General features: G+C 45.8%; 3 protein-coding genes across 4 annotated transcripts; 1 reads left to right on the plus strand and 2 right to left on the minus strand.

The window, feature by feature from the left end:
• Positions 1–8,810: 8,810 nt before the first annotated feature.
• Positions 8,811–12,671, minus strand: LOC142765983 (uncharacterized). The gene is made up of 4 exons (XM_075867791.1): positions 12,149–12,671; positions 11,376–11,605; positions 9,999–10,115; positions 8,811–9,692 (listed from the first exon to the last, which is right to left on the minus strand). The coding sequence occupies exons 1-4, from the start codon at positions 12,669–12,671 to the stop codon at positions 8,811–8,813; spliced, it is 1,752 nt and encodes a 583-aa protein (XP_075723906.1).
• A 36,671-nt stretch (positions 12,672–49,342) lies between these two features.
• Positions 49,343–60,278, minus strand: LOC119167412 (maleylacetoacetate isomerase). 2 transcript variants are annotated; one of them, XM_037418886.2, is made up of 7 exons: positions 60,122–60,278; positions 59,482–59,533; positions 59,272–59,339; positions 58,191–58,271; positions 54,530–54,607; positions 52,947–53,073; positions 49,343–49,748 (listed from the first exon to the last, which is right to left on the minus strand). In XM_037418886.2, the coding sequence occupies exons 1-7, from the start codon at positions 60,134–60,136 to the stop codon at positions 49,513–49,515; spliced, it is 657 nt and encodes a 218-aa protein (XP_037274783.2). In that variant the 5' UTR covers positions 60,137–60,278; the 3' UTR covers positions 49,343–49,512. The 2 variants fall into 2 exon arrangements, with proteins under 2 accessions (XP_037274783.2, XP_037274784.2); XM_037418887.2 differs by lacking the exon at positions 60,122–60,278 and adding an exon at positions 59,670–59,822.
• A 52-nt stretch (positions 60,279–60,330) lies between these two features.
• Positions 60,331–103,517, plus strand: tw (Protein O-mannosyl-transferase 2). The gene is made up of 20 exons (XM_075866443.1): positions 60,331–60,730; positions 61,252–61,336; positions 62,535–62,639; positions 63,545–63,653; positions 64,791–64,899; positions 65,935–66,000; positions 67,016–67,109; positions 74,284–74,390; positions 75,391–75,473; positions 76,733–76,842; positions 77,946–78,076; positions 89,036–89,114; positions 91,546–91,697; positions 93,374–93,462; positions 93,531–93,607; positions 94,547–94,618; positions 96,369–96,525; positions 97,890–98,030; positions 101,359–101,470; positions 103,290–103,517. Exons 1-20 carry the CDS (start codon positions 60,540–60,542, stop codon positions 103,393–103,395), a joined length of 2,175 nt encoding a protein of 724 aa, XP_075722558.1. The 5' UTR covers positions 60,331–60,539; the 3' UTR covers positions 103,396–103,517.
• The last annotated feature ends 10,002 nt before the right edge of the window (positions 103,518–113,519 follow it).

The raw sequence follows: 113,519 nt of genomic DNA on the forward strand, positions 1-113,519 counted from the left end.
AGTTGCAGCCTTGAAAATGACAGGTTCGCTTGTTGACACGTTTGCTTCAGTGACACGCCGTGTTCAGGGGATTTTTCATATCACCAAGGTTCTATTTGCTTTTGACGTCCTTTCTTACTTGTACTCAGAAATAGTTTGCATCTCATATGCTGCAAGCAGTATCGGGTATTCAGTTATTTTAAGGACGAAGCGCCTTAATACCCCACAACGTCCTGCCGTCCATAAAATGTTGAAACTGAAACATTTGTGATAAAAAAAATGTTATCGAAAAGCAACACTGAAAACATCGACATTTACCCACGCATCAATCAAAACATAGGAGAGAACAAAATAAATGACTGTTTACCAGAACAAACAGAAAGCCGCGATTCTTGATTCGATGCATACTGCTTCACTCCATCACGACCATTTATTTAAGTATTTATTTATTTATATTACCTCAAGGACCCAATTCAAGGGGTGTTACATGAGGGGGTAGACAGTTCACAAACAGATTTATTCGATGGCTTCTTTGAAATGGGCGATACTAGAGTGGCGCACGACGTGAGCAGGAAGATCGTTCCATTCTATTGATGTTTGCACAAAAACTGCAGAGCACCATTCAATTATGCGCGAATTTTTTTCTAACGCGATATTGCACCTGCGCAAAACCATTATATGTAGATTAACTCAATGAGTTTGATTCAAATAAACTGCCTCTCAGTAGCACCAGCCCGTCTTTTGCCGACCTTCTTTTAGGTTCGTTGTTATTGCGCTGTACTCGAGGTAAGGTGGAGCCTAGGGCTTGCGAAGTGCCCCGTCAATAAATCCTGAATGACTAATGTCCCCTCTATTAGTTCTGCGAGAACATCTTACGTACAACCTGAATAATTTTGTTCTAAAGCATGGTGAGTTGCGGAAAATCTCGTGAGTTGTCGAAATGAAGAGAGACACGCTCTCAGAACATGGACACAGCAGACGTGGTCGTAACAAACCAAAACAACACACATTTATTTACTTGCATTTAGAACAACGATATCGTCAGCGGAATAATTATATCATCAACCTGACACAATATTACTCAACAACATGACAACCAGAAGAACACACGCAAGGCGTCTTCGCCAGCGCTTGACTCACGACAAAAGGCCCCGGCGCGCAACCCGCGGTGCCGCGCACCGGGGACCCACGCGAGAGACAACCATTCGTACCGACCGCCACCCGCCTAAGAGGACCGCTCATATCTCGAGCATCGCCTCCAAGGCCACCACCAGGCGTCACTGCCGGCGCTACGCACTAACCATGATGGTGATAGTGGTGAAAAAATTGACCCCGTATCTGCATTTTATTCTTTAAATGTCATCGAAAGACGATAGTCTTGCGTGTGGAGAGAGTGAACAAAACATTTATTTGATGTTCTACGCAAGAAAATCGGTGAATGGTACTCCGGAGGCGCTGCGTTAGAGTGCCTCGAGCGTGCAGCGGAGACGAACGAGTGCATCAACTCACGTCACACGTGAGACATGAGCACCATCTGGCAGTTTTCTTGTAAAACGAAGCGCGTGGCTCTGAGACAGGCGTGCGCGCCCATCTCAGAGGTGATAAGGTGTAGAACCCAAGAGGACGGTTTGGTGCCACCACCGTGTCGTTTTAGCAAAGCGTTGGAAACACTCGTCATTTCGTGGAAGCGTTGCATGGTCAGTGCAGCGTAATAATCGCTACGGTCCTTATAATTACTTATGTACGCCTTTTCTAGCAAAAGACGCACATGCAGAATATATAGTGTGATATGGTGCCCCAGACATGCGCAATAAGCGCTTTTTAATTCACAATTGCACAAGTATGAACGCTGAATCTTGAGCAACATTGGTGGGCGCTGCGAATGGGGTCAGCCGTTCGGGGTATCGTCTGATGCCGTTTAGAGTACCCGGTACCGTTAAAGGGACCCTACGACACATTTTGAGCACGTATTTTTTATCGGTCTTTCTGGTTCCGTGAATGCACTGATGTCGTTGCATAAGTGGCAACGCCGAAATCGAACCTGCTATAATTTTAATTCACGCGGCAAACTACCTTGATTTCGGACATGCCGACACACATCGGCTATTTTTGTTATGGGAAGTTACATCATGTCATGTGACAGTGACGACAATGACCGTTCATTTTTGATTGGCTTGACGCGACAAGTAGCGTGAAATAATAAATACGATGGTAGCTAGGCCATGCGAGTGAGCTTACGAGTAAATAACAACGACAAACTCTCTTTTAGTAGCTTCTCAAAAAGAAAGAAGTTATTTTTCTAAATAACGCGCGTTTCAGAACTACGAAGCTAACACTAAGTGTCCTGTTCAACTAGGGGCTAGAGACGATCCGTTCCGGTGATTTCCCTTTTCCGGTGTTGTCTTGGTGGTGTGCACTCGCTGATCGTTCCTCACAGCTTGGTCTTTCGGTGAAAGTTGTGTATTGCCACGCACACCCGTGCAATCGCCTGCGTGCGTGTTGTATGGTGCGCACTCGAAGCGCAGTTGCTAGCTGCGTGAGCAATGGCGACAGTCCTGCTGACGTATCGTTTCGCTGGCTGCCAACGAGCAATGAACGACAGCAGTTGTGGCTACGGGCGCTCGGTCTCGAAGGCGAATCAAGTCGAAAAGTGTGCTACTTGCACAACAGACCATGGGAGCGTCTGCTACCCGACGCACGTGGTTCGACGTAACCATGGTAACGACACCGTCAAAAAGAGCAGTACCAAGATATTGTGGGAAGCCACCATGGCATGACGTTTCCGGTATGCTTTTATGGGACGCGCGCAGTCATTGGAAGCGCTCTTTGACGTCAGCGGGAAAGTGAAATGCGAAAGGGAACATTTCTTCTCGTCGTCGCTCGAGTTTCAAACTTTCAGAACTCATAACTTCGTTTTTTGTGCGCCGAATTGCATCATTCTTGTTTCATTTATCTCGGCATTCGTTACTACATGCATGCCAGCGCTAAATAAAGAAGTCGAAAAAGTATCGCAGGGCCCCTTTAAGGGTAAACAAAGAAACGAATTTACAGACAGACCGACCAAAATGTTTGCGTGGAAGGTCCCCAAGAAAGGCTATCGTTTTTTAATACGCTCGCGAGCACAACGCCACCTACTGCTCGATAGTCCTGAACCCGAAGTGCGGCCTATGTGCGAAACATGTGTGCCACGAGGCGCCCACAACTTTACAGGGATGGTAGCACCCCCACAATCCTTGTCATATAAAATCTTACCAATATTATTTGAAGCCTGAATTTTCAAGCGAAGCTTTTTACAAGTTATGGATTTCATCTTACAAAGTTTATTACGGATGTTTCGGATAAACTCTTCGATGTTAACGACATGACAGTCGACTTTGCATAAATAAGACCATCAAGTACCCTAAGCGTGCCAGTTTAGTCAATTTTAAATGCGAAGTTTCTTATGGTATAGCTCAATCCAATGTGCGGCGTGATCAATCTTACTGCGCATGTGCGCTCCTCGGTCTCTCTTTTCTCCCGCGCTGCCCTCTCTCTTGCTTCGCAGTGCTGACGCAGGCAGTGTCTGCTAGCATACACTCGCTCCCCCTCTTTTTCCTCTAGGCATCCCTCCCTGTAACGTTTACACCCCATAGCACATGCGTATCACCTCCTCTGCTTTCCTCTCGTACGCTCTCCCCTCTCTCATCTTCAACGCCGACGCAGGAAGCGTCTGCTAGCGATTCTTGATTGAAAAACCAGCTGCTCGCTCTGCACAACCGTTCACTGGCCACACCGTATATATATATATATATATATATATGTATATATATATATATATCTTGCCGTGGGCAGGATCCGAACCTGGTCGCAGGTTTGCATCCTGCCCACGGCAAGTTATCTTTTTACCCACTTTTTCTTTCTTCTCGTGTACATTACAATTGACCTAATAACTTCCCCTATACCTTCCTTGGCATTATTGTCTGTTACATCTCATTATATTGTGTAAACATGTAAAACGAGCTCTTAAGTATACACCTGTTTCCCTTATTCATTAACGAGGGTCTCGTACTGGCAGACTTAGTGCCTACGAGGCACTATTGGTCAGCTGCCAATTAGTAATAAGTTCACGTGCTACGTGACGCCAAACAGGCTCATAAAGAGTGTGCCACACTCGCCGCCATGGCTACTAGTGGCGCTGATTGACACTCCCACGTTTAAATTGACATGGATACCCAATAAAGTGGCTGAGGGGAAAGCTGTCGTGGTAGCTCCGTGGTAGAGCATCGAACACGTCATTCGAAGGTCGCAGGTTCGGATCCTGCCCACGGCAAGTTATCTTTTCACCCACTTTTTCTTTCTCTCATTTACATTACAATTAGCCTAATAACCCCCTATACCTCCTTTGGCATTATTGTCTGTTAGATCGCATTAATATTGTGTAAATACGAAAAACGAGCCCTTAAGTATACACTTGTTTCTCTTATATATATATATATATATATATATATATATATATATATATATATATATATATATATATATATATATATATATAATGCCGCGAACCATGCATTGAGTTTGTTTATTTGTGTTTTGTTTTTTCGGCCTGGCTGCGCCGGCCTGTGCTATCGCCGTTTTCGCAGCGTTTCGAACAAACGCTATCGAACAACGCCTGAAGCGTTGTTCGATAGCGTTTAACAAACAACGCTTCAAGCGTTGTTTGTTAAAAGCGCTGTACGAACGAACAGCGTTTCTAACAAACGCTATCACGGCGTTCTCGATACAATTCGACTATTCGAGAAACCCTCGCCCCGAGGGATATAAATTCCCGCACAGCCGATGCCGCGACATTCGATCGCTGACGCTCACTAGCGTGCCCGTCGTTTTGTCGGCCGCTGCTTCGCCGCCTGTGTATTCTTTCAATTGTTAGGGGAGCACAGGTTCGCTCCAATAAACTTGTTTATTGTTTCGCTCCAATAAACTCCAATAAACTCCAAAGCTCCAATAAACTTGTTTAATTAACTTGTTTAGCGTCCAAGCTAAAGAAAGTTACGACCAGATGGGACGGTCCGCACATACGCACAGCAGGAGGCTACCTCGTGACCCCAAGTGGAATGTGCACATCGCGCGTCACCATAGACGGCACTACGTACCCTTCGGAGTTCGTCATTTTGCCTAACTGCTCCAGCGACGTAATTCTCGGAATGGACTTTTTGACGGACAATGGCGCAATAATTGATCTGCAGACCAGGTTGATAACGTTTTCTTCCGATCACTCCACGACGCCGCAGCCGAACCTCGGACACCGTGCTGCTGTAAGGATCGCCGACGATCACGTCACCCTGCCACCCCGCGCAAGCTTGATGATCGCCGTCTATTGTGACGGTGCTGCTCCTGACGTCGACGCTATCCTGGAGACTGACCAAAGGTTGCTTCTAGACCGCGGTGTGTCTGTCGCAAGAGGCATTGCGCGGTTTAAGCAACGCAGATCCCACGTTTTGCTCACCAATTTCCCTGAGGAGTACCAGCATCTAAACAAGGGCGCTGCAATTGCGTTCCTCGAAGAAACGCAAGAAGCGAGTCAAGTGATCGCGGTCGCCACCTTTGAACGCGCACGCGCAGATGCTTCCAGGGTGCCACATCCTTTCGACGTGAACCCGGCGCTGTCGCCAGAAAATCGGGACAGATTACTGGAGTTGCTCCGTCGCTACAGCGAGTGTTTCTCCTCGAACTCGAAGTTATGTCAGACACCTTTGGCAAAGCACCGGATAATAACCGAAGATGGAGCCCCACCTACCAGACAGTCAACGTACCGCGTTTCTTCACACGAGCGCGAAGCCATCCGGACTCAAGTAGATGACATGCTCAGCGACGACATAATACAGCCATCGAAAAGTCCGTGGGCTGCGCCGGTTGTACTCGTGAAGAAAAAAGATGGCACTTTAAGATTCTGCGTTGACTACCGGAGACTAAACAAAATCATCAAAAAGGACGTGTACCCCCTGCCACGAATCGACGACGCCCTCGACCACCTCTGCCACGCCAAGTACTTCTCATCCATGGATCTGAAGACCGGCTACTGGCAAATTGAAGTGGACGAGAGAGACCGAGAGAAGACTGCATTTATAACCCCGGACGGTCTACACGAGTTCAAGGTGATGCCGTTTGGGCTGTGCACGGTACCCGCAACGTTTCAGAGAGTCATGGACACTGTGCTAGCAGGCCTGAAGTGGCACACTTGCCTCGTATACCTCGACGACGTTGTCGTATTCGCCCGGACTTTCGACGAACACCTCACAAGGTTGGAATCTGTACTCCAGGCCATTCGTACATCGGGGTTAACGCTGAAGCCTGAGAAGTGCCGTTTCGCGTACGAGGAACTCAAGTTCTTGGGTCACGTCGTGAACGCCGCGGGAGTCCTACCTGACCCGGCAAAAACATCAGCCATTGCAAACTTCCCAAGGCCGAAAGATAAAAAGGGTGTGCGAAGGTTTCTCGGACTGTGCGCATACTACCGGCGCTTCGTCACAAACTTCGCACGCATTGCAGAGCCACTCACACGCCTGACGAAAGAAAGCACCCCTTTCAGCTGGGAAAACGACCAAGAAAAGGCATTCTGCGAGCTGCAACAACGCCTGCAAAACCCGCCCGTGCTCACTCATTTCGACGAAAACGCCGAAACGGAAATGCACACGGACCCAGTGATATCGGTTTGGGTGCCGTCCTCGTCCAAAAGCAAAGCGGTTACGAAAAGGTAATCGCCTATGCAAGCCGTGGTATGTCGAAGGAGTAGAGAAACTACTCTGCCTCCGAGAAATAGTGCCTGGCTATCATATGGGCCATTTCAAAATTTCGCCCATACGTCTATGGTAGACCGTTTAAGGTTGTGACAGACCATCATGCGCTGTGTTGGCTCGCCAATTTGAAGGACCCCTCTGGCCGTCTTGGGCGGTGGAGCTTGCGCCTGCAAGAGTTTGACGTTACAATATTCTACAAATCCGGCAGGAAACACTCCGACGCCGACTGCCTGTCCCGCGCCCCCGTCGACCCACCACCACAGGACTCCGATGAAGACAGCGCGTTCTTCGGAGTCGTGACAGAGAGCGACCTAGCCGCCCAGCAGCGTGCCGACCCTGACCTCCGCGCCATGATCGACTACCTCGAAGGACGCAACGTCGCCGTGCCTAGGGTGTTCAAGCGCAACTTACCAGCATTCAGCCTCAAAAACTCCATCCTAGTGAAGAAGAATTTCAACCCCGGAACGAGAACGAATTATCTACTTGTCATCCCCGCAGACCTTCGTGACGAAATTTTGGAAGCGTGCCACGACGACCCGTCTTCCGGACATCTCGAAACAGCTCGCACGATTACAAAAATCAAGGCGAAATACTTCTGGCCCCGCCTTACATCCGATGTCACCCACTACGTCCGGAGCTGCCGTGACTGCCAGCGACGAAAAACACCACCGACGAGACTAGCCGGACTTCTGCAGCCAATCGCCGTCCCAACGAGGCCCTTCCAACAGATCGGAATGGACCTTCTGGGCCCGTTCCCTACATCCCGATCCACGAACAAATGGATTGTCGTAGCGACAGACTACATGACGCGCTACGCAGAGACCACCGCTCTTCCTAGGGGAACTGCACAAGAAGTTGCAAAGTTCTTTATTAACCAAATTGTGCTGCGACATGAAGCCCCTGAGGTCCTAACCACGGACCGAGGAACGACCTTCACTGCGGAGCTCATGCAAGGAATCTTACGCTACAGCAACACAGATCACCGAAGAACGACGGCGTACCACCCCCAAACGAACGGACTAACGGAACGGCTGAATAAGACAATCGCGGATATGCTGTCTATGTACGTCGACGTTGAACATAAGACGTGGGACGAAGTCCTCCCGTACGTCACGTTTGCGTACAACACGGCTATTCAAGAAACCACGCAGATGACAGCGTTCGAGCTTGTCTACGGAAGACGGCCGACTACAATGCTCGACGCCATGCTTCCGCACGTAGAAGACGACGACCTCAACGCCGACGTCCAAGGATACCTCCAACGTGCGGAGGAGGCCCGCCAGCTCGCTCGAGCTCGTATAACGGACCAGCAACAGGTGGATGCCGGACGCTACAATCTCCGACGCCGAGACACCGAGTATCATCCTGGAGATCGTGTGTGGGTTTGGACTCCCATTCGACGACGTGGACTCGGTGAGAAACTTCTACGACGCTATTTCGGACCCTACCAGATTCTACGACGTGTTGGCGAACTGACGTACGAAGTGATCCCCGATGGGGACTCCCGTACATCACGTCGACGCACGCGGCCCGAAGTCGTCCATGTGGTTCACTTAAAACCTTTCTACGGACGATGACGAACTTTTATTTTAATTTGTGTAGACTGTCCCTTATGTTAGCATCGGGTCGATGCACTCTTAGAGGGAGGGTAATGCCGCGAACCATGCATTAGGTTTGTTTATTTGTGTTTTGTTTTTTCGGCCTGGCTGCGCCGGCCTGTGCTATCGCCGTTTTCACAGCGTTTCGAACAAACGCTATCGAACAACGCTTAGGCGTTGTTCGATAGAAACAACGCTTCAAGCGTTGTTTGTTAGAAGCGCTGTTCGTACGAACAGCGTTTCCAACAAACGCTATGTTAGTTGGGAGGCGGCCACGCCGCTCCAGCAGTAAACGTGACAGTCAGACCATGCCAACAGAAAAGAACGGCCCGTTTTATTCACACTCGTGAATATATATAGGAAAGTAAGGGGGAGAGGGAAGGGGGATAAGATTGTGCACATGCGCACTTGAGAGCTTGGGTCGCGTCGTTCAATGGGTTACAGCATTTCTTCCCCCTTAGTAGCCAAAACGCACGACCGGTTTCTTGGCTCGTGTGGAGCGACGTAGTACGTATGGTTGCGATTCTGGGGTACTCTGAGAGGTAGCCGGCGCCGTTGTTTCTAGTCGTACCGGCCCTGGGGAAACCGGTGTAGATGGCCTCGACATGTCGTCGGCTGCTGGCGTTTCATCTGGGCTCCGCTTGCGAACTTGATCCACGTGGCGGCGGACAAGGCCATCCACAGTCTTTACCTCCAGGAGGCGAGTGCCACGCGTAGCCTCCACTGTGCCTGGGAACCACTTGTCTCCGGCGCCATAATTTCGCACGTACACGTAGTCTCCCGGTGCGAAATTCCAGCCTGGGTCACTCGCAGCTTTGGCAGGATAGACTCTGGAAGGAAAAGACATCTCCATTCTTGTGCGCAGACGGTATCCTAATAGCCTCTCTGAGGGAGAAGGACCCTCCTGGTGTGGTGCGTTCCGATAATTGCACAATACACGTGCCAGTGAGGTGAGGAGGCAAGTGCCGCCTATCTTCTTCAAGCCATCTTTGATAGTGCGCACGGCTCGCTCTGCTAGTCCATTACTCTGGGGGTGATAGGGAGGTGTTCGAATATGCGCAATGCCATTGCGCTCCATGAACTGCTCGAACTCTCGTGCCGTGAATGGCGTCCCGTTGTCAGAAACCACCGTGCGCGGTATACCAAAACGGCTAAATATCGTTCTGAGGGCCTCGACTGTGCTATGCGAGTTGGCCTGCGACACGGGAAGCGCCTCAATCCACTTGGTGGGCGCGTCGACAACGATGAGTAACATTTTCCCTTTTACTGGTCCCGCATAGTCCACATGTAACCGCGACCACCTTTCGTGCGTCTCGGGCCAATTTACTGGTTCTTTTGCCTGAGCCATCGGCAACGCTTGCACACAGTTTTGGCATGTCGCCGCAACGCGCTCGATGTCTTGCTCTACGCCGGGCCACCAAAATAACGATCTGGCCTTCGCCTTCATGGTGGAAATTCCTTGGTGGGCTTCATGCAGTAGCCTTAGCAACTTCCCGCGTGCTGCTGTCGGCACTACAAAGCGATGGCCCCAGTAAAGAAGTTCTTCACTAACAGACAGCTCATGCCGCCTTTTGTAAAAATCGGCGATTTCTGTAGTTTCCGTGTCGAGTTTTTTCGGCCAACCTTCCCGGGTATACTTGCGTACCTGGAAAAGTACCTCATCCGCGACGGCGAGTGCCTGGAGTTCCTTCCATGGCAGGGCCGGCTGATCCCACTGGTCCAGGGTCAGAACTTGAGCTTCGTCCTCCTGGTCCACTTCTTCCTGCAACGGTTGGGGTAGACGGCTAAGAGCATCAGCATTGCACATGAGTTTACCCGGTCGATGTTGCAACCGATAACGGTAGGCACCAAGTATGATGGCCCAACGCTGAATGCGCGCAGCGGCCATAGCCGGCGTCTGACGATCCGCTCTTAGGAGACCCAACAGTGGTTGATGGTCGGTTAGAAGCGTGAACTGTCTGCCCAGCAGATAATCTCGGAATCGCGTGACGCCATAAACCAGAGCCAACGCCTCACGTTCAATCTGTGCATAATTCTTTTCTGCGGCAGTAAGCGTCCTGGATCGAAATCCAAGGGGCTGATACTGTCCTTCAATTCGGTGGAATAGTGCCGCTCCCACACCGTAGGGTGACGCGTCGCACTCCAGAAATAGCTCTCGTGCGGGATCGAAGTGAGTTAACACAGGCGCGGAACACAAAACGGCTTTTGCTTTTCGGAAGGCATCGTTTTCGCGCTCATCCCAAGACCATTTCGATTTCTTTTCCAGAAGAAGGTATAGGGGACTCAGGAGCGTGGACAGATTAGGCAAGAATTTATTGTAGAAAGTTAGCATGCCCAAAAAAGACCGCAATTCCGTGACATTGTGAGGAGTCGGTGCCAGCTTAATTGCTTCGATGTTTTTGTCTGACGGGTGCAACCCTGCCGCGTCAATTCTGTGTCCTAGATACGTAACTGACTCCTCACCTATTCGGCACTTGTCCGCGCGGAGCTTCACGCCGTACTCCCTGAACCACTGCAAGACTGCTTGCAGGTTCGCAGTTGGCTTATCGTTCGCATCTGCTATCAGGACGTCGTCTAAGTACGCTTGAACCCCTGGGAGGCCTTGCAGCACCTGCTCAATTGTTCGTTGAAAAATCGCAGGGGCCGAGGCTATCCCAAACGGTGGCCTGTTATAACAAAAGAGGCCCTTGTGAGTGTTTATAACCGCTAACTTGCGCGAATCTTTGTCTAGAAGAATTTGGTTGTAGGCATCACGTAGATCCAAGATACTGAACTGCTGCCCTCCACGAAGCGTAGCGAAAATGTCGTCCACTACGGGTAGAGGATAACTTTCCATTTCACATACTGGGTTTAGAGTAACTTTGAAATCGCCACAGATGCGGACTGTTCCGTCACGTTTCAGCACTGGCACCACCGGGGTTGCCCATTCTGAATAGGAAACTGGCGTAATAATGCCTTCGGCCACGAGTCGATCTAGCTCGGCGGACACTTTGTCTAGCAAAGAAAATGGAATTTTTCTTGCCTTACCGAACCTTGGGGTTGCTCCGTCCTTTATATGAAGCCGTGCTGGTGGTCCCTTGATGGCTCCCAGGCCCTCCGCAAAAAGGTCTGCGTACTGTTCCAGCACGGGTGCCGCTGTCCGACTCTCCAGCTTCCCGTCCGATGAGAGTGACGCGATGTGAAGAAGCGGTGCCCCTTGTGTCTCGAGCATCTGTAACAGGTCACGGCCGCAAAGGCTAGGACCTTCGCAGTCTAACACAACGAGATCGCAGTCAACTGTTGCAGACTTGTAGGAAGCTTGCATTTTGACAATGCCCCGCACTGGTATCTTCCCAAGATAGCATGACAGAGTTAATGCGGCTTTACAAAGCGGTGGCCACTTATGACGATAGGCTTCGTATATCGCTTTAGGCACTACGCAGACAGGTGAACCTGTGTCGATTATCATATTCAGTGGCACTCCGTTCCATGTAACCTGCTTGTGTAGAGGCGGAACCAGGCTTCCATTACCCTTCACTGACCATATTTGTAGTGCGTTACAATCGTTATCTTCACTTTCCGCTGAACACTCTGTTATCGCGAAGGTTCTGTTGGTGGTGGCTGTCCGGGAGCATACTCGCGCCAAGTGACCTTGTCGCCCACATTTGTAGCACCTGCGCCGTCGTAATGAGCATTCCCTGGCTTGATGTCCCTGTTTGCCACAGCAGCTGCAGTGCTGCGATAAGCTGCTCCGTTCGCTCCTGCTGATTTCGGGTTGCCTGCTACGCTGCACGTTGAACACCCCAACGGCGTCACCTTGCCCGGTCATCTGTTGCGACCCTAACTCCGCGCTTTCGGCTGCTATAGCTAGTGCTTCCGCTTCTGCCAGCGTCAAGTCCTTTTTGGCTAATAGTTGTTTCTGCAGGTTTTTCGAGCGCACTCCACAAACGATGCGGTCCCTCAGCATTCGCTCCAACATTGAAGAGAAGTTGCAGTTATGCGCTAGCTTGCGAATCTCGACGATAAACGCCTGCACGGACTCCCCTTCTTGTTGGTTTCGGTGAAAGAACTTGAAGCTTTCTGATATCTCGTTAGGGGACGGATCATAGTGCTCGTTCAAGGTTGAAACAACTTCTTCGTAACTCAGCGAGCTTGGTTTTCGCGGTGCGATTCTGCCGCAAAGGATTTCAACGGTCCTCGATCCTAACGCAGCCACCAACAAGGCCCTTTTCTTCGCGTCGTCCGTAACTTCGTTCGCTTCGAAGTAGGCGTCAATCTTAACGAGATACGCTTGCCACTTATCTGTCTCCTCTGCAAAATCCGGAAGCTTGAGGGCCATGGCTGCGGGCGGGCTGATGGGCGTCTTCGTCTTGGTCTCGCCGCTGGCGCCCGGCTTACACGTATCGGTGGGTATTCTCGTCGCCACTGTTAGTTGGGAGGCGGCCACGCCGCTCCAGCAGTAAACGTGACAGTCAGACCATGCCAACAGAAAAGAACGGCCCGTTTTATTCACACTCGTGAATATATATAGGAAAGTAAGGGGGAGAGGGAAGGGGGATAAGATTGTGCACATGCGCACTTGAGAGCTTGGGTCGCGTCGTTCAATGGGTTACAGCACGCTATCACGGCGTTCTCGATACAATTCGACTATTCGAGAAACCCTCGCGCCGAGGGATATAAATTCCCGCACAGCCGATGCCACGACATTCGATCGCCGACGCTCACTAGCGTGCACGTCGTTTTGCCGACCGCTGCTTCGCCGCCTGTGTATTATTTCAGTTGTTTGGGGAGCACAGGTTCGCTCCAATAAACTTGTTTTCCTTATAGACAACTGTGTCGTCCTTTGCTGCGTGACAATATATATATATATATATATATATATATATATATATATATATATATATATATATATATATATATATATATATATATATATATATATATATATATATATATATATATATATATTACGGTGACCCCGCTACTAACTGCAGCGAATGATCACCGCGGGTTCACGCTTCGCGAGCCACAGGGCCGCAACTCCGCCACCTACTCGCGTGTAGTGCACCGCTCCGCCCGCGCTCAACTAATAAGGCGTTTAGCGTGGCGCGGCAAAACAGACAGTGTTCCAATACAAAACACACAACACTTTATTGCCTCTGGCGGCACCCCGAACAACAGTACAACGTCCGCTCCCGGGACGCGGGTAGCAAAGGCACCCGCACGCAGACGTTCACAATAAGGGGAAAACCGCGAGCACGTCGCAGCTGGCAATGGCGAGCTTTGACATGGCGAGCTTTGACATGGCGAGCTTTGACATGGCGGTCGGGAAAAGGTCTCTCGCGGCTATGCTGCGAGAGACATCAACAATATTAATGAGATGAATGTATAGGGGAAGTTAATAAAACAAATGGAATGTAAATAGGAAGAAAGAAAAGTGGGTGAAAGAATAACCAGCCGTGAGCAGGATATATATATATATATATATATATATATATATATATATATATATATATATATATATATATATATATATATATATGTGCATTGAATATTGACCTCCATGGTAATGCCGGTGGCAGATTTCTCCTGTATGTTGTTGAACACAAAACTTCACAAAGCGGAGTGTGGGTCTTTGTGTCCGATCGGAGTCTTCTGTCTCTCATTTCCCATCAGCAGCGATTGGCATGCTTCAGTAGGAAACACTGGTCTATCACTCCGTGCTTTGCGTCTGTGCGCAAAACAGTCTGCACAGAAAACATAGCGTGCATATCGTTTTAAACAAATAAAAGGCTGCTACACTGTAAGAACACCGACATTTAACTACCCATCAATCAAAGCATATGACAGAACACAAGGCCAAAAAGAACAAAATAGAAGGCTCTTGACCAGAACGAGATGGAAGGCCATAACAATATAAATAGGCAATTTCCACAACATTCATTGACTTGTTTTTCACCTTTCATACACGAGGGTTACACACGTGAGGAAACGTGTTGGGACGGCTTTACGCTCTCCCATAGTAGAGTACATAGTACTCTAAATTGTTAACCACTTTTTCTAAACAGACTATGTAAAGTACGCCCGCGGGACGGCTATGTGCTCTCCCAAAGGAGAGTGTCTAGTACTCTAAATCGTTCCCAACTTTTTCTAAATACACAGACACAAAATATTTAGCGGGACGGCTCAGTGCTCTCCCATAGTTGAGTATCTAGTACTCTAAATTGTTCCCAACTTTTTCTAAATACACAGACACAAAATATTTACGGGACGGCTTAGTGCTCTCCCATAGTTGAGTACGAAGTACTCGAAATCGTTTAGCATTTTTTTCTAAACACACAAAAAACGTGCCATCACAAATTAAGCTTCTTGCATACAGTAGATTTATACGAACCCGTCTTGAGAACGCATGCGTGGCCTGGGACCCTTATTTTAAGCAAAGACATTCATAAACTTGAAGTGGTCCAGAGAAGGACGGTAAAAATCATTTTAAATGTCTATCACAATCTTTATTCACCTTCATCACTTATGGCTACAAACAACATTCCACTTTTGAACCAGCATAGAGCTATCGCCAGACTCAGTTTTTTTTCCTGCTTCTAGATCGTCAGTTTAATATCGATCCTCATGAATACCTATCTCCGTCTTCTTCCAGGCAAACCAGACATAATCACAATCGTGATCTGACGCCATACTTCGCACGTACTAACATTTTCAAACACTCCTTCTTCCCACGAACCATTAGCTAATGGAATACATAGCCTACATGTGCTTTTCCTGAACATGGCATTCCTGACCCTGAAAAATTCATGCATTTTTTTTTTCCTTAGCCAACATTGTTGATACTATGCTATATAACGTCATATCATGAGTTCAGTTGTGTTGCGTTACTTCTTTGCTTAAGCCTGTTCCAAACAATTTGTGCACTTTTTTTTTCTAGTAGGGTATATTTAATTCCCTTTTGTTAGTATCTAATTGTTTTCCTGTTATTGCGTAGGATAGTAAGAAAATTTTGCTGTACAAACGTGTTCCGTTTGTTTTCACTGTGTTCCCTCTCTTCGCCCCTCCTGCTTGGTCTACGGACTGCAGTAATAAGGTCTACGGACTGCAGTCTATGGACTGCAGTAAATAAAGTAAAAACAAAAAAACAAAAAATCAGTGAAAAAATTTTTGAACTTTGTTTTTATACATAGTGTAAATTTTTTTTCAACACAGTCACCACATCTGCTGCATTAGCAGTCGGGTGCTGCCATGCGTGGAACGTGTCAGTCATTTTCATTCACGTCCGGGGCGCAATTTCTCTCAACATAACCTCATCAGGTGTGAGCATAGCTCAGCGAACTCACTCATGAATCCACTCACATGCTCAGACTCGGATGAAGCCATGAATCTGACCCTGACTGAGTCCAAAGCAGTGTATAGTTCATACACCGTTCCAATATTTATTATAGGCGTGAACTACATGGGGGGGGGGGGTACCTTGAGCTCCCTCCACAAACTCATACAAGGAATTTCTTGAACATTTGATGCTGTCATCTCTTCGAATCAAAATGACCGTACTGGTTTGGAAGCACTCTGCAGTACTCGTTTTAGAAGATGCTACGTGAAACGGCACCTAGAAAAGCACAGATTCTCGGCTGACTAACTAATGATTCGACTCACTAGGACTCACTCACTCAGATCGAGCCGGGAGCCTTATAGGTGTCCGGGTGAAGAAAACTGTCGTAAGCGTGAGTCCGAGCAAGTCCGAAGCTCAAAATATATTTCATGAGGGTGCCTGGGTATGCTCCGCAAGTTTTGCCAAACCATGCTGCAGAGTGCTTCCAAAGCAGTACGGTCATTTTTCTTCGAAGAGATGACAGCATAAAATATAATAATCAAAAAATTCCGTAGAAAAGTTGATGGTGGGTCAAGGCACGTAATTAACGGCTCTACTGCCCCACCGCGGTGGTCTAGTGGCTAAGGTACTCGGTTGCTGACCCGCAGGTCGCGGGATCGAATCCCGGCTGCGGCGGCTGCATTTCCGATGGAGGCTGAAATGCTGTATGTCCGTGTGCTCAGATTTTGGGTGCACGTTGAAGAACCCCAAGTGGTCGAAATTTCCGGAGCGCTCCTTTACGGCGTCTCTCATAATCATATGGTGGTTTTGGGACGTTAAATTCCACATATCAATCAATCAATTAATGACTCTAAGAAATATTGAGACGGTGTATGAACGACACTGCTTTGGATTACCAGCAAGTTGACGTGTGTGAGGCCCACGGGACGGCAAGTTGCCTAATGTGCAGCTCACTGCTCTTCTATAGTCCGGTACAAAGTACTCGAAATCGTAGAGCACAGAACAAACGAAATAAAAGCTACTACATCATAAAAACACCTACATGTAGCGATACGTCAATATAAGCTTATGTCATTACGAAATAAAAGGCTGTTAACCCGAACAAAATGAAAAGGCACGATTCACGATCCGATGCACACTGCCTCGCGCTGTCATCAGCACTCACTTCGGAAATCTGCCTGAATTTTTTTTGCTACTTACTTCGTCAGGTTTGGCTAAACGTCAGCGACGTCGACGCCCAAATGGCTCTGCTCAAAGACGTCGACGCCGGAGTCTCGAAGCTTTTCGCGATGGGGTCCAGGAGCGAGGAGCAGATGCCGCTGCGTGACGCGGTCGCCAACATGTTCCCCGGTGTCTCGGCCGAGGACTGGGTGGCCGCTGTGAGCGCCTCGCAGCGTCATAGAATCGTGCTCGTGCCCACGGACGACATACTTACCCGCGGCTCCGAGATTTACAAGCCGGCTACGCAGGTGACGAGAATGACTTAGTAGTAGGCTGCATTCGGCCATCGCATTAAATATGAGTTCTAGAAAAACCCGCAAGGGGGCGATAGGGATCGTGCTAAGGCAGTATTCAGGCGATATTGACCTCCCAGCGTTCTTGTGTTCCATTCAGTGTTCGGAGGCGCGAAAAATTGGACACTTTGTACATTTCAAAACGTGTTCGGCGAAAGCGTGTAGCCATTTCACTATGCCATGATTTTTTTTCTTTTGTTTTTTACACTCTCAGCAATAACGTGATTCATGAGACAGTGTAAGAGGGAGAGGCTACAGCTGTGACGTGAAACTGTTGCTATGTGCCGCTTTGAGCCACAGCTGGCACCGCTCTAGTCACCGCGAGTATGAGGCATTCAAGAGTTTCGCGCCCTAATGTTCAGTGTACTGACTCAAATTTCTGATCATGATCTAGCGGCAGAAATAAAGTGCGCTACTCCTTTTCCCCCCTCGGGAATGCATACAACACTGCGGAAAACCATCACACTGCCAGTAGTGCTACGGTAAAGATCGTTCCACTGTACATGTTCTCCAAAAAAGCATGCTTGTGCAATTTGCAGTAATCAACTAAAGTGTAATAATTGCGGTGTAAAACCCAACGGAAGTGGATGAAAACCAGCTTTCCACCTGAGGGAGGTCGGAATAAGGGTTTGCTGGGGCTTGACTGGTGACCGCAAGGTCGCGGAATCGAAACCCAGCCGCGGCGATCACATGCGCATAATGTCATACGCTAAATCGTTTACTACATTCTTCTAAACACACGCGGGAATACTTTTGTTTGGACATGGCGCCGTGGACACTCCTCCAGCAGACTTGACCGGGGTTATATTACAAGCTTTAGAGACGTTTGTCTCTGACTTACGTGTTCCGCCCATCCCAACTTCGCCTGTGTACATCTCTGACCATCGTCCGATTCTATTAGAACTAAAAATTCCATTTTCTTGTAAGTGTGAATACACTTTATAAGTGACCCCAAACCATCCACCGCCGTCGGCGGCGTCCGCAGTCTTCTCTCTATCTTTAAAAGATAGTGGACTTGGCGGGCCGCAGCGCGACGCTCTACCGAATAAGCCACGGACGCGACGCTGATATCAGTGTCAGTAACGCGCCTTATACCCCCTCCCCCTTCGCTCGCTCCTCTGCTCTCCTCGCTCGCTGCAGCTGCGCGCGCACCCCTCTCTCTGGCGCGCCCGCCTTCTCTCTCAGTCTCCCGTCGAGAGCGGGTCGTGAGGGGGAGTAAAGTTAAAATCCGTTGGCATTCGCCAGTGAGTTAACGTAAACTCCCCCGTGTGATCAAATTGCGATTCCCAGGAACCATTACACCATAAAGGCGCCATAGTGTGATTAATAAATATAATAGTGCAAATTAATAAATACCCCCCATAGCATCACCCCGTGTATTCGCACTTAACCATGTTCACCCTCGGGGAAATGCTTGGGAGTTTTTCGGAGAAACCATGGCGTTTTGGTGTTCGCGTCCTCTAGGACGTGCGCTCTCGCTCAAATTTGTCCCGTTCAATACGCGTGTCACTCGCTGCGTCTGATTTACTTGATTGGGATGCGCTTAAAACGCAGTGGCGCCTGCACTGCTCAGTTGAAGGGCGTTCCCTTCGTCATCGCGTTTCTGAGGAGCTGGCCGATACTGCAGCGAAGTTACGCATCGCATTGCGCGCTGAAGCGCCGTCTCCCTTGATGCGAGCTTGGCAACATGAATTACGTGAACGCTTCCAGCGTTTGATTGCCACCTTGTCTCTGGCGGCAGCTGCATGGCGTTGTAGGCACAACCCTTGTGCCCACCCCGAGGTGATATGCTATGCGAGGCAATCGTGTTTTGGGCAGTCACAATCACCTGTTTTTATGACCATGCAGACACCACCTACACAGCCGCTTCCTAAGCGGGATCGATCTCTCTTTCTGGCGCATTTTGAAGCCTGAGATGTCATGTTCGGCCATGCGGACAAACTGTGATATAATACCGCCTATGCTTAGAGGTTTGCCTCGCGTTACTCGACAAGCTGCTGATTCTCTGCACGTCCCTCCATCAGTTGAAGAGGTAAAGGCAGCACTACAATCTATGAAACGGGGGACAGCCCCTGGGCCAGACGGTTTTCCAGTTGAATTTTACTTATCATTTTGGAATGAGCTTGGTACTGCATTAACCGCGGTTATCCAGCGATGTTTCGAGGATGGTGTCTTTCCATCAAGTTTCCGAGATGGACGCGTTGTGCTTATTCCAAAAGGTGATGCTTCTTCTGTTAATCCTGAAGATTGGAGACCTATCACTCTTCTTAACGTTGACTATAAGATATACGCGACGGTGATGGTTCAACGTTTGAAGGCTCTGTTGAACACCCTGGTGGGTCATTACCAGGCTTCATCTATGCCTGGACGGGAAATACACAGTTTGTCCTTTACCACCCGGGATATCATAGCCTATACTCTGTCGCGATCTGCGCGTGGTCTCCTTGTGTCTTTATGCCAAGAGAAAGCATTTGACCGACTAGAGCACACGTATATCTTTAAAGTGCTCACAGTCCTTGGTTTTCCTGGTACTTTTGTTGAATTAATTAGACATACCTACTCTGGCCTACTCTGGTATAAAAAGCACACTAGGTCTAGATGGTTGGGAGAGTGCTGCCTTTTCTATTACACGTGGGGTCCGTCAAGGATGCCCCTTGTCTCCTGTTCTATTTGTCCTCAGCCTTGAGCCATTTTTGTGTGCTCTAGAAGCAGATTCGCATGTCCGGGGTCTTGCGCTTCCCGGCAGCAGTACCGTAAAAGTCACAGCTTTTGCTGACGACATAACCATGTACCTTTCAGATGAAGATAGTCTTTCTCATAGCCTGCGTTTATTCTTCCAGTATGAGGACATTTCAGGTGCCGCGCTAAACCACTCTAAATCCCGGTATTTGTTCATTGGCTATCCCAACTCCACACTTAGGTCCACATCTCTTCTTCAGCCGGCTGCGTCTCTTCGTATTTTAGGAATTCTATACAACCACTACGGCATTTGTAACTCCGTTTGGTCAAACGCCCTCGATGAAGTAAAACAAGAAATTGAGAACGCCCGAGAATTCGACTTCCCGCTTCTTGAGCGGAGGTACCTTGCGCAGACTGTGTTCTGCGGTCGCATTTGGTACCTTTCTCACGTGGAACAGCCGCCTTTACGCATCGTGAGGACATTGCAGTCTGCCTTGTGTTCCTTCTTTTGGTCTGGCGGCACTGAGTTGGTTTCTCGTGCGGCGTTAGGACAGCAGCGTTCCCAGGGAGGTTTTGCTTTCCCTTCGGTATCAATACGCTGCCGGCTATTGGCCCTGCGCTTCCTGTTGCGCCTCGTACAAGGAAAGGAATCCCCCGCGCGAACTCTGGCATATTATTTTCTAGGCACTCACCTTCGGTATTTATTGCCTAATGTGCGCCTTAATCAGGGCCCACATTCATTAGTACTTCCTTTGTTTTATGCAACAGCTGTCGTGTTTTTTCGTTATATCCAGTCGACTTGCCCTGATTTAGATGTGTTAGACAATTCTATCGTTGACACAACAGCCACGTTGTTGCTCCCGTTAGTTCCTCCAGCACGCCGCACCCGCTCTAGTCGTGTGTCTTGGAGCACGCTGACGGCATCATTTCTACCTGGCCACCTTCGGGACTTCATGTGGCGGCTGGGGTGGGGCGTTCTTCCTATCCTTGACCGCCTAGAAAGGTGGAGAATGGTCCTGTCATCAACATGTCTGAACTGCTCCCTACGGGAAACAAATCAGCATGTGTTAAGGCAATGTGTCGTTGCTCGTGTTTTCTGGCGGGCTGTGCATGCAGAATTTCGTGGCCTCGGAGTAAACCGCTTTGTTTCTTCTGGACGCTGTTCTCCAGGCCGCTTTGCCTGCCTTCTTATTGTTGCTGGTGCCTACTGTCTTTGGCGTAACCGTTGTGAAGCTGTTGCAGCAGGTCGTCGCCGCCGTGCTCTCTTCCCGATTTTGGAGCGACTGTACAAAGAAATACTATCTGTGTTGTCGGAGGAACTCTTCTTTCTGGGTGAGGAGGAATTCCTTCGATACTGGTCCTGCCGATTTGTGTTCATCTTTGAGAGACGTGTAAGGCTAGTTTTCAGGCCTGCCTGGTATTCGTAGGTTAATCTTTGTTTAGTACTCATACAAATATATTGTAAATACTATGTAAATATCTGACATATTGATCTCTACATTTCATTTGTGTGTTCTTCGTTTACCATGTATTGTGCATATGTAGACATGCTTTTGTAACAATTCTTGTGTAGTTGGGTAAGTTGTGTATGTTGTGTTCCGTTTACATATGTACACATATCTTTTTGTAACAACTTTTGGTGTGTCTGTGGATGTTGTGTTCTGTCGCAATGTTCTGTTGGATTGTAATTGATGTTCACTGTCTGTGAGAATAAATTTCTCTAAACAAATGACGGAGGCCCGTGTACTATAGGCCCCCTTTAACCAATTTCAGGTAGTAAAAAAATTTTTCGGAGTCCTCTACTACGGTGCCTCTTATACAATTATGTGGTTTCTGGACGTCAAACTCTGAAAATTATTATTTAAATCGATTTCTGTGCCCTCGCGCACACAAACGCGCGACGCAGTTCGTGGTGAAGTACGGCCTGCGGAATGCCACCTTCTACCTGGCGACAAACCTGGAGGCCGACGTGCTGTACGTACTCTCCACTCACAAGAAGATCCTCAAGAATGACGTCAGCAAGGGTTTCTACTGTCTCGGCTTCACTCACAAGTGCCTGGCGCTCACCTGGGCCTACCTGGCCGCGAGGCTGCTTGCGCCGATCGGCAGCACGGGCGTTATTTTCAACATACTCAAGTTCATGAACGAAATCGTCCACGAGACGGACCAAGTGCTCAGTTGGATGAAGGTACGCATTGTGCGGGCGTTCCGTGCTATATGGACGAGGTGGCCGTTTAACTGCCGATTCGGAGCACCGGTTATCTGCCAACCTCACTGTGTGAGGTTGACAGATAAGTTAATCGATGTATGAACACGAAATAGTTTTATATCAGACCTCACCAGTCCATCGCTGTCGTCAAATTGTTATCGAAAACAACGTCACCGAAGAGCTTCGGTCTATGCTCATTTCATTTCAGCGCTTGCGACGTGCTGCCAACCTAACATATCGAAAATCTTGCCAATCTAGAAACAGATCGGCTGCTCGGTGGCGTTTTGATGGAAACGAAACGGTATCGAGGATTGTGTACTGTGCGACATCACCTTAAAGAGCACCAGATGGTTGGAATTTCCGCAGCCCTCCAATTGTGTCTCACCTAATTGCATTTTTATTTTGACACGTAAAGCCTTATAATATTATTGTTATTATTATTATTATTATTATTATTATTATTATTATTATTATTAGCACCAGGCGTGCAGAGCACTGCCGTTACCCGTGAAGAAACGCTGCTACAGTGTCGAGTGCTAAAGCCATACGAAGTTTGATAAGAAGGAATGCCACGCACCTCTTAACTCTGCTCGTGGTTGAACAAAGGGTTCAAAGTTTGCAAGCGTAGTATGTCAACAAACACCCTTAGTATTACGCTGCAGAGAAGTAGGTTCTTACACTACTCCGTTTTTGTTCTCGATTGGCGTAATGGTGACAATCAGTTACTCTCGCTGCAGAACACGACCGCCGTCAAGGCGAAGGAAGTGGTGTCTAAGACGTTGCTTGACGTGGTCGCGGGCGAAGGCTTCAATGTTTCGCGCGTCGACTACTCGGGCCCGGAGCCGCCGCTCGACGAGTCCGACCCTTTCCTGAAGAACCTGGTCGTGGCCCTGAGGCACCATCACGCCGTCATGGCCGCAAACCCTCCCACGCGGCTTGAGGTGCTCATCTCGGACCTCGAGTTCAGCAGCTACCTCAGCTACGTGCCCGAAAAGAAGGCCATCCTTGTGCCCACCTTGTACCAGGTCTGTCTCGCTCGCGGTATACTCATCACCGTCATTTGGAACACGAAATTCACGCTTTGTGGGGCTTCAAAGAAGCACTGTATCAGTGATGAACTTTCGCAATGTCAAAAGGCATGTCTGTTGCCTTCCGTCGTTCTGTTGAAGAAGGGGGTTTGGTGTTATTGATAACTATCAGTAAACACACGAAGGAAGGGAATGAAAACATAACAGAGAGGAGTAATTGCAGGGAGAAAGGGTTCATGGCATGGCAAAAGGAGTGCACTATAGCGTAATCCCGCAATACTAAATACAATTAAGAAGTATTGAGGGACCAGAGTACAATAGTCTGGTTTTAAAGCAGCTCGATAAGGTGGGCAGTGATAATGAAGGAGAGAAAGGCAGCAAGCGCATAGCGGCGAAAGACGCTTGGCAAGCCGGAAAAGGTGCGAAAAGGGAAGAAGTATTGTGATATTGCCTTGAGGCTTCGCGCACTAAATTGTCCTGATATCGTGGGTTGCGACTCTTTTCGATTAGTGCTGACTTGTCACGTATATCACGTACATGCATATCGCTAATAATGAACGTGGACTTCCATACGGAGAGCCACCGGACCCAGGACAGAGTTAACGTATCTCCTTGAGAAGAATCACGCACTTGTCGAGTCACAATTAACCGAAAAGCGTTACACACACTCTCTCTCTCTTTCGCATTGCGTCTGCAGGTTTTTGGCACTAAATTTGCTACTCTGTTTTCTAACGGCGCCAAATAGCAAAACTGGTAAATTGCGGGAACTAAATGCAAGTAACGCCACCCAAATAAGGAGCCGTGTAAATTGTAATCGGATATCCCCCCTGCCCCAATGATGTCAGTGGGTAGGTCACGGCAAAATCGCCTGAATGTCAAAATCAAATATCTTAGCGTTTTCTAGCTTCGTAGTTGCTCAAAGCCGTTTCCTTGAACAGAATATGTTTGTATGGCGCGAGTAAGGTCAGCTTCGATAATTGGTGCGTGTAAACTTAAAATGAGCTTGCGTCTGTGTCGCGCACGCCTTCTACGGACGTCTTCGGTGCAGAACAACCCGTACTTGTACCCGTTCCGGGTACCGGACTTCTTCAACTACGGCACCCTGGCGGTGCTCATAGCTCGCGTGCTGATCGCTGATGTCGTCGGCACCAGCACCGGTAGCACTCAGCAGGACAGCTGGGATAACGTGACGCGGGTCAAGCACGCCGAGGTCATGAGCTGCCTGGCGCAGCGCCGGGCCAGCCTGGGCTTCGGAGACCTCAATCCTGTCAGCGGCGCCCAACAGAAGGCGCTCATTCTTACGCTTACAATGAGCGTTCGGCTTGCCTACTACGCCCTTATGAAGACATTCCGCTTGAAGGTATGAATGCCCAAGTGAACAGTTGGTAGCACTTGGCCAGGATGGTGCGGCCAAAGGTGGTTAGACAGTTGGGACGACCATCACTGGATCTACACGCATGCTGTTCTTTTTAAACGCGAATGCATTTCTTATTCGGGCTATGTCAGGCATCCGGCGTTGTCCGCGGTGGTGTCCGCGCGCCGGCAGCGCTTATCTCGCTGCTCTTACTCCCTCTTCCATAGCAACAGCTGCGTACTCGAGCGCTTATCCTCGCCCCTAGCAACCGGAGCATGTGGTGCGAGAGAGTGTAGGAGAGGGTAGGTGCAGTGCTTCGCCGCTACTTCTCTCGCCGTTCGTTCTTTCTCCTTCAAGCGCCCCTCTCTACCGTCCGCTCGCGCCTCACTCGACCATTCACTGGCTTGGTGCTTTTCAAGAACATCCGGAAATCTGTGCTTGAGACGCCGCTGTGAAACCCTAACGCTGTGCCGAGAACGCTGGTGCCCCACTCTCCCGTCTGCTCTCTCCTCACGCTACCGTTCACTGAATGGGCGACTCCCAAGGCGTTTGAAGAAGTCGGTGAAGGCGAAAGTCTGACGGCAACGGTACGCTCCCTCGGTGCAAGAAATGCATTCGCGTTCGCTCACGATTCCCTTCTGGGATGTGGGGGAATTTTTATCGAAAAGCCTTAAGGCTTTCGGTAAATTATGTACTCAAATAGTCATATGCCTCATCGGGTCAAGAAAGTTTGAGATCTGGCTCTAGACGTGACGAGGCATCGCGAGTTGGTGGCATCAATACGAATGATGAAGAAAAAACTTTAAGCAGAAAGATCAGGATAAAGGTTACGGGATCCTCAACCGCATGGATGTAGGTGGACCGCATACCGAAGGTACCATGACAATCACGTTACGCGACGTCATCGATGCCGTTATTCTGATGTCCGCATGACATTTCACACCACCGTCACAGTAACATTAGGGGTCGCGAACGGCTTCGTGTTTCTCAACGCTTTCCCAGCACCATTACTACCAGACTTGACCCGCCACGTTGGTCAAGCATGGTGCTCTACTGCGGACGTGAAGGTCGTCCGGGTGGCTGCACTTTCTGGTGGAGGTGAAAGTGCTTGAGGCCCATATACCCATAAATTTAGGCGCACACAAAAGTCCCAAAAGTCACATTGTCGACATTCCTGGAGCCCTTCACTACGACGTCACTAATAGTAAATGGTTTTTGAAGCGCACAGCCCTAGATATATTCATTACTAATATTACTGCATGAGGCGAGGTCTCACCCAATCATGTGATATGGTTTTTGTTAAGATCACGCGACAATATCTGTTAAGTTTCAAATCGACTCGCCCATTCGAAGACGTGCGAACAATCATCCCAGATTCGGGTATGCAGATCTTTACATGATGAGAGTAAACTGTTTGCCTCTTAGGTATATTGCTCTAGACACCACAGCTTAGGCACACTGTAGGCAAAGACCATATATGCACCCGCTTGCTTTGCAGGCTGGAACAGCCAAGGTGTTCAACGACTACTGGCCAGCGGCAGAGGAAGTGTTCTTCGCGCGCTTTTGTCTGCTCTGGTGCAGCGCCAGCAACGACGCGAACCCTCTGACGCCACGCGAGCTGTGCATGCTGCCGCTGTACAACATGGAGGAGTTCGTTGACCACTACAGCTGCAAGAGTCGCGCAAACTTCAGCGCGGCTCCCTTCTGCAAAGTGTAGCGTGGCGTCCCTCGTATCGTGCCGCATTTGACGCTATTGCGGCACACCATGTGCTCTACATATTGCTGCACTATTATACGCCATATAACGATACAACGTGCGTGATATAGCTTTGGAGCAAGGTCTCGCACTTTTGGTTCATCTAGCATTCGTCATCTACACCGCACAATGCTGCACACGTCGAACCGTATTTGTACCGGTGGCTTCAGTTCACAATAACTTTCTTTCCTCGGCTTTAATAAAAACAGTTCTCAATCAAATATTATTTTCCGATGGTGCAAAATAACATAAGATAACCCAAAGTTCTAGAAATGCTTTCATTGGAGTCTGTAGCTGACATGCATGGTTCGCGTACTGGTGCAGTCGACCACAAAAGTTTGCAGACCATGCGAGCACGTGCCAAACTAGAGTTACTATATATGCTGCCTTTAAGTAGCAGAGTAGCGCCACTGTTTTCTGGGTGCCGCTCACTCGGCTTTTGAAGATTCCAGCAGCGCTATTGGTCGCGCACGATCACGTGGTCATAGGTGTCTCAAATGCACTGCGGAGAAGCCAACAATACACAGACGACGCTGATGCTTCGGAGTGTTGTTAGCGTGCTGGCGCCCTTCGCACGTACACCGAGTACGTCCGTCACAGACACTGGGCGCGTCCCACAGAGACGCTGGACGCGTCTCAATGGCGGTGTGGCTCCCTCCTTCTTCAGCGTCTCGGCGCGTGTAAAAGGCCGGTGCATCTAGCGTCGGAGGCTTCTAGGCATGATCGGAGCAACCGAGTTTCGCTCATGCCTTCATAAAAAAATAAAAAGAAAGCGAAAAAATTGAGCAACGCTGGCACTCTCAAGTGCGAGCACTGCTCCTACGAGGGTGGTGAGTGGCTTTTCCGCAAGACTTTTGAACCCAATATGGCGTACGTTGGCGCAACTCTGCTACCTAAAGGTAGCACATACAGTAATTCTCTGCCAAACTAAGGTCCCTAGATGAAACAAGCTTGCAAGGTAGCAACACGTTTCCCTTTCCTCCTCGTCTATGCTCCTGGAGCGCCCCCAAGAAGGTTCAAAACTTTCATCAAAAAGCGAATGTTTGGGTTGAGTTGCTATGGTCAGTAGATTTCAATGAAACAAATTAAAACGAAACGAGTCGTAGAATAAATGGTTACTTTTATAAACGTAAACGGTACAACACAAGAGCAAGCGGGATATGTGTTACTTAACTGGCAACATTGTGCAGTTCTATATTTTACACCACTAACCATGACGTTTCACGTGTTTCATCGTAGTTGATGCAGTTCTCCGAGTTTTGTTCATGCTCTGACACAGTGAACGCACTTCTTACTGGATCATGTTAGTGACCACAGGGCGTGACGAGTGATTACAGCCGGTTCGTTCACACGCAAGAAAAAACCATGGCCAGACTGGTACGAAAGCTTGACTAGCAGCCCTGTGATGACGTTTTTTTTAAATGTTCCCATTTGGGCAATCGTGATGCCAGGTGAAACAACCTTGTAGTAGTATGTAGCCACCTCTAGTTTATGAATAAGTCAATCGATGGCGTTGTGTGTATATAATATTACATGGAATTAGTGGTTTGGTATAGTAGACGGACAAAGAGACACAGACGGGTGGACAGACAAATGGACGGTCGGACAGAGTCAGACGAATGTAAGTATTGACGGATAGACGCACGGGCGGATGGACGCATGGACGGATGTACATATGGAAGCGTGGACGGACAAACAGATGAAAGCACAGACAGACGCACGAAGAGACAGACGGACGGGTGGAGAGTGCATGAACGGACGCGAGCACGGATGGACAGATAGACGGAAGTACGTATGAACGGACACACGGATGGACAGACGGATGGACAGACGGATGGAAGCACGGACGGACGGATGTACGAAAGAACGGATGGACGGAAGCACGAACGGATGGACAGGCGGACGGACGCTTCACCCCACTCATCACTATTCACTTCGTGAGTATGCTGCGATTTTTGTTTTTATTTCAATCAAGGAACTCGCTTGCAGACACTGCCTGTATCGACTTTGCGAGACGCCGCGGGCAGGAATGCCGAGAGAAAAGGGGGAGCGAGCGTATAGGTTAGCAGACGCTCCCTACGTTGGCGTTGCGAGATGGAGGGGGGAGTGTAGGAGAGGAGGGAGAGCGGAGAGGACGCTCATGCGTGCGCAAGCAGGTGGTAGGAGAGAAGTGTAGAGAGTAACCAGCAGCTGTTGGAAAGAGGGAATGGGGAGAGTCGTGCAAGCGTAGTACGAGTGCGTACTAATCACGCGTGGCATACCCCCGAGCAAGAGATGTTCCGCATCTAAAACTATGTCGCTTATCCATTCAGTTGAGGTGAAAGCCATCTTGTTCTTCGCATCTGTCGATGTACTGATCCTTTCTGCTACAAACGTAATTTTACACTGACTCTCAAGACTGGAGGCCCTTCGCCTGGTTTTACATTGTCTCTGTGATCGGATGACTATGAACCAAGCTACGGTGTCATGCGGCGACGTCATCACGGGATTTTTAATTCAAAAGTGTTTTATGTCGGGGTCCGCCACGGCTCCGCTGGTGTATTTTCCTTCAAGCATATAACATATAAAATATACACAAACACACAGCAGAGAAACAAACGAGAAGGAACATTTCCACAGCGGGGCGTCGAACCAGTGACCTCGCACTCCTTGGCGCGCGACACTATCCACTAACCTACAAAACGAACCCTCTCCATTGTGTTAACGGCAAGCCATTTATATACACACGTGTACCGCTGGTGGTCCTCGGAGCTCAGCAACTTCAGTCCGTTTTCGTCATCAGTAGCGAGATGGCACGACCGGCGCACGTTGGGCGCGCGCGCTCTGAAGGTCATCGTGCATCGTCACCCCGCGTCGCTATTAGCCTCGAGCATAGAGTTTTATCGCCTGACCACATTCAACGACATTACACAACATTACAGACTAAACAGACGCAAATACCCTCCACCACACAACAAATTGGACAGAAAACAGGCCGTAACTCTGAGGTTATTACAAACAAATACGTGCCCCAACCCGGTGATCCTACGCCTGTGTTATCCTCACCTATACCCGACGGACGCGTGTAAAGCGTGCGGGAAAAAGGCCACACTGCAGCACATGCTTTGGGAGTGTGCTGAAAAAGTTAACGTCGCTGCCACCGCTGCCTTCGCGACGCATGTTAGGCAGGGACGAAATCCGAGGTCGATTGCTGCTGCCACCACCGCACGAGGGCAGGGGCCAGCCTCCGCCGCGGCTGCGGTCACTGTTGCCGGTCGGCGGCGAAGCATTTATTGCGAAGCATTTCTTAGCCAACTTCAGCGACATTGAGCGTATCTATCTATCTATCTATCTATCTATCTATCTATCTATCTATCTATCTATCTATCTATCTATCTATCTATCTATCTATCTATCTATCTATCTATCTATATATCTATCTATCTATCTATCTATCTATCTATCTATCTATCTATCTATCTATCTATCTATCTATCTATCTATCTATCTATCTATCTATCTATCTATACTCTAGCCGCCTACGACCTTTAGCTCTCCTGGCCGTTTCAATAATGGTATCGATACCAAACTTGGTATGGCATAACATGACTGTGTGAAGAACATATTCGACTCTAGTCATAACATAAAAATCATGACATGTATACCATGAATGTCATGATTTACACTTCATGGTCCTGCAGCTCTTATGGTAGCTTCCTTTACATGACATGTTGCAAAACTGGTATGGTATGACATGATTACATGGCGAACACAAGCGACAGACCCTCACACAAAAATCATGACGTGCGTGTCATGTAACAACACGACTACATGCCACGCTCATGATGCACTCGCCACCGTTTCGCTAGCGTCACATATACCAAATTTCGTATTGCGGCACGCGAATGTATGACCAAGGTATGTGACTGGTGCAAACATGATAATCATGAGATGCGTGTCATGTAACAACATGACTACATGCCACGCTCATAATGCACCGGCGGCCGTTTCGCTAGCTTCCCTTATACCGAAATTGCTATTGCGGTACGTGAATGGATGACGAAGGTATGTGACTGGTGCAAACATGATAATTATGAAATGCGTGTCATGTAACAACATGACTACATGCTACGCTCATGATGTGCTCGCGGCCATTTCGATGGCTTCACGTGTACCAAACTCGGTAATACGCCACGCGAACGGACGACATAGATAAATGACACATACAAACATGATAATCACGACATGCGTGTCATGTAACATGCCTACATGCCACACTCATGTTGCGCTGGCGGCCGGTCTGCTAGCTGAAGTGGATCTAAGAGAGGGAAAAGAAGAGAAAAGTGAGCACCGTAATTGTCTGCATCACGGTGCGACACCTCAACAGTAGCTCACAGGGGATGGGGGCGACGAGGGATTAAAAGGATAAGAATAAAGGTGTAGAGAAACAGAGATGCGCTAAGCCAGCGAGCGAGGACATATCGAGTGGATAGGAGAGATAGGAAAGATGGAAACTCGGTCACAGAAGTCCGAGGACGGGGCACCACTTGCGAGAGCTCTTGTCGGCGTCAGGAGATGGCGTAGGGCAAGTCCAGTAGGTAAGAGCTACGCTGACGTCGGAGATCGCGAGGGCACAACCGGTCGGGACGGAATCTAGCGAGTGTTCTGCTAGCTCCACATATACCAAATTTGGTGTTACGTGACGTCAATGGATGACGAGAGTGTATGACTGGTGCAAATATGATAATCCAGACACGCGTGTCATGTAAGAACATGACAACATACCCCGCTCATAGCGTGTTCATGGTCGTTTCGCTAGCTCCACATATACCAAATTTGGTATCACATGACGTGAATAGATGACGAAGGTTAACGACACATCCAAACATGATAATCATGACACGGAAGTCGTGTACGGCATAATTTACCTCCACCTCGTAACGTTGTACCGATTTTAAAATGGCATATCAACCTTCCTCATTCGTGCTTCGCATATCATCGATTCCCACTGTAGGTGGGATCTGCCAATTTTTTCATCATTCGTCCCCGACGCCACGGGACGCTGACGACTGGATTTCCCTTTTGGTGAGGCACTTCAAGGCTTCGTCTTAAAATGGCTGATGAAGTTAAAATATAAATACAGCGAGATAGCAGTGAGCCGACGCGAGACAGTGCAACCGCACACAAGGTGTGCTTAGAGGAAGGGGTTAACAATTCAGGGCACTTGTACTCTACCACGGGAGAGCTCTAAGCCGTCGTGCAGGGTCCTTAACAGAACAAGGGGCGTGTTTCAAATGAATTGAGAACGCCTTAGAGCACTACTAGTACTCGGTTTTGGTAGAGCGATAATCTATCCCAGTTAACCGACCATTCCAAACAGGAACGACTTCTTACTGCATCAGAATCAGGTTCAGATATCGTGGTTAACGATTTTGAGTACTTGGTACTTTACGAGGGGAGAGCGTAAAGCCGTCCCGTGGGCTTCACAATTGCGTTTTTAAAAAAAAATGTTTAACGATTTCGAGTACTTCGTACTCAATTATGGGAGAGCCGTCCCGCTAAATGTTCACCAAGTAACCTCACGAAAAACGATTGAAATGATCCTCACGCATGCCGATTTGCCTGCCATTGTTGCAAGTGCAGAGGTATAGACCCTTTTTTTATCAGTTCCAACTGCGCATAGCCCTCAAGAATGCAATAACTGCGTTTGTTCTTTTTGCAAGCGTGTATCAATGAATTGCCAATCAAACTAATTCTCATTAGGCTATTCCATAAGTGTCTGAGTCGTCCCGTATGACTTTTATCAGAGGTTTTGTAACATTTGAAACGTAAAGAAAAGAAACCCATTACTGTCCTATAAATTGCGTCACGCGCGGAGCTCAGAACGCTTCGAGATCGCTTGGCAGATAGGAGTGGCCGACGAATTCTGCTGCCGGAGCACTCCACTCTGGCGAAGGGCAACAGAAGGGAATCTACCAATGGAACACACGCGCTCCCTCGGGAGCAAATGGCAGGGCCAGCATGGCACGCGATGCGCCCATCCATGAAGGCGCACGCCTCCCTTTTAGGAGCGAAGCTCCTTATAGCGACACCCGTTCGTCCCTCGTAGTCGTAGTGTGTAACAATTGTCACATTTTGACCTCCAAGGTGGTGCCGGTGAGAGACTTCTTCTGTGCGTTGTTGAACAATAAAAAATAGTGCTCAATGTACATTCCAATGGCTGCTAATGGGGAATGAGAAACAGGATCATTCGGCTTTTAGTTAACGCGCACGCTGCGATCCCCATTAGCAGCCATTGGCATGTACATTGAGCACTATTTGACAAAAAAGGGTTGCTACGTTATACTCGCTGGGTGTAACCTTAGAAAGGTTTAGCGAGCGTTGAGCCACAATGCCATGAATACAATGAACTAGTATAGACCACGAACTCGAGGTGGTTAAAGGTGGGAAGTAGATACGAAGCGCAAGAAAGTAAAAACCGAATTCTCCTGTCTCTCATTTCCCATTAGCAGCCATTGGCATGTACATTGAGCACTATCTGACAGGAAAAGGTTGCTACGTTATACTCGCTGGGCGTAACCTCCTTGGTTTTAGAAAGGTTTAGCGAGCGTTCGGCCGCAGTGCCATGAATACAGTGAACTAGTATATCCCATGAACTATACTACAGTTTCAATATACCACGTACAGTTTCAATGTCGTGTTGTGAAGCATCCTCCTCTTCACGTGAAGGAGGCCCATCGCTGCTGAAGTCGAGGCGCTGCATTTTGCATGCGTGCCTGTTCATTCATCATCGCCATGCTCTGGAGTCGCTGTCTCCACGCGCAATAAATTTGGCGTACTTTCAGCGGTCGTGTCACGCACTTCATATGTAGTTGAACCTTTTGTCCCCCATCGCTTCCGAAAAGTTGGCAGTAGAGGCAGTCGTTTTCGCAGAGCTTTCCTGGTTTTTTCGATGACCGCGGTCAGGTATTTTGGGCAGCCCCACTAAAATGGCAGGTACAGCATCCTAGCTGAACCCAGGTTTCTTTGGTGCGTGCAACGGGTCCTGTCCCTTGTATTCTGCATGATATTTGGCAAATATCGCTTCTTCCGGGAAACGCTTCGCGCACACATGGTCAGTAGGCTGCATGACTCTGCCAACTCTCGAAATTGCCTTTCGCCATTTATCCAAGAGCTCTGGTTCACGCGGAGCCTTGAAAAGCAACACACGCTCTGCACAAGCTTCCGATACTCCTACTTGCATTTTGGGACAAAACACATCTATCCTATTTCGAGGCGCCACCAGTGGCAAGGCCGCTCACGAGTACTCAGAGATGCAGCGTCTAGGTATGCATGCACTGATTCGCAAAGTGCGAATCAGCAAAGCAAACGCACTGGCAATGCTCACAGGCACAGGAAAAAGCGTTTATAAATCACAAACTGTCATGTGCACAAAGCTTTCAGGAAGATGTTCTTTTGTGGGCGACTTTCAGAATGAGCACCGGATGAATACCTGGCACGCCATATCATATGGCTAGGGTTCTTGGGCTCGCCCCACGTCATCTCCTGACGCCGACCTCCGACGACAGTGTTGCTATGACCGACTGGACTTGCTCTACGCCACCTCGCAAGTGGTGCCCCGCAAGAGCTCTCGCAAGTGGCGCCCCGTCCTCGGGCTCCTGTGACCGTGTTTCCATTTTTCCTATCTCTCCTATCCCCTCGATATGTCGTCGCTTTTTGGCTTACCATCTCACGCCTCTTTCTCTCTCTACACCTTTATTCCTATCCTTTTAATCCCTCCTCATGCATCTCTCATCCCTTGTGAGCTATTGTTGAGGTGTCGCTCACTGAAGCATACAGTTACGGGGCTCACTTTTCTCTTCCTTTCTCTCTTAGAACCACTTTGTGTTCCTCGATGCTAACGCTCTCGTCCACGGCTTTGGAGGGCGGCGACAACCACGTTGTCTGCTACAGAGTCCGCCATTACGATGCCCTCTGCGCCGGCCAGCCAACGAGTGTTTCGCGGCTGCATAAAGAGTTTTTTTGGGTCAAGACGTGTGGTACTCAACATGAGAGAAATAAAAAGTTTTTTTTTTTTTCATCGGGAGTCTGAAGGTCTTAGGTATCTAGTCTCTAGTCTTCACTTTTAAAGTGACATTAGCAGCTGCAGTTACTCGCAGCAGAAAAATACCGTCGACGCAAGCCGCGTTAACACTTTCAATTAGCGTATTTTTGGGCTAGTCGCTAACTATTTATATATGTTATAGATGTGAAACACCCGCACCTAAGTCACATGACCTTTAAATGTGTCTGTGTGTTGTGTGCATTCCACAAAAGTGTAGAAACAGTTTGTTATTCGCCAGCTGGCTGGGAAAAAAGAATAAAAAATACGTGCTGTCGAGAGAAAAGAGAAAAATCAGAGCATACCCACGGACTGATTGTGGATGTGTGGGTCGAAGCGTTTATCCACGCTTCCGTGCTTCTGTCCGTGCGTCCGTTCATGCGTCCATCCGTCCATTCATACGTACGTCCGTCCAGCATATCCACGGAGCACCGCATAGCACGGACGGATGAACGCTTCGTTCCACTCGTCATCATTCATGATGAGTGGGGCAAAGCGTACTTCCGTCCGTGTGTTCTTGTTTCCGTCCGTCCGTGCATCTGCCTGTCTGTTACTCACACTAACGCCACATGCTGAGTGAGCCATACAACTAGATCGTTACGAACCAGTCACAGGCATGCATAAGCAAACCCGTGGCTTTAGAGCTTCGCTCCTAAAACTGTGATTGCGTACCATACTTTCATATACTGTTCTTGAAATATTCAATAGCTACCTCATTTACTGACCACACCCTGCAATGCGCAATATATACGTTGTATTCATCGCTTATACTTTATTGCAAACAGCAGATTGGCGAAAAAAATGTTGAAAACATGTCATTCTATTTGGTGATCTACATGTGGCTTTTATGGCATTAAATCATGGCTAGCACGTGGACATTGACTCTCAAACCAGGTTTAGCGTGTTTTCAATAGGAATATATGCTAAATTTGCAATTTGAAAGCATTCATTGACATCGTTAAAATGAAGCGACCACAATGCTTTACAACAATGAGCAAGAAAACTGCATTTATTATACAGCAATTTCATATGCCACAGCTTTATTTGGACGATAACTTTATTATGCTTCAAAAACAAGCGTTATAACTCACTGCAAGTTAACCGCCGCACATGTCTTGCTTTCACATCCACTGGTTCTCGTTGTTTCGAGTTAGAGTAGGTGAATTCGCAACTTTACTCGTGCATAACTTGACATCAACATTTTTTCAAGAGAACCACTCTAGTACTGGCATGTCTGCAAGCTGCACTTCGCCCTTTTGATCGAATATTCTGTTACAGCTTTGAAAGGGGACATCAGGGTGAACAGGTTGTCTGCTCAGGATGCGATTCCTTTCAAGTCCTCTTCACAAGGTATGAGCGAGCTCATAACCTCACCACTCGGATAAAAAAAGTTCTTGCCATTCTGGACATACTCCTTCAGTGCAGTTAAATATGCGTGTTCATGGCTCGCCGAGCCCTTCTTTGCAGCCCTGCACTGCCTGCAATTTGTTTTAGGATAATTTACACAAGAAATTCACCTATATGGTGCAAAACGCTGCATTCTATTGAAGTCAATGCTTAAATAAAACCTCTTCAGCATCTCCGCGACCTTTTATTTTTCTTTGGGAAATCATGTCAATCAGGTACTGTGAGTCATCATTTTAATAACTAGAGTTCGCCAGCATGTGCAAAAACTGGCTGACGCATAGAACGGGTGCACGGAAGGACAGACAGCCGGACCGACGCCAGGATAAACGCAAAAACAGACACGAATGGACGGACGCACGAACTAACGCAGAGATGGACGGATGCACGTAATTAGCACGGACGGACTGACGGATGCTTCGCCCCACTCATCATCATTCACTCTGTGGATATGCTGTGACACCGTTTTAATTGACATGCAATGCAATGCAACTGACTACTACGACTACGACGACACGCCACATACGACCCCAACCCTAAAAGAAATAGTTCAAGGCGCTGGCAGCAACGAGCACACAACGTAGGCGCACATCTTCGCGCAATTGCAGCTTGTGTAGAAGAAGTGATTGAGAACGACGCATTCTGCGCGATCCGAAATGAACGAGTTAAGTACGCGTGTACACAGCATGTAAATGAACGTATATTGCACCCGGTACACTGGTAATCACAATTAAGCCCGATCGGAATCAAATTTCTAAACAGTAATTGGCACCGTTCTGCAGCTGCTGTAAGAAAGTCAATCACATCAAGCTTTATCACGATTGAAAGTGCCCGTGTGACAGAGCTTTAAGTTATAACTCTCGGAATGCTGAAATGGCATAAATTGGGCTGCACAAACATGAATGGTCCGTGGGTTGCCACTTCTCGTGCTTGATCTTTACTAGCCACAAGAGTCGCCTTTTCGGATCTTTCGCGAATATGAACATCCTGTAGCCACTTCGCGAGTGGTTTGTGCACTGTGGCACGCAACACCCGGACATTTAGCCGGAGAAAACGCCGCGCACGTGTCTAACTCTACCAGCTCTGACGAGACGGGGGGGAGCCGAATGGCGGCCGCCGATCGGAAGGTGGCACTCACCCCCACGGCTGTGCTAGACTGTACCTGCACTATGTCTGCGCCACGGAGGAAGTAAAAGTAAAGGTGCGCTTCCTTTCCTTGCTCCGTGGTCTGCGCGCTGGCTTCTGACAGCCTTTGCATCGGGTGTAGTACATGCCTCTCGCCACTTCTGTAAGGGTGGCGCTGCGACCCTGCCCTCTTCCACCACTCCTTACAACACGCACAACGCCAGCACATGAGTTCGCTTCTCCACTCACCGCGCGTTGAAAAACATGCTGCTTAATCATTGAAGGCGCACAAATGGTTTATTGCATTGCTCGTACCTAATGATTCTGGGCAAGAACCTATATGCCTCTGAAGAGTGCACTTTGCTGGCAGTGCCACAAGCCCTGAAGTGCGCCCATGATCGTAGCCTCTTTGTGACACAAAGCGCCATATTACACACTCCTTACAAGTTTGTCTGAGTACGCTGAATGCTTTCTTCCATCACATTCTATTTGATTCAAAAGAAACACGGCCTTTTTCTTGCCTTTCTGTGCATCTGTTGTGATTTTCTGAACACATGCGTAGTGTTTTCTTTCGCGATAATATTGGGACGCCTTTTTCTCTTCTTTGAGCGATTGCTGCGCCTTCTCGCATTTTGAATGGTGGTGCGACACTTGGGAACGCAGTCGTTCTATCCATCGTCTGGTATCGACCCACGCGATGAGCGTCGCTGTTTATTGTTTGCGTGAAAACACTTACTGCTTCGTTCACTGAAAGCGTCTTGTGAAGTTGCAGCATCCAGATCTGTTTCGTTGGTCTCCGCTTTTCGCTTCTTTGATGTTTGACGTAGGGACGAAGCTCGCAAAGCAGGATCTTTGCGAGCTTCGATGTGCACAAACACTTGTGCCTGCCTGCACAAGTGTTTGTGCACATCGCGCAGGCAGGCACATCGCGAAGCAGACTTGTGGTTTATTATGAGGTTGTCTCACAATATTCTTTTGTCACTTGTCACACAGCTCGGTATTGTTTGGGCATCGGTGAGAAGAAACACCGGGTGTTTTCCCCGAACGGGACATGCAATACAGAATCACGGCGATCGAGCGGCCGTGACGAAACACAGCAATACACCTTAACGCAGCTAATATATATCCATGTGCGTAATGCGCGTACTGAAGGTTGTGCGACTGTTTTGTCGACCCGAGAAGTCACTGTAGACTGAACACTGACAAAGCACCGAATGAAATGCTGCCACGGTGGTTAAATCCCTGAATAACGCAAGCCACACATGGAGATAAAAGGCAATTGACCACAACAATCTTGTAGCAATAATTCTACAAAAAAAACTTACGTAGATTTTTTAGAAAAAAAACGGCTCACTTGTCGAAAAGATGGAATGTTGTTGATTTCTATCTGTAAACATGTTGTTCTACGAACTCGAAGGATAGCGCAGAACTGATTTGCAGTAGAGTTTTAGCTCCGGGCCAAGCGGCTTGCGAGCGTAAGCAGCTGCGTACTTCGTTCGCATTAATGCTTCATGGACGTGGCTTGTGGTACAAAGGAATGCGAAAGGACTTTGCGCCTCTGAAATCCATATTTCCAGGTGGTGTTAACACCTTGACAATGCACACCACCACTCTCTGTGCGTGCCGTCTGAAGGCGTTGTTCAGCAACAAGGGCGTTCTCTCTTTTTTTACTTTCTTTCTATTTATACGCACTTTTTTAGCCATTAGATATTGTTACGGGGAAAAGGCTTAGATTTTCTGTCGGAGCATTCTGCCCTAGTTTACTGTTCTGCTGGTGTTGTTCAACTTGCTTTACCACACGCCGTTGACCATCCTGATCCTGCGCCGCCAAAGCTATGCTCCGTCGAGCACATTCGCCTATTATGTCGAGCTGTGAAGTATATGGACGTCTCTTCCGATCCGCCTGTGGCCGACGGAGATAATGTGGTGTCACCTAACGCTATCATCCTCTTTTCGTTCAATGTAACGTTCCCGCACACGGTTATCACTATGAAGGACAACGTGGCACGTCTCCCTATTGTCTTTAGAATTTGCGCGCAAGTACTGCCCCGAGGAATATGCTTAGCAAGACTTGCCTCGGCCGGCGACTAGAACATTTCCACTTTAACAGAGGATACACCGTCACCTCCCAGTCTTGAGTTTGGCACTACCCGAGATGACATAACGAAAATGATCGCATCTGATCTCCCTGCCGACCATGTGCACGCGCTTCGTGGCCTTCTTGCGCCGTATGAAGACATCTTTGATCTCCACGGCCGACCACTAGGCGAAATGACCGTCGTAAATCATCGGATTAACACCGGCGATGCAAGTCCGGTACATCGGCGGCCCTATCAAATATTCTCCACCGAACGCCGCGTGATCCAGAAAGAAGTCGACAAGATGCTTGCTCGGAACATTATTGGGCCTTCTTCAAGCCCCTAGGCTTCGCCTGTCATCCTCGTCAAAAAGAAAGATGACAGCTGGCGTTTCTGCGTCGACTACCGGAATATTAACAAGGTAACAAAAAAATGACCCGAATCTACAAGACAATGTAAATGTCGTTGAAACGCGATAGTCTTGCGTCTGGAGAGAGTGAAGAAAACGTTCATTTGATGTTCTGCGCAAGAAAATCGGTGAATGGTATTCTGAAGGCGCTGCGTTAGAGTGCCTCGAGCGCGTAGCGGGGGCGAACAAGTGCATCTAGGATGGATGAATGGATGGATGGATGGATGGATGGATATGGATGTACCCTTTAGATCACGCGGTGGCTAGCGCCACCAAGCAGTAATACTTAATGAACCAAAAACAAGATTTATTTTTTTCTTTAAAAATTGAGTTTGAGGATTCGTACTTTGCAGTGAAGAGTTTAATTTTCACTCGTGCCTTAACTTTAGCCACCAATCAGATAACCTCCTACTAGTTAAGTCTACCCGCTTAAAGTCTGTTTTGCCCTCCCGGTCCATAAACCCCAGTGCTTTGAAAAACTCTGCGCCATCATCCTGAACTATAGGGTGAAGCCCTTTACAGAACATTGTCAAGTGTTCGGCAGTTTCTTCTTCCTCTCCACACGCACTGCATACTGTGTCTACCCCTTCGTATTTGGCCCGATATGTCTTGGTTCGCAGTACTCCCGTCCTGGCCTCAAATAGTAGAGAACTACCCCGAGTATTATCATAGATTCTTTCCTTGGCCATTTCCTGCTTAAAAGTTCGATAGATCTCTAGTGCGCACTTCTTAATCATGCCCATTCTCCACATGTCAGTCTCCGTTTCCTTCATTTTCTTCTTAACGGATAGTTCTTTTTGGTTTGGCCACCTGCTGTTTTCTAAGTATTTACCAGTCAATTTCCTGGTTCGCTTCCTTCATTTTGTATCGACATTCTCCATGTACAAGTAGCTGAAAACCTTCCTAGCCCAACGCTCCTCCCCCATTTCTCTCAATCGCTTCTCAAATTTTATCTTGCTGCTAGCTTCTCTGCCCTCAAATGATGTCCATCCCATATCACCTTGTACTCCCTGATTTGGTGTATTCCCGTGAGCTCCTAAAGCAAGCCTACCTATTCCACGTTGCTTAATTTCTAATCTTGCTTGAACTTCTGATCTCATGCACAAGACCGCATTGCCGAACGTCAGCCCAGAAACCAAGACCCCTTTCCATATTCCTCTCACAACATCATACCTATTGTAATTCCACAGTGCCCTATTTTTCATCACTGCTACATTCCTGTTACCTTTAATCGTCACGTATATTTCGTGTTCCCTCAGGTACTCGGTCCCATTGCTTATCCATACGCCCAGATATTTGTATTTATCTTTTATCTCTAGCGTGACCTCCTATATTCTAAGCTCACTACCTTCGTTGTCATTGAAAATCATGACTGCTGATTTTTCCTTACTGAATCTAAACTAACCTATCTCCTTCATTACCGCAGATGTCCATCAATCTCTGCGAATCTTCCTTGTTGTTGGCCATTAGCATTATATCATCTGCGTACATTAATGCTGGTAGTGCCTGATCAATAAGTTTTCCTTGTTTGACTAAAGAGAGGTTGAAGCCCAGTCCACTTCCCTCTAATTTGGCCTCTAATCCTTGTAGGTACATCATGAATAATAAGGGTGACAGGGGGCACCCCTGCCTAAGCCCCCGTTTTACCTCTGCAGGCTTGGATACCTGTTTTTCCCACTTTATAACTACCTTGTTACCTTTATAGATATCCTTTAAAAGATTAGTGACTACTTGTTCCACGCCTAGTGCGTCCAGTATTCCCCAGAATTCCTCTTGAACCACGCTATCGTACGCTCCCTTGATATCCAAAAATGCTAGCCACAGAAGCCTGTGTTCCTTTTCTGCTATTTCGATGCACTGCGTCAGTGAGAACAGATTGTCTCCCAACCTCCTGTGTTTCCGAAACCCATTCTGCAGTTTCCCCAGCACCCCCTCATCCTCTATCCATGCCTTCAGTCTTTCCTTTATAATCTGCATCGCCAGCCTGTAGACCACTGATGTCAGTGTTATAGGACGGTAGTTGTTTATGTCAGCTTTGTCCCCCTTTCCTTTATAGATCATGCTCACCCTGCTAAGTTTCCATCCATCGGGAACTTCACCATCGATTATTATTTTGCTCACTGCCTCTCTCAAAGCCTGCTTAGACTTCGGACCGAATGTCTCTATCAGCATAATTGGAATGCCATCTGGGCCTGTTGATGTACTACTAGGAACCGCTTTCTCAGCCCTTTCCCACTCTCGTTGTGAAAATAGAGCCATTGCACCACTTGCTTCGTCCTTGTCTATTGTGGTGCACAAAGTACTTCTTTGTTGAAATTTTTCTGTCACCCTTGTTCTTATATATTCAATAGCTTCGTCGCCTTCTAGCCTAGCACCTTGGACTGTAGTTATAAAACTCTGCTCTAGGCTCGTCTCATTTCTTAGGGAGTTCAGATGGCTCCAAAATTTCGCACGACCGTTATGGGCACGTTATACACGAGCGCCATCTGACAGTTATCTTCGAAAACAAAGGCGTGCGCACCCACGGAGAAAGATGCGCGCAAGTCTCGGAGGTGATAAGGTGTAAAATTCAAAGCAACGGGCACGTGCCACATCCGTGTCGTCGTAGCAAAGCGTTGGAAACACCTTCTTGAGCATCGCGTTGCGCTGTCAGCGCAGCGTGATAAACGCTACAGTCCTTAGAGTTACTTGTGTGTGCCTCTTTTAGTATAATGTCAGACATACAAAACATTGACGTGTTGTTATGGCGCATCAGATATGCGCAGTATTTGCTTTTTTAATTGGCAATCGCACAACTATGAACGCTAAACCTTCAGCAATATTGGTGGGCGCTGCGGAAGGGGTTAACCGTTTGGAGTGTCGTTAGGGCGGACAAACAGACAAATTTACAGACAGACAGACCAAAATTTTTTTGTTGAAGGTCCCCAAGACAGGCTATCGTCTTTAGAAAGACGTGCATCCCTTGCCACGGATAGATGACGCCCTTGACTGCCTTAGTGGAGCAAAGCATTTTTCTTTCATCGACCTCCGTTCTGGATACCGGCAGATAGCAGTTGATGACATGGACCGTGAGAAGAAAGCATTCATAACTCCCGACGGACTCTATCAGCTTAAAGTAATGCCGTTCTGGTTGTGGAATGCCCCAGCCACATTCGAACGAATGATGAACGCTCTCCTTCACAGTTTTGAATGGTCAATCTGCGTGTGTTACCTTGATGACGTCATTGTCTTCTCACTGACTTTTGAAACACACCTAGAGCGTCTCTCGACTATTCTTTCTGCTTTCTACAAGGCAGCTAGGCCTTCAGTTAAACTCGTCGAAATGTCACTTCGGCTGCCGGAAGCTCACTGTCCTCGGTCACCTTGTTGATTCTTCTGGTGTTCGTCCCTACACTGAGAAAATCCGCGCATCAAAGATTTCCCTTGCCGACCTCCGCGAATGACGTTCGGAGCTTTCTGGGCCTCTGCTCCTACTTTCGCAGATTTGTGCGGAATTTCGCTCACGTCGCGCGCCACTCACGGAACTACTGAAGAAAGATGTGACTTTTGTGTGGGGGCCTGAACAAGCCAGAGCATTCGCTGAGCTGACCGCCAGACTTACGAGGACACCGATTCTCGGCCACTTTGATATGTCCGCTCCTACCGAAGTGTGCACCGACGCAAGTGGCCATGGAATCGGAGCAGTTTTGGCACAAAGACAGCATGGCTGCGAGCGCGTCATTGCTTACGCTAGCCGTTTCTTATCGCCATCGGAACAAAATTACTTAATCACTGAATGCGAATGCCTTGCGCTCGTCTGGGCAGTGGGTCAATTTCGCCCATATTTGTATAGACGACCATTCACAGTTGTCACTGACCATCACGCCTTATGTTAGCTATCGTCCTTAAAAGATCCTAGTGGATGTCTCGGCCAGTGGGCTGTACAAGGCTACAAGAATATTCGTACACAGTCATTCACAAATCGGGCCGCCACCATGAAGATGCCGGCTGCTTGTCGCGTCATGCAGTCGACCCACCGGACGGTCCTGAGAGCGGCGAGTCTAGTTGCGTGCTTGCACTTTCCGCCTTCGGCAAAATCGGAGATGAGCAACGTCGTGATCCTCATTTGAGAGATATCATCCTTCGGCTGACTGGTCCCACAACTCATCCGTCTCTCCGTATGTTCCTGCTCCGAGACGGCGTATTATATCGCTACAGCATGCATCCTGACGGACCTGAGCTGCTACTGGTCATACCCCAACATATGCGTCAGACTGTCCTCAAGCAGTTACATTACATCCCGATGGCTGATCACGGCGAGAACGAGGATTCGTTGGTACCCTCCACAAGCGTGCCTCGTCAGACCACGCAGCGTCAAACAGCGTCGCATCCAGGCGTCACGAACCGCACCGTCGTTCTGACGACTCAACATGACCCAGGCACCTTTTCCGGCAACGACGACAAGGATGTCGAAAAATGGCTTCAGCTATACGAACGGGTGAGTGCACTATACAACTGGGACCCGACGCTCATGTTGGTCAATATTCTATTTTACATTGAGGGCACTGCCAAAGTCTGGTTTTCCAACCACGGGGAAGAAATAACTAGCTGGGATATTTGCAAACACAAACTCATCGATCTCTTTGGCAAGCCCATTGGACGTCGTCGTTCGGCGCAGAAAGAACTCACGTGCTGACTGCAGTCCTGCACCGAGTCATGCGTGACATACATTCAGGATGTACTCGCCCTCTGCCGCACGGTTGACGACGAAATGCCGGAATCCGAAAAGGTCGCGCACATCCTCAAAGGAATCGCGGATGATGCCTTCACTCTCCTTGTGTTCCGCAACCCTTCGACAGTGGATGACGTCATTAACAAATGCCGACGCTTTGAACAAGCGAAAAGTCATCGTATTACTCCCCAATTTTCGCGTCTTCCCAACACGGCTGCCACGTCTACCTGCGAAGACGCCCGCCTTCCCTCAGCCGCTGCTACTACCGACGATATTGTGCGCATCGTCCGCCGTGAAATCGAGGCCACATCTCCTATTGTTGATCATGCCTGTGCCACTGACGATTCTCGTGCAGCAATTTTTTTAATACAGATCGTTGTCCGCCAGGAATTGGCCAACGCCGGACTGCAGACATTCTGCCCAGTTAACAGACCTGACCAATTACCTAGTGTATCTGATATGCCCCGCGGTCCGTACAACCGTCCACGTTACCGGAAGGAACTCGGCTGAATGGCGAACCTCCGATGATAGACCTATCTGCTTCCCCTGCGGACGAGTCGGCCACATTTCACGTCATTGCCGTAATTCCTGGAATCGGCAGCCATGGCCGCACTACGCCAATACCCAGCACCTCCACTAAAATGTTACGGGGAAAAGGCGTCGGAGAAATATGCTTACTATTGATTTAAGAAGCAGACATACAAGATGGAACCCAGTCTGCACGAGAGCTCCGACAACGTCTTCTTCCTTATCGAGTTTCGAGTTACCCGTGGCGCCACGTAGCAATATACAACACACGTACGCGTTTAAAAGAGTTGTCAGGCAGCAGACAGCAGCTATTAGCCATTGAAACCCACTCCAAATCTATTTGAAAAAATAAAGAAAAATAAAAAATAGTTAGCAAAGGGAAGGTGCGCTCGTCATTCTGTGAGCGGCCTCTCTAAATTGCGACGTGATTGGGGCCAAAGGTGTTTAGTGCTCTCTGTTTGCAGAACAGGTGCAGCATTGTTTATCTTCTCTCTGATCGTTGCCAGTGTTTCATGCCTCCTGAATTATGCCTCTCATTAGGCGATTATTACGCATTTTCACAGAGTTCCAGCTTGTATTATCCACGAGCGCATGCATAGTTTTAAGCGGTAAGCCGTCTGGTAAGATTATTTGTTGTTTTTTTAAGTATACGATCCTCCCTCTATCCCTGATTTCTTTATTAATCCACCTCGCTCTCTTCGTCGAGAACCCTTATTTCACAGCTTCACATCGACAAACTCCCTTGTGCCGTGTGCGCGGCGCAGGAGATGCAAGGTCAGGGTCACTTCCCCCCTACCGCCGACGGGTGGTGAAACATACTCAGAAACTCTCCCATTCTGTTCGCGATGGGTGAGAAGGCCGTAAGGAAAGAAGCGCACGCATATGCAGTCTAGCACAATGTTTATAGATACGTTTTCAGTTTCGGAACTCTCCACTTCGCCTTCGGGAAGCAGGCGGCCGGCTGTAGTTCCCACCAGCGCGGCGCTGCAGGCCAACTTTGCGCCAATCAAACGAGGGTCGTCTGCTACAGCTAGGCGCGGTGCAGCCGGTGAGCAGCGTTTACACAACACCGCGAATTCTTCGTTTAGGCACGATGAGTATAACGTAGAGCCTAGATGCGAGTGCGGCGTCTTTCCAGTTCCTTGGTGAAAATAACAACGCGCGTAGCGTGGTGCTAGACAAGCATTTGTCGAATAAAAATCCGTTTTGCCGCCCTGCAACTTCTTGTTCTTCAGTGTATTAAAAACAAAATTTAGAGCTCAGTTGTATTAAAAACGCCTCACCGAAACCGCGGTAAAAGCTGAGACTCATCTGATTCCAGCTTAGTTGTTTAGAAGCTATTTTTGCGAGTCTCAGCACAGGGATCTTCGACGCTGTGTACATGATCTTGCGCAGTAAAAAGCACCTCGGTGGGCAGTACTTTAAAAGGAAGTTGAAACCGAACTATCGCTGTAAGGTATCAGCCACATTTAAAATCCTACTGAAATGACGCTATTTTTCTGTTCAGCTGCTATATAAATGAATGCACTTTCTTCTTATGAAGTACTCATATTTATGGGTGTCTGAGTGGATAATACTTACGATCATTTAAAAATGCAAAATTTGTGAAAATAGGAAAACGTAAGTCTATGACCCAAAACACTTGTCACTGTCACACACTAGTCACGAGCATTCAAATTTCAATTTCAAACAAGTGCATAGCTGAATTTATGTAACAATTCGGGCTTGTGCACAGACAAAGCTTAAGATAATCTGTTGTGTAACTATATACATTCGGTCATTTTGCTTGTTGCATGATGAATTTACTATGAAGGGACATTTTCTGCACTTCAGGTAAATCTTGAACTAGAGAGAGAGAGATAAGTTCATTTACAGAAAGGCAGAGAGGTCGGCCTGAGCGATAGCTTGCTCTAGCCTGCTACTCTACAGATCTTCAACTAGATCAGTGAGAGTCCCTGGGGATGCAGTCTTCTTTTTTTTAATCAGCCGGCGTATCTCATGTTTTCTCCATTCCCGAGCGGCGGTGGCTAGATCAAGCGTTTCCTCAATTCGCTGGTTGCAATCTACACATTGTTCTTGATTGTTTTTGTCATTGTTTTTTTTATTCTAGCCACTAATACGACACAAGACACACATACGTCTGTTAGCCCCAGTCATGCCCACACAGTCCTTGTAATGAATATTTCTTAACGGCGCACTTTCTCCTTTCGCTGTGCCAGTAGATGTATTCTGGAAATTATGCGTTATAGAAGGTTATTACCGGAGGATTTTCCGCCTCCTCAAGTACTACCGAACTCAAGTTGCAGTGGAACTGAAGCACACTTTTTTTTCCAATGGCTCAGAAAAACTGTAGTCCTCTGAAGGAGCGGAGACCTCTTGCCGGCATTATTCTGGCAGACCGCAAGACGGCAGCAGTTGGTTGTTGTACAGGTACCCTTTATTTTGCGGCTTCATTACAATTACATTGGGAATTTCGGAAATAATCAAGGAACTCCATCACTCCTCGATGTCCATGCACATTGGTCGGTTTACGCTTCTCCGTTTATGATATGCCTATATGTCTTCAGGATGTCGCTTTCTTGAAAGTAAATATCATCCACCTTGCGCGTCTTTCCAAGACTTCTCTATGGATATTTCCCACTTCTGCAGTAACAGCGCGGGTCGGACAGCGGAGAGAAGTGGCGTTTTAAGGGCTTTTCCACTACCCGCTGGTGCGCCCGGTCACAAAACACATCGTTATGATGTCCGGAGGGTCAGCTATAGCACACGGGATAGCAGCTACAGTAGAATTAACCTCAGGAGACGTACACACGTGCTCGATGCATCCACACGTGGTCAATGCTTATATCATGCCCGCAATGTCAACATTAGGAGAGTTTCCTACATCGTGGATTTCAGAGTATCTTCGCGACTTTAGGCGTCGAATTGTCTTCAGAAGACCATGAAAGCATGCCATGCGACGAGACATACGCGCAGAAAAAAAAGTGCGATCGAACACCGGCACGGAACGCACAAAACTGCAGCCGCAATGAAGCCAGCGGGAAGCAGCCGGTTACTTGGCGCAAAGTTAGACTGCAGCGCCCTCACACTCTCTTGGAGCAAATCGCACTTGCCTCGAAAAGAGGAGTTCGAAAACGGAAAAAGTATCTATAAAAATTGGTCTAGCCTGGCCGTGTCACCCCTTCAAGAGTGGCTCCACCCTCCAAGGGGGAGCGCGCATCGAGGAACCCTACATATGGCTAGAGTGCCTCGAGCGCGCGGGCATCAAGGCATCCTACATATGGCCATACAGTAACGCCATATCAACTCGCGCGACGGAAACTACTCGCAACCCCAGGTCATCGGCGAACACAATGTGCCCGCGCCCTCTGCTTACGCGGAGCGGCGAGTGTCTGCACCTAACTTATTCTCACAACGACGTGCGCGAGGCCCCACTGACGCGACAGTGTTCATTGGCGCGGCCAAAATTGGCACCGTTTCAAGGCACGGGGCGCTTGGGACTTCCGGTTGAATCCGCCGTATTTCACGAAGTACAAAAAGTTGCTCCGTGAAATGGATCTCACGACAGAGCTGCTCCAGATATGCCAGTTGAACATTCAGGGAGCACTCTCAATCTGCCGGTGAAATAGACTTGCGAGCATGGAGCAGAAGAAAGTGTCGTGTCAGCGAAATTTAAGTGCACCGAGTGTGCCAATGGATGACACCATTAGACATTTCATACTTGGGCAAGGAGGTTCGTTTTAGAAATTATGAAGTACATTAAAGTATAAACCAGTCAATCACAGTATATACTGCATGAATAATATATGCTTTTGTATGTCTTAGTGTCCAACCAAGCTGCGAGAAATATGATGGCAAAGTTTCGCTTTCGTACAATAATCGATTTTTATGAAGGAGGCAACAGCCATCCTTTCATTTCGTTTGTGTTTTCGCTCATGCAGTTTCTCACTGCTCCGAGCAGTTGGAGAGAAAAACATCGGAGTAACTATGCTTCAAGCACTAAAATGAAACGTTTCGTTAACACACATCTTCATTCCTCGGAGCCAATTGCGAATCGTCGTCTCTGGCAAGGGAAGGATGTGTTCTTCACTGTTAGCCACAAATTTATTCCGAGAGAAAACAAAATTTTCCTCGCCGCTAAGCGTGACGGGACTGCGGTGCTGGGCAGCCTGCTTTGTTTTTAAATAGTACAGCCTGAAATTAGGATTCATTATAATAAATGCTTCATTACAACTGCATTTGTAACCTCTATCAGCACTAAAAAAAAATAATAAATCAGGACTCTGTGACCTACCTGACGCTTGGCCGATCCCCCTTAGTGGGTGGGAGCCAATCATCTAAGGAGCATCGTCATCCTCTTTTTTTTCTGGTATTCTCTCTCTCTCCTCACCTCTTATTTTTTTACCTTTTCCTATTGTTGCTGCCTTTTTTCACCTTTTCACTCATTCATTTCTCTCACTTTATTTATTCCCTTCTCTTTCTTGCTGTTTTTATTTTCCTTCGTACTTTTTCTTCTTTTCTCAATTTCTTGCTTGTTTTCTCTTTTTTTCGCCCTGGCGGTGAAATTTACTTTTATTCCTTGACCCATAAGGTCCTTCTCCACCAATTAGGTTGGACAAGAAAGAGCATTGCATACGTGGCTAAGTAAAGTCACTTGTTGCTCTCACAAAAACTTTTCTCCTGGACAAAATGCTGGTGCCAGCTACATTTCCTATTCATGACGACTTTTTATCTTTCAAGGCTCTATATTGTACCGCTAACTTTTGCCTTCTTTACTAGCGGAAAATGCACGCACATTGAAAAATATACATTTATGCTTTTAATCACTTACAAAATGCCCGAAACAGTTGCATAACAATAAAAAATTACAACTGTAGGTAGAAAAAAAAAGAATGCTAGTACTCAAGACAAAGCTTGCAGACAACACTTGAAGGCACAGTTGAAATTTGGAATATTTTCCGTTCATTTAGTTCGCTTCTCGCAATTCCGGAGGCGTGTCTGGTTGACAAGATGGATGGGCCGCCTTGAAAGCGGGCAGGCTCTCCAGGGCAGTGCTGACTCGGGACAGCGTTGGAAACTGGCTCATGTCGATCTTGAATCGGTTCGCATTGTACACCTGGGGCACAAGGCAAGCGTCCGCGATGGTCACTTCGTCTCCAACGCAGTACTTGCCGGCTGTCTTGGAAACAGTGGCTTCAAGAGCTGCACCAAGTAAGTGAACCCACACGAACCTTAGCATCACAATCATCATCAGCCTGACTATGTCCAGTGTTGCTCTCATAGTTGATTGTTTTAAATAGTATTGCAGTATTCTTATGCATGTTGCTATACACAATGATCACTGAATTTTCCATCTTTACCCTAGACAACCATTAATAGCTCATCGTTCACCTCGGTTCTAAATTTTTTCCTTATCTGGATGATGCCTTGTAGGACACACTAGGGCATGTCTCGCAATACGTCATTACAGTTATTTCAATTATTCAGTTCTGGTAAATCCCCTGCAGTGAGTAAGAGCCGAGATTCACGGCTTAAGCAAGCAAGCGAAGGTCTCTACCATTTTTCTTCAATCAATCTAGTCCAGTGCTCACTGCAGTCATGCTGCCTTCGCAAACTTCATCATCTCATCTGCCCACGCAACATTCTGTCTCCCCCTGGTGCATCTGTCTCCTCTTGAAATTGTCTGTTACTCTTAATAACCCGTCATCATTTAGCATTCGTAATTTTCAACAGGTTAGCGACAAAGCCACAAACATCGATACTTGCCACATTGAGACTTAAGTCAAAGCTTTCCTCCAGGAGTTTCGTCATGTCAGAAGGCTAGCTGCGGCCATCATGGTAGCTATGGAGGCTGAGGTGTCACGCTAGCTAATCTTGAGATCGGGGGCTTGATCCCCAGCCATGGTGACCGCATTTCATTGCAGGCGAAATGCAATAAAACCCCTGTGCTTAGGTGCAGGTGGCTATTAAAGAATTGCAGGCTGTCATAATTATTATAGCGTCCATCAACACTGAGTGCCTCGTAATCTGCCGTGATTTTGGCACGTCAAAAAAAGCAACTATAAATTTCTAGACGGCTAACCGAAACTAAATTTCACTTTACTTAAAGGCATCACCCCATAGTAGTATAAACCATCGAAGCAATTTCGATAAGGATACAAGGTTGGTAAATGCATAGTTTTGCTGGTTAGAGGCCCTCAACAAGCATCTAAGTACACAACACACACAAGCGGTGGTTGGCGCTGTGACGTACGAGTTTGGGCGACCATTCAGCACCTCCAAACATTCAATCGAGTATTACAGTTAGTTAGAATTCACTTCAGCACAGGTTTCAATATTCGAAGCATTCGAAATGAACACACATAGCAGCATGTCTAACCCCCTGGAAAGGTGGTTTCACGGCGGCTTAGCCGATGCTACTACGAAGCCACCACAGCGCCATTCACACAGCCATGAAGCCAGACATCAAGGCAAAGTTTGCATATTGCTTGTACTTTCATCAAACAGAAAAACAGAGTTACACAAGAAACCGATGGTAACCTCTGAAATGTACTGCAGTTTACAGTGTAAAGGCCCCACTTCTAATCGGAAGAGTGGTTAATTGAAAAATCTCTTTATATACCTAATTCTAATAAATGGTCGTACGGCACACAGTTTCATTTCATTTCATTTTATCATACCCCTAAGGGCCACAGGCATTACAGAGAGGGAGTGGTAACAACAATTTTACACAAGGAATAAAGGAACCAAAAGTATAATAAAACAAAAAAGTAAAATAAAATACACATGAAACAAGCGAGCAAAATGTGAACTTACAGTGAGTTTAGAAAAAGCCTGGGTATATAATGTTAGCTATCGAATTGGAGAACTGTTCGTGACTAGTAATGTTCAGAACATTTGCAGGAAAGCCATTCCAATCACGAGAAATTTATGGTAGAAATGAATTATGAAAGTGCAGAGTATTACATGAAGCCAGTCCGAATTTCTGACGATGGTATGTGGAATGCTTTACATAAGATTGACTCAAGGATGAGGGGTTCGTGTAGTGCAGAATGACAAGGCAATACGGGACCTTTCTGCATGGCAATAATTATGGGAGAGAAAGGTCCGTTTCCATGGACGTTAAACTGACTGGCGGTGCGGCTGTAATTAGAGTGAATGAAATATGCAGAGTCCTTCTGAACCGTTTTTAGAGCAAAAATAAGCTTGCTTGGGTGGGATCCTAGACCGGTGTAGCATATTCCAATCTTAGTTATTCATACAAATAACAAAAGCTTGAAAGTATTCTTAGTTGGTAGATGTAATGGAAAGTAAAGAACCGGCGCTTTGAAAATTTGTGAGCATCAAACCTGCATCAGGTTTTTACGCAAGTTCCTTTATGAAAACCGTTTCCTTTGAAGTTATTTGATACTGATTACGCCATGCCTAGGCTTCGCTTAAAACCATACGATTCACATTTGCGCAAGCCTAATGACACAGGTCCACTTTCACGATATTTTTCAACACTCAATTATCTCACAGGCCATGCCAAGGAGCCTCTCATTGTAGGTAATGCCACAGCCATGCATTACTTTAAGCAAGCTGTTATGGCAAAATTTTTTTTAATCTTCAATGTTGCAGTTTGTTGTTTTTTATGCATTTCCAACTCACACACAACCTCACATTTGCTTCAGTTGGCTATCAAGCAACCACTCTCTATTTGAGCATCCTGGTGTGACCAACCGGCGCTACATGTCAAGACAGCCCAGAGTTACGCGACTTCGTATTACCTTGCAGGTAATACGAAGCTGGCTTCCCACAGTGCTTCAAGAACAATTGCACCTTGAGGTATCAATCCTTCATATGCATTGATAATTTGAGTATTCTATAGAATAGTGTACAAGTAAGGAGCTAAAAATTATATCATAACCTGTCGTTATGCCCTTTGATGAGATAAGCAATGGCACCATAAACAAAAAATTTCTGCAGCACTTAATAGGCACTCTAAAAACTGGGGCTTCATCAAATGGCTCTCCCTGGCAAAAGAAATAACTACGTATTCAGTACTCATGGACTAAAACGTGAAAATTTAGGAATAAGTGATACACAAACTTTCGTTTCCAGCCTGTACAGTTCATGCCATATCAGCACACTTTTGACTTGCAGTCATTCTAACAGCTAAATTTGCATACCTGATGTTACTGCAACGAAACTACCATAAGCTATGCTCTGGAGGAACCATCAATAAGCATGCCATTCATCGGTGAATGGCCGGTTAAGATATTGAAGGAACCGTTACCCCTGCAGCCGGGTATGACATGGTGCTCACAAATTCCAAGTTGACCTTCTGATGGCTCCTAAAGTAGGCTCTGGTGTTTAAATACATCCACTTAGAAACACAAATAAAAACTGGCGTCTTACCCTTGAAGCCTTTGGTGATAAAGTTGACGGCCCACTCAGTCCTCTTGGACTCGTCCAGTCGTAGCAGAACGTTGAGATTTTGCAGAGGCTGAATCCCGGATGCAATTATTTCGGCTATTGCTCGCACCTAAGGAAAGCCAGAAACCAGGACGCATTAGATGCGTCAGTAATAAAGAGAACGGACATATATCTTGAAAGATATGTTTTCAACAAATATTAATAGTGAGGAGTGACATAATTTATGTGTGCCCCCTTTCGAGTTTAACTTTTAAACAAAGGAGGAAAGAAAAAGAAGCAAGTGAAAAGTTATTATAATCAATTCGCCATGGCTAAATTTTTTCGTGCTTGGTATTTTGTAGTGTGATTGTCATACATCGTCATTACGATGGCCACAAGCAATGGAAGAACATGTCACACATCTGCGACTTTAGCAGATGGGCTACGGAGTAGTCAAGCCGCCTTTTGGCAGCTTTTTTTTGTTGTCTACCATCTGTGAAATTGCACAAGGTGGAAATAAATTTGAATCAATGAAAACTGCAACCTGCATACAGTAAAAAAAGACATACACAAGTACATTTGCACCTTAGAGAAATAAATTACCGCCAATTAACTGAACATATTAATAGAGTAGAAACTGTTTGCTGGTAAATAGCTACCATTTAATTAAGTCCAAGACGTGTCTTTAATGTATTATCTGCCAACTTTTGATTATGCGGTATTCCTCAGCATGTACTGAACTGTCCTATCAATTCAATCGAATCAGCAAGATATCATGCAGAAGCCCCATATTTCACGGTGAGCTCAATCTAGCACGCATGCAGGCATTATTTGCCGTTTCCACCCAATAAGTAACGTTGCAGTATCTTGGGATGCTTTTGAAGGAACCGACAACCAGCTTTCAAGTCACCTGTTTTCCTCAGTGCAACGGAAAGCTCCCCAGCCAAAGTCCAATCATGGAGCGGTAATGTACAAATTGTTGCAAAACATTTTTAATCAGTACTTTTCTACCTGTAGCGACCACAAACTATCACATATGACACATTCTGCTAACGGTGCTACCTGGCATGACTGCACTTGGTGTTCGTGCCCGTTCAGTGCACACTGCGGGCACGAACACTGCGTGCCTACGCTGCTGATCGACATGGTCCCACTATTTTCATGACCAGGTGTCCCGTCCTTTTGAAGAAGTGTCGAATTACAAGAGAAGGAACAACAGGCACCATATTTTACAGCTATGGTGAAAAAGTGCCTTTCGTTACGTCAGCTTGGCTGTGACTTAAAAGAGTTTCCCAGCACTCGAACAGTAGGCAGCAAGGGTAATAAAGGTAATTCACTCACATTATCACTGCTTAATTAATCAAATACAGTGCCAACACAAGCAACAATACTAGAAACAAGTTCCACATCTAAAGTACAAAACGTAATAGCAAAACCTCGAAATTGTGAGAAAAAAAAATTGAGCCCTTCCACATTGAAGACAACACAAGCAGTTTAAAATAGAAAAAAATAGAAAAAAGGAAGGGAAGAAAGTATGAGCTAACACATCGCTATCAAAGTGCACAGATCAAATGTTGTGCAGATACCTTAGCCCGTTGTGCTGGGTCTCTGGGTAGCAGCCTTGGCTCGGGGAACTTCTCCTCGAGGTACTCAATGATGGCCAGCTACCATGCACAACAGAGAGAATGAAAAATTCATAAGCTACATGCAACAGACATGTTACTAATTAGTTTGATAGCACACAAACGCTATAACAAAATCACAATTACTTTGATGCAAGAAATATGAGCCTTCAGAGATAACACAAACTCAACACTTGCTTTATTAGTCGGTAGTACTTTTCTGCAAGTATGCCATAACGACAGGCTTGCAAGCTTCCAATGAACAACACTTTAATAATAATAATAATAATAATAATATGTGGGGTGTTACGTGCCAAAAGTATGACACGATTATGGGTGAGCCGTAGTGGTGGCTTCGGGAAATTTCGACCATCTGGGGTTTTCGAAAGTGCACAGACATCGCACAGTAGAGGGGCCGCCAGCATTTCGACTCTATGGAAATGAAACTGCTGGGGCCACGATTGAAGCTGCGTACTTGGGGTCTGCAACCAAGCACTGTCATCACTACAGGACTGCAGCTTTACTTATGAAACAAAAAAGCCCCATATTCTCAGATTGTGCAAGCTCAAACCACAATATGATAATAAGGCATGCTGTCATCGAGAAATCAGATTACTTCTGATCATTTAGGCATTTCTTATGTGCACATGAATGTCAGTACACGAGCATTTTTGCATTCTGCCAACGTCATAATTCAGGCTGCCATGGCTGAGAACACGGTGTAAGAAAAGTAATTTAGGTCTGTACAATCCGCCTGATGGCGCATCCAGATAATGTTCGCTTCTTTCCTTCTCTTGGTCCCCATGTTGCAGCACCCCCTACGCAACCGTGGTCGGCGCATGTATGAGAAGACGAGCTGCGTGCGTAGCATACGTAACGGCATTGCGCATATGACAACTCAGCGTTACAAGTATAATGTCTTCTTTTTTTTTCTTATACCATGCAGCCGATAGCAGCGTTCGCTGCACTTGGCGTTTTTTGATCAAGAAAAACGCGGTATGTGTTTCCAGCCTAAGTACCTAGCGTGCACAATTTAAAAAATACTATGAGGTGAAAAAAAAAATCCACATTCGTCTCATCACGCAAGCCTTCGCAAGCCTCCATGTCGTAGCACCCTTCACGAAACTGCGGCTGGCGCCTGTACTAAAGCGAACATTACTTATTCCGATTACCTTCAGGGCACATAAAGGCGTTGTTGAGGGGGTGGGTAATACAACAAAAAATGCAGTAAAAATAGAACATAAAAATACAAGTCAATGGGAATACATGTTTGCCAACAAAAAGTTATTTAGGGCGCATAACATAATCTGTCAGTGCAGTTTTGAATGATGATGCATCTTCAATGAAGGAGACGGAGGAGGGAAGATGGTTACACTTGGCACTGGTTTTTGGCAGAAAGGAGTCGGAAAAAACATTAGTGCGACAGAGAGGAGTGAAAACTTTACGCTCATGATCAAGACGTGACGATATGTACGATGGTTGTGATATGAGCTCCTGTTTAATTGAATTGTTCAAGTCAAAAATTTTTTGGAAAAGGCATTGATGAGAAATTTTTCTTCTAAGCTGCAAGTCAAGTAGTCCGAGATCTGATTTCATTAATGAAACGCTAGCTGTGCGAGAATAGTTTGGCATAATAAAACATGGTGATTGATTTTGAATGGACTCAATAATGGTTTTTAATGTTTTTAGACCGAGGTCCCAAACAGAAGACACATACTCGAGTTCAGGTCTAATGAGTGTTTTGTAAAGTAGCAATTTTAAATGGCATGGGGCATTAGAAAAATTTTTGCGTATGTACCTGAGTGATTTATTGGCATTGTTAGTGATGTAATGAATGTGTGTGCCAAGAAAGGTTATTATTTATGTGAATCCAAGATATTTATACGAGGTGACGTATTCAAAGTTGATGTTATTAATAGCATAGCCGAGAGGAATGGATGCATCATAGCGACGTGAAACAGTCATAATCGTGCCTTTCGTGGGTTTTAATACCATTAGCCATTATGAGCACCACTTTGACATGTTATCTAGATCGAACTGAAGAATGAGGTTATCATGCAGACTAGTCATTTCACGGTATACGACACAATCACGAGCGAAACGTTTAATGGAACTATTAATAACGGTAGGTAAGTCATTAATATATATTAGAAATAGCAAGGGACCCAAAACAGAGCCTTGAGGAACGCCAGACTTTACGTCACAGTAGGAGGGTACGGCATCATTAGCAGTTGCGAATTGAGTACGGTTAGTTAGAAAACATTCTATCCACTTCAAAATGTTAGGGTCAATATCAAGGGTACTGAGTTTAAGAAGTAGTAAGCGGTGAGACACCTTGTCAAAGGCCTTAGCGAAGCCTAAAAAATATAGTCAATAACCTGTCCTTTATCTAAGGAGGATGAAATGTTATGCATAAACAATACAAGTTGTGTTTCACAGAAATAGTTCCTGCGAAACCCATGCTGAAATGAAGTGAAAAATGCGATAATTGACGTGCTCTCCGTCGCGGCAGGCGGAGAGTGTCCCCACTTAAAATATTTTTCTTACACCCCGGCTGAGAATTATACCTATACCCTCATGCTAAAGGGTCAAATTATAGCTCTTAAGTTTCCACTGGATGTCTCCAGTTTCTGAACATTGATTGATTTATTTATGAAGCAGAACATCCCAATGCTACTCTGATGATATGAGATATTGCACACCGGAAAGCTGCAGATCAGCCAGATTAACATCCGTTACCTGAAGTTCTGTAATGCTCACCTATAACTAAAAAACTTGAGTGTTTCTGCATTTGGCCTCACTTCATATGTTGCCTTCAGCACTGAAAATACAACCCACAACCTAATACTGAAAAGTGGAATGTGATAGCCACAGGACCACTGTGATGAGTACCAAATGAAGGGAAGATGGGGGCTTGTTTCTTTGCTTAACACAACCTTAATAACAACCAGCATATAGCTAATCCAAGAGAAATACAGGGGACGTTAATTGTATTGCTCTAAGTGTATTGTACCTGTGATATAAATGTGAAGAAAGTAAGGTGCAAGAGCAGACAACTTGCCACTGGCAAGGAGCCCACCTGCAACCTTTGATTAATGCATCTGATGCTCCTACACTAATTGAGCTAGGTAGTGGTTGTTCCCTCATCTACTTATCGGGTATTTATGTACATGCAACCTGGGAGCATTAGTCAAGGCCGCTCACAGTCATGACGGTGAAAGGGGGAACACTCTTTGCCAGAGGCATTACATAGCACATGAACTTTTAACGAGTGCATAGCTGACCAATAAGTCCTCGCATACTACTTGGAGGCATAAATTCTGCCGGAACAAGATCTTCGTGATGAATGAAGGAAGAAAGGGAAATTTGAGGGTATGTTTTTTTTTGTTTGACGCAACTTCAATTAAAAGTGGCAGATAATAAAGCCAAGAAAATTGCTGGGGACGTTAGTTGCACTTTTTGAAGGGAATTGTAGTAATTGTTAAACAGACGTGAAGAAAGTGAAGTGGGTGAATAGAAAATCTGCTGCTGGCAGGGAACGAACTTACTACCTTTGAAGCACTACTGATGTCTGAACATGAAGCCAATGGGAGGACAGCCTAAGAGCATGAGAAAGTGTACTTACAGACTGCGTGAATGTCTCGCCATTGTGAACCAGGGCTGGCACTTGCTCCATGGGGTTCACCTTCATATATTCTGCAGAGTGCTAGAAAATGGAAATGGTTAGGTTAGGGAAAATGAAGTTCAAGAGAGTTGTTTGTTGGGCAAGTTGGTGCATGGTTATACTAGAACAAAGCCACCAAAACACAGAAATACATTGCAAGCAGTGCGGTTGCACACTCACATTTGTGAATGTATCAACTGTGAGTAAGGCTAGGACACAGTATGAAAGATAACTGATATAGGCATACAACCTTCGAAGACTTACTGCTGAAAAATGTTTAAAGGCACATTCGCAATGAGCGCAGATCCGGAAAGAAAACACCGATTATCTTTGAAAGAAGGAAACCTGCAGGGCTTTGGCCGAATCATGCCCCGATGAATTTTCTCTCCGCAGTAAAGTTGGCCACTTTGGCCACAGTTAATCAGAGCGTGAAACAGGCATGTTCAGTATCGCAAAGTACTGCAGTATTTTGTAGAACTGCAAGATGGCAACATGTCCACCATGGATAGATGGATCGCAGCGAAGCGGGCAGTGTGGTCAGTCGGCATTTAATTACATGACAAGTGGTGAAGGTTTGTGCGGCAGCACAGCCCACAGGGTGTGCGCGTAACTGTCACAATATTGGGTTCTAGCCATTTTATTCTCCAAAAGAGTGTACTGCATAGGCAGAATTAGTGAAGACCTAATCAGCGAATACCTCCGGAAAGCATGAAGGAGAGACTTGTGCGAAAAGAGGACCAGCCAACTCGGCAAGTGCACATCATCATTAGAAAAAAAATTTCCAAGAAAACTTTTAAATTCACAAGCCATTTCCGCTTATCTTTCTCTCTTTCATTTTCTTTTTCCTGCTGTAGCAGCAACAATATCTGCACTTCTGGTATCCGTGCATATGCTGTTGAATATGACCATGATAAGCAATCAGTCAAACATTACTTCGTACACCAGGGCATGAGAATAAAACCAGCTGCAGATCTTTGTGCGCATCGAAGTCGCATTGCAGTGCTCGAGGGTCAAGCACCAATATAATGCAACACACTCTCACCTGCTCGCCACCATCCTTGATAAGGTTGACGGCTTTGTACTCGTAGTCAACGTTTTTCCATGCCAGGGCTAAAAATTAAGTGGTATTCAACATATGAGTAACATGAAGTCGTGCTTAATTGATCAGCATACATGCATAAGATGTCACTGCACTGAACGAAAATTTTACTATGTCCGATTGCTGGTTAATGAGAGCATAAGCTGCACGTACCGATGCGAACTCTGTAGGCACATGAGCTCCTGAAATAGGAGTAGAGGACCGGCTGGAAAGAAAACGATCGACAATCACGCACCGATAAGACCGCTCCTGACGTTCTGGCTTTACGCTAAGAATAAAACTCGCTACGCCGCTAATGAAGGATGTCATATTTCACAAAAGGAAGGCATTGAGAGGCAGACCTTTGAAGTCATCGCTGTATCAAGCCGAGCGCGCAACAACTTCACGACTGCCTTTTCCGCTTGTTATGGCACCGCGACGTGGACCGGCTTTGGAGAAGAGAAAGCGCGGGACGCGAGCGGCGCTAATCAAGAGGAGAAAACTGATCTGTCCTCGGGCCTCTTTCACAGCTACTGCCAAGAAAAGCAGTCTGACGGCTCTCCCTTCCCCTTCCAAGCTGATTCTAAACATCAGAGTAAAGATATGATGCTCCGCGTGCCTCGCCGCCTTCCTCATGGGCCCAGAGGATTTTGGGTCTGGTATATATCGACGATCGCCCACGAAAATGCGATAACTGAGCTTATCGCACTCTAGTTTAGCCCACGACGAACTTATTTGACTAGTCGACAAACTGACTTCAGATGTTGACATCAGAACTCGTGCTCGAATAAGAATAGGTAAAGAATAGACGCACCTTCAGTGCAGCCATCCTGCTTGATACTGAAGCCCTTAAACTTGGGAACTGCCTTCCAGGTACTCGCAGCTTATCTGCATCCGCAGTATCTCGCGGTTCGAAAACAGCTGTTCGTTTTCCCGCACCGGAAAAGAACAGCGGGAATCGCAACTTCTGTTGTTCGGCGAGAGATGGCGGCACCATCAATTCCTAAAGTAAAGATGGCTGCGCCCGCGAATCTAAACCGACGCGTTTCCGCCACAAGCGCACGTGAAACCGGTCTGCGGGTGCCTCCGCTGCTGAACTCATGATTTTTACTTCTCGCCACCGCTTCGTCTTTCCCGGTGTGTGTGGACGGTGCGTTGTCGCCGTTGCGAAGCGCAAGCTGTCATGACCTGAAGTCCGCATAGGCACGGCATGCCCACGTAGGAGCACTACTATGACGGCCAAAATGGCTAAGAAAAAGTCTGACGCCTCGTCCACGGAGTCGGGCGTCGGCGACCGTCGAAAGTCTGTGGCGGGTTACTTCGACGAACTTGCACGCAATAACGTTAGAACTGTCTTCCTCGTGATCGTATTGCTCTCTTTGGGCACGCGCCTTTACAAGATCACCGAACCCGACCATGTCTGGTGAGAACTAGCCCGTGGCTTCGCATGGAGCGATCGAACATTTTGACTCGTGCGCGACAGTGTAATTCGTTTGCTGAGGAATGTTCTTTCGACAAAACCTTGAGCTTACTTTAGCACCATCTCGGCCAGAGAAACCATGCAACACGTGTGGAGCTGTCACTTGCATTAGGTTTGAGCTATATTGCAGCGTTGGTTTCCATTCGAACATATTGAAAATGCCAGCACTGCAGTATAGCTGACATTTGAACAGACAAACCTGAAATTCCTTTGGCGGTGCATGGTCAGAGACAGGAAATGTGTTTTCTCGCAGCGAATGTCAGTTGTATGTGCAGATTTCACTGGGTTTCATGCAGTCTTGTGTGCGCAATTAGTAATGATGTTTTGTCAAAACCTATTAGATGAATTATATTAGGGATACTGCGTACTGTAATGTGACATGCACACACCAATATGCAGTGCTTGTGAAGAATGAGAGTCAGCGTGACCAAGAAGAGTAACTAATTCCTTTACTCTCATTGCAGTTGGGATGAAACGCACTTTGGCAAGATGGGCAGCTGGTACATCAATCGCACATTCTTCTTTGACGTTCACCCTCCTTTGGGCAAGGTGCGACCTCATTTTAATCATAATATTAGGAAGGAATACCAGGTTACTGGAAAATTCATGGAAGCAGCCGCGTTGTAGTGCTACCAGTCAGCTTAAATGTGGTGTAGAAGTTAACTGGAGAGGAACCAACTTAGTTTATTGCATGTATTACCTAAGTTACGCTTTGCAGATTGCATGATTTTTGGTGCAAATAATTATTAGCACACTGTCTTTTCTTTTTTTTCTCCCTAATGACGACATAGTTGAAAAATAGAAGCTTTCGTAACTAATAATGGTTTAGACTTTTGCTATCACTAGACTAGGCACCACTTCTAGCCACTATAGTGGCTTCTGCTGCTCCGCCTGTGTACTTCTTGCAGTGTAATGTATAAGTGGCTAAACTAAAGCTTTTTATAGAATATTTGCATGAAAACAGCCACCTGCAATCAGGTGATCTTGGTTTTTAGCCTCCGAAAATCAGAGGTGTACTAAATATAGTGGCCTTGCTATTTATTGTGTTCCTTCACTCAAATATTACTTGCGAATGAAAAGGACAACAGTGTTATATTTATTGTTCTTGGGTTCAGGCTCTGTGTGTATACATTTTTCACGGTGCAAATTCCTGCAAGCTCACTCAACTTTGAATATTTTCGAAATGTAGGAATGGAGACCAAAGGTTAATGTGTTTTGTGGGGGATCGTCTAGCGTTTAAACTCTTGCAGCTCACGCTCTGACAGGTTCTCCATATCAACAATGGTAACCACACCTTCTGTGAAGGCCAAGCATTGGCCAAAAGATCAAGCCAACAACTGGAGCACGTCAAAATGAGCAGTTATTGGAAGCTTGATCTTAAAAACCCAGCCCATGTGCCTGTTGCAACTGAAATAGTTGTGCCAGCTCTCAGGAATGAGATCTTTTATGATGGGAAGGGTACATGTGATGTCAGAACAACGTGAAAGAGTGAGCTCAGACTTCGTAGTCATGGAAGTGGAAAAATGCTGATGTGCCTAGGTTTAGGTTCATCTTGAACAGTCCTAGGTAGTCAAACGAATTTGGAGCCCACCACTATGGCTGCCTATAATCATGTCTTGGTTTCGGCATGTTATGCCCAAGAATGTTTGCAAAATGGCTTTATACCTGCATAGCCACGTTTTTCGTGCTAGCCAGTCTGTTTAAGGCTAAAGGTAATGGTGTTTTGTGGACTTTTCGGCATTTCTAGATGCTCATTGCACTTGCCGGCAAGCTGACTGGGTACAATGGAACGTTTCCTTTTGGGAAGCCGGGAGATAAGTACGAGGACCACAACTATGCGGGAATGCGCATTGTAAGTACCTCTTGCTCGTTTTAATAATTGAATTGTCCCAGCAGTGGGTCTACTTTGCAATTGCATTGCAGCTAGAAGTAAAAGTCTGTCCAAACATTTCTATAACCAATTGCTTTTGAAATGGTTTTTCTGATGTATTTGTATTGCATAGTTTACAGTGCCACTTCATTGTAGACTACCACTCAGCTGTTTTGTGCATCATCGTCCCATTTATTAGGTATCTTAAAAGCATACCTTCTTCTGCAGACTATCCCGGCCGGGGCGATTGCATTTTCGATGGAGGCGAAAATGCTGTAGGCCGGTGTGCTCAGATTTGGGTCCACGTTAAAGAACCCCAGGCGGCCCTATTTTCCGGAGCACTCCACTACGGCGTCTCTCATAATTATATGTTGGTCTTGGGACGATGACCCCCAATAATAATAATAGTAAAATTCTTATGCAGGTTCTCCTGATTCTATTTTGTGCAATCAACTGGGTATAGTGTACCCTGAACCTATCATACTTTTGACTGTAAGGCCATAAAACGAAAATGCAGTGAAAACTACTTGACTGGTGCTGTACAGTAAGCTTGCAGTAATGACAGTTATTGGATTTAGTTGGGTTTTGATGTAACGAACTTACACATAAATTGTTCTTTTGCTGCACTATACTGAAACACCGGGGGAAAACGAAAATACGGGACACCCATGTGTTTTGACACTTGTGTGTTTCGTCCTGGCGTGTAGTGTAGTCCTGGAGTGTAGCGCAGCAATAGAACGATGCCATTCCAACCAGCCTTCACTGAAGGCTTATTAACAAAGAACAGTAGCAGTTTCGATCACGAATGCTATGCGCATGTTGTTTACCAGTTTTTGAGGCATGATATCGTGATAAGCGCTTGCTTCTTCTTGATTCTTTCACGCCAGTTCTGTGCCTTGCTGGGGAGCATGGTTCCACCCTTCTGTTTTGTGATTGTGTGGGAGCTCTCGCATTCCCTGCCTGCTGCCGTCCTAGCCTCGTCGTTGGTCATCTTCGGTGAGCAGTTCTGAGAGTCTTGTTCGTTTGTATGCCAACGTAATCTCTTAGATGATATGTGATTGCTCTATCTCTGCTCACTGTCTGCATTCAGCCCGAGTTCTAGCATTAGTGCGTGGTCGAATGACACAGTGTATCGTGACGCATTTCGAGTCCCTCTTGCACATAGGCTCATTTGTGTATTTGAAGAGTTTCTTTTCAGAATGATTATCGAGGAAACCGCACAAAAAACGGCGATGAAGGGAGATAAGAACAGCACGAACGCATTCTAACAAATGAAACTTTAATTGAAAACGGGAAGAACATGAAGGAAGCAAGTTGTTTCAATCGTTCATATAAGCTTATGTTTTTCTTGTCTTCCCTGGCCCGTGTTTTTCGCACAGTTTTCTTGATAACAGAATACTAACTCATGCAACAGTCGATATTTCAAGTTTTGGAATGAGCCAGAGTAAGAAACTGGAACAGGGCTAAATTATATGCACCATGGAGCACACCTAGGTTTCTTTCACGTTCAAAATAATTCAGTTCGAAGGTGGTCAACTGCTGATTCAAATTCCTATGAAGCAGTTTATTTTTGAGTAAAACATGAGCCATATCTTGGAACTTAAATGGGTTTTTCCGGGTAGGTAGTCTGCGCATGTCTGCCTGCCTTGAGGAGGCACGCCCTGGGATTTTTGGCGGCCAAAACGTGACGACACGTGCAAACCAAGCATCGTATGGTGCCACGAACAGGCAAATGTATGCCCCCCCCAAAGAGAGGCGTGAATGCAGGCCTCCGAGATTGCCCACCGGCATGCGGCGGGCGATTTTAGAGTCCAAGAGCCACCAGTTTTGATTTCGGCGATCTGCACTTGGGGTGCCGTTCGGATTAGGAAAAGGCTCATTGAAGTGAGTTATACGGGCTTTTAACCAATGGGCATGCTCCTTGAGCACCTTGGGACCGAAAAATCTAGCATAGGTGCCTTCCTGTGCTCCCGGCGCGGACTAATGCAGGCTTTTTTTTTTTTACTAGAGCTGCCTAACTTTCAGTGAAGTCCAAATGTGGCTGCCGTTGCTCCGTCTCTTAGTTACGTGCTCGGTGCACAGTGCAAGACCTTGCCTTAAATGTTGGTTGTCTCTTTTTTTTTGCATTTGTAGATGTCGGGCTGGTGACGCTGTCTCAGTACATTCTCCTGGACCCCATCCTCATGTTTTTCATCGTCGGCGCCTTCATGAGCATCGTTGTGTTCAAGGCACAGTCAAACAGGTGTGTGGCTTCCTATTATTGCAGTTTTATTACGTCGACTTTAGTTTCCATCACCCGTCAAGTTTTGTACAGGCATAACCGTTTTTACTTAAAGTACTTGGGCCAGCAAAGTTAGTTTAGATTAGGTACGTTTCATTGTCATGGAGAGCTATCACATCGGTGGGAAACTTCAGATCACTTGAAAGTGTTCGCCCAAACAGCTGCTTACTTTCTGAGATGAATGTGTACTTAGTTCGTTCATGTTTTGACAGGATTATATCCTTAATTGTGCAACTGGCTGATACTATTGGCTTTTTTATTTAACAATGTGTTAATGCATGCTTTACAAAGTGTATAAAGAATAAGCATGATTAAATAAAGTTAAGTGTTTGAGCCAGCAGCCATCTGTGTCCATCGGTTTGTTGTGTCGAAAAAAGGAAACAGACTAGCAATTTGCTGCGAACAGCTGATCGGACGAATGTGGCTCAATTAAATGGAAAATGTACTTTCATTCTGAGATGTTCACACGCATATCGCAATAAAGCTGTGTAATGCAGGGTAGGAGGTTTCCAAATTATTTCATTGAGACCTTTTCCCCCACTTTTTTGTGTTTAACAAGCAAGAAATTAAGAGTTCTTGATTGTTATATTAATACACCTATCCACCGCACATGCTAGACTGCTGACTTGAAGCAAATTTACATGTATCTACAGCACTGCATAATACGCTGCCTAAGCTTAACTTTTCTAAACTTAAAAAAATTTCAAATAGTTTGAAAACAAAATTGATAGTCGGTAACTGCTCGACATCATTAGTAATCATGCCAGCGGTGCTGGTGGTTCTTAGTCAACATGACTAAATAGATGGGCCATTTCAGGCTGTCAAAAACTTTTATAAATACGAACTTTGGGATAAAATTTTGAAATGAGCAAAACAGTTGTGAAAATTGCCTGATTTGGGAAGGTGTTTGACTCCTGCGATGATTCATTTTTTTGACAATTTCTCATCATTTTGTTCTGAGAAAGCTAGTTTAGATCATTCTCGTTGTCTTTCCAGGCCATTTACTAAAATGTGGTGGACTTGGCTAGTGGTGTCTGGTGTTTTCCTGTCTTGTGCAATAAGGTAGGTGCATTGCTTTTCAATAATTTTTTTTTCTTGTCGCTGCTCTTCAAGTCAGATCAAATTATCAGTGTCTGATGCAACTGTCATGCGCTTGCTTTTCATGGCCATTTCGTTTAAAAGGCCTTTCAACGGGTAGTCCGTTGTCTCAAAGGCCAAGTTTGAACTGCTGCACGGGTGCTTTTGGAGCGTGTCCAGTCAATAGTCTATCGATTCAATGGAGCACCTCGCAAGTCTATCAAAGCCCCAGTAGCCGTTGAGTGACGGAAGGGGAAATGGCAGGACCGTGCCTTCTTGTTCGCAGTGCTAATACTCATGATTAGGTAAAAAAAAGTTAAACCACTGATCTCTAAAATTAGTATACATGAGTGGTATTAATAATGAGTGTTATTTTGCCACTTCAAATGTGGGACCTGCACATGGTCTTGACGATGGCAACATGTCTGTGTTGTGGAAAGTGTGCGACAGCCGCAGTGGGCGGCACAAGTTAAAAACTAAATATATATGTATAACAACATATGAGCAACTGCTTAAAATGTGCGAACAAAAAACAGTCATAATAATGATTTTAAATGAATTTATATTATTTATTATTTTCTGACATGAAACTGAATATGAAGATCGGCAGCCCCTCACGACTTTTGCAAGAAATGCCGGAACCACTCAACAATCATTCAAAACAGCCATACAGCATCGCCGTAGCTCTGCTGTGTTTATAGAGTAGTGGTGTTTGAAAGAACATAAGATTGAATGGCCTGTCATGGGTGCCTATTTGATATGTGCATCTGTAATTGATTTCCTTCATATTGCTTTTTTTAGAGCTTGTGGAACAAAACCTTAGCTAATTAACGGCAGTGGGTTGGTGAAATTAGTAAACTTGATAAACCCTTCTATGCGAGTAAAAGGTCAAGAAATTAATGCAAATCTTGAAGCATGGTGGATAGAAGTAAAAAGTCGTGTGCGTTTTGCTAAAAAGAATTTCTCGTGATTCTCACGACTGTCTTTTTTTCCCGACCAGTGTGAAGTTTGTTGGCCTCTTCGTCATTCTTCTCGTTGGTTTCTACACAGCCTACGACTTATGGGAGCTTCTCGGAGATTTAGAAAAGCCTCTGGTAAACATTTCTTTTTTGTCATTCCAGTTATGCGAGATGTTTGTAGTGGAAAGTGGCACAACATTTGCCGTTACTATGAGCCAGAAGTTTAAGCTCAGTTTCTTCCGGCTTACTTAAAAATGAGCTATACCTGTATAAAATTGTGCCGTTCTGTCACGGCTGTAGGTGATTTCGAGCATGAGCATATCAATAACGAATTCAACTCCTTGAAGCTTTAGTGGCGACAGTACGGTATTCTCAGCTCAACTTTATTACGACAGCTCTCTGAGACATAACGTTTTTGTTGCATTTTGTGATGTTTGGTGGTGAGGTTCGTCGCGCCGCAGAGCGTGTGACGCGTTGCGGATGGAGGAGACGGTATCTGACGTTAACAAACCACACTACAATTGTATTTGACAGCATACACACACGAAATACATAAAGCGGCAGCGTACACTACTAGTCAATTGTCTCACGTGGCGGTGCTTGGGGACCAGGAGGCTGTGGGCTGGTTGAGTCCCTGTGATGACGTAATCGTCGTCGGGTAGATGTCCGGTGTGGCAACGACGTAGCAGCAGCAGGGGTTAAGGGCCGAGTGAACGAACCGTCGCTCGGTAGCCGGTAGCCAGACAGGGCTCGTCCGCGCCAGGCCAGGACCTTGCGACGCTCTTCTCGACGGCGGTGGACAATCTGGAACCTCGCGCGTAGGTGCGGGTTCTCCGAGAGCAGCAGGCCGCGTCCCAGGTCTTGCCAGGCGAGGACCGTGAGGCGCTCGCTGTCCCGAAGACAGGCGCCCTGTGTATGCGAACCTCGCGCGTAGATGCGGGTTCTCCAACAACCTGCCGCCCGTTCTGCCGGCGTTCCAAAAAAAAAAACTGTCTCGCCTGTGCGCGCCCTTCTTAATCTTCTCTGCAGCCCGAGCTCCTTCGTTTTTCTCGCCTTCCAGCGATCGGCCACTCCGTCGTCTGCTCTCGCTTTCCCTGCTTCGTCACATTACCCCCCCACTTAAGAAGGTTCTTCGCTGTGAAGAACTTGCAGCTGCCACTGGATCCCTTGGGACACCGTAGTACACGCGCACTCGGAGCACTGCACTACACTTCCGAGCCCCGCACACTCGGCACACATAAGAGACACAAAAGTTGTCATCAGTGTTCAGGGCCCCGCACACCCGACACTCTCAAAGGTACTCGCAAGACGAGATGAAAGTTGGTCCGTCACGGTAAGTAATGTGCACCGAAAAAAAAAAATTCCATCAATTATACCCGACACTGCGAAATCCTCAAGCCGTGTAGCGATGATGTTCATGCGCTTGGCAACCGGCTCATATAGTCTGCTCCTACATTCTCACTGCCTTTTATATATTCAACGCTGAAGTCGTACTCCATGAGTATGAGGCTCCAACGTAGAACACGGCTGTTGATGTGTTTGGCGGAGTTGATGTAAACGAGAGGCTTGTGGTCGCTTTGTAGTATGAACGTTCGCCCGAACAAGTAAATATGAAATTTCTGGATGGCCCACGTGAGTGCCAGGGCTTCGCGCTCGATTGTCGAATAGGCAGTTTCTCGTGGTTGCAGTCGTCGGCTAGCGTACGACACTGGGTGTAGCATAGCACCATGCCGCTGCATAAGTATGGCACCTACGCTTGTTGACGAGGCGTCGGTGCGAAGTACAAAAGGCTGAGCGAAATCGGGTGCTCTCAAGACAGGTTGTGTAGACAGCATGGTCTTGAGTGCATCGAAGGCTTTCTGTTCCTGCACTCCCCAAATTACTTTGTTAGGGGCTCTCTTTTTAGTCAGTTCAGTTAATGGTCCTGCTATCTCGGAGTACTTGTGGACGAAATCTCTGTAATAGCCCGTAAGTCCAAGGAAAGAGCGTACTTCTTTTTTCGTCTGTGGGCGCTTGGCTGCCCGTATTTTATCAAGGGTTTCGATCTGGGGTTTGATGATGCCATTTTCGACGTGATGACCGAGGAACTTTACTGACCGCTGACCAATCTCACTTTTCGTTGGTCGAATCGTCAACCCGGATTCGCTAACTCGTTGAAGAAAGGCTTCAAGTGTGGCCACGTGTTCTGTCCACGTCTCGGTTGCAACGAGCACATCGTCGAAGTAAAAGTAAATATGGGGTATATCTGCTACCACCTTCCTCATTAGACGGTTGAAGACAGCTGGGGCGGTTTTAATGCCAAACGGCATGAAACGAAACTGATAAAGGCCTGCTGATGTAGAAAACGCTGTCATTGCTTTGGACTCTTCATGCATCGGGACTTGCCAATACCCTTTAGCAAAGTCGAACTTAGAAAAATATCGTGCCTTCCCCAGTTGTCCAAAAATAACATCAACTCGAGGTATGGGCTCATTGTCGTTCAGCAGTATCTTGTTGAGTTGCCGGAAGTCAATGCATAGACGTATTGTCCCGTCTTTTTTCCTGACAACTACTATCGGCGACTGGTAGGGAGACTCAGATGGCTCGATGATGCCTTGCTTCAGCATGTCTCTAATTTCTTGTTGAACTGCCTCTTTGGTAGCAAACGGTAGTGGATACGGCCGTATGTTCACCGGTGTATCCGTTGCGACATTCAACTTGCACTGGGTGAGATGTGTTCTGCCGGGAATGTCGGTGAATACATTCTCGTAGGTATGCAGTATTCTAGCGATCTGCGTGTGCTGTTTAGTAGAGAGTGCTTCCGATATGTTCACATCGGCAGCAGATTCTTTTTGCTGAAAAGGTACGCATGGTAGATCGTCGTGCTCAGTATCATCAGCCAGACACGCGACTGACGCTTCTTTTGTTGGCTGTGGTACCGATGGTCGTTCTTGATATTTTTTTGAGGAGGTTGACGTGAAACAGAGATGTTCGCGTTCCTAAATCAATAACGTAATCCACGTCATTCTTCCTCTCTAGAACTGTGAAAGGCCCTTTCCATGTTAGAATCAGTTTGTTGTTGTCCGACGGGAGTAGCAGCAGCACCTTGTCTCCAACAGCTAAACGCCGTGGTCTAGTCTTCATGTCATAGTGCTTCTTCTGCACAAGTTTGGCTTTCTGCAGCTCCTCCTTGGCTAGACGACAAGTGTTTTCAAGACGTCTCCGCAGGTCAACTACATAGCCGTACGAGGTCTTCGTCTCATCATCTAGATGATTACCAGTCCACATCTCTTTCAATATTGACATGGGCCCTCTGACGTAACGGCCATACAGTAAGTCAAACGGGGCGAAGCCCAAACTTGACTGCGGAACTTCTCTATAGGCGAAAAGTAAAGGCGCTAAGTACCGGTCCCAACTTTTCGGGCACTCTTGACACATTCGTCTTATCATTCGTTTAAGTGTGCCATTGAACCTCTCGACAAGACCATTTGCCATGGGATGATATGGTGTCGTCGGCAACTGTGTGAAGGATAGAAGCCTGCTGAATTCGCGCATTAGGTGGGACGTAAAAGACGTGCCTCGGTCGCTGATGATTTCCTGAGGTACCCCCACTCGCGAGAACATCTCCAACAGTGCTTCAGCGATCCTTTCTGTTTCAATGCTTGGCAGCGCCACCGCATCAGGATACCGCGTTGCCATGTCCACCATTGTCAAAACGTATCTATTCCCTTTTTCTGACTTGGGAGATAATGGTCCCACAATGTCAATGGCCACTCTCTTAAACGGTGTATCAATGACGGGGGTTTTACCCAACGGTACTCGCCCAACTAAGTGTTTTGGGAAAGTTCTCTGGCACGTGTCGCACGATTTCACAAATCGTGTGATGTCAGAAAGTACCCCTGGCCAATAGAACTCCTCGAGGATACGGTCTGTTGTGCGTTTTATACCCTGATGGCCCGCAAGAATTCCTTCATGAGCCATTTGCATTACACAATGGCGGAGGGCTGTAGGTACAACAAGTTGTTCAGTTTCTCTCTTCGATCTGAGCTTGTACCTCCTGTATAGAATTTCTTCTTTTGTGAAGAAAAGAATCTCGGCAAACCTGGTCTGGATGGGTTTATCGACGGCCTCAAAGCATTTCTGTAAGCTAGCGTCATCCCTCTGACTTTTCTGCAAGTCACGTGCACTCATATCTAGGGGACTTATTGTTGGTACCGGCAGGCGACGAGAACTCCGTCCGACTGTCGCGGCGACTTCGTTTTCCTTTGATTGCCTCGCAACCGAAGTGAATGCATCTGTAGTATAAGATCCAGTCAGCGATCCGTCGTCCGCTCCCACCCTAGATGATATTTTCATCGGACTAGCTGGACGTAGGTGTCTTTTCCAATCTTGATCAGGATCGGAGGCGTCACGGACCCCTTGGACGTTTCCCAGAACGACGTCATACAGTGGGTCATCCATGCAGATCGCGCGAGTCTTGCCTGAGAAAAAGGGTGAAATAATTCGCACGTCTGCCTCCGGCAGTTTCAGTACCCTTCGATCAAGAAGACACACAGAGGAAACTTTCCCCGTCAGATTGCTGACTGGTACAAGGGACCTTCTCACAATAACCGAGTCGCATCCTGTATCCCGTAAGACCGTAACGGGCTGGTTTTCAAGGACGCCTTCGGCCGTAGGCATAGACTTGTCCTCCCACTTGATTCTCGTACGTTTCGAGCAATCAGTACCTTGCCGGGAAGCCTGTGTCTCCTGGTTTGATGCTTTCGGACCTTCTGCTTGCTCTTTCAGGCACGAGGCTTTACCGCTTCCCTTGTTAGGGCAGTCCTCTTTGCTATGCCCACTACGTCTACATTTTCCGCAGAAGGCTGGTTTTGTCCTTGGCCCTTTAGTATTTGCCCAGCAATCTGAGGCCTTATGACCGCGCTTTCCACAAAGCAAACAATGTGGTTTGTCCTTTTCCTCTTTCCGTAGTGCGGCCTGCGCTCGATCTGGTGGCTTTTTATGGTCCTTGTCGTCCTTACCTTTACCAAGGTTGACGAAACCCTGCGCCTCCATATAATGATCAGTAGCTTCTACTAGCTTTTCAATTCCTCGGCAATCCCTTTCCCGCAGGAAGATTGCCAGCTTCTCGTGGCACTGCGTGATGAATTGCTCTGAAACAATAACGTCTCGTAGAGCTTCGTACGTCCGTTCGGTCTTGGCCATCTCTTGCCAATGGTCGAAATAACCTAGTAATCGCCCAGCGAACTGTCGACCCGTTTCGCAGTCCTCAGGCTTCGCCGACCGAAACTTAGTGCGGTAGCCCTCCTCTGTAAACCGGAAGCGCTGCAACAACGTTTTCTTTAACGTTGCGTAATCCATGGCATGGTCAGGTGCCATTCTGCCAACAACACTTAGCGCTTCACCTGTCAAACAAAGGCTCAGTGAAAGGGCCCACTTGTCTTGCGGCCAATCCTGGCTCCTGGCGACGCGTTCAAAGCGCTGGATGTACGCGTCCAGCTCGTCGCGAACTTCGTTGAAGGGCGGTATGAGTTTGTGCGGACTTTCGTAGCTTTGAGGAGAACCCATGTGCGGACCCTCTACTGATTGACCTGTAGTCACGCTACTCGTTGTCGCATCTAACTCTCGGAGCTTCAACCTTAGTTCGAGAACCTCCTTTTCTGCTTGTAGCCTCGCCAGTGCCTCGGCATCAGCTTCTTTTGCCGCATTGCGTTCGGCTAAACGTACTTCCCGCGCTTCTCGTTCACGTACGCGCTCCTCATCGATCCACTGCTTTAGCCCTGGACCGCTCAACCCCAGTTCCTTTCCAATTGCTGTGAGCTTGTCCGTCTCCATCGTCAACCGTCAGACCCGCATAAGCGACGCGCTGCTCTTTTATAGGATAAGAGCGGTCCTGTCGCGCGGACGCCAGATGTGATGTTTGGTGGTGAGGTTCGTCGCGCCGCAGAGCGTGTGACGCGTTGCGGATGGAGGAGACGGTATCTGACGTTAACAAACCACACTACAATTGTATTTGACAGCATACACACACGAAATACATAAAGCGGCAGCGTACACTACTAGTCAATTGTCTCACGTGGCGGTGCTTGGGGACCAGGAGGCTGTGGGCTGGTTGAGTCCCTGTGATGACGTAATCGTCGTCGGGTAGATGTCCGGTGTGGCAACGACGTAGCAGCAGCAGGGGTTAAGGGCCGAGTGAACGAACCGTCGCTCGGTAGCCGGTAGCCAGACAGGGCTCGTCCGCGCCAGGCCAGGACCTTGCGACGCTCTTCTCGACGGCGGTGGACAATCTGGAACCTCGCGCGTAGGTGCGGGTTCTCCGAGAGCAGCAGGCCGCGTCCCAGGTCTTGCCAGGCGAGGACCGTGAGGCGCTCGCTGTCCCGAAGACAGGCGCCCTGTGTATGCGAACCTCGCGCGTAGATGCGGGTTCTCCAACAACCTGCCGCCCGTTCTGCCGGCGTTCCAAAAAAAAAAACTGTCTCGCCTGTGCGCGCCCTTCTTAATCTTCTCTGCAGCCCGAGCTCCTTCGTTTTTCTCGCCTTCCAGCGATCGGCCACTCCGTCGTCTGCTCTCGCTTTCCCTGCTTCGTCACACATTTGAATATCTTAACACAGGCTGAATATCTGAGCATTGGCAATTATGTTGTGAAACGTTGAATTTCTTGAAAAAAAAAATGAAGAGAAATATTTGACGATATGCTATCTGGTGGAGTAGTTAGTTAGGCTGAACATATCAGCATAGCCTTTTCGGTAAAAGCACTTAATTCATTTGATATCTGTCATTTAATGCTGTGTGTGTGTCGTGATTTTAGTTTGCTCGATGACATTTTGGTGCTGTCGAAGCAGTTCATCACAAAAATCCTGAGCACATCACTATGGTGCCATCTTTCGACATGTATCACAGATGGCAGTTCAAATAAAAGTAACAATGTTGCATACTTATTCCAAACTAATTGCACAATGTATGTTTTGCAATTGTGCTTTGAAATGTTTTCTCATCTATGTCATAGTCTTTCTGTGCATTACAGATTGTGTTATGTTGTCAGTTAGAGTTACAAGCCTTTCTGTTCATGCGAAAAACCATGATTGGCTTTGTAGTATGCCTTATACATATCATTTACTGTTTTCACCTTTATCGCCTTTTTTTGTTGGTACCGACAGTATGTGTGGATAAATGAACGAAGCAACACCTATGATTGTTGACTTAGTTTTGCGTTCTCAGCAAACACACCTTTGGTTATTTCTCTTGTACACCTTGTTACAGTTAAGATAGTAACTGCGTTATTTCACTGCTCTCATAAAGTGCTTCTTCCTGCTTCCACTGTGTGCAGGTTCTGGTGGGAAAGCACTTTGTGAGTAGAGCCCTGTGCCTGATTCTGCTTCCCATGTGTCTGTACATGCTGTACTTCTATGTGCACCTGCATGTGCTGTACAAGAGGTAAGTGCGACTGTGCAAATTACATGTAGTACAGGTTAGTACAAGAAAGAAGCTACAAACACGGGGCGCCCCAGCTATCTTCAGCCAAAGTTTCAAAATAATTTAACGCATTTTATGATGGCTTGACCGAATGCATGTTGTTTACTACTGCGTGAAGTAAGTCACAAAATTTATATGTTCTAATTAATTTCGCAAGCTTAATTAACACACTCTAAATAACCAGCTCTTAAAGCAACAAAGCAGGGCAGAAATTTTCAATTAATATGTTACAGAGTGGTCTGAAAAATATTTTCTGATTATACAGTTTCTAGCTTTCTAGGTGTATATGTATATATATATATATATATTGCTTAACGGTGGCAGAGTATTTGCCAGTACTAATTAGTACAATTTGGTGTGATGGAATACTGTAGCTCCTTGTAATTCACTGAAGAGTACTAGTGGCTGAGGGATCGGCTTCCCCTAGTTATCATGGTGGTCAGAATGCTGGTTACAGAACGTCGCTCTACTTCTCTAAGTACAGTAATTACAGCAATTACTCCAAGTACAGTAATTTAAATAACTTATTTATGCCTACTTTTTTTACTAAAGCTGTTCCTAACACCCTATGAGTAAGGATATTACATAAAGTGGGTGGGCTAAGTAAATGGGGATAACTCAAGCCTCGATATAACGAGCATCAATGTAATGAAATATTGCTTATAATGAAGTCGATGAAAAATAGTCTTGCAATAGGTGCAATGTTAGGAATATACCTTTATGACGAATTTTCAGACGTAACCAACTTATTTCCATGTAAGTTGCAACCCTGTTGTAATTAGCTGTGAGTGTAACCCCAGAAGAAACGAGGTGCCATAAAATGTAAAAAATTCTCTTTCAAGAATTTTTTATCTCCTTAAGCTTTTCTCTAGAACTTGCACAACGAAGAAATGTTTAGCACGTAAAAGCATAGCAGAAGCTTGCTGTACACTCTATTAACTTTGGAACCTTGACGGTGCAGTGGCAGCGGAGACGGTTTCTTCAGTTCCGAGTTCCAGTCTAGGCTAAAAGGAAACTCTCTGTACAAAGCTAGCATGCCTAGAGGTGAGTGGTCCCATTCAGCTGGTCATCATTTAGATGGGGAAGGAAGGCTTATGAACAGTGAATTCATGTCTTACTTCAACAGTATTGTCGAAAACGGAAGAACGATGTAAAAATCCATTTAGAACTGCTTTGCTCCCTGTGGAAGCGTGCCTGTGCAAAGTTCACCAGAAAATTCGGCCTACTTGCTCAGTTTGAGAACCGAAAAAAAAAAAAATAATTGTTTAGAAAGCCTCGCCAAGAAATTGTTTTTTGGGGTGTAATGTTCTATTTAAAACAGCACTATGGCTTCGATTCATCTTTGATCATTTTGCTGCGTGTTCAGCAGATCTGAAAGTGCTTTGTTGACGTTATTTCTTTCATGTTCAACATGTTTAGCTTAACGGCTTTCGGTTAAGGTATGTCGGGTTCTAGAACTGAAATTGTTCGCAAGCTTTTGTAGAATATCGTGAACAAATTATCAGTGTTCGCATGCTTTTTAACATTTTTCATGATTTTATCACCTTCTTTGAGCTGGCAGCATAGTTTCATTCAATCGTTAGTAGACTAGTTCAGGTTGTCTGTGAAAAGCAAGCAGTTTATTAAAAAAATTTTGATTACACATTTCTGCGATTTGCAGTGGTGCTACCTCACAGAATTTTTAGCCACTGCAGTTTTCGGGCATGTCATTTTTTTGTAACGTCACCTGTGCAACTGATCTGATTGGCTACTCAATGTTTGTACTAGGGAATAGAGTGCAAATGGGCATTCTATTTCATTTTAATTATTTTTGTATTGTACATTGCCTGTTTGACTACAAGAAGAAAAAAAGGTACGATCGAGTCTTCCGTCATTATTCTGGTGGTCCAGGTTCAATGGCGTCCTCTTCACACGCTCTCCGTAGCTTAGTACAATGGACATCTCCGACTGCAGTAACACTAATAAAGACAAGCGAGCAAAGAAATGAAAAATGTGATGAAAAGAAAAAATAAACAGTAAGAATAGATGAATTCAAAATCAAGCTATATTTTGTAAAAAACAACTGGGAGGGTAGGTGCTTAACAAAGAGTTTTTTTTTTTTGTTTGTTAGGCTTTACACGGCATGCTTTTATTCGCTGGCCATACACTACTATACATTCAAATACAGCACGACCGCCATTCATTTGAAAACATAAAAAAGTCCAACATTGTATTTGTTCAGTTGACACTCTAACCATACAGTTCTAGCAAACTATTCATGTATAAAATCATACATGCCACTCGCACATGCACCTCACTTTCAGAGGTGGCGTATGGTGCTCAGATCACACTGAAGAACCACCGCACGGGGGGCGCCTATCTCCACTCGCATTGGCACCTGTATCCAGAAGGGCTGGGAGCCAGGCAGCAGCAGGTGAGTTGCAGACGGGCACGAATGTGTAATTTAGATAACTTATTTATACCAATTTTTTTTTACTTAGGCTGTTCCTAAAGCCTTATGGATAAAGGATATTACACAGTGGGTGGGCCAAGTAAATGCGGATAACTCAAGCCTCAATATAACGAGCATGGATATAATGAAATATTAGTTAAAATGGAGTAAATGAACAATAGTCTTGCAGTAGGTGCAGTGTTAGGAATATACCTTTATAACGAATCTTCGGATGTAACAAGCTCATCTTTGTGTAAGTTGCAACCTTGTTATAATGAGGTCTGACTGTAACCCCAGAATAACACGGCAGATCTTAAGATTTCATTAAGTAAGGATTTAAAGAAGGAACAGGTCTGAGAGGCAAGTTGCTTGTTTAATGTGAAATATAATTTAGAATAGTGGCCTGAAGGTAGCAGTAGTGAAGATTCACAGTGGAGACAAGCAAGAAATGTTGGTTACATATGAATAACTTGAATAATAAAGCATAGAACAAAATGTTGGTAACACATAGACTAAGCCACAGCTGGCAAAGCCAAGGCTGCTGTCTCAAACAAAGAAACAAAAGAAAAAAAGCATGGCCAAGCAAATCAAGCGATGGAGGCCTCTAATGTTGAATTTACATCAGTTTTTATGGTTATGCGTGGTGGTTGTTCATTGCATTTTCTGATGATGCATGGTTTCAATTACTGTGGCTGTTTTTTCTTGTTGGCTTCACACTGTGATAAATACTTATCTTGAAAAACAGACACAGCACTAAAAGATGAAAAATATGATCACTCGTCTTTTCATGTGAGTCGATTTTTACCTGTGTCACAGTTTTTCAAGTATCAGTTAGTTTCTATAAAGATAGGCCCATGTGAATACTGGTATAAATATTACCAACAAATTCGCTTCAAACATGAATATGAATTTTATTTAATCTTAAGGTATACAGAGAGGACAGACGTTTCCCTCCACATGCAACATTCTTGCATAGGCGGTTTCACTGTAGCAAAGCCACAGTTCACACCTTAATCTAAATCTTAATCTCGATACCAGACAGGCAGGGAAGTATGCATAGTCAGCAGCCTCATTTGCCTCGTTAGGTGACGACCTACTCTCACAAGGACGACAACAACAACTGGATCATCAAGAAGTATGACCAGGAACCCAATCCTAAGAACAAAACGGTTGAGCTGGTTCGCAACGGCGACCTGATACGTCTTGAACATGTGGTGTAAGTATAAGTATTGCCATTTTTACTTCTTTTTTTTATTGAGATGCCTTTTTGATCATTTATTTTAATTTTATACTTAAGAGCCATTATTGAAAAGTTGTACAAATCACAAGAATGCTTTCGTGATATTGAATCATTGCTTTGAGCATGGTTTATTTACTGTAGATTCTCATTAACCATTAACTCATGTGTTAAGAGCGCACTGTTACGAAAGCCGGCGACGCCAACACGGTCTCGAAGGCTCCACTGCTTCGGACTCCTCCGGGAAGGTCACCAGTCATTTGGTAGCGTAGCTTTCTCAGCTCGCGACTACTTCTGCGCAGAGCTGATAGACGGGCGGACGAGACGACGCTGAGTTAAACAAGGTTTATGTACAGCATATATACAGAGGCGTTACAAATTCGGCTTTGGCGCCGACAACTTAGAGACTCGGACAGCCGAGCTCTCTCCTCTTACACATAGGTCTGCTGCTCGCGACGCACCGCAGGGCTTTTTTTATATGCACCGGGTGGATTCTTTGAGTAACCAAATGTCCAACCAGAAGCGCCGCTGGTCATGAGGTCAGAATCCTCCAATGGGGTCGCCGCTGGGCCGCGTCATTCTCATCGAATCTGGAGCCGCTGCACTGCACGTGGCTGCACCCAAGGACGAGTGACGTCGCCACGCGTTTCGTCAGACTCGCCAGACAGGAAGGCGCCGATTGCTTCGACGGGCTCGCTGGCTGAGGTGACTCACAGTGCGTGCGCGGCAGAAAGGCACCGCCGCGTGATGACGCCGTTGAGTTGTTCGCGTCAGGCGGGCTCGCAGGCTGGCCTTGACACAGATTGCCTTTTTCAGAGGCATGGACGTTCGCTGTGGACTCGCAAGCATAACAGCACCCCCGCCGCCAGACAATGCGCCGGAAAAACGAGCTGCTTCCACGTGGCTCAGATGTCAGGTACGCTCGTTCGCCAGGTTCCTCCAAGTTCGCCTCCAGGACTATGGGGAGAATGCAGCTCCAGACTCTGTTCCGGGAACACATCCCATTTTTGAGGACAGATCCCAGCTCCACTGGCTTGTCGCCACAACTTGTCGACCAGCTTCGTTCGTCTCTTCTGACGATATTTGGTTTCAGCACTTGTCAATGGTTCTGCAACTTGTCAAGAACGGTTCGACAACAGACAACACACGACACAAGCAAGTGCCCTTGGTCACCCGACAGAATACCAGACAAAGTATAGTACATCATATACCTAGCTACGTGTCTATCGGAATTTCGTTCTCTCTACACCAAGAGGCACATGTGGGACACAAGACTCTTAAAATGAGAACTCAATTTTTTTACACGTACAACAACGTAACGAAATAAAATAGAACATAAAGTTGGCTCTCTGAGCTCATTCTGGACGAGAGCACTCAGCTAAGGCCGTGATGAGGACAAAATTTCGCCCCGAATCGCCAGCGAGAAACCGAAAGGTGGAGAAGGTGCTAACTAAACGCACGGCTCAATGCGTCTGCATTAGCGTTTAGCTTTCCTTTTTTGTAGCGAACGTCAAAGTTGTGCTGTTGGAGTATCATGCTCCACCTCAGTAACCGGCCACTTTTAGGCGACATGTTATTTAACCAGGTTAGAGGACAGTGGTCCGTTTTAACCACAAACCTCGAACCGGAGACATAACAAGCTAGCTTTTGAACGGCCCACACGAGGCAAGCGCATTCCTTTTCAGAGGTACTGTGTGCCTCTTCCCTGCCGCTGAGTTTTCGACCTAAATACAAAACTGGCCTTTCGTTACCAGCACTGTCTTTCTGGCACATACAGCTCCCATGCCGCGATCACTCGCATCGCATTGAATCACAAATCTCTTAGAAAAATTGGGTGCCATGAGAACGGGCTTTTCGCTTAGGACCTGTTTTAGCTGGCAAAACGCATTCTCCTTTTCTGAGTCCCATACCACTTTAACCGGTTCGGATTTTCGAAGTGCGTCAGTTAGAGGGCTGGCAATGCTAGAGTAATTTTGCACGTAATGCTGATAGTATCCAGCCAGGCCCAAGAATGCCCTTATCTCAGATTTTGTGGTTGGTCGTGGATAGTTCACGACGGCGGCTACCTTAATTTCTGAAGGTCTACGCCGGCCACGCCCCACAACGTGCCCCAGGTAAGACACCTCGCCGCACCCTAGGTGACATTTAGTAGGTTTCATGGTAAGACCAGCTTCTTTCAACCTGTTCAGCATGACGCGTAAATGCTCGACATGTTCTTCCCAGCTGTTTGAGAAGATGGCGACATCGTCAAGATACGGCAGAGCGAACTGAGAGAGGCCTTTAAGAACGCGGTTCATTAAGCCTGAAAAACAAAAGGGCGCATTTTTCAATCCAAAGCTCAGCTTAAGTGGACGATACGTTCTAAATGGAGAAACAAATGCGGCATAGCGGCTAGCACGTTGCATAAGGGGGGCTTGCCGATACCCTCGTACGAGGTCTAACGTGGAAATATAGCTGGACTGTGACACAGTTTCCACCCTCTCCTCTAGGTTTGGTATCGGGTAAGTTTGGTCTCGAGTTATGGCGTTAAGACGCCGATAATCGATGCATGGCTTCGGATCTTTTCCTGGCACTTGAACCAATATTAGAGGGGATGTATAGCCATTCTCGCCCGGCACTATAACTCCCAACTTCAGCGTTTTATCGATCTCTTTCATGATCTGCTTTTGCACAGGGGAACAACGATGCGGCTTGCTATGGATTGGCTCCTCACAAGTTAGCTTGATATCGCGTTCGATCACCGCCGTGTTTCCGGGACGGTCAGAAAACATGTCTTGAAACTCGGAAACAATCCTTCTCAGGTCCTCCTTCTGGACTTCACTTAACCTAGGCTCTAGATTCAACTGCTCCGAGATTACCTCCGATCCCCTTTCGATTACATCACTAGAACTCCAAATTTCTGCTCCCTCTTCCTCTGAAGCATTTAAAAGTAAATTTACAACCGCTTGGCGTTGAACGTATGGTTTCATCAAGTTACAGTGGTAAATTTTGTTTGGCCGCCTTCCTAATTTTACTTCATAATTGGTATCAGAAAGCTTCGATATTACTTTGGCGGGCCCTTCCCAATGAACCTCAAGCTTGTTCTTTTTGGACGGCCGCAGCAGCATTGCTTGACAACCAACTTCAAATGTGCAACTTCAAATGTGCGCTTCTTCGCTGATTTGTCGTACTGCTCCTTCGACAACACTTGTGCAGCCTTCATGTGGCTTTCCACAAGATCTTTCGTTTTTCCAAGACTCTGAAGGAGGTCTAGAACAAACGCAACTACATTAGGGTCCTCATCGAATCCCTCCCAGGAGTCGCGTAGCATTCACAATGGTGTTCTCAAACTTCTGCCATACACAAGCTCTGGAGGGCTAAAACCAGTGCTCTCATGAGCAGCTGATCTCAAAGCGAACATAGCGGGAGGAATACACGCTTCCCAGTCGCATTTGTGCTCGTAGCAGAGAGCTCTCAGTATCCGTTTCAGAACAGAATGTATATGCTCAACCGGATTAGATTGCGGGTGATGAATCAAGCTGTGCACTACTTTTATTCCACATTTATCCATAAAGGTAGAGGTAAGGCAGCTGGTGAAGACACTACCATTGTCACATTGGATTTCAGAAGGAAATCCGACGCGTGCAAATATAGATAGCAGTGTATCCACGACATGAGAATTGAGCTCCTTAAGTGGTATCGCTTCCGGAAATTTTTCGGCTACACAGAGAGCCGTCAGGATGTACCGACAACCTTGCCTTGACTCTGGCAATGGCCCGATGATATCAATTACTAGGCGCCGAAAAGGTTCTGTGATAATTGGCACAACCTTCATGGGTGCCTTCCACTTGTTCGTGGATTTCCCCGCTCTCTGACAAGTGTCGCATGAGCGTACAAAGTCTTCGATATCCTTCCAGCATTTCGGCCAATAAAACTCAAGGGAAACTCTAGCCTTAGTCTTTTTTATGCCGAGATGCCCTGCCCGTGCGTTTTCATGCGCCAGTTCCAATAGTTGGCGACGATACTTTTGTGGCACCAAGAGCTGCTCATACTTGCGACCTTGCGCATTTGTGTAGCTATGATACAGGAGCCCTGCTTTCTTAAAAAAAGAAACATTCTTTTGTTTTTTCCGAAGTTTTCGCTTTCCTTTAGCACTTTAATCGAAAGGTCCTCATGCTGCTCTCGAATGAGCGTTTCTGGATAAACCCTTTACAGCTTACTCCAACTTTCCGCTACAGGCGAGAATGTTGCACCCCTTTCGCTCTGACTCAATGGCGCCATGTCGTCTCCCCCTGCTATGGAAACCACACCGGTCGCTTCGGCGACGGGCCGCTCGAGTGACTGCTCACATGACTCACACGGAGAATTTCCTCTCTGAGGTTTTGTCGACTCGCCGCCAAGGTCACTTGATGGTTTACCGCATTGAACAAGATCAAGCTCCTGCAAAAGCTTCCGCGCTTGTGATCGTGTGAGGGCCATGTACGCTAAGTAGGGGAAGAACGATTTACCCTGCTCTTTGAGAAGCTGCTCCGAGTTGTTAGAGAAAAGATAAGGAAAACGATCTGGAAGCGCGGCAGACACAACCACTTCGGTGCAAAGCTTACCGAACGGGCCTTCAATGACAACCGTAGTGATTTGTAAGCAAGCTCTCTGCTCCTCAATAAAAGTTTATCCAATAAAAAAAATAAAAGTTTATCCAATCCAATCTCTGCTCCTCAGCGACTTGCCTGATCCACAGGCGTTCTCCTTTAAAGTCATCTGGAGACATGAATGAAGAATGGACAACGTCTGTGGTTGCCGCTGAGTCACGAAGTGCTCGACACGTTTTCCCATTCACACTAATTTCTTGGATATACGGCTCTAACAACCGCATGTTCTTTTCCGATTCTCGGATTGTTGCAAAAGCAAACTTTTGCTTACAGTTTAGCGCGATGTGCCCTTCCTTTTTGCAGCTGTAGCAGATTAGCGGCTTCCGTGATCCAAACGCCCGTATGGTATCATGCGTTGTTTAAGAACCTCACTCAATTGGTCCGCTTCTGTTTGCCTTTCTCCTATAGTGACTTTCGTAAGAGACGGGTCCTTCTTGAAATTACGCTGCGGAGCGGGTTTCTATTGATCGGGTTTTTTTGAAAAGCCCTCTTTCTTTTCATCCTTTTCAACGTGCACTGCCCTGCTATGCAACTTTCGGCAAGGATAATACTCCTCAGCTAACTCTGCTGCCTTGTTTAGCTGTACTTCACCAAGTTTGTCCTGCAGCCAAAGCTTGACATCCTCCTCGATGCAGCGGTAGAATTGCTCCAATGCAATGCATTCTACTACTTTATCGTGGTCGTCATAAACACCTTCGTCCTTGAGCCATTCAATTAAATCGGCTTTAAGACGAAACGCGAAGTCAACGTGTGACTCATTCCCCTTTTTAGCATACCGGAACCTTTGCCTGAAAGCCTCGGGTGACAACTTATAACGTCTCAAGAGCACTTTCTTAACCTCGTCATAGCTCTCAAACGCTTCCCTCGACAAGCACGTTATCGCGTCGGACACTTCGCCGGGAAGAACAGGTTCTGCGCCCAAAGAGACCACTCCAAAGCATTTCACTCACAGACGTGTTCAAACTTGACGAGATACTTCGCCATGTCCTCGCCTACTATGAACGGTGGCAGTTGGTTGCGAATTCTCGGACCGCTGACCTGAACTGTCGCAGAAGCTACGCTATAGGCGCCTGCGAACACTGTAAGATTGCCAATTCTATTCGTTTCAACTCGAGGCGTTCCTGTCTCTCGGCCTCCTCACGGCGTTCTCGCCTTTCAGCTTCTTCGCGTTCGCGAACTTCTACTTCTCGCCTTTCAGCCTCCTCGCGGCGTGCTTTGATATCCGCCCAGGCCTCATGGACTTCCTCAGTTGTCACTCCTGCATCCTTCATGATCTTAAGTATCGCTTGCTTTCGTTTCGCACAGCCTAAATTAAGGCCAAGTTCCTTACAAATTTCGATGAGTTACTTCACCTTAAGGTTCCCCGTCATTCACACTAGCCTCTTGCTGTTTGCCCCTGTTAAGAATTTACTTGCCGTACCCACTATAAGTCTACTAGCAAGACGCGAAAGCAATTTTTAACACTGCCATGTTTACACCCTCCGCATTCACTTTGGTTTCAAAGTGCTTCGACTTGGCTTGAAACGATCAAAGCTCACTCTAATGCTTCACACAGCCCTTCTCTAAACTACTATAACCTGTGCAAGAGTAGGGTGGTGAACTGAGGGGAAAACGTCAGGCACTCACCGTTTCGTTGTCGCTGACGCCGGCCTATCCCGCAGCTGCCAACCACTGTTACGAAAGCCGGCGACGCCAACACGGTCCCGAAGGCGCCACTGCTTCGGACTCCGCCGGGAATGTCACCAGCCGTTTGGTAGCGTAGGTTTCTCAGCTCGCGATTGCTTCTGCGCAGAGCTGATAGACGAGCGGACGAGACGACAGTGAGTTAAACAAGGTTTATGTACAGCATATATACAGAGGCGTTACAAATTCGGCACTGGCGCCACAACTTAGAGATTCAGACTCTCTCCTCTTACACATAGGTCTACTGCTCGCGCCGTGCCGCAGGGCTTTTTTTTATATGCACTGGGTAGATTCTTTGAGTAACCAAATGTCCAACCAGAAGCGCCGCTGGTCGTGAGGTCAGAATCCTCCAATGGTGTCGCCACGCATTGCGTCAGACTCGCCAGACAGGAAGGTGCTGATTGCTTCGAGGGGCTCGCTGTTGTTGTTGTTGTTCTCCTATTGTTAGTGGCGCATACCCACTGTGGGGGATTGGCCAAGAATCGAGTGGTTTTAAAATTTACTCGCTGGCTGAGGTGACTCACTGTGCGTGCCTGGCAGAAAGACACCGCCGCGTAATGACGCCGTTGAGTTGTTCGCGTCAGGCGGGCTCGCGGGCTGGCCTTGACACAGATTGCCTTTTTCAGAGGCATGGACGTTCGCTGTGGACTCGCAGGCATAACAGCACCGAAACTGCAAGTGTTAAGTGAAAGTGGGGACGCAAACAAAGACGACGAAGTGTGCGCACGAAAGGCGAGCATGAGGTGGGTGAGCCTTAGAACGTCGGTCTGGGAGAGCGTGCGTTGCCACGTTGAGGCCATCGAACTAGTCGGAACGAGACTGGCGTTTCCTGTGGTGAATGGTTGGCTTCCAGACCGGGCCTTGCGGCGCGTTTCTATGGTGAACATCTGAGCGGGCCAGGACGGGCTGCTGGTCATACACCACATGGTGTCCGAGATCAACCAGCTACAGAGTCGGTCCGCGATGCTGAGCCTGCTGGGGTCCGGCACAAGCGCATGCTGAGGGCGTGGCCTTGGCGCCACGTGTAGGTTCGCAATTCGGCACAATCGACTGCGGCGTGGTCTCGGCACTATGCGGAGTCGTCGTGCTTCAAAGTGTTGCCGAGCCGGACGAGTCAGCGCGCCTTGCTTCCCTGCTTTAAGTGTGCATCCACTACGCCGTCATCAGTGCCGAGAGTGTCTTCTACGAATGATAGTACCAAAAAAGTCAGGGCGCGTATATATACTCGTAGGCTACGGGACCATAAGGACTGTGGTTCAGAAAACGTAACTGTGTTGTACTGTTCGGCCATGTATTGAAAGTGTATGTGTTTGTGCTTGGATTGTGTGGTGCATAAATGTTTTCTTTTGTGTGAACTTGTCTGTGTCTGAGAGCCCACGAACCACTGCAACTGAATAAAAAAATGTGTTCTCCTTAACCCTTCCCAACTGCAGGAAAAATAGGTGTTTTTGTATGTTTCATTAGATGTTGCCTTGCTGAATCAACTACTTCATGTAATGTTTTATGTGATGCATGAAGAAAGAGCAGAATGAATTAACTTTTCGCATGTGCAAGTTGTATTAACAAGGTGTATGTTGTGCGAGAGATATAAATTGCCAGATTCAAGATTATGGGACGAAATTCAAGTGTTTGTAAAGACATGCTTCTATACTACTAAGAAAAAAATATAACAAATTATCAGATAGAAAGAAGTGTACTGCCATGTAACTGGCACCATCTCTGAAAATTCAAACTTCCTGATCGCGCAGGACTTCTTTGACAAAAATCCTACTATAGGCAGTACAGCTGGGCATGTCTTGCTGCAAAGCAGTTCTTCGTTGATGAAGGGACACAAAAGGCAAATATTAAGTTGATGTTGATTGTTGAAGGTTCATAAATCTCGCGGTGCTAGTTTGAAGGTCCATAAATCTCGCGGTGCTAGTTTTGTGCGCAGGAAGTGCTTATTTTGAAATAAAATCACATTTTAGTGGTCTGCATCTTGTTAACGCACTTCAAACCCCTCACCTGAAGGCAATCCGTTTTACGTCACTGTTTGCGTGCCCAATGTTGTCTGTCTGCTTTTGCTGCACGGCCACCGACACCAGTAGCAGCCGAGTGAAAGTAGCGGGAGACACAGCAGCGACAAGGACCACTGAACAATTTTCTGACATGGCCCCTAAAATGGCGGGTGCACGGCGTGTTTTGCTTGGTTCAATTCAGCCGCGCTAGATGACACCACCTATCCAGCCTAACCAGGCAAAAACGAAATTTTGAATCACTCGTGTCATTCCCATAGCAATGCTAGGTGGTTATTTTTTCTATAAACCGGACAGAAATGGACAAGCAGCATTTTATTATGTCTCTTGTTGTACAGAAGGTTCTTTTTTTTATTATAGCTGGTTTAATTCCTAGTAAATAATTGTAGCCGGACACTCTGATGTCATCAGGATTATTTCCAAACTATCCCAGTCGTGTGGCCCATCATGGTGTACATTTAGCTTAATTGCTAGGTAAGTACGGCACTGCTGTTGATAATATTGCAAAACATTGAGCTTTCACTCTAACATATTTGTTATTTGCCTTTAGTGTCCCTTTAAGTACAGAATCGCGTCGCAATTCTTGCTGAAGCTCTTGTTTTCTGCTTGGTTTTCTAATTGCACTTGCATTTTTTATAGTTCTTGGTAAGTTTCCATCCTAGAAGGCTGGTGCTGAAAGGCGAACAGAGACAGCCCGAAGTAAAAAGCAATACTTACCGAGGTCCTGGGCTCATTTGCATTGTCGTTTCCTTCAGAATTGAACTCTGACCTCAAAGCAGCATCCTCAGACTTGCTGCTGCATGTCAAATCGATAAAGTCGGCCTCTAACACTCTGGATTGCCAATATTTGCGATTTTAAGAAGCACTCTCGCACACCTCATCCAGTGGCTGCCATTTTCCCTTTTTACTTTAACAATTGCAAAACTTTGGAGCGCATTAAAAAATCAAGACCACGTGAGAAGAAACAAACTACGTACTACACAAGGAAGGAGTCTACAGTTCAACCTCTTTATCAGAGACATGCACAGGGGAGCACTTGTTGTCTTTTGTGAGAGTTGTCTCTTATAAAAAGGTACCATGCATGTGTTATGTTATCGACCCCTATTTCACTGTAGGCACACTGGTGTATTTTATACCCCACGTGTCTCGTATATGTGTGTCTCTCATGAAGGGGTTCAACTTTACAGTCTTTCTCCTTTGTGATCGATGGCGCAATGTATTCATGAATGGCGTGATTGGTCTCGGAAGCGGCAATTAAAACCATCAATAGCGTGCTATTGATGCCCTATGGGGGCAGTTCGGGAGGAGTTAACACAAGTTTTGTTTACCAAGAGATGAACAGGAATGCATGTTTAAAATATGAAACCATTTACGTTAGAAGCAGTTGTTTTTTTAAGCAGCAATATCTTTTAGGAGATTCCTATTTACAGAGAGTCTACTGTATGTGCACTGATTCATTGTATTGGGGGTTCTTGGGTGTATGGTACAAAGTTGAACGGAACACACGCACACCTTCATAATATTGAATAATTGCTATGAGCATGTACAATTTATTACGATGATTCATTGTGTCAGTGTTGCTTTGTCAAAGTTTGATGGTACCTTGTTTAGTTTTAGTGATTTTTTTTTGTGTAAAAGAACAATGTAGCATCCTGTGTTGCTTGATTCCCATGTATCGTTATGAAATAACACACTTACAATGGCACGATGGTTCACTATGGAAGGCATTCTGCAGCCTATCGTTAGGTTAGGGGTTTGACTTTTGGCCATGATGGCCATAGAGTATCTTAAAATTAACTAGAGGGGACTCTGATGCTTTAATCGTTTAGCCACCATGGGAATGATGGCGAGTACATGGATTTGCCTAGTCTTCGTGCTTGCGGCCTTCAAAAGCACTTGTGGCTTTTTTATTGCTGTGTTTCAGTTTTGTTTCAAATAACAGAAAAGACCATTTTGAACTTCGTGAGCTGATTTGAATTTGTGAGCCTAAAGGTTGAAGGTGGTGAAGTGCAACTGCTGAAGATTTGCCAATTATCGTCTCGTGACAAAGCGGCTCTAAGCCACGCAAAGCCAAATGGAGTTGGAAATAGGAAGATTAGACAAACTTGTGTACTAGCCATTATTCCTATGCTTGCTGAAATGCCACGCCTTGCATCTCCCATAGACTTCAGTGCTAGAGTTCCCTCTAGTGTATCTACAGGATACTCTATTATGGTGGCTACACTTGGTTGTTGCTGTTAAACTAAGTACTGTAATATGTATTTAGTACCAGCACTGGCTGATGTCGACTACTTATTGGCTATTGTTTGCCATGTTCCGTCGTAACGGCAATATCTTTATCACATATTGAGTTGCCTCCCAGATTATTTGATTTACCGACTAAGCTTTGTTATCTTTGTCACACGATTAAGTTGTCTATCACGTTATTCAACGTACTGAGTGGGTTTTGGAATTTTATATAATTTTCACACAGAATCGCTATAGTAATTATATTTACCCCCAGTTTATCTCTGCAGCAAAAGTGAGCTTTTGTCGGCTAAAACGGGAAAGATTGCAGTGACACATGCGCTGTGATGTTAGTGTTCTGAAGAAACCGTTTTATTATCGCGCAGCACAACTCGCAACCTTCACTCCCACAAGGAGCCTGCGCCAGTGACGAAGCGACACTACCAAGTCACCTGCTACGGGGAGGTAAGCAAAAAAAGAAAAAGCAGAGTGAAGAGTTCAACATAGAAATAACAATTAGCAAAGCCATCATTTGTGTTTTTGACGACCTGAGACCTTAAATAAGCAAACCTGTCTCCGCATATAGATTTTTTTTGGTTCTCTCTAAAAGCCCACATCACCAGTAACGGTCGTGTTGGACTCGTCATGCTGACCTCTGAAATGTGGCATTGCACACTCATTCAAGTCACGAAATAAAATATCCATACAATCGTCTATAACCTTATAATTAAGAATATTGTGACAATAAGTTTGTGTAACTCCATGGTTCAAGACATCGCTAAGCCAGGGAACAAGAATGACATTCACATCAAAGGTGCCACAAAAAGTGCAGGCTGCTATGAAAACCGAGCATGCTTGTTGTTTTGTTGTTGTTTATTTTAGCTGCTCTGATTATTTTATAGTTTGTAAAAAGTTGCATTTAGTAGTCAGGCAAATTGGTGTAAACAGCAACCCTTCAGCATTGGCATTCTCTGCCAGCAGCTAAAGTTATTGAAAAGAGTTATTGTTGACATCCATGGTTTCAAATTCACACGAAATTTTTCATATGATACAGACTTAAATATGGTGCGAGGTGATATCTGAGGGCAGAAAAAACTGAGGTTAAAAAATGGTTTTATTGACATTTAATGGCACGGAGAAAAATTTGTAAAAAGGAAGCTACAACATGAATGAAAAAATGTAAGAGAGGTGATGGCATCATCACATAGACCACTCACCGAAAGCACTTTGTTTGATGTACATTCACATTTGACTTGTCATTTTGTATGTTGCACTTTGCAAAAGAAGTTCTGTCTCGGTGACATCCATCTGACAAGCTGAATCGCTGTATGTTTTCAAAAGTAAATGTAAAGGTTTGTTTGAATAGAAAAAAAAAGAAAAAAAGACATTCATATATGCTTCTACTAAAAAGTTCAGTTAAGTGCTGCAAATGTGATGTTTAAAAGAGTATGGACACAAATTTTCAAAATATTTGTTCTGTTGTTCAGAATAAGAATGCTCGTGTTGAGAATCCCAAATATAGTATTGTGGTGCCTTGGAATGCATTGAATATATTGTCACAGTTATGATATATTTAATACCGCTACCTCAATGAACACTTTGTTTTGATAAGAAGCGGGCAGTTCCACACTGATGTATCAACACAGTCTGGCCTAGGTCTGTTTCAGCTGCATGTGCTGCACATAAACAATAATAGATGACGTCCATCGACTCCAACAGCGATTTCAGCCGCATCTAAGAAGCACAGTTTGTAAACCCGGTAAACTGTGTCGACTCATAATGATGATGTCTATTGTGGTGGGGCTGGCTTGCGGATACTGAACAACAAACACTTCAATATTAAGCTAAGACATTTTAATAGGCTTGTGCGAATATTAGAATGCTTTGTATATTCTAACAAATAATGCAGTACTCGAATTCATTTTGAATAGAACTTATAATATTGAAAATTTGGAATTATTTGAAATGAACGATTGAATGCATATTAATTTGCACATAACGCATCATAAAGGTGGTTTCGCCGTAATAAAAGGGTGCAAAGCAGTGAAGGCACCTTGTCACGTGTAAGTTAATTTGCATGTAACCTTCTGTAAAAGTCCTTTTACTGCAGTGACAGAATGCTAAGTCATGAAAACACATGTTCGGGGGAAATACGCATTGCCACAAAGCTTTACTTCAAGGTTAAATGAACATATTATCGTTGATTCGATTTATTTTTAAGTTTATATTCTTGTTATACCAACTTATATGCTCGAAGTATAGAAAATTTCAAAACGTAATACATTTTGCAGGATATCACTTGCATTATACCGAAAGTGAAATTCTGCTGCTGACAATTTAAAGTTGTTTTCAATTCCTTTGATGAAAAAAAAATGGCATTTGCACAGGTCTCATTTCAATTAAAATAAATATATTGTGTAGCTTAGTTAGGTCATAACAAATATGCCCATTTTTTATAATATGCTATGTATACTTTTTTAATTTGATTCAAAATTATTCGATCAAAATTACTATTCGCTTCGAATTTGATTCAAGTCTAAAATTCTTTATTTGCATAAGCCTACATCTTAAACTTGTTTACGGGCTCTAGTTTGGGGAGAGCACGGTAAAGAACCACAGGTGATCGAAATTTCCGGAGCCCTCCACTATGGCGTCTGTTATAATCATATGGTGGTTTTGGAGAATAATCCCCACGTATCAATCAATCAATCTAGCGTGCGGAGAGCATTAACACTGCATGCTGAGGTAACAAAAACTGTCCCTTTTTCAAGGGCCAAAATCGTGCTACACTCTTTTATGATTATTGAGGAGAGGAATTGCATATTTACATGATTATCCCTTGAAGAAGAAAATAAATATGTTAAGGATGTGTTTTCTATCTCTTGATGAATCAAAGAACGGCACCGGTGATGCGAACGACGTCTGGAAGGTGGACGTCGTGGGTGGCACGCCAGGCGAGGTGTTGCAGACGGTCACCAGCAAGCTGAAACTCATCCACTACCTCACTGGTTGTGCCCTGCACTCACACAACAAGCAACTTCCCAAGTGGTGAGCTACATTGCCTAAGCTTCTGATTTGCAGTTTATACGGGTGTTCAAATAAAAAGGTAAGAAACAACTTTGCGGGTATAAAAAAAAAGTGCTTTATTTGTGGTATACACTGTGTGCCTGATCACAACTATCCTACTGATGAACGAACTGAAGGAATCCTTGCTCCCGTCATTTCTGTAGACATAAAGAGACCTACCGCAATCCTCCACAGCGTCGACCTTCAGTTTGTCATCCGCATTGAAGCACTTCCCTTTCCGGTGTTTTATCACGGGACCAGACACACGGAAATCACACGCAAAAACTAAACGAGTCGTTTTCTAGGTATTGCGCGTGGTGTAAAGCGTGGCAGATGTCCGTAATTTCCGCAAAACAGTATCCATGTCTTTTACTCACAAACGTTTCCTGTCTAATTTCGCGTACTCATCCGCTGACATAAACCTCCAAAGAGTTACAGAATATAAGTATCTTGGCATTATTTTCACAAGTAACCTATCCTGGTCGAAACACATCGAATATGTATGCACAAAGTCACTTAAGAAACTGGGTTATCTTCGGCGCACACTCAGCCAAGCACCGAAAGACACCAAACTCCTGATGTATAAAACACTAATTCGACCGACACTCGACTACGCATGCTTCGTGTGGAACCCTTACCGAAAAGGCGAAATTAACAAAATTGAAGCCGTTCAAAAGAAAGCCATCCGATTCATCTGTCCCAGGTATGACTGTGCTTTTTCACCAACCACAGCCCTCGTATCTCTAGAGCTAACCACCTTAGCTGCCCGTCGTGAAATTGAATCGCTAACCTTTTTTCACCGCATCATTCGCTGTTCATATCGCCTGTCATCGAACAAATATGTCACATATGCAAGCCCCACTCAGACCAGAAGCAATCACACCCTTAACGTTTCCCCGTATCATCCCCGCACAGACACGTTCAAATATAGCTTTTTTCCGCGAATGATTGAGCGTTGGAATTTGTTGCCTGGCCACGTGCGCTCTCTTGACTTGCTTACATTTCCTTCTAAAATACAACTATTGTAAACTACGTACATATACCGCTTTGTTTCCTTTCCCCCTTTGTACGAGTGCACTTTTGTACTTAGATGTGTATATTAGGTCGATTTTATGTAACCCTTTACCATGCCGGTAAAACTGTACACTTCCTTCTATGTTGACTTTCGAACACCTGGTTTCGTCGTTACTGTGTTTTCTTTCTTTCTTTTCGCTTTTGTTTCATTATTGAACTTGTTCGATGCACGGTTTTGTGCGATGTACCCACTCCTGCTATAGCCCCAAGAGGGGCTGCAGTATGTTAAAATAAATAAATAAATAAATAAATAATGTATGGTGGCCGGTTTAACACCTTCCAATGTCAGAAATCGCGTGATGTGTCTCTGCTCTTTAATCGTTAGACTTTATAATGGGAACTTACTCTTGTCCTCACACGCACTGTCACGTCAATTGGAGAGACCTAAATGTATCTTTAGATGTATCGCTTCTATAGAGGGCATAGGCTCTATGTTATGGGTCATGTCGGAATTTTTCATATCTCTTCATGCGAACACACCTTGTATCTTGGGCATTGCCGGTCAAATGTTTGCAAGCAGAAATGTTTCCGGGCAAATCACTTTAATGATTCCGGGTTTCTTTCTCGTTTTATTTTGGCGCCAGGGGCTACGAACAAATGGAGGTCACCTGCCACCCAAACATGAGAGACAAGAACATCCTGTGGAATGTTGAGGACAACCATTACCCGCACTGTAAGTCGGCTGAAAGTCTGCCTTATTTCCTCGAGAACGACGTGCACATAGGTGCATCTTTGCCGCAGTGCCGAACGTAAGCTTCGAGGCTTATGCCCCTGGATTCCTGAAGATGTTCATGGAGTCACATGCAGTCATGCTTCAGGTCAGTCAATTTCAGGGACCTTTATCTCACTCGAGCTACGCTAGGAGTTACTAAACTTTATTCCAATGTGAAAACGCGGTTTAAAGAATGACAGCTGATTGACCAAGTCTGTCACAAAGTGTCTTTGCTCATTCATATTGCTTATTGCATATTGCTTACTGCATGCCTGTGCATTTTTTTTCCTTAGTATATGTGTAGTACAGAAATAAGCCTGCAGTCATGAATCCACACTCGTGTTGTGTTTTCTCATCTTATACTTTAAGTAGCTTGGTAGGCAGTTATGACAGTATTTTGTGTTTACCGGCCCATATTGCTTGCACATCCTTCTGGCGTCTTCTCACTGCTTACTATGAGATGTCGTTTACAGCTTTTGCCATTGGGCAGTTTATTAGTAGCGATTTGTTATCAATTGCTTGACTAACAAGTCCCCGTGCTGTTGAACTTGAGCTGTTGATTTCATAATCATCATTTGTGAAATAAGGAAAATTATCCAAAACCATGCAAATTACATGCTCATCATTGAAAGAAGCCTGCTGGAGGCATGTCAGCATTTTCATAGCCAAAATAGAAATGTCTCAATAGTAAGTAGCAATTTTTTGACTGCTGCATAATGTTCGAGAGCAGCAAAAACGATGTTATGAATGAAGTTGTATCTGAGAAAGAAAAAGTGGCTTATTTGCATGAGGTATTCGTTGAAAGCTGATATCTTTCACACTCTATAAAGGGCTGAGAAGCTTTTTATATGATTTGTTATTCAATAATTTGCTACAATATTTGTGTTTTTCTATTTAGGTTCAACTGTATCTAATACTACTGTGTTAATTTTTATAATTTCAGCACTTGTTGATCGTAAGTATTTGCTAAACGATGAAGCAGTGCACCCCATGTTTACTGCCAGTTCACACTAATAAAATTTGGATAACCGCGCTTGCTTGCCAGGGCAATGCTGGTCTGAAGCCCAAAGAGGGTGAAGTCACCTCCCGTCCTTGGCAGTGGCCGATCAACTACAAGGTATTTCAACATGACATCACTAGTCACAAATCTTTCTCTTTGGAGTAACTTTACCCACGGCTTGTTCCTGTATCACTCCTAGATTTTGTACCAGGGTTGCGATACACGCATATTGCTCTTATTGATATTGTATGCTATTACAAGCAAACAATCTAAGTAAGCCTTTTCAAAAAGGCATTCCTATAGCTGAAATGTAAGGAAGTGAATATGCTTTTCTATGCCTGTACTTGTTTTTTCTGTTTGTTCTTACTTACCTGGTGTTGCCATCAGCGATGGCAGTTCTCAGGAAGCTCTAAGTAAAGTTTTTCGTACTGTACCTGATGCAGTGGTTCTGGGACAGCAACCAATTCGACTAATAGTATTACCATATTTACTCTCGTAATGAATGCACTCGCACAATAGACTCACCCACAACTTCAGTCGTCAAAATTTTGATTTTTTTTTGTCCCCGCGTAGTAAACACACCCCCTACATTATTCCTCTGCAGTCCCACTAACCGACACCTGGCGTCTCCTTACCCTTTGGCTCTCTTTCGTTTTCTATTATTATGCCGACCCCACTCGACCACCTCAGCTCGCTCCACCCCCTTCGCCCATTGACACGCGCCGTATTGTTTTTCTTCCTGTCTGTGCACCGCACGTCTCCTGTCTTTTTCATCTGTGCGCCACAGTGGGGTTCACGAATGGTACGAGTGTAGAGACATTGCAGGCGATAAGCACACAGCGAGCAAAAGCGAGCGAAGGTCACAAAACTGCCCGTGCCAACCAACAGTCGCTTCCTGCAAATACGAAACGTTAGGCCCAACAATGTGCACACAATTTTCGAGCGACGACGACAGGTATCCTGTCGCGAAAGGTCATTCATCGCTATCACATAGCAGGTATCTTGAAAACCAGAAGAGATCACGTGTCGCCCAAAAAAAGATCATGACAATTTTCACAACATGGTAGCACCCCCGGCTCTCGCTTCATTTGTTTTCCGCGCGTACAGGAACTTCTCATGTGAAAGTGAGGCGGCAGCCATATTTTGTCAGTAATCTTGCTATTAACGGATTGGTTTGGTGCTTCAGGGGTAGCTTACTTTAATGTTGGTTACTTGCTACAATGTCAACGGCATCATCGCAGTCGTCATGTGAGGTTGCCGCGAAGTTGGCAAAGTGCATCGTAGCATTGTAGTGCACGCTTCTGGCACTCCTGGAAATCATAGCAGATACTACTGTTGCGGTTAAATGATTGCGAGAAAAGATAGCCAAAAAACGCTTGTATGGCATGCACAGGTGGTGTGGGGACAGCTTGCCGAAGATAGCGCCATCAATCTCCGAAGATGAGTAAAGTGCAACAAAAAAGCTGTTTTTAAGCAGTGTACATGTACGTCAATTGCGAAAGTCTGAGCAATCTAACTTTTTTTTTTTGCATTACAGCTTTTTTTTGCTCATCTCAAAAATGTTTTCATAAAATTTGTTCCGCATAATAAACGCACCCCCAACGTTGCTCCGAGTTTTCGAGAAAAAAGTGCTTTCATTACGTGAGTAAATGCGGTATTTATAATATTACCCACTGAAATTGATGTCTCAGATTTGCGTAGAACTGTGAAAGGTAGTGCATGCTGCCGCTAATAAATTTCACCTGTGTTATTGACCAGTGGAAAAGTTATTTCATGCAGTGTGCGATTTTCGATGCCCTTTCGGCAATTCGACAGCACAACATTGGGCGTTCTCAGTCTTTCCTTATCCCATGTGGTCGTCTTTCAGGGTCAGTTCTTCTCGGGCGTCCAGTACCGCGTCTACCTGCTGGGCAACCCTGTGATCTGGTGGGGCAACCTGGTTTGCATGGCCCTCTACGGCTTCATCCAGCTGTACGTGCTGGTGCGGCAGCAGCGAGGCTACATGGGTAGCCCCGAGACGGAAGGTCTGTCGTGGGACTTGCAATTACGCCTTGCGATTCCTCTCTCTGCATGCTTTAAGCGTGTTTCACTTTAGAGGCCTGGCTTCTCGTACGTGCCAATAATAAGAGCAGAATGTCGACACGCTAGTAGACTAGTAAAGGCTGATTCTTTCGCTAGTTTATTGCTTTAATAAAGGGGAGATTGTGGAATGAGCAAATTCAAGGTAAAGCAAGCATCCTGGTTGCTGCAACGCTGTTATGTGACCATGGTAGGTTTTCAGCAGAAGACGTCATGCAGGCTTTTGGGCAAAGAGATAAATTTACTGGATTGCTGTAAGCTAGTAACATGATAATCTGCAGCAGCTGGTGCTCTGTGATGGCTAGACATGTCACTTGTTGTTGCTCAGAACTTGGGTGCCTTGTGGGTGCTCAGAAATTGGGTGGCTTTGAAATGTTGTCATTGAACTTTTACTCTTTTACTTGAACTTTCTCTTGAACGTTTTTCTTGAACGTTACTCTTGAACGTTGCTTTGAACTTTGTTAGAAATGGTAGTGAGTGACACAGATCGTAGGGCATTTTGTTGTAGGGTGAAAGCCTGGCACGGTACCGAACGGGGGATGGCTCACGGGTTGCCGGCATGTGAACTGTTCCGTTGCACTGCACGCCTTGTTGCCGTGCGCCTTCTAGTGCTTGTGTTCTTGTGCCTTGTCATGCTGCGCTGTTGTGCGACAACCATGTTTTTCACTTGAACCATATGTGCCCAGTTGCCCTACATGTAGAATGCTTCTTTAATGGGCTTTATATCTGTACTTTCTTAGCAGAGGACTTGAGCCATCTATAGTGAATCAAGAAGCTATCGTCGTAAACCTGTGGGCAGGAATGTTTGAGTACACATTGCTTCTTTTACTATTGCCACGTACAGATTGCTTCGTCTGGGGGAATGTGCAGTCTGTGCAGAAGAGGCCATGCCGCAGGAAAGAATTCCAGTTATGACCTTTCAGCGTCTTCAAATTATTGTGAAATCACATTAGTTCACCATTTGGGGACCAAGTTAATTGTTTGGTATCAGTGACCATACTGTTACCCAAATTGCAAATTCTCGTGGCGCTAACTGTCACGAGAACGTGATTTGGTGCGAAAAGGTGGTGGAAAACAGGGTTGCACTTACCTGACTGCAAATAAAAATTTTCCAAACCTTGTTGGCGGTAGAAGTGCCCTATTTGGGAATAAAAACGTTTGCTCAATAGTTCAGAGTTTGGCCATGCTATATGGTTTAACCTGAAAGCAGACATTCAGGTGGGACAAATTGCACACATAGTAATGTTGCAGGGCTAGACGAGCCTGCAACAACCTCCTCCCCCCTAAAGTTGCTCTCTCCTACTTACAGATCGTGACCGTCGCCTTACTCGTTCTGCGACTTGGCTCGTCATCGGTTGGGCTCTGCACTATCTGCCCTTCTACGGGATGGGTCGAGTGCTCTACTTTCATCACTACTTCCCGGCGCTAATCTTCAGCTCAATGCTGTCAGGTGAGCGAAGAGCATTCTATGAATTCATTGTCCCGTTCATTCCTTTCATCCCTTCTCATATATTTAGAGAATGTTTGCTTTGATTTCGCTTTGTCACTTTAACTTTGACCATGCCCTTTCGACCTTGGCATAAAAAGGACATGAAGAAACTTTGCTGCCAAATGTGACATAATGAAGTCAGAAATTTAAAAAAATCTCTGAACCATCCTCACTACAACTGTGCAAGCATAGGTAGTAATTTTTTCGTCGTCCTCTTGTTTGGAACTATGCAAAGTAGAAAACAAAATGGCGGATTGCAATAACCATGACACTCGCCACAACCAAATAATGAATGACACCTTACTAGTCTATTAGACCAGTAGCTATCGTATATCTTCTCATTGTTTCTAAGATGTCTAACTTCCTATTTACCGAGTGGGTCTTCCCTAACACTAACGTATCGCCCGCAGCAGGGGTCAATCTTTTTGTCCTAAATATAGGACACTAGGGCTCAGTGGTTGTCAGACCGCTGAATGCATTCAGGCTATTCCATATGTGTAGCTCTTGTAAAAGCTCTTAATTTCTTGTTATTCTAGTGGAGAAACCTGGCCACATCACTTAGATAATATATAAGGGGTGTCTAATAGTGAAATAGTACGTAATGAATTATAATTCATTTTATGAAATATAATAATGGTGTGTGATGGAGCTAGAAGAATACGACAATTAAGTGTAGTTCAATCAGATTCCTCTTGCAAACATCAGCGGAATTAACTCCGGTGCTGCAAAGCAGGATTCGGCAATTTTTTATGATGTTGGATCTTCCAAAGTGTTCATTAAGTAGACGATCACCATTCAAGTGCAGTTAGGAGCTGTGTATCAAGGGCACAATGATTTGCTATTGGACAGTTTAGGCCCTGTAACTAATACGTAATTGCTGTATCTTAGTTTCACGAGGGGATCTTGCACTAACAAGGTTAAATAAATAGATGTATTTAAATTCACCATATTTCACTTTAGACCCACTAAGCCTTGTTGTCCTATATTTGGGACATGAAGCTATTTTGTTCTTTTGTATACTGATGGGATGCTATGAAAAAAATATTTTTGTGTTGTTAAGGTTATAGTAACTTGAAATCAATGAGAAAGAAAAAAAAATTCTGCCAGTTAAAAAAAAATTCAGTCCCGAAAGGGTGAGACAATATTGCTCAGATAATTCTGTCTGTTTGCACACGCAGAATTCATCTCATTATTTTGTTTTTATGCTTTTATACTCCTCAGTAAATTGTGTCATCATCATCATCATCAGCCTGACTACGTGCACTGCAAGACAAAGGCCTCTCCCATGTTCCGCCAGTCAACCCGGTCCTGTGCTTGCTGCTGCCAATTTATACCCGCAAACTAACTTTTTAATCTCATCTCCACCTAACCTTCTGTCTCCCCCTAACCCGCTTGCCTTCTCTGGGAATCCAATTGTTACCCTAAATGACCAGCGGTTATCCTGTCTACACACTACATGCCCAGCCCATGTCTATTTCTTCTTCTTGATTTCAGCTATGATATCCTTAACCCCCGTTTGTTCCCTAATCCACTCTGCTCTCTTCTTGTCTCTTAAGTTTACACCTACCATTTTTTTTTCCATTGCTCGCTGCGTCGTCCTCAATTTAAGCTGAACCCTCTTTGTAAGTCTCCAGGTTTCTGCTCCGTAGCTAAGTACCGGCAAGATGCAGCTGTTATGTACCTTCCTCTTGAGGGATAGTGGCAATCTACCTGTCATAATTCGACATAATTCGAAGTAAATAGTGTATGTGGGTGTAAAATGCTCTTGGTCAACTTTCTAGCGTGCTTTTTTTTTCCTCTGTGCTTTTTTTAGTATGCACTTGTAGCCGATGGAGGACAAATACATTAGTCCAAATTAGGGCAATGTCCAGCCAAATAGAAAGCACATAGTGAATGGTCGACAGCAGAGATAAGCAGCTGTGTGGAAACAAGGCAAATAATGCGCATTGAGTACAAAAACTAGTGCCAGTGTGTGGTTCCGTCATTGTGCCTTTTTTTTTTTAGTTCTACAGCTTGCCCTGTGCATTAAAATGGTCTTTGCACTTCCTGAAATGACTGAAGCATCTTGAAAACTTTAATCAAGCTTGGTCACAACAAGAAGAAAAAGAAAGCTCAAGATGATGATGTGCCCGTTATCATATGCAAATACAGTGACACGCACCAAGTTTGCTCATACCGTCGACATGCAGTCAAGCCTCATTACTGTCATGTAATTTTAACTTAGTTGATACTATTTCATATGAAGATGTAAACAACGGCAGCCTACCATTCACGCATAGCCTTGAGTCATCATTCCTTTTTTGCCGCAGTCATCGCGAGAGCATACCATCTTAAAAAAGTTGGTGAATGACTGTAGATGGAAGAGAGTTGGCAAGAAACAACGGGCACAGGAAAAAGAGGGGACAGGACGAAGCTGGCGATAACGACTGGTAGTTCCAACTTCGTCCTTTCGCCTTCTTTTCCTGCACCTGTTCTTCCTTGCCGTTTTTTTTTTTTTTTCCCCCGTCTACAGCATGCCATACTGAGACATCACCAATCTACAAGTTTCACTAACCTTTGATGTGACATTAGTGTTTATTTGCCCAAACAGCCAGTTCTGTAGGTGCCCACACCTTCCCTTCTCTTCAAATGACCTCTACATTCTACGACCACTAGGGTCATCTCCATGGCCGGCTGTTCGGCTTGTTCTCCATGTAACATTGGCCTGTAATTCTATAAGCAGAGGAAATTTGATTTGCTGCCGTAAGAATGGAAGAAAGAGTCGATCGGTCGCTATGGGCATTAAAAGAAATCAACGCAGCTTCGCACTAGTGCTGTCAAGTCTGAAGGAACAGTAAAGCTGGGCAGCCTTTAATCTTTGCCATTATTTTTCACTTTCTTTCTTCTCCCTTTCTTTTTTATTGTTTTTTTTATTTCTTTTTGACTTGGTTTTTATTTATTTCTCTGTTTCTCCTCTTTCTCTATCTGCGTCTATTTCCTTCTCTTTCTTTGTTTCTACTCTTGCCTTGTTCTTAGTATTTTTCTCTCTTCTTCTCTTTGTATTTTTTCATCTCTTTATTTCTCTGTGCACTAGTCCCGTCACCTGTCCGAGCTATTGCATCCTGTGCTATACAAATGGGCACACGTGTTCGAATAGCGAAGCAGAAGACGAAGAAGAGGACGATGTAGCGCTTGTCGGCTTGAGTTATTTTATTCGTGACGATGATGATACCATTGTACTCAACTGATAGAGTGTCTCTGGGCTTAGCAAAAGCCTTGTCACTAAAAGTGCACTTTTCCTTGGCTACAGGTGTGGTGCTGGACTATGTCCTCCGTGTGGTGCCAACCTTCTTACCTGAGAAAATCAGGCTGTCTGCGCACCACTGGATCATGGGTTGCTATCTTTCAGTCATTCTGTACAGGTGAGCACGATCGCTGCAGGAGTGTTGCTTCACTTGATGGGACTGTGGAGACTTGATGACACAAGGGAGAGAAAAAATAGTGGCATGACCTTGTTGCAGTCTTGACTAGGCAGCCAGTTTTAGTTTCCTCTGCTAAGGACTTGTGGTTATTTGTGATGCTTGTTTCTGCAATTCGTAAAGGAGCAGATTCGAACCATGAGACTGGTTTGAATCGCCTCCTACAAAAATACAAATGTGGTTTAGTGCCTTTAGTGGACATTCTGGGGCAATGAGTGGCAATTTACCAGCATCCTTCCTGAGCAAGATAAAGCTAAACCCCCTTATAAGAGACATGCACCAGGGAATAATTTTTGCCTTTTCTATGAGGTGTCTTTTATAAGCAGGGCACCTTGTATGTGTTTTCCAACATTTATTTTTATCCAGGCACACATGTGTCTCTGTGTCCCTTATACCCATTTCTCCCTGACATCAGTGTCTCTTATAAAGGGGTTCGACTGTATATAACGTCGGCATGGTGTCTTTCGGGTGAGCTGCCGACGACACAAACATTGCGACAAGAACACAACACGCACGAAGACGTGAACCGCCTGCCAGTCCCCGCAAATATAGGATGTGCAGTACCTTGTGCGATCACGGCTGGCCGATAAAAGTGCAAAGTTTCTGCTGGAGTTGCTCTGCACTACCGTTGGGGCCTTCTCATGTGCCTTTCGCATAACATGTACGGCTGGCGCGTTTCATCTCCACGCAGGGCTCACCGGGAGCCCTTACATGCTTTCACTCGTATGTAGAACATGTGTCTTAGCAGTGCACTGTAGTGGGCCAGGCCTTGTGCTTTGTCATTCACGTAAACCTGTGGCGTGCAGGACAATGGTATCGATCTGGACGTTCCGCGAAACCTCACGTCTGCACTCTTGGTGAGGGCAAAACTTGAGTTCCCGTATCAACTGCTGTGGCAATAAATTAAAACCTTATCAAAATGAAACCAGTGGAAGACACAGCTGTTGCCTACGTGCGGGCAATAAAATGTGGTTGTTCCTCTTGTGAAAAAAATGCCTTATTCTGAACAAGTCGTACGACAAAATTTTTTAACGAGTGTACCTTAGAGGGGCCACGCAACTCTCTTTCAGCATGTTCAGAAAATGCTGCCGATGGTTAGTCGGCAGCATTTGAGAACACGAGAGCTGAAGATAATGGCGCAACACGCGGCCTGGAATATACAATTAATTTTTAGTCAGCTAGAAATCGGTCCCTCTTCTTTCTACTAATTATGCCATGTACCGTGATGATCAAATGACCCCATTTCACTACCATTGGCTTATTTGAGCACTGTGAACTGCGTATTCGCTGCGGCCACCACAGGAGGCCACCACATACCCGTGCACTCATTTGCAATAACACTGACAGTAAGCCATGTGTTCAAATAAGAAAAAAATTAAGTGCTCATGCTCGTGATGCGCACCAACTCCTTTCCTTCGTGCCATCTCCCGCTGCTCAGCTTCCAGTGTGCTCGTCGGTACAAAAGAAGAGAGAAAGATATTACACGACGTGACAAATTTTACCGTGCATGTAGTTGACAGTTTCTAAAAAATTTTGCAGCGGTCGATTCGTGGGGCGCAAAACTCCTTTGGCGAAGCCATTCCATGATTACTTAACGAAGTGTTGTTCTAAGCACTTCTTCAGGGCTCTTTGTACGATGCAAATCAAACTTGGAAGTGCTGAAGTCGCACAAAATGTCTAACTATGCATGCATTTTCTCATATTTCTTGAGTGGTTCACATTTACTTGAACTTGTGTTTTTTTTTTTCTCTTCACTCAACAGTTTCTACTTGTTCTCACCTCTTGCCTACGGCATGGACGGTTCCGTCTCGGTCCACGAGAACAGCACCATGCACGGACTGCGGTGGCTCGACACTTGGGAATTTTGAGTGCAATTGTTTTCCTTCAATTCCTGCAGTGACAGGGGCAAACACTCGTAGGCCTCTGTCACCGCAGGAACCTGACATGTATGATAAACGAATAATAAATTAACAGTGATTAATATATTGCAGTATCCGTGCACAGAGTTCTTGTTTATATGGAGATACTAATTTCGGGTACTAGTTCAAGGCACCAGGCAAATGTGTTTCTTCAATGAGAAGTTTCACTTACGGAGGGACAGACCTGAGGGATAGACAAAACACATTGTTCTGTCGAATAAATAAATTGTGCATCAGAGTGACGTTGTATAGCAGATACGTATTACAATGATTTTATTGACCACTTCAGGAAGCAGAGAGCACGGGAAGAAAATAAAGCCGACAGGCCTGCTCGCAGCACAGTCACAGCAAAAGCTGAAAGCGCCACCTTTCTTGGGCTTTTTTAAAACGCTTTTGGCGCAGCTACTGCAACTACACTTGTGTCAGATCTTTTACGCTACTGGTTCTCAGCCATGAATGTGTTGGGGACCCCTTGTGGACTGGTTGAAGTGATGGGGGAGCCCTTGCAGCAGAGGGGATGGAGGGGGGGGGGGGGACGTAGGTAAATTAGCACAACGGGAGCGTGAAACAGGTGCCTTTTATTGCTACCAAAAACATCAAACAAACATGCCACATCACTTCATTTTGAACAGTTCATCAATATGTGGCACAGTCCCACTTGAAGAAAAATGTGGGTGAGGGTTTCGCGGAGCATAAAAATGGCTTCGCAGACCCCCATTTGAAAACCAGTGCTTTACGCCATAAACCATCATAATTTGTGTGAAGTGGGGATGCACCCACTATGTCATAATTTGTCATTCTTCAGAGAAGAGTGGTAACTGCTAGACAACTGTGAGGCATTAGAGAGCTTTAGCGAATTACGGAAATATGCTATGCAAGTACGCTGCGGTATGGCGGTACTACTCCCCTTTTCTCAGTCATTGACTTTTTGCCTCTGAAGGCACCCCGGTATCACCAAAGCTTCTTCAAAAATTACTGTAAGGTTTTCATGTCTCGCTGTTGCTCGTCAGCCTATTAATTTTGATGAGACACCTGTGCCTGTAGGTACGCACTGTCGCTAGAACGGGCAGCGACAAAAGGGCAACGAGAGGGAAACAAGAAACGCTACCGTACTGCTTCACTGTATTTGTGTGCCGTACTTTCATAACTTGCTATACCTCTCTGTCATGTGCACTTTGTTAATGCTCTGGCTGATGGATGGAGAATCGTGGCTGACTTTTGTAATCGGTTAGAGACACTCAATGACCCTCTCATTACGTAATTTGTATTGTCACACCTGGCTGTTACTTCACTGTTATAAAATGCTCTATTACATGTTAATACGATTCTTTACCAGACATGTGGGGTCTGTTAGCTACATAATTTTAAGCACCGGCGTGGCTGCACTGCATAATACTGTATTAGAGAAGCGAGTTGGGCTAGCTGGTACGTATTAGGCGGGCATAACTAAGTACAAAAAACAATAGTTAAGGTGAAGGCCTGTCTGTTGTCTTCACCTTGTGAATGTTGTTTCTCTGCGGTGATTAGTTATGTCTGCAGGTAGAATAATGGGCTGGCACGCAAGGAACTCAGGCTCGGATCTCATTGTCTCCTTACTCCTGAATATTTTTGTACTTCGAGGCGAATACTGATTTTGGTCGAATAATTCTGAATCTAATTCGAATTTTTTTTGTTTCGCTTGATAGCGGCTACGGAAACTGGCGGTCGCAGCAGCGATGTTGGCAGGCAGCTATGAATCGGCTCTTGTGATCTTATTACAGCTTTCGCTGTAAAGGGTCTTGTGAGCTTGACTTAGCTCTTCGGCCCATTGCAGTTCAGCAGAATGCAGTGACGGCGTACCTAACATACGGTGCACATGAACCTTAGCACAAAGAGACCATACAATATTCTTGCACATGATCGCCAAAAGAATGTGAATTTAGGTGTGTGCGCAGTAACAAAAAAAAAGTGAGAAAAAAAAAACATCATCTTAAAGGCAAAGTTCATATCTCACATTCCAGATATGAGCTCATGAAGAAAGCATGCAATACAGACCTCCAACTCGGAAGTATCAAAGCCATATATTGCGTTAAAAATTTCATACGGAGAGTAAATATATTTCCAACGTGTGGTACAATAAACTAGGCTTGTGCAAATATTTGAATGCTTCGAATATTCGAAAGAATAATGCAGTATTCAAATTCGCTTCCATTCGAAGTCAACTCATTAAAAATTTTCAAATTATTGGAAACAAATGAATAAATGCATATTAATCCGTATGCGACACCCTGTAAAGACAGTTTTAATGGAATAGAGCGATGCTAAGCGGTCAAGACATGTACTCAAGGAAAATCTGCACTGCTGCGAAGCCCCACTTCAAGGTTAAATGAGTTAAGTGAGGGTATTACCCACACATAGATTCGTTTTTTAAGTCTAAATGCGTTTTATACCGACTTACATGCTCTAATTATAGCAATTTTCTAAAAGTAACATATTTTACAGGCTATTGCTCGCATTTTACTGAAAGTCAAGTTCCTGGAAAGGTGTTCCTGGAAGGGGGTGGGCGGGGCAATGAATGTCCCTACAAAATGGCACTTATTGGGTACATATTGTCACGTCGCTCCAGGGGTCTAGAGGAGGTTTATTGATGTCTGAGCAACAGGGCTCTTACCAAGTGCGTCAATTGGGCTTGCTCCCCAGAGTGGGAACACGCAAACACTTCTTTCTTTAGAGGTCTGAGGCAGTGCCACCTCTATTTTGTCTGAGCCTTCACCTTAGCATATTCTTACTCTGTGCATACGACCCAAAAGCAGGTGGTAATATTCCTCCTCCACAAAAAAAAAAAAAAGAGAGAGCATCGTCCTGGTGCTGCAACGTTATTGCGAAAAAAAAAACAAAAACAAAGCAGCTTAAACAACGGCTTCTACTCAGCCCCGTTCTCACTGATCAGGTCACGGCTGTCCAGCGAGACCGCGAGGTGGCCGGCAGGCTCGGCTTGCCGGTCCCTTCGTGGGACTGAGCTGGGTGCGTGATGCAGTTCCATGCGTTCCACAGGACTGAAATAAAGTTATTTTCCTTCCTTCCTTTCCTCCTTAAATAACAGAAAAGGACACAAATAATCAATTGTTACACGTCAACAGTTCATCAATGATGGGGCAATGGCAGTAGCACAAATAAAGAGAGACAAGAGAATGAATAAACAGTGCGAGGAATTAGGGATGCACAAAATAAGACTTCATGTGCCCTGCATGAACTATATGTCTGGGCTCAGTTGTCTTTGTTGTATCTGTGTTGACGACGCAGTGTCATGAACCACTTCACAGTTTACATCACTCACGCGGCACAAAACTTTATACGGACCAAAGTATCTGCTTAGCAACACTTTCTGAGATGCCACGGTGGCGAACAGGGGTTCAAACCCAAATTTGATCTCTCGGACTTTAGAATACGTCTTTGTGATGCACGTTGTAACGTCGTGCATTGACCTGTTGCTGCAGACCAATGTGTAGCCGGGCGAGCTGGCGAGTTTCCTCGGCACGCTCTGCAAATTCTTTGGCATCAGTTGTAAATTGATCGGCGTCTTCACAAGGAAGCATCGCATTCATCATTGTCTGAACTTCGCAGCGGTACAAAAGGTAAAACGGTCGAAATCGCAGCAAAATGTGATCCCATGTCTTGTGTTGGACGTCGATGTACAGGGGGGTCAACTGTTAAAAGGAACACTGGAGCGTGTGTCTGGAGTTACTGTATATGTTCCTTGAGGGAGTGCAGTGAAGTGCAGCCGTTCACTGCGGCAGTGCAGTGAACAGTTGTGGAGTGAAGCCACTCGTCGCTCACACAGGAGAAAAATACGGCACGTTGTTCCGGCGTGGGCGGTGTGCCGCAGACTTATTCGCGCGTTTTAAGAAAGATTGCACTGTTGCAGTGAGGCAGCGTACTGCTATAGGCAGACAAAATGCTTGAGGCCTGTATGCTTAGATTTAGGTGCACGTTATAAAGAACCCCACGTGGTCGAAATTTTCGGAGCCCTACACTACGGCGTCTAACATAATACTATGGTGATTTTGGACGTTAAACTCAACAAGTAATTAAATGAAGTGATGAAAATGGTTTAAAAATGTAACTCATTCGTAACAACGCCTCAGTGCGGCTTTTACACTAGGCTTACAATGCACAATGTTTCTGCGATAAGAATTTTGTGATGACCTGGTTTATTTTGACTCAGCTAGATGTTGCCACCTATCTAGTCTGTTGGAGGCTCACACCCGTTTGCAGCTTCGATGTTGTGGTCATTCTACCTTTGGTAATCCGGCTGAAAAAATGCAATCGCTAGTGGCGCTCGCACTTTTGCTTATTTTAACTGCATGTCTGGAGACTCCGCAGTGCAGATATCGCGAATTAAAGCGTACTGCTATAGGCAGACAAAATGCTTGAGGCCTGTATGCTTAGATTTAGGTGCACGTTATAAAGAACCCCAGGTGGTCGAAATTTTCGGAGCCCTACACTACGGCGTCTAACATAATACTATGGTGATTTTGGACGTTAAACTCAACAAGTAATTAAATGAAGTGATGAAAATGGTTTAAAAGTGTAACTCATTCGTAACAACGCCTCAGTGCGGCTTTTACACTAGGCTTACAATGCACAATGTTTCTGCGATAAGAATTTTGTGATGACCTTGTTTATTTTGACTCAGCTAGATGGTGCCACCTATCTAGTCTGTTGGAGGCTCACGCCCGTTTGCAGCTTCGATGTTGTGGTCATTCTACCTTTGGTAATCCGGCTGAAAAAATGCAATCGCTAGTGGCGCTCGCACTTTTGCTTATTTTAACTGCATGTCTGGAGACTCCGCAGTGCAGATATCGCGAATTCCTACGAACGAAGGTGGATTTGTGAGATAGCGCAGCAAACGTAAAGCATATACGGCGGTTAGTTTATGCTACATAAAGGTTTGCGTTCTGTAAAGACCCGAACATGCGCAGATCCATCTGGTAACACGGTAACGTAAGGAAGTATACGTACAAGCAAAAAGCTCTTAAAGGCGGTCACAATGAGACTGAAGTCGGTGCGGGCCAGAGAACGCGCTAGCGCAGCGCCATCGTGCATGTGAAGTTGGCCACGCCACGTGAATTTCATCATTTAAAGTCACTTTGCACCACTTCACAGTGCTCGCCGAATAGCGGCGTGAGCGGGGAAGTAAAAAGTATGCGCAACTCTGCTACCTAAAAGTAGCATACAGGCTGGATGGATGGATGGATGGATGTATCCGGCTGTGCCCTTTAGATCGGGTGGTGGCTCACGCCAACTAGCCATTAAGTTAAGTACTATTACTGTGTGTTTAAGGATTGAATTTCACTTGCGCCTCGATTGTAGCCACCAATCTCTTAGACTCCTCCTGGCTATTTCTACCCGTTTAAAGTCTATTTTGCCCTCACTGTTCCTAAACCCCGATGCTTTGAAAAATTCGGCGCCATTATCTCCGACTATAGGGTGAAGCTCTTTACAGAACATTATCAAATGTTCAGCCATTTCCTCCTTCTCTCCGCATGCACTACATACCGTGTCTGTGCCTTCGTATCTTGCTCGGTACGCCTTGGTCCGCAATACTCCCGTTCTAGCCTCGAAGAGCAGAGAACTACCCCGAGAGTTATCATAGATCTTTTCCCTTGCAATTTCCTGCTTAAAAGTTCGTTAGGTCTCCAGTGATGATTTCGTAAGCATTCCCATTTTTCACATGTCCCTCTCTGTTTCCTACACATTCTTCTTAACCGATGTTTCATTTTGGCTTGGTATTCTGCTGTTGTCTAAATACTTTCTTGACAATTTTCGAGTTCACTTCCTCCATTTAGTATCAACATTCTTCATGTACAAGTAGCTGAAAACTTTCCTAGCCCAACACTCCTCTCTCATTTTTCTCAATCGCTCCTCAAATTCTATCTTGCTGCTAGCTTGCCTGCACTCAAACGATGTCCATCCCATGTCACCCTGTACCCCCTGATTTTGGGTATTCCCATGTGCTCCCAAAGTAAGTCTACCTATGCCACATTGTTTACTTTCCAATCTTGCTTGAACTTCTGATTTCGTGCACAGGACCACATTGCCGAACATCAAACCCGGAACCATGACACTTTTCCAAATCCCTCTCACAACGTCATACCTATTGTAGTTCCACAGTGCCCTATTTTTCGTTACTGGCGCTGCATTCCTGGTGCCATTAGTCATTACGTACCTTACTCAGCCCCGTTATTTATCCATACGCCCAAATATTTGTATTTATCAACTATTTCTAGCGTGACTTCCTGTATCTTATGTTTACTGCCTCTGTTATCATTGAAAATCATGATGGCCGATTTTTCCCTGCTGAACTTCAAATTTAACCTATCTCCCTCATTACGACAGATATCTATCAATCCCTGCAGATCTTCCTTGTTGTCGACTATTAATACTATATCATCTGCATACATCAAGGCTGGTAATGAATGTTCAATGTGTTTTCCTTGCTTGGCAAAAGAAAGGCTGAAGCCGAGTCGACTCCCCTCTAATTTGGCTTCTAGTCCCTGGAGATACAGCATAAATAACGAAGGTGACAATGACATCCCTGTCGAAGCCCGCGTTGTATCTCTATAGGTCCAGATACCTGTTCTTCCCATTTTTTGATAACTACCTTGCTACTTTTATAGATATCCTTTAGAAGATTAGCTATTCCATCTTCCACATCTAGTGTGTCCAGTATTCCCCACAAGTCTTCTTGAATCACAGTATCGTAAGCTCCCTTGATATCTGGAAATGCCAGTCACAGGGGCTTGTGTTCTTTTTCCGCTATTTCAATACACTGCATCAATGAAAACAGATTGTCCTCCAACCTCCTTCGTTTATGGAACCCGTTTTGTAGTTCTTTCAGCACCCCCTCATTCTCCTCCCATGTCTGTAGTCTTTACTATCCGCATCACCAGCCTGTAAACTACTGATGTCACTGTTATACGACGGTAGCTGTTTATACCAGCTTTGTCCCCCTTTCCTTTATAGATCATGCTCATCCTGCTTAGTTTCCACCCATTGGGAGCTTTACCATCTATTATTGCTTTGTGCGCTGCCTATGTTTGTTTAGAGCTTGGTACTAGTTTCTTTGTTAGCATGGTTTGAATACTGTCAGGGCCTGTTGATGTGCTATTAGGAACCCTTTTCTCTGCCCTTTTCCACTCTTGTTGTCTCAGTGGAGCCACTGAGCTAATTGGCCCATCCTCATCTGGTACGGTGCTTGCAATGTTTTCTTGGAGTTTAAATTTTTTTGTCATCATTGTTTTTATATATTCCATTGTGGCCCCTTGAACTGTAGTCTTAAACCGCTGTGTCATGCTTGTCTTATTACTCAGAGAATTGAAATGGTTCCAAAACTTTGCAGCTGCCTTTCTATCCTTTTTGTTTACTTTCACCGTTCACTAGGCCCCCTTTCTTCTAATCTTGTCACTTTTCGAATCGGACGCTTCCCTTCTGCAGCTCAAAAAGGTATCCCATTATCTTTTTACATCATCTTCCGGTTCACCCCTCTGTTTAGCATACCTGTGTTCCCTGGAGGCTTCCTGACGCTGTAATATGGCTCTCTTAACTTCCTCATCCCAACAGCTCTTGGGTGTGTGTCTGCTTTTCCCGGTTGATTTGACTCGTATCTTAGCAAGCTCTAACTCAAACAATCGAGTTAGATTTGTGTATGTCCACTCTGTTTTAGTATCCTTGGTGATTATTTTTTCAATCTCTTTAGTTGCTAGTTGTATTTGCCTTTCTGAATAAATATTACCATGTGGTTGCTCGTAATGCCACCTTTCCAATTTCATTTCTGTTCCAAAAGTCAGCTTGATACGTTTGTGATCACTACCTAAGCTTCTGGACCCATATTCATCGATGTTCATCACCCTTAGCCGATCATACATCTTATGTGACATTATTGCGTAATCTATCGTCGACTGCAGCCTTCCCACCTCCCATGTTATCTGCCCTTCGCATTTCTCGGTGCTGTTGCAAATGATTAAATCATGCCTTTCACACATAGCCATAAGCATTCTGCCGGTTGTGTCAGTATATCCATCCATATCTTCTATGAGCTCATTCATATCTCCTAATATAATTATCTCACACTCTTCTCCTAGCTCGTCAATGTCATTTTTTATGCACTGCACCATTTGTTGGTTTTCCTCTCTGGCTTTTGCCCCTGTCCACAAGTATACAAAACTCAGGAGCGTCATTTGCCCTGCCACTTTCCCTTTTAGCCATAAATGTTACTTGAACTTTTGCTTGACCCTTTGCCAGTCTGTACTTTTATGAAGGAATGCCCCAATACCACCCCCCTTTCTGCTGCCTTCTGTTCTATTACAATATTCCCCCGCGTAGTCCGGATTGTTCGGAGGTTGTTCCATGTCCCTGAGATGTGTTTCTACAAAACCGTATACCATCGGCCTCTCTTCCCTTAGCTGTTCTTCTATCTCTTCCCACTTCAGCCTGTTCCTAACACCCTGCATGTTAATATACCCTATGTCTGAATTGGCTCGGCGCTCGTGGCTACGTCTATTTATGCCCCGGACTCTACGTGTCTTAGATATTGCTGCCACTTTGGAATCGTATCTGTCTATACCCCTGGTTGTTTTCTTCGTTACTAGCTATCCTGGACCCCGAAAAGCCCGCGTGTCCCCCAAAAAAGCTACTGCGGGTCCTGCAAGTTGCCATCCCACCTCATGACCTAGCCTCCCACCGTAGTGAATTCTGTCTCGTTGAAAACCGCCCCAACCATGCACCTCTCTATTTATTTCCACCACCTCAAAGCCTTTCTCTCGACTCATCCGTCATATCTCTTGGTTTGCGTTGACAACCGCTCTTTGCAGGTTGTCGTCACGCACCGGTACCTCCGGTATCGTGCATATCACTACCTGTACGTGAGGAGAAGTGGCGCGTATGTCATCGACCCCTTTCGCCAGTGTGGTCGCTAGTCCTGCTGTATCTTCATTTAAGACACCGTTTAAACCGCCTGAAGCTATCACGAGGTTTCGTCCATCAGCTGTAGTTTTGAGTTTTGCGCTCGCTTGCCTCATAACTGCTTCCAGCTTGCGTCCTTGGAACGTCCGTACTGCAACCCTCGTGTCACCTCTTACCCTGTCTTTGATAGCTTCTGTGCATCGATTTAAATTCGAGTTCCCAGCGAGGATCACTTGCTGCGACTTTTCAGCTGGAGCATCGTGCACCTCGGGGTTACTTGCAGCTGTGACGCCGGCTGCTTTGTCTCCTTCCAACCCCACCACTACTTCGCTGAAGCTGGGTCTTGCGACCATTGAACCAGATAAACCTGTTTTTTTTTTCAAACTTGCTAGCTCTTTCCTCTCCGCCGTTCTGCTGGCCGGTGCCCTACCGTTCTCTCCGTCGGCCGCTTCTTTGTTCACCTTCGCTAATGCCTCCTCGGCAGACCTTAACCTTTCTTCCATAGCCCTTGTTTTTTCTTGCTCTGTCGCCAACGCAGTCTCCAGCTCGATGATTTTCATCAGCAGTTCACTCTGGGCAACCGTCATTTTCTCCATTTTTTCCTCGACGTCACATTGCCTACGCGTGACTTCAGTTTCCTCTCCATTCACGTCGGCATTTGCATCCATTTTCAAATCCACCCCACATCCTGAACATCTTACAGCCTTTTTATTTATTTATTTATTTATTTATTTATTTATTTATTTATTTATTTATAGTACCTTCAGGGCCAAAAAGGCATTAAAGAGGGGAGTGGGTAAATACATTAAAAATACAAATAAAACAGTGCAATTCTCCAGTCTTTGAAAAGAATGTTGTAGCAGCTGCTGCATGTCGGAAAGTAACCTGTGAATCATTCAATCGGTGCGGGATACCATCAGGTTATTTTTCAGTTCGCAGAAACAGAAAAAAAAGGTATGTACTGAGAAAGAAAAATGTGTTGGACTTTCTACTCTTCGCAAACTCAAGTATGTGTAAAATAACCGCTTCGGGTTGAAGGCATACCTCTACATCCACAACATTTTCTATGCGCTGGCATCGCTTCAGTAAAAAGCTCTTGAGTTCATGTTACCGCTTGTCTGAGTGAACGT

The sequence above is a fragment of the Rhipicephalus microplus genome, chromosome 6, assembly GCF_043290135.1.
Source record: "Rhipicephalus microplus isolate Deutch F79 chromosome 6, USDA_Rmic, whole genome shotgun sequence".
In the NCBI taxonomy this organism is placed as follows: domain Eukaryota; kingdom Metazoa; phylum Arthropoda; class Arachnida; order Ixodida; family Ixodidae; genus Rhipicephalus; species Rhipicephalus microplus.

What these genes read in the sequence shown, in the direction of transcription:
- LOC142765983 (XM_075867791.1), bottom strand. Translation starts at nt 12,671, where the DNA reads ATGGCCCTCAAGCTTCCGGATTTTGCAGAGGAGACAGATAAGTGGCAA. An exon ending in GCAACAGATGACCGGGCAAG is followed by an intron (nt 11,606 to 12,148) that starts GTGACGCCGTTG and finishes TCGTTGTGTTAG; the next exon opens with ACTGCGAAGGTCCTAGCCTT. An exon ending in CAACCCCAAGGTTCGGTAAG is followed by an intron (nt 10,116 to 11,375) that starts GCAAGAAAAATT and finishes CAACCGTTGCAG; the next exon opens with GAAGAAGTGGACCAGGAGGA.
- LOC119167412 (XM_037418886.2), bottom strand. An exon ending in TGCCTACAGAGTTCGCATCG is followed by an intron (nt 59,340 to 59,481) that starts GTACGTGCAGCT and finishes CTTAATTTTTAG; the next exon opens with CCCTGGCATGGAAAAACGTT. An exon ending in TCAAGGATGGTGGCGAGCAG is followed by an intron (nt 58,272 to 59,271) that starts GTGAGAGTGTGT and finishes TCCATTTTCTAG; the next exon opens with CACTCTGCAGAATATATGAA.
- tw (XM_075866443.1), top strand. Translation starts at nt 60,540, where the DNA reads ATGACGGCCAAAATGGCTAAGAAAAAGTCTGACGCCTCGTCCACGGAG. An exon ending in AGTGGCCGATCAACTACAAG is followed by an intron (nt 94,619 to 96,368) that starts GTATTTCAACAT and finishes GTCGTCTTTCAG; the next exon opens with GGTCAGTTCTTCTCGGGCGT. An exon ending in CTTTCAGTCATTCTGTACAG is followed by an intron (nt 101,471 to 103,289) that starts GTGAGCACGATC and finishes TTCACTCAACAG; the next exon opens with TTTCTACTTGTTCTCACCTC.